Below are 121,896 nucleotides of genomic sequence, written 5' to 3' on the forward strand. Positions count from 1 at the left end.
CTTGCCTGGAGGTGAGGGCTGAGGAGATCAGGCAAAAAAGAAGGTGACAACATCATCTGGAAACTACATATATGCTTTGAAATCTGCTACAGGGATCAGCAACATAAGGGTGAGTGGCGGGAAAAGTCGCCATCTTGGATGCACTAGCATTATTGGGATTGTAATATACATCTACTCACTATACAATTTTATCATTAATCCTTGCCTAGATAGTGAGTTTGTATTATAACCTTAGCATCCTTGCAATGCAGGGGAGAGACACTGGGGGAGGATTATAAAGCAGAAAGCAATTAAAAGCTGCAGACTAACTGACTGTATGCCTGAATAGGCAGAGAGCATGAGAAGTCACTAGCATCAGATTCAGGGTTCTCAACCTAAGTAGTTCTAATAAAGCCACAGCAGATAACATCTCACCTCTCACTAGCCTAATTCTGCACCTCAACAAGGCGAGATTGGGACACTTCTAGCGAGACTTTCTGTGGTTAACACTGTCACGTAGACATTAGAACGGCAGACCCTGAGACACTAAGAAATATTAACAACACTCTGGAGAGATATTTAAAGCGTGCAATGTTTGGCTAAACATATTAAAATTCAACCTGGAGTGATCTTAAAGAGACATTGAGGATACAAGCTGACATAATGCCAACTAGCAGCAAACTAATGTTTTTATAAAGCTGTTGAAAGAGGAAAGGGAGGCAAGGTGAACAAAGGAGAATACAGGTGTAACATTTTCAATTCATCTGCTTCTCTGACGAATTTTGTAACATATCTGCTGAAGGGGGACACTTTTCAAGATGAAGATCAGGAATCAAACAGTAAAGGACTGCTTATCCAAGTCGCAACTTAAACTTAAACTCATAGATAAAGCAGCTTCTCCAACAAAGCTACCCCCTGAGGCAGAACTAACAGAGGAAGATAACCAAGTGGGAAAGGATATCCCAAACAACGAACTGTTAACTCAGATTAAAGCCTTCTTCCATGAAGAATTGAAAACAGCAATATATGACCTCAAGAAGGACATAAGAGAAATTGGAGGAAGGACAACAGAGCTAGAGAACAAGATTGATGATATCACGGAAGAAATCCCCCAAATTCAACACACCCTGCTAGATCATGCTATATATATTAAAAAACTTGAAGAACAGGTGGAAGACCTAGAGAACAGATCTAGAAGATCAAATTTGAGAATCAGGAATCTCCCAGAAGATTACAAAAATCTCCAAGCGGATGTCACGGAGATATTTCACCAACTTATTCCAGATACAGAAATCAACATGTTACTATTTGATAGAATCCACAGAGCCCTCACCAGACCCTCCCAATCCAAAGCCAGAGACATTATAATTAAGCTACATTACTTTCATGTCAAGGAAATGATCTTACAAGCGGCAAGACAAGCTAAAACGATCACATATGAAGGTCACAACATCCAAATCTATACTGACTTATCCCCCATAACATTGAGAAAGAGGCGTGAAATGAAGCCGATTGTGGAGGCGCTTAACAGAGAGAAATTAAGGTACCGGTGGAACTTTCCCTTTAAGCTGATCTTCACCCACCAGAATACCCTATATTCTTGCTCATCTCTGGAAGAAGGACAGATAATTTTGAACAAGTTGGAAATAATGATGGAAGAACCTATGAAGCAGGCCACACAGCAGAAAGTGAGAAGAATACCTCAGAGAGAGTGGTCTGTAGTCGCTAAAAAAAGTAATGCAAAAAAATCAAAACCAGCTACATCCTCCAACGAAGATCAGAACTCCAACAACAAAGAGAATCCTCCTGTTCCATGAGGAAGGTATCCTTCCAAGCCAAGGTGATAAGGATCAGAATAATAAGAACTTTACCTCCCACTGCTGGACTGAATGTAAGGTATATGTGAAAGAGACATGGGTTTATGAGTTGTAATGATAAACTGTATAGTCTCTAACCATTGTTTTTTCTTTATTTATTATTTGTCTATATCTACTATTGTTTTCCCGTTTGCTGCTATATATTTTCTCCCTCAATATAATATCAGATGATAGAAAGTAAGAAATGTATAAGAAGATTACTCCAGAGTTGAACAATGACCAAAAGGTCAAAAATTACCCAGGTGCAGTTTAAGGCACCCTGTTTGAATGTTATATTTAATTGTTATATGCTTTATTGTTTGGTTTTAAAAGTTAAGTTACTACAGTCACGAAAAATAGGTTTATTAATAGACTCCAAATATGAAGGTATCCTCACATCATGCAAAGATTCCACAACTTCAGTCCGATTAGACTATAGGTATACAGGCTTCCCAAATACCATTAAGCTTAGAAATAAAAATCAAAAATGCAGATTAGAGTAATTTCACATAATGCCAGAGGCCTTAATTCCAATATAAAGAGGAAGAAAGCCATTCTAGAGTATAAGGCCCAAAAAGCTAACATAGTAATGATACAGGAAACTCACTTTACCTCCACCACGACACCTAAGTACTGGGATAAACTCTTCCCCACTAAATATCATGCTATCAATAACAAGAAGAAATGTGGTGTTTCCATACTCTTACATGCCTCCCTTAATTTTAAAGAGGAGGAAATAATCTCTGATAGGGAAGGGAGATACCTCATAGTGCGGGGTTTGATACACAATACACCAATCCTGTTAGTGAACATTTATGCCCCTAATGATCACCAAGGGCCATTTTTTACCAAAGTAAGCAAGCTATTGTTATCCTGGAAGAGATATAAAATAATCATGGGGGGCGACTTTAATATGACTCTAGATGATAAATTAGACAGGACATCGACGGACTCTCAAAAGCACAGACGACAGACCCCAGATCAGCAAATTTTAAGGGATTTACTACTAGACCACAATTTATTAGACAGCTGGAGAGCAGTAAATAGAGGAGCCCAAGAGTACACCTATTACTCGTCGGTACATGGCACACGCTCTAGAATTGACTTAATATTAATAAGTCAAATCATATTACCCCTAGTTACACAGGCTACTATTAGTAGTTGCGTATGGTCAGATCATGACATGATGAGAATAGATTTAGAAGGAGTGCTAAACCCAGGTAGAGTGAGGTCCTGGACCTTGCATCCCAAAGTATTCCAAAATGAAGTTTTTAAACACCAAATTGAGCAACATATCAACGAATTCATGAAAATAAATGGGGGCTCTACATCCAACCCAAATGTAATATGGAGTGCTCTGAAGGCCTCCATTAGGGGCCTGATTATAGCTGAATCTTCCAAAGTTAAAAAACAATATAATTACACAATAGAACAATTGAGGAAGGAGATCTCCACAATTCGAGAACAGGTACTGAGAAATCCCATCTAAAGCATTAAAAAAGAAGAGTGAGGAACTCAATCTGCTACTTGACAAAGAGGCGATTACCTCATTCAAAGCAATTGATACGAGATACTATACATACGGAAATAAGCCTGACAAATTATTAGCAAATAAATTAAAAGATATGACCAGAGCCTCCACCATTCCACAAATACAGCTAGCAGATGGATCAGTGACCAATGACCCTCGACAGATAGCTAATGAATTTGCCAATTATTACAGTTTACTTTATAATTTGCCACAACCCAAGCTAGGCGTAGATAAACGAAAAGAATTAGATAATTTCCTGGAGAATAGCACATTAAAAAAAATATCCCAAGAAGATCTTGATTTGCTCAATGCGCCTGTCACATCACAGGAGGTACACCTAGCTATTAAAGGATTAAAGAGAAATAAAGCCCCAGGCCCGGACGGGTTCCCAGGCTCCTTCTATAAGGACCTTCAAAATTCTGTGATACCACATCTAGTAACTATTTTTAACAATATTATGCAAGGCATAGATATACCACAGGATTTGTTGACTGCGAGGGTGACAGTAATTCCAAAACCGGGGAAATGTAAACAATATTGTCAAAACTATAGGCCAATTTCGCTGATAAATCAGGACCTTAAGCTATTCACCAAAATTTTGTCAAACCGTTTGGCTATCCCCATCAAAAATTTAATAAATACTGACCAGGTTGGATTTATAGCTCAGAGAGAGGCTCCAGATAATGTAAGAAAGATTATAGACCTGATAAATCTGGCATCAAATAAAGGAATGCCTTCTCTGTTCCTCTCCCTGGATGCGGAGAAGGCATTCGACAGAATCAATTGGGAGTATATGCTAGCAGTCCTCAATAAGGTAGGGATAAGGGGTTCATTTTACACTGGGTTAAAAAAGTTGTATTCTACCCCAGATGCGTTTATAAGACTGTCGGGGTATCAATCGAAGCAAATAGCAATCAGAAATGGGACTAGACAGGGCTGCCCACTGTCTCCATTATTATTCGCATTATGTATTGAACCATTAGCCCAGAGAATTAGGGACAACCCCAACATATCAGGAATTAAGCTAGGTGGAAATGAATATAAAATATCGCTATTTGCGGATGATGTCATCCTCGCAGTCACTAAACCATTGCTTTCCCTTCCAGTAATATACTCCGAGATAGGTAAATTTGGCCTACTATCAGGGTACAAGGTGAACGAGAGTAAATGTGAGGCCCTAGATATCCACCTACCTAATCACACGAAAAAACTTCTGGAGATCAACTTTGCCTTCTCCTGGGCAAAAACGTCCATCAAATATTTAGGTATTTACCTTACAAGAAATATGCACAATCTATACAGAGAAAATTATAAAGTTATATTTAATCAGGTTAAGACATTATTGACCAAGTGGGCTAAACATAAACTGTCATTATATGGAAGGATTATGTCCATCAAAATGACGATACTACCTAAAATCCTCTATTTATTTCGCTCTCTCCCAATAAACGTGCCGATATCAGAGTTACTAACGACGCAGACAGAAATCCTCAAATTTATATGGCAGGGGAAAAGGGCAAGAATTAATAAGAACACTCTGACCAGACATAAATCAGGGGGAGGAGTGGGGCTTCCAGACCTAAGAGCTTATTATTATGCAGCTAGAATGGCCCAAACCATCCAATGGCATAAAACGACAAAGACCCCACAATGGGTTCAACTAGAAACTGATATCATGGAGGTAGGCAGACTAGACAGACTACTATGGGCAGACAAACAAGATAGACCCCAATCTTTAAGACAATATGTAGCAATACATCACACTATAACTTTATGGGACAAATTGACCAGAACTCATACAATCATTAATAATCGATCTCAAGCTACACCCTTAATACCCATCAAGTCAATAATAAGTTCACAATTGCAGGGAAAATGGGAAAATAAAGGTCTATACCGTATTGCAGACACACTTGTAAATGGTAAGATAATAACTTTTCAGCAGTATGAAGGGCTAGGGGAACCTGATAGAAATCTATGGTTTCAATACATGCAACTCAAATCAAGGGTACAAGAGATACTAGGAAACACAAAGAGGGAGCATAACACCGCATATGAGTCATTGTGCCTATCTAAAGACTACAAGAGGGGCATAGTTACTATATTATACCCAATTTTTAATGTCAAAGAAAAAGATAAAAAAAACTGTAGCATGATAAAATGGGAAAGGGATTTAGACAGATCTTGGTCAGTAGAAACATGGACAGAAAATATTCAGAGAGGTCTTAAATTCTCCCCTAATGCTAATTTAAAAGAAAATTACCTCAAAGTAATACATAGGTGGTACATCTACCCCACTAGAGGGGTTAAAGATGAAGAGCATGCGCATCATCAATGCTACAGAGGATGTAACGAAGTGGGGACATATCTGCATATGTGGTGGCACTGTGGGGGAGTCAAGCGGATATGGGATTACATCTCAAATTACTTAAGCATGCTATTAGAAGCAGATATAGCCCTTTCCCCAGAGCAAGCCCTTTTACATTTCCCACTAGAAGGACATTTAAAGAGGCATTCTAAATTAGTTAATATGATTTGTACTATCACACGCATGTGTATAGCTAAGTATTGGAAGACGGCTACCCCTTCATTTGAGTATATTGAAAAGAGAATAGAATACCACTACAATATGTCAAGTGCCACAGCAGAACTCTTAAACACTAAAGACCGGTTCATTGAAATGTGGGAACCTTATATTATGCATATTGAAAGGTCTAGAAGGATAAGAAGGACCGACATATAAAAGTCCAGAGTTAGAGGAAGTATTGTGTGAGAATTGTTTCTACCTGTATGGAATAAGATACTTTGTTGGATACGAAAATAATACTATTCGGAGTAAAATCCCGATAGGTCTATAATGAATGTGACTCCTTTTCTTTTGTTTTTGTTTTACACTGAACTTATATTGCTTCTTGTTTGAAGTTTATTTGTATTATGATGTTTTGACATGAAAAACTCAATAAAAAATATTTAAACAAAAAAAGTTAGGGGATTAGGACAAATTCTGTGCCCAGTGAGTTCAAGGTGCCATCCGTATGTTAAAAGTCAAATAACAATAAATAGCAACAAAAAACCTGTAGGAAAACAAAGAAAAACAAAATAGTGCAACACTGTATACAATAGATAATAATGGTAATTAAAATCAAGCTCACCAGTATGCCAACGCGTTTCGGCCTGGATTAGGCCTTTCTCAAGACTATACTGTGTAGTGATCCCTGGGAGCTTTAAATAGAGAGTGTGAAAAAACAATTGGTGCCATTTTGGCGCCAAAATCGGAAAGACTTCCCTTTCCTGTTTGCCCCATTGCATCTCTGGGATGCTTCCTGTGGTTTCTATCCTATTCCCATCCTACCTGTATTAGTTGGGAATTAGAGATCCATTATAACCTCTATTCTATGTATCGGTCTAGAAATGGCCTTATTGTTCCTAAGAGTTATTTCACAATCATTCCGGTACTCTTCTGCAGTGGCTCTTTACTTCCATTATGTACAGTATTAAATTTTTTACTGTCTGCGGACTAACTTTCCTTTTTGTGTTGATGTTATTATTAGGGAATGAATGCTTACTTTAAATCAACCTTGTCCTTATATAGTCAGAAGCGCTCAAATCGGAAGACACCGGATGTTTACACAGCCGACTTCCGCCCTGACTCCTTGGATGCGGATCGATTTGCTCCGTTACGTTATGGAGTGTGACCGGAAGTGAAGTCATGTCTTCCGCTTTGGCTTCTGGTTGTTGTAGTAGATTACCACATTTGTCGGTTTTGTTATGAATGCCGGTTTTAGCTAGAACCTGATATGTCAGTATTTTGGCTTTAACTTCATATGTATGTGCATTTTAAAATAAATCGGAGTGAAATTGCCAAATATCTGTATTTTGTAAACTGATGGGGTATACATTCAGAATCTTCATGATATTATGAAACTTCTTAATCTGTCACTACTTTGTGGAACGGCTATAGTTTTTCTAACTTTTCTTAATATTTGTAACGATCTCTATTTTGATCTGTCAGTCTGTATTAGAAAAAGACAGATAAAACAAATAAAACCCTGAGTTTGTGTATTTCTCACTACCTACTATTGTGGTCAAACAGAGGTGAGGTGGATCTGTTATATATATATCTCCTAAAATGGAGTTTTAAAGTTCACCGGAATTATTATCTTTCCGTTAAGTAAACCCATAAATATTGGATACACTGAAAGTTTGGACCTTACTGTTCTTTCAGATGAAGTTATAAACTCAAAGTACTCTAATGGTGCATTGGATAGATACGTAGGTGTCTTCCTAAGGGTGGCTATTTTTCGAATATAAACTAGGGTCAGATAATAATCAAGAAGATCTATTCATATGGGTAACTTATGTTAGATATTCTGACATACATAGTGTAACTGTACTTGGATCCTTAGTTTAATGTTGTGCTTTAGGATTTTCCATTTTGTTCTTCATTGGGCTATAATTTATGATTCAGATTGTGAATGAGGGATTTTCTAATGAGGGATTCTTGTTCCATTCAAAAGGTCTATCCTAAGTCAATGTCTAAGTGCTGTCAAATTAAATAGTACTGAATCATTTCTTAAAAAATTATTGTTTCCTAAATAATTATTTTTGATGTATGGATCTGTTGTCAGACATAATGTGCTATTGTTTATATCATTCTTTGTGTCCATTATATTTATACTGGTATATTTCTATACTACAGTAAATCTCTAACTGATATTTGGTTCTTGTCTTTATTGTAGAGTTTTGTAAGCACCCTAATTAGATAGTGCAGGACAGGTATTCTATTCTTTCTTAGCTCATCCTTAGTCTATTTCAAAAGGTGGATGTTTAGCAGTTATAGCTTCTACTTAAATTGCTGACTAAGATGTATTCATTTTAAGGTCCACCTGGTGTGTATTTTACCAGGATGCTTTCTTATTCTAGACCTGGGAGATCAAAGTTATGGTAACCACCTCAGTAGGCTTATATTATGGTCATGGTTCCAATTGTATCTTATGTGGGGACTGTTTGTGAAAATTATTTTATAGAAAGCAAGTGTGTTAGGTCTTCCTTATGATTTAGACCTTTTGGATAAAGACAGTCCATCAAAAAGATCCATCTTGACTCATTAAATAATAGTTTCTGTTCGTGGTTCCCGCCTCGCCAGTCTGCTTTTACCTTTTGGATTCCCAAAAAGCTAAAGTCTTTTAGATTTCCCTTATGGGTTGTCGCAAAGTGTTTATAAAGTGGGGTATCTGTTCTACCTTTCTCGATACATAGGATGTGTTCCCTAATCTTGTCCTTAAGGGCTCTTGATGTTTGCCCTACGTATTGCAACCCGCAGGTGCAGGAGACTAGATAGATGATATTTTTATCGTTACATCTGATCAACTCTTTGATCCTATATTTCTCGTTCTTTTGGAAGGATGAAAAGGTGTCTGTCTTTCGACCATTCTTGCAAGCTTTACAGCTTGGACATGGATAGAATCCTTTGATGCTTTTCTTTTTACAGTTGGTGACGTAGTTGGTGTTCCCTTTTCTTGGAATACTAGGAGCTAGCATAGTTTTCAGATTCCTAGTTTTCTTGTAAATGAATTTAGGTTGTGAGATCAGCTTTTCCCCAATCACGTCGTCCTCTTTGAGTATAGCCCAATGTTTCTTGATAATCCTTTCCAGGATGTGTCTGTTCTCACAATATTCCGAAATCATGGGGACATCTATTATTGTGTCATTCCAGATCTTTTTTGGTTTATTTTTGTAGCACAGGAGGTTCTCTCTATTGATCTTGCCAACTTCTTCGATTTTTTCATCCAGGGATTCTTTATCATACCCCCTTTCTAAGAAGCGCTGTTTCAATAAGTCCACCTGTGTGGTCCATTTTTCGGTTGTTGAATAGTTCTTCCTCACCCTCAAAAATTGGCCCTTTGGTATGTTTGACTTCCAGGTGGGATGGTGGCAGCTTGTGTTGTGTATATAGTTATTGCAGTCAACCTCCTTAAAGAAGGTTGACGTCTCAAGCTTGCCATTCTTCACCTCAATCCTTAGATCCAGGAAGTCCAATTTCTTTTGGCTGTATTGGTATGTGAACTTCAGATTTTTCTCATTGTTGTTCATTATATCAATGGTATACAACAGATCTTCCAATGAGCCACTCCAAATTATAAAGATGTCATCTATATATCTTGAATACTGGACCAGGTCCGCGCCAGCTGGACATGAGTCCCAGAAGAGGTTTTCCCATGCGCCCATATAAAGATTGGCGTAGCTTGGCGCGAACCTGGTCCCCATTGCTGTGCCGCACAGTTGTTTATAAAACTGGTTGTTGTTGCAGAAATAATTATGATTCAAGATATAGTTAATACAGTCCAGTATGAAAATCCTCTGTTCGTCAGGTATTTCCTGATCTTTTTTTAGAAATGAGTTAACTGCCTCTATCCCTAGATTGTGTGGGATGCTGGTATATAGTGATGCAACGTCACATGTGGCCATTATGTAGTTGTCTTTCCAGGAAATTGTATTTAGTAGTGACAGAACTTGTGTGGAATCCCTGAGATACGATGGTAATGATACTACATATTTCTGTAATATCTTGTCCACGTACTCAGATAAATTACTTGTCAAGGATCCTATCCCGGATATGATGGGCCTTCCCGGTGGGTCTGTCATGGACTTGTGGACTTTAGGTAGTTGGTAGAAAACAGGTGTTTTTGGGTAAGATACTCTGATGTAGTTATATTCCCTTTCGCTGAGAATTCCCTCTGTTTTTGCTTTTCCAAGGAGGACCTCTAGTTCTTTCTTGAACCTTGCAACTGGATTGTTACAGAGTTTTTGATAGGTACTGGCATCACTCAAAATCCTCAGACTTTCGTCCTCATATTTGGTCTTGTCCATAATGACAATACCGCCACCTTTATCAGCTGGTTTGATGATTAGTTCGTGATTTCTTTCTAGGTTTTTAATTGTCTCCAGTTGTGGTCTTGTTAGATTATGCCTAATCTGGTTGCATTTTGATAGTTTCAGGTTCCTTATGTCTTGACAGACATTCATTTCGAATGTCTCAATGTGATTCCCTTTGCTGGTGATGGGGTAAAATGAAGACTTGGCCTTTAAGTCGGTATGTGCAAACCGGTCATTGACATTACTTATTTGAGATGTTTGATATGTCTCAATTGGAGATTTTAGGAAATGCCTTTTTAGGGTTAACTTCCTAACCAATTCCTTGGCACTTATAAAGGTTTGGAATTTGTCCATCTTTTTGGATGGGGCAAAACTCAGTCCGTATGAGAGTACCTCTATTTCTTTCTCTGTCAGTGTAGTAGAACTCAGATTGAACAGTCCTTTTTTCATCGGACCTTAATTGGTTTATCCCTTCGTTTCTATAATTTGCCCTCCAACGGGGTGGTGATCTTCTATCATCCCGTTAGTAATGCTGACGTTTGTGATGGTAGGTCTGTGGACGGAAATGTCCATAATTCTGCCTACTGCTTCCGAACCCAGGTTCGTGTTCCCAGTAAGTTTGATCTTGATTTCTTCTATTATTGTACCATGGTCTCCTTTTGGAGTAACCATAATCGTATTCTCTGTGGTATTGTTCATCTGCCTGATACGTGTTGTATCCGTGATCTCTATTGTATATAGAGTCTCTCGTATCGGGATAGTGGCTATTATCTGTTCTCACAGGGGAGCAGAAATGTGTTCTACGTCTTCCGTAACCCTCATTCCCTGTTTTCAGATGGTGCCCCTGTTTTTTCTTTTTTCTGTAGTTGACCTCTGTCCAGTTATCTCGTGTATCTACATTTTTCTCTTCACGATTTCGTTCTAATGTTTCTTGTGGACACACCTCCCTTGTCTCATATGGTGGGTCGTTCCCTTGTGTGTTATTCCCATCTGCCAAATTCTTGGTGTCCAGTTCCCTGTTCAGCTTCTTCATCTTCTTTTGAATAACATCTTCTCTTGTTTTTGTGACCCGTTTGATTAGTGTATCCCTTCTTTCAGCTATCTCCTTAGACTCAGGTCCTGTACTATCCAAATTGGTTAACAGTACTTCGTCATCTTTAATCTCGTCATCTAATTTGGTGATTAGGGAAGACTTGAACTCAATGATCAATTTCATTAGTTGTCTTGATGTTTCCAAGAGAATATTCATCCATTTCTCAGCAAAGTCTGGATCAGCTAGCTGAAATGAACACTCCTTTCTAATACTCAGGCCTTTAGGGATGATGTCAAGTTCCAAACATTTATTTAAAAATGAAATTTCGGCCTTATATTTGACTTCAGAGATAAGGAGTTTCTCTAAATTTTTGAATATGGATGGAATATCTATTCTGTCTGGGTCATCAATATTGCCATCTATCGGTGTAGTGATACTTAGGGTGATATCCCTTCTTAGTGTTGACAACAGATCCATAGCTTTAATTAAGGGTGTGTGCGGGCAGTGCGCTAAAACATAAAATGCCGCTGACAACTGTCCTAATGGGTAGCAGCTCAAGACCTACTAAGAAGAATCAGTATATAATTAAGAGGGTTGGACCGAGCGCTACAATAGGGCCTTAAGCTTACTAACAATAAGCCTCCTAGTGGGCTGAAAATAGTACTAATACGAAAAGGTGAGAGTAAGTGCTAAATAAGCTTAAAAGGCTAAAGGACTGGTTGCTAAATCTTACAATTTAATACATTTGATAAAGGATGAACATAAACAAATATCACAATAAAAGCACAATACAGGGAGTGCAGAATTATTAGGCAAGTTGTATTTTTGAGGATTAATTTTATTATTGAACAACAACCATGTTCTCAATGAACCCAAAAAACTCATTAATATCAAAGCTGAATAGTTTTGGAAGTAGTTTTTAGTTTGTTTTTAGTTATAGCTATTTTAGGGGGATATCTGTGTGTGCAGGTGACTATTACTGTGCATAATTATTAGGCAACATAACAAAAAACAAATATATACCCATTTCAATTATTTATTTTTACCAGTGAAACCAATATAACATCTCAACATTCACAAATATACATTTCTGACATTCAAAAACAAAACAAAAACAAATCAGTGACCAATATAGCCACCTTTCTTTGCAAGGACACTCAAAAGCCTGCCATCCATGGATTATGTCAGTGTTTTGATCTGTTCACCATCAACATTGCATGCAGCAGCAACCACAGCCTCCCAGACACTGTTCAGAGAGGTGTACTGTTTTCCCTCCTTGTAAATCTCACATTTGATGATGGACCACAGGTTCTCAATGGGGTTCAGATCAGGTGAACAAGGAGGCCATGTCATTAGATTTTCTTCTTTTATACCCCATATAGAATACATTCCTACATCAAGGACATATATAACCACTTAATTGTAAATTATTTGATTATAAAATACATTGCATAAAAAATTACAATAAAATCTTACATAAGAACTGTCATCTAATTAGTTCTATACAAACAATCAGATAATTCATATTTTAAAGATAAATACCTAAAAAAACTAAAAACTATCTATTAAAATTCATAATAACACATAATAAAATTGATTCACTAAGGAGGATCATAATACCAAAAGATACTAAAACACTAGAATGTACAAAACTTGCTACTTATCTGGCTACAGTTAATGAAAATATAATAAAAATATAAATTTATAATTATAAATATATCAAATTACATATATGCAGCGAGATCGAAGTCAACATTTAAACCCCTAGGATTCAAACTACCAATTTTATAGATCCCATAGGTCTCCTGCTGTCTTAAAGCAAGGAGCCTATTGTGAATATTTGGGGGGATCCAATCAATCACTTTAACTTTAAGGGAAAATGAATTACAGTTATGGATTTCTGAGAAATTAATAGGGATACTATGTTTAATATGTCTTTCTTTCTTGGCCATTTGTATATTGTATAAATGCTCATTGGTTCTGGTTCTTATCTTTCTTTTTGTACGCCCTACGTAAAAAAGACCACACCCACAATTAATCAAATAAACCACAAATGTAGAATCACAAGTGTTTCTACAGTTGATGTTAAACTTCTGTGTACCATCCCAATTGATAAAAGTGGGTAAATTATCAACATGGCTACACATATTACATACAGTTTTCCTGCAGCTAAAAGTTCCCTTTTTCGTGGTTAACCAATCACGTGTGTTTTCTACAGATGATATAGGGTCCTTAAGCTTACTTGGAGCCAATAAATTCTTCAGGTTTTTTCCTTTTTTAAACGTAACCTGAGGTTTATCTGCCAAAAAATTACCCAAGATAGGGTCAGTTTTTAGAATGACCCAGTGTTTCTTCAGAACATATTGTATAGTAGTAGCACCTTCATTATATCTAGTAATAAACCTTGGAGTATCGGAAGCTAAGCTTCCCCCTACTCTAGGTGTTTTAGATTTATTCAGTAGGTCACACCTATTAGTATTCAAGGCCCTATCTTTAGCTGTCTCCAATAGTTCCTTTTTATACCCCTTATCAATGATTTTTTTATCTAGAATTGCTGCCTCAGAGGTGAAATTCGACATATGAGTGCAATTTTTTCTCATACAAAGGTACTGACCATATGGTACATTTGAGATCCAGCTCTTTTTATGACCACTTGAAGCTTCTATGTAACTATTTTTCTCAGTTGGTTTTCTATAGTTAGTAACCGCTATCTGATTGTTACCATCCACATACAGGAGAAGATCCAAGAATTCCATCTTTATATTGGAGACATTTATAGTAAATAAAAGATTATGGCTGTTATTATTCATAAAACTAATAAAATGACCAATATTGGCTTCATCACCCTTCCATAAAATTATAACATCATCGATATAGCGATGAAACTTAATAATGTTTTCATAAAAAGGATTATTATACCATGTGTAGTTGTTTTCAAAATCATTAACATATAAATTTGCATAAGAGGGCGCAAAAGTTGTCCCCATTGCCGTCCCCTTAGTCTGTCTATAGAACTTTTTCTCAAATAGAAAATAATTATGCTCGAGAATAAAGATAATGGAGTTAATAATAAAGTCTATATGGTCTTTTGGTATATTCCATCTCAACAATTCTGTGGATATAGCCCTGCTACCCTGATCGTGGGGAATACAGGTATATAAAGCGGTCACATCACATGTGACAAACCAATAATCATCTTTCCAGGGGACACCCTCAAAGTTTGTAATGACTTGTGTGCTATCCCTCAGGTAGGCCCTAGTCTTCTGTACAATGGGTTGTAGATAATAATCCACATATTGGGATAGATTGTTACATAAAGAATCAATGCCAGAAACTATGGGCCTACCTGGGGGATTGATAGAGTCCTTGTGGACTTTCGGTAAATGATAAAATCCTGCAATTTTAGGGGAAGCTACAAAAAGAAATGCAAATTCATCATTCGTTATAATCATCCTTTCCTTAGCCTCACACAGTAAATTTTTAAGATCTCTAATATAGCCAATAATAGGATCCCTCTCCAGGATGGAATAAGTGGTGCTATCACCCAATAAGCGATAAGCTTCTTTTAGATATATCTCTCGATCCTGGATTACTATCCCACCACCCTTGTCCGCACTACTGATGACAATATTTCTATTGTCCATTAAACCCTTCAGTGATTTGCGTTCAAGGGTGGTGAGATTGTCAGAATGTTTATTCAAGTATTTTTTGGGGTTAGTAAACGCCCTTTCTAAATCATCCATAACTAGTTTACAGAATACCGGAATTTGGTCCCCTTGAGCCCCTATGGGATAAAAATGTTACTTATTTTTAAAGAGAGAGTGAATAATGGGTTGCTCTTCTTCATGGATAGATAAATCCATGAGATTTAGTACTGATAAAGGTTCCTCACCTAATGGTTGTGATAAATTAATATGATCTCTCTCTAAACCACGTAAAATTTTACATATGCTGATGTGTAGGATCCCCCCTTAGCCCCCAACCAGCTCTCTATCCCTCCCCCTCTACCATGGATCACGTCGCTTTTTGGACTGTAGATTATGGGGACCGAGATCTTTAAAATAACACCCTGGAAGTGCTCCCCCGGGATCACCCCGAAAACCGCCACCCCTGGGTACTGAGAATCTGGAGGACCATGGCTGCTATGGCCGGCGCCAGCCTGTCCGGAGGGGCGGGAATGGCGGGAAAACTGTGGCATTGTCTCCTGTTTTATCAAGATGAGTTGTAAGTATAAGCGATGTGTGTTTGTCCCAATAAAGCCTGTCTTATTTCACCTGAATGCTAGTCTATCTAGTCATTTAGGTGTGCCCCTGCTAGAATCATTTTCTTGGGCTACATAGCTGGAGTCACCAGGGAGGAAGAAGGATCCGTTTGGTGGAGCTACCCAGTCGGGGTAGCCGGGGTATCCGTCACAGCTACCTTGTCAGAATCTGTCTGCGCATGCTCTGTATTATGTAATCGCACATATGTTAAAAAGGAATGTGTGAAAGGCCATTATATAACAGCATACGCACTGAGAGGTAGCAGATTCTGAAAAGGAAGTTGTCCTGTCGGATTTTGCTGCGGCGAATAAATTTGTGCATGTTCTGTTGAAATTGAATGTGACGATACTAATAAAACAAAGAAAAATTACATATAAAATTATATATGTAATTAGGTAACTTTGAAAATCCTGGTGAGTGCATCCCCATTCTTTACTACTATCAATACCATGGAAGCACCCTGGGTGGATGAAATGTTAACCGTGAGTGCTGGCCTGTCTACTGTCATCCTATACTATAAAAGGCCAAGTGTGTTTGTCCGAAGCTGTCATGCGCAGTAGAGACAGCACGAGGACAAACACACCTGGCCTAAGTCCCTAACTGTTCTGCCGACTGCGCCGAGCAGAAGTGGGCGTGACCGAGCGTGAAGGGGGCGGAGCCTAACACGAAGGCCCGTGAAGGGGCGGAGCCTAGCGTGAAGGCCCGTGAAGGGCCGTGGAGAGAGCTCAAAAAGCTCAAGAGAGGGTGGAGAGATGTGGGGAGAGGGGGTGAGATGTGGAGTGAGGGGGAAGATGTGGAGAGAAGGGAGAGATGTGCGGAGATGTGGAGAGATGTGGGGAGAGGGGGGAGATGTGGAGAGAGGGGGGAGATGTGGGGAGATGTGGAGAAAGGGGGGAGATGTGGAGAGAGGGGGAGATGTGGAGAGAGGGGAGAGATGTGGAGAGAGGGGAGAGATGTGGGGAGAGGGGGGAGATGTGGAGTGAGGGGGGAGATGTGGAGTGAGGGGGGAGATGTTTAGAGAGGGGGGAGATGTGGAGAGAGGGGGGAGATGTGGAGAGAGGGGGGAGATGTGGAGAGAGGGGGGAGAGAGAGAGAGGAGAGAGAGAGGGGGGAGAGAGAGAGAGGGGGGGGGGAGAGGGAGAGAGAGACAGAGGGAGAGAGATAGAGAGAGAGGGGAGAGAGAAAGAGGGGAGATGTGGACAGAAAAAGAGAGAGGGGGGAGATAGAGAGAGAGGGGAGTGAGAGAGACAGAGGGGAGAGAGAGAGAGAGAGAGAGGGGAGTGAGAGAGACAGAGGGGAGAGAGAGAGAGAGAGAGAGAGAGAGGGGAGTGAGAGAGACAGGGGGGGAGAGAGAGAGAGACAGAGGGGGAGAGAGAGGAGGAGAGAGAGAGGAGAGAGAGAGAGAGGGGAGAGAGAGAGAGGGGGAGAGAGAGAGAGGGGAGAGAGAGAGAGAGGGGGGGGAGAGGGGGGAGAGATAGAGGGGCAAGAGAGAGAGAGAGAGAGGAGAGACAGAGGGGGGAGAGAGAGAGAGGAGAGAGAGGGGGAGAAAGAGGAGAGAGAGAGAGAGGGGAGAGAGAGAGAGGGGAGAGAGAGAGAGAGAGAGGGGGGGGGGAGGGGGGAGAGAGAGAGAGATAGAGGGGAGAGAGAGAGAGAGGAGAGAGACAGGGAGAGAGAGAGGGGAGAGAGAGAGTAGAGAGGGGGGAGAGAGAGAGAGGGGGGACAGAGAGAGTGGGGACAGAGAAAGAGGGGAGAGAGAGAGACAGAGAGAGGGGAGAGAGATAGAGAGAGGCGAGAGAGGGGGGGAGAGAGGAGAGAGACAGAGAGAGGGGAGAGAGAAAGAGAGAGGCGAGAGAGAGAGAGGGGGGGAGAGAGAGAGATAGAGGGGAGAGAGAGAGGGGTGAGAGAGAGAGGGGTGAGATAGAGAGAGGGGAGAGAGAGAGAGAGAGGGGAGAGAGGGGAGCGAGAGAGAGAGAGGGGAGCGAGAGATAGGGGGAGAGAGAGAGAAAGCAAAAGAGAGTGGGAGGGAGAGAACGCCAGGGGTGGGACCACTGTACTGCAAAAAATGGCCCGTGTGAACGGGCTTTAGGACTAGTATATATATATATATATATATATATATATATATATATATACACACACATACACAGGACTCGCTTTCACCAACGTGTTTTTCATCACTGTGACAAGTGATTGAAGTGTATATATATATATATATATATATATATATATTTATTTATATATACCGTATATATATTTATATATATATATATACACACAGTCCAGAAGAGATCACTCTCACCTCAATATTCAGCCTCCAGGGTGCCAACGATTAAATACATGGAACATAAGGAGGCACTCTCTGGTCTTCTTAATAAGTGAAGTTTAATGTATCAAGGGTAACGTTTCGGGGACACATGAGATTCAATTTCAACAGCGCATGCGCGCATTTATTCTCCGCAGCAAAATCGTCAGGACAACTTCCTTGTCAGAATCTGCTACCTCTCAGTGCGCATGCTGCTGATTTACATAATCACATTCTACACATTCCTTTTTAACATGTGAAGTGTGATTACTTAAAGGCACAGTAAACTTTTAAAATAATGTTATATTGTGCAGCATTATATAACATTATCTTAACGGCAGGTGGCAAAAACAAAAGCATTGCAAGATATTTTATATCAAACTTGGATTTAGCAGCTCTCCGCTCCAGGATCTTCTGAGAGGTTTTGGATTTTAAAAGTGATTTGCGGGCGTGCTGTCTAATCACAGAGCACCCGATCGCGCCATTGAAATAAATGTAGCTCGCTCCTGCTCTGGTTTGGTAGCGGGAGTGAGCTACATTTATTTCAATTGCGCGATCAGGCACGATGTGATTAGACAGCGCGCCCGCAAAGCGCTTTTAAAATCCAAGACCTGCTCAGAAGATCCTGGAGTGGAGAGCTGCTAAATCCAAGTTTGATATAAAATATTTTGCAATGCTTTTGTTTTTGTCACCTGCCGCTAAATGTTATATAATGCTGCACTATGTGCAGCATTATAGAAAATTATTTTATAAGTTTACTCTCCCTTTAATACAAAGAATGCACAGTCAGATGTAACAGATTCTGACAAGGTTGCAAATTTTTTTAACCATTAACCCCTTTGCCTATTAACACCTGCAATTCCAATATTAGTCTCCCTGCAACTATATTAAAGGGCCATGATACCCAAATGTTGAAACACTTGAAAGTGATGCAGCATAGCTGTAAAAAGCTAACTAGAAAATATCACCTGAACATCTCTATGTAAAAAAGAAAGATATTTTACCTCAAAAGTTCCTCAGTAGCCACAACCCATTGTAAAGGACTTCTAAGCAGCAAATTAGTATGTCTGTCCCGGGACAGCTAAGGGGTTGAGCCTTGTGCACTCTCATTTTATTTCCCTATTCAGCTTAAGGAAGTGTACTATGAAATCTCATGAGAGTTAAGTGAAATCTCATGAGATCACAGTAAAAGAGTTCATGACCTTAGCACTGCTGGTTGGCTGCTGTTCTTTTTTTTTTTTTTTTTACCTGCAGCTGAGTACTTTTTACACAGAACTTACTCTGCTGAGCTGAGGAAATTGTGAGGTAAAATATCTAACTTTTTTTACATAGAGATGCTCAGGTGATATTTTCCTGTCAGATTTTTACAGTTATACTGCATCAGTTTCAAGTGATTTAGCATATGAGTATTATGTCCCTTTAACCTCTCTTTCTCCATTACCCATCACTGGGTAATTAAAGGGAAACTAACCCCAATTTTTTTTTCATGATTCAGATAGAGCAAATGTAGCTTGCGCTACCCAGTGTGCTGAACGAAAAAGGTGCAGCTCCTAAGCTTAGATTCCTGCTTTTTCAAATAAAGATAGCAAGAGAACACAGAAAAATTGATGAGTAAATTAGAGTTAAATTGCATGCTCTATCTGAACCATGAAAGAAAAAATGTAGGTTTAATAGTGTAAGACTAAACTGAAGGCAAGAAGGGGTTAACCACAGATTTTCTGCAGCCTGGTTACTTGCAACATTGTATAAACATTATGTTAAAATCTCTTTAGAAAGCGTGCACCATATGGCAGCATATTTTCAGTACTTAGGTTATCCAGAACTAAAGATGGCTACCTAACATGTTTGCCCATAAACTACACTACGACGTCGTAGAACAAGTCTGTAGTGGGCGGAGTATAGATCATCCAGCGAATGACAGTAGGAGGAACCGGAGCGAGAGGAAAAAAAAACACAACAGCATCCGGGAATCTGCTAGGCACAGGATCGAGGCGCAAAATGGCTGCCCTGAACTGAGCCGAAACCGCAGAGCTGGGGGGTGAGTGACCGTTATAGATAGAGCGATGCTCCCTATTTGTATAAGAGGTGGAAATAAAATGTTTGTATATTTGCTGGGAAGTGCAATTGAAAGGCAAAACTGTTGGTGGACTGTCCCACTTTGCTGGGTGCGGGGGATTGGAAATTGCAATGTTAAATTATTTGACGGGGATCTAAAATGTCTTATAAACATCCATTGAACTTATGGCCATAGTTTCTAAAATGATTGCGGTTTGGCAAGTGAATGCAAGTGTCATGTAAAAGTTAATTTTCCACGCCCCCTTCCACATCCCCTTGGTTCGATTTGTCTATAAAGCAGGGGACGTTATATACGTCAGATTACCGACTGCATACAAGTACCGTACGTGCTATTTACTAGTTTGCTACATGAAAAGCCTGCAACTGCTTGCTTGTGTGTCGCAGACGTGTTTGGTTGCTAATGAGTTAATCTTTGTAACAGTTTGACAATAGTCGGCGAACAAAGAGCATGAACGTTCTCCAATAGCGCTTTACACTGTGGTTGCACGTAATTAGACGTCATTACGTCATGTTACGTGCTGAAGAATTTTCTTGTGTACATTTTTTTTTTCTTCGAAACTTTGTCAATAAAGATTGTGAATAACATACATTTGGGTGTACGTTTTGTTCATCTTGTTGATTCTGTATCTAAAGTGGCATGCATGTTTTACGCTTATCTCACCCTGTTATATTTTAGTGCTACTGAATGTCAGCAACAATCCTTAGTAATTATTCTCTATTAGTTGCATATCAGTGACTATAAACTGCTAAATTTAGACTAAAAAAAAAGTTGCAAAAGTGTCTAGTTTACAGAATTTTGTTACATAGCTTGCACAATATCATTTACAGATGATCTCTGTTTAAATAATAAAAAAAAGGTAAACAAATTCAAGAGGTTTGTCTAGGAGTTTATTCATATACTGTTCTGCATTTATAAACAATATTTGGTACTTTTCCATTATACAAGATGTTATGCCCCTACGGGGAGAACATATCAAGTGTGTAGGAGATCATGATCAGCACAAACATAATGGCAATTGAAGGCATGTACTATATCTATGATGAGTCATTCGTATATTTTTACTATATTAACTATAAATTGTGACATAAATCATAGTAGGTCATTTTACAGTGGTTGCCCTAAAGCGGACTGTAGTTCATGCTTTCTGATTCATGCAATCTGTTCTCACAGCTGTCCAGTATAATGGGAGAATACCTGGTATTTTATTAAAAAGGTCAGTAAAATAAAGTAATATTTTTAAGTGTAGTACTTTGTTTAGAAGTACAATGCAGAACATGTTTTACTTTTATTTCCTGTAAATTAAAGTTACTTAAGCTCTCAAATTTACATTGATGTGCTTTCTGGTCAACTCATTTGCATTAAAGGCACATTAAAAAAAACAAAATTAATTTCTCAATTTTTTATGATTGTTTATGTATTCACACATGTCTAGAGTCTGATCACAGAAGTAAAATATATGAGGCCAAAGAAAAAGCAAATATACTATTGTGCAAACACAAGCTCTCAGCCTCTTGATTAAAAAAGCGCTTTATTTGAGCCTATATGCTTAATTGAGTACGCTTAAAATGATGCAAATAAAAACAAAAAAAACTGCATTTTGTTGATACAAAGAGAAGTTCTGTAGCAATCATATGTATCAACTGGGGCATTGAAAGATCCAAATTACTACATTCATATGTAACAGTATCAAAGGAAACAAAGTTTTTTTTATGACAATCAAGTCTTCAGGTCGAAGAGATGCACTTCAACAAATTAACTTCATATCCTGAAAGGGACATGAAACCCACATTTGTTTCTTTCATGATTCATATAGAGCATGTGAATTTTAACAATTTTCCAATTTCTGTTATCTAATTTGTTTTGTTCTCTTGCTATTATTTGTTGAATAGGATACCTATGTAGACTCAGAAGCTACTGATTGGATGCTGCACATATATACCCCCTCTCATTGGCTCTCCCAGTGCATTAACTAGCTGCCAGTAATGCGTTGCTTCTTGAGCAACACTTACATGAAGCTGTTGTGACTGAGCATACTAGAGTACATAGGCAGGTTGCGGAAGAACGATGAGACAAACGGGCTGATTATTCTATTATTTTTTGTTTTGAAGTCTGTCAACAGATATGCGGAGTAAGGTGTCTCAGAAATATTGGAAAATGCAAAGTTTGTCCCTCTATAGGTTTTAACTCTGGCTGGAGCAGTAACCAGATCCCCCAAGCCTTAACTTATATTTAGTTTGTGAGGGAGATCTACCAAATATATTTGATAAAGAAAGTTTACTTACTGATTTATGAAGATACTGTTACCAGTTTGGAAAGATATTTGATCTCCTACTGGTTTTCAGACACATTTTTATGTGAGTGGCAAGGTGAAGTCTATTGGAACCCCCATCTTGTTTCTTCACTATTTTGTGAGCAAGTTCTTTTCTTTGGTCAAGCCTAGTTTTCAGGTTATGTTCCCTCTTAAGTTCTCAAGGCTATTTGGCTTTTCTATTGTTACTGGTCACTACCCTGAGGGTTAAAGGGGGTTAGATGTGTAACTCATTTCGGATAAACATCTTGGACTCTATATATACAATCTTAATGATAATTGTTACTAACGATTATTTTTAATTTGAGAGCTTCTTGTAATGTAGACATTGCATTATTTTTAAACAGTATGATATGAAGGATTTTGGTGATGTTTTCTATAAGCAGATGTTGAAAGTGATGCTTTGATAGCTATGTTTGAATAACTGCTAAGCTCATCACAGTCTATATCTAACTTGTCATTTAGACAATACTTGATGTTGATAGCTCTGTCTGTCTCTGTGATATGTCCACTAAGTTAGAACATAACTAACTGTTGCATTCTTATTTTTTGTTAGCAATATAATTGAGCTAGTGTCTGCCTAATGCTAGTCATTTTCCTCCTCTGCCTCTTATTTTTAGTTGCTGATGTTGTCCGCTGTCTGTGGCTGGGACAGTATGACTTGTTTATTTTTTCTCCCACTTTTTTTTTAATTTGTATATAGCTGAAGTTTCTTACCAAATCCTATTTACAAACTCTGTGCTGCCGTCTTTGTAGTAGAATGCCACGTGTTAGATGATATGAGATGAGCTTTGCCTCTTAGAGGTAGATTTTGATGCTTTGCCAGAGTTGTATACTGATAGGTCACACCCAACCCCTTTTTTAAAGTGAATGCTAGCCCAAATATCAATTTATTACATTGTCTCCAGTAAGTTTCTAAATATGAGTGCCTCAGTTATCTAGTTAGGCACATAGATTTGACGTTTATACTAAGTATCATATCTAGAATCACTTGTCAGAGTTCCTGAGTGGTCTTCCTTTTCAATTTATGTAATGTATCTCAGACTAGCATTTTCGTATTCTGCAGAAGTGGATATGTGTTACATGCATTTCATTATTTATGAATGAGTGCAGGTATAGAGAATATTTTATAACAAAATTGTCCCTGAATAATTTTTTCTTTAAATAAAAAATTCCTAGGCACTCTGCATGTTTTTATTCCAATATATATTTACAGTTGCGAACACAGTGTCGCTGTCTGCTGCACTGCATGCTTAAAGTAATGGTAAATCCTAGCAGTTTTGAAACACTAGGAATTAGCAGTGCTACAAATAAAGGGGACTTTCAGTCATGAAGTATAACATATTTTATGTTTTATGCTGAGTTTCTTTACTTGCCTGCAGCATATGCCGTGCTGAGCGCCTCAGGCCTCCCATGGCAGAACACTATTTTTTCAAAGAGGTGAGGTTTCCACCTCTTACCAGTATCTGTGCCGCCCAGTTGGCATTATGCTGAATGGCTAGCACACTATTGGCTAACAACACCTTATTGATAAAATAGCGTTCTGCCTTAGGCGACCTGAGGCGCGCAGAGCGGCATACACGGAAGGCAAAAAAGGGGGCTTTCAGTCATGACATATAAAATACTTCATGCTGAAAGTTCCTTTATTTGTAGCACTGGGTAAATGCTAGCATTTAAAAAAAGCTAGGATTTATCATCCCTTTAGTTCACCCGGTCCCTGACAGCACGCTATACGTTATGTACACAGCTGAATGATCAGAAGAAGAGGACCCAAATAAATTAGCCGCAATGCTAAATTTTTTAAGGTATATGGGATCATCTAGCCCTGGTGTTCATTCTAAGAGCCTGATGAGCTAATCCTCTCCGCTCTGGTGATGGATTTAACGCAAGGTCCCTCAAAACTTTTAAAAAGGCAACATTTTTTCTTGAGAGTTGTTTTTCTCTCTATGTGGTGTTCTGGATATGAAGGAGAAACACATACATTCCAAAATAATGCTCAAAAAAGCCAACAAAGATTTGGCAAGATTTCTCTCCATGCTTGCAAGTTTTTGATCATCAGACCCTAAGAGAGGTATTATGTCATGGTCTAAGAGTGGCCTTTTGACATGTACTTGAGAAAATAAATTTCTCATTGTTTCTTCCATTATCTAAAAGTATATGTTGGGTGGGGATTATCCGCTATTTTAGCAATTCCCTTACAAATATGATGAAAACAGAGTCTCTAGATTCCTTGGATCTTCATGATCCTTCATTGTTGCATCCACATTCACAGATAACTTCTCCTTAGGCAGCAGCATTCTGGGATCTGTAGTTATTTGCAGCTGCCTAAGAGTATGCAGTGAGTGCCACTAACAACTAAATAAAACTGATCTGTAGGTGGCAAGCAGTGGACAGGATGTCAGTAGAGATGGGTGACATGGCACCAGCACCAGTTTTTGGGGTACCTAGGCACGTGGGTTTTGATAAGAGTTGTTTTTATGCCACAAATTAGTTTGAAAAGGTTTAGATGCATTTTTAATAGAATCTATTGTGTTACAGTTTAAGATACCTTAATACACAGAAATACTGAGGAATGTGCAGTAATTATAATTAAACATATTAAAACCGACTATTTCTATTATGCGTACTCGTAGAAAAAAAAGTGTTTTTTTGGGATAACGAAAACTATAAGAATTGCCAAAGCGGTTAGTGCATTATTATATTGTAGTGCTCAACAAATTTGTCCAAAATCTAGGAGCCAGCCCATAAATTTAGAAGCCATATACATTATGTACTAATTATATAACATTACTGCGCTATATTGGTAATTCCAGTGCTTGCAAATCCTAGGAGCCAAGGAGTTATGCCTACCTGAAGGTCACATCCTTTGACTACCTTCCTTTTCCTCAAAATGTGTAAATAAAAATAAATAAATAAAAACAAAAAAAACGGACAAAAGGTCCTGGTAATGGAAACTGCAAACCTTGATTGGTTTATATCTGTCATTGAGCTCTCCTGAAACAAATGGCCACAGACTGCAGTGATAATGCTGGGTGAAACTGTGTATAAAGCAAATAATTTTATATTCCAGCACCCTTTATAATAAACAGTAATATATAAGATTACTATACTTCATATCATCAAAAATCATAACTCCTAATTATCTCAAATTTCACTGTAGATTCAATTTATTATGCCGCATGCATGTGAATTCTAAATCACTTTGCATATGTTGCTAAAATTAAAATAATTCATTTTTATAAAATACTAAGGCAGGTGTTACTCCCCCATACTGCCTACCAAAATTCTGTATGTTACACATAGGAACTATAGTTCCCAGCAATGATGTTCAACCACTGCATGCTGTTTATCAATGCTGCATAAACAGTATCTCGCTAATTGTAGATCTTGCTCAAGTGTAAGGAGGGAGATGTTTGAAGTAATGTGGAATATTGCTATCTTAGGTGCATGTTTTTGTGTAGTGACTGTATAAAATTTGGTTGAACTCTTTCACCATACTACATAGCTAATGAGATGGTAAAACAATGCAGAATATTAGTCTTTTTTTTTTAAAAAAAAAAAAAAGAAAAAAAAATGCCAGATATTGTCTGGTCAATGCAAAGCTGTAGTTTGAAAGCTAAGGTTCTCTGTACCCATTTCAACTTCATTATTAGCACCATTAGGATGATGATATGTGAATTACTGGTACATTTTTTATTTTACCAAATCGAGGGTTGAGTTATTATTTATTATCGGTTATTTGTTGAGCGCCAACAGATTCCGCAGCACTAAAGAAATGGGTCTAATATGCAAGGTGACAGCTATGGGAGACAAAGAGATAGAGGGCCCTGCCAAGAGTTTCACTGTTGTAAATCAGCTCTCATGAAGGTGATCTACAAAGCAGCTCATAGGCTTACATGCTAAGGGGGTTCAAGGGGATAACTAAAGGAGGAGAGGAACTAAGATAGAAAAATGTTAGTGTATATTATTATATATTATCTCTAAACAGTAGAGTCTTTAAGGAGTGCTTGAAAGTTTGAAAACTAGGGGAGAGATTCATGTATAGCGAGGCAGAGCATTCCACAATATAGGGGCCAGTCTGGAGAAGTCTTGTAGATGGGAATGTAAGGAGGTAACGAGGCCATGAGCAGAGCAAAGGGGACGGGAGGGCGAGTAGCTGGAGACTAGGTTGGAGATATAGGGTGGAGCAGTGTTATTGAGAGCTTTAAAAGTTAGTCAGGATTTTATGTTTTATTCTGGAGGTTAGAGGAAGCCAGTGAAGGAAGTGTCATAGAGGTGCAGCAGATGAGGAGCGACATATAAGGAAGATCAGCTTGGCAGAGGCATTTATTATGGATTGTAAGGGCGATAGACGGCAGCTAGGGAGGCCGGAGAGTATGGAGTTGTAATGGTCAAGGCGGGAAATGATTAGAGTTTATTAAAGTCTTAGTTGTGTCTTGTGTGAGGAATTGGCTAATTTTGAAGATGGTTTTTAATGTGGGGCCGGCAAGAGTTGTCCAAAGACTGGATGTTGGCAGTGAAAGAGAGATCTGAGTCAAGTGTGGCCCCAAGACATTGTGCATGTGGGGTTAGGGTAATGATTTTGTTATCAACAGTTAGAGAAAGTTGGAGGGGTAGGGATTTTGGAACAAGGGGGGGGGAATAAAGAGCTCAGTTTTTGAGAGGTTTAGATTAAGGTAGTGAGAGGATATCCAGGATTAAATATTAGAAAGAAAATTAGTGACACAAATTAGTAAGGAAGGGGATAGGTCTGGTGCAGAGATGCAGATTTGGGTATCGCCAGCGTACAAATAGTATTGAAACCCATGGAACTGTATTAAGGAACCTAAGCATGATGTATAAATTGATAAGAGAAGGTGACCAAGGACAGAGCCTTGTGTTACCCCAACAGAAAGTGGTAAAGGGTCAGAGGATGTGCCAGAGAAGGTAACCCTAAAGGCCAGGTTAGACAGGTAAGAGGAGAGCCACAAGAGAGCTGTGTCACAGATGCCAAAGGATTGGAGGGTTTAGAGCAAGAGAGTTTGGTCAACCGTTTCAAAGATTGCAGACAGATCAAGAAGAATTAACAAAGAAAAGTGGCCTTTAGATTTTGCTGTAATTAGGTCATTAGTAACCTTAAAGGGACATAATACTCATATGCTAAATCACTTGAAACTGATGCAGTATAACTGTAAAAAGCTGACAGGAAAATATCACCTGAGCTTCTCTATGTAATAAAGGAAGATATTTTACCTCACAATCTCCTCAGCTCAACAGAGTAAGTTCTGTGTAAAAAGTTATACTTCACCTGCTCCCAGCTGCAGGTAAAATAAATAAAAAATGAAGAAATGAACAGCAGCCAATCAGCATCAGCAGTGCTGAGGTCATGAACTCTTACTGGGATCTCATGAGATTTGACTTAACTCTCATGAGATTTCATAGTAAGCTTCCTTTACCTGATTGGTGAGATAATATGAGAGTGCACGATGCTCATCCTTTCAGATGTCCCAGGACAGACACACTAAAATGCTGCTTAGAAATCCTTTACAATGGGAGGTGGCTACTGATGAACTTTTGAGGTAAAATATCTTTCTTTTTTACATAGAGATGTTCAGGTGATATTTTCTAGTCAACTTTTTACAGCTGTGCTGCATCACTTTCAAGTGTTTAAACATTTGGGTATTATGGCCCTTTAATGATTGCAGTTTCTGTGGAGTGTTGTGGGCGAAATCCAGATTGCAATGGATCAAGGAGGGAGTTTAATGAGAGGAAATGTAATAAACGTGTGTATACGAAGATATTTTGAGGCGAGGGGGGGTAGGGAAATAGGGCAGTAGTTGGATGGGGATGATGGATCAAGAGAAGATTTTTGAGGATAGGTGTAATTAGTGAATGTTTAAGGGATGAGGGAAATATACCAGTGCTGAAGGAGAGATACAAAATATGAGTTAAATAGTAATACAGTAAAAAGCACTAACAAAATAAACATAAAAGAGCAATTTACTTAAATAGTGCAAAGGCTACCTGTGTTAACAGAAGGTAAGGTGTAATTTTGATGATTTCCTAAATTGCAGTGATAAATAGCCTGAACCATTCAGGCTTAGATAAAGAAAAGGAGAAAAAACTGTGGATGCAGATCTATGAATACATTTTTCTTTTTAATTTATTTTTCTTTGTATATTTTTTAATGCAGGTCCACATAATCTTTAAACCAACTTCCTTAAGCCTGAGAAACAGAACTTCAAGCAATAGCGGACTCACCCAAAAGCTCCTGTAGCATTCCTGCCTCTAGTATTTTAGCTTAATCTCTGGTGGAAGTGATACAGATACATGTGTTTTCATGAAGAGAGGGGAGAAGCCCGAGGGATACAGGCATAGGCCCAAAACCTTTCCTGCCAGTAACTACACTGGTAGCAGCAAACAAATGCTAATTGAAATCCGTGAGAGCCTCCGTCACCTACCCAAACCATCTGATGCTGCCAAAACTGATCAGGGCGCAGCCAAGGCTGAAGACCCTCGACAAGGCCGGAATCCTCCCAAGTTCCTCACTTATCACAAGGCCCTGGCAGAAATTCGTAACTCGCTACAACCTTTTGCCAATTCATCAGGCTTATCGCATAGGGCCAGTTTAGAGGTCAACAGACAAATGCTTCATGACTTGCAGGCTGCTGGGTTTGACGAGGTAAGGCATTTTCTTTGTGATCATCCTAGTATTTCAGGAATTTACTAAGGCACTGTTGCATATTCCATAAAATATAGCCTCTATTTTTCTAATTATAGGTAGCTTTTTGTACAAATAGTGGCTTTTTGTATTTTATTTTTTTAACTAAAGGAACACAATTTTATAACCATAATAATATATATAATATAGTGTGTGTGTGGGGGGGTTATGTAGGTCTGTATATTTTCCAAAACTGGTAACACCACAGTTTCTCTTCAAGCCTTCTGCTTGCTCCAGTTATAATATTCCTGTTATATAGGTTTTCAAATCATAGTTTGCCTTTTTAATTACCTTTGAATTCAAAGGCTACCAAAGTATATTTGAAAAAAAATGTTAGAAATACTTTTTATATAAATATTTTTCTTCTAAGATTTGAGGTATTGTTCTATGTTTGAAACATTGGCATAGTGCCCCAACTCTAATTAAAGGGACAGTAAAGTCAACATTAAAATGTCATGATTCATATAGTGCATGTGATTTCCAATTTCCTTCTATAATCAAATTTGCTTTCTTTTCGTGATATCCTTTAACAGTAAAGCTAGATAGGCTACTATGGGCTTAGGAGCATGCAGTCTATGGCAGAATTGTGTGCTACTATATATATATATATATATAACATTGCTATAAACATTGTTGCAAACACTTTTACCAGATGGCTAGACACACATGTATGCCCCTACGCTCACCTTGGATTACTCTTTAACAAAAAGGATACAAAGAGAACTAAGCATGATTGATAACATAAGTCAATCAGAAAGTTGTTTAAAATTGCATGTTCTATCCAATCCATTGAAGTTTAATTCTTACTTTAATCAATATCACACTTTTTACTTCCCCCGGTACATTATTTAGTCAATTAATATATTGTCTGCATCAAATGTTAAATCTTGTTTCTCTATTATTCCCCAAAGTTTATCAATATCCTAAAAAAGCCCTTTTATACCACTATTCTTTTAAATTTAAAGGGACAGTTTACTCAAAAATGTTCTCCCCTTTTAATTTGTTCCCAATTATCCACTTTACCTGCTGGAGTGTATTAAATTGTTTACAAGTAGCTTGTTTACCCTTCTATTGGCAATTGAAATAGTTGATTTAGCTTGTGGTATCCCCACCTATTCTGAAAGTTTTTGGCCTTAGGTCTAAGCTATAGATAGCAGAAGAAATTACACTCCCAGTGGGGTATAGAGATAAGGTAATACCATTTTAATTTTCCATTGTTGTCTTCAAGTATTGGTCTTTGGTTTATGGACAGATATAAGAAAAAGAAGTAGGTATATGTACACAATGTGATAAAGTAATAAGATCTGATACCTACAAGCTCAACCCATTTTATTAGGTTGTGGCTTCAAAACACAAAATCGGCTATTTCCTATACACAAACCTTAAAAAGCAAATTCTCATACATTTTATGCTCTACAGTTGGTAAAGTAATTCAAAACACATTAAGTGAAAAACAATTTTATAGTATAATGTCCCTTTAATGTCTGATTTCTTACTGACAGTTCTAGTGGCCATTACTTAGAGATTGTAATATAAAATGTAGTATAAAAAAAATTGCATTATATTTTTGTCTTCATTTCCTGTGACTTTAAGGGAAAGTCTACTCCAAATTTTTTATTGTATCTATGCCTCTGAAGAGTGCCATCCTTTTTTCAGTTCTTTTGACAGACATGCATTTTAGCCAATCAGTTCTGACTCCTAGGTAACTTCAAGGGAGTACACACTGAGCACAATGTTATCTAAATGGCACAAATGAACTAGCGCTGTCTAAGTGCAAAATAAACGGTCAAAATTTACTAAGATAAGAATCGGCCTTAAAGGGCTATGAAATTAGCATTTGAGCCTAGCTAGGTTTACCCCATCTTCCTATTGGACGTAGCTACTATGTCACACGGTACTTTGCTTAGCATACCCTGTTGACATAGTACCTACGTCCAACCTTCTGCCTCATGCTGCGGTCCCGCATTGACTGCTAAAACCGCAGCCAGAGGCTGAAGGCATCTGCCTTCATATGGTAAGAGAGTGCTCCCTTTACCATGTGAAGGTAGATTGCCGATGAAAACTGTCACTTTTGGTTTTCATGTCTTTTTAACCACTGTAGAGGTATTTTTGTTTAGAAAAAAGCATTACATGGCAGCAACATCCATCAAGCAAGCAAGAAAGTGTTAATGGCAAAGTTCTCCATTGTTCATAGGTGTTGTGCCCAATTATAGTGTGTACAATATTTTTATAGAAACCTGGAGAATGTGTTTTATGTAGCTTCATATCACTGGTTATTGGTGTGTGGTCAAATTATAACCAACTGTCTTGAACAGATGAGGTTAACCGGTTGTTAATTGGAGACTCTCAGTAGTATGCTGGAACAAAAATATTTTTAGCAGAATATAATAGCAAACAACCTAGATCTGACATTCAGTATTACAGAGAGTCAGTAATGTTTCTCATTTATTAACTGCTTAGCACAGTATACCCCAAAGTGATGTTATTATAATGCAAATGCATAAGGTATATTGGTTATTACAGAATATTGTAATTGTAAATAAGGGGCAGTGTTTGACTACATCATCGAAGGAAAAAATGATCTAGGCAATACAATAGCATATGCCAGTTACTTGATGTGAAAATTCATATGAGGGAACTTATCGAAAGCATAATGTTTGTTTCCATCTTAATGGGAGGAGAGTCCACTGCTTCATTAATTACTTGTGGGAATTAAGAACCAGGCCACCAGGAGGAGGCAAAGGCACCCCTGCCAAAGGCTTAAATACCTCCCTCCACTCCCTTCACCCCCCAGTCATTATTTGCCTTACGTCACAGAAGGTTGGCAGAGAAGTGTCGGAAGATTCGTAGTAGTTTCTTATGGAGGGTAGTACTCTTTGCAATGGTACTGGAGTTTTAAGTAGTCCTGTCGGCCTCTTAGTGAGAGCATGGGTAAAAGTTAGAGTCCGGAGATGCAGGGAGAGTCTTTCTGCGAAACCATCCCGACTCAGATTAAAGGGACATGAAACCCACATTTTTTCTTTCATGATTCAGATCGAGAATGCAATTTCCAATTTACTTCTATTATTTAATTTGCTTCTTTCTCTTGTTATCCTTTGCTGAAATGTTTATCTAGGCAAGTTCATGTGCAGCAGAGAACCTAGGTTCTAACTGTTGATTGGTGGCTGCATATATAAACTGATTGTCATTGGCTCACCCATGTGTTCAGTTAGAAACCAGTAGTGCATTGCTGCTCCTTCAACAAATGATACCAAAAGAATAAAACAGATTAGATAATAGAAGTAAATTAGAAAGTTGTTTAAAATTGTATTTTCTATCTGAATCATAAAAGAAAATTTTTGGGTTTCATGTCCCTTTAACAGCTCCATAAGCAATCAGTGTTGACGAGTTTCGCTGCCTGCTTTCTGCTCTCAAGTCCATGTCAGGAGCGACGCTACTAACCTTTCACACTTGAAAGGCTGTGTTCCTGTTCCACGGCGTAGATTCTGGTAAGATCGTTTCAATATGTACATATGATAATGTAAGAAGACAGGGTCACAGTGTGTCTCCTTTTATCTGTATAGAATCAAGGGTTAATACCCCAGGAATGGAGGTTATTGAACAGGGGGGGGGATTTGTAAACAATGTTGTCTACTGTTTATTGTGTTTATGCTGCAATATGTGTGAGATGAGGCTCTCTTTAGTGCAGAGGCGGTTTCTGCATGGCACTCCATGTGACCGGTTGTGTCTTCTTGTCCCGTGGGTGCAGGAGACGAAGAGTTTCTCTGTTGTCCGGGTCATAGGAGGTGGTGAGTGCCCCGGCCATTGGGATATAAAGGTGCCATTTAGTTTATATCTAGTCCGTAATAAAGGCGCAAGCTAAGGAGGACTCTATGTTAGAAGGTACTCTCTCTTTAATTAAACCTAACATCTGTGTTTATTGTGAGGAGGTTCCGGTTGATCTGCCTGCTCAACACTATTCCACATGCTTTGATAAGATTGCAATATCTTAAAAGAATAAGGTATTTAGTACAACTGAGCTGTCCACCTCTAAATGGGTTCTCCATCCCGCGAGGTACACTCCCTACATTCGTCTCCGATTGCACATGCAGCTCCCTAGGCGATCCTAATCCTCCTGCGGGAGGGGCGTTTTGGCCGCCTTATTTTGCTGAGCAGTTACAGACAGCGGTGTCTGCGGCCTTCAATGCTTTACCACGCCCTGCTAATGCGAAAGGTGAATCATAGCTATCTGTCCCAGGGGTCATCGACTCCGCTAGATGTCTCTGACAGATTATCCACTGATGAAGGTGACTCCGACTCTTCGGAGGACGTTCCTTTGGGGTCTAAATCGGCGACATCTAGGCCTCCGTCTTCGGAGGGGCGGATTTTAAGTTTAAGATGGAGCATTTGCGCTTCCTGTTAAAAGAGGTGCTAGCTACGTTAGAGGTTCCTGAGCCGAAATTGTTGGAGGAACCTTCGATCCCTAAACGTGAGCTGGGGGCGGGGGGCATTCCTAAGGTAGATGGGGCTATTTCCACTCTCGCTAAGCGAACGACTATCCTGCTTGAAGATGGCTCTTTGTTCAAGGAGCCCATGGACAAAAAATTGGAGTCCATGTTAAGGAAGATGTTCCAATTCACGGGGTTCATTTTTCAACCAGCAGTGGCAATCGCTGCGGTGGCTGGAGCTGCTACCTATTGGTGTGACGCTATGGTCGAGGTGGAGACTCCCCTCGAGGAGATACAGGAACGAATTAAGACCTTAAGGGTAGCTCATTCATTCATCTGTGATGCAAATATGCAGATTATTTGCCTGAATGCCAAGACTTCATGTTTTTCTGTTTTGACCTGTAGGGCTCCGTGGTTAAAGTCGTGGTCTGCGGACATGACTTCCAAGTCTAGATTGCTTTCCCTCCCGTTCCAGGGAAAGGTTCTTTTTGGTCCAGGGTTGGACTCTATTATATCCACGGTCACGGGGGGCAAGGGTGCTTTCTTATCGCAGGATAAGAAGAATAAGCCTAAGGGCTCTACTTTTCCTTCCTTTCGTTCAGACAGACAAGTCTCAACGCAAGCAGCCTGCCGCGAAAACTGAGCAGTCCAAGGGATCTTGGAAGCCAGCTCACTCTTGGAACAAGATCAAGCAGAGTAAGAAGCCCGCCGAGACAAAATCGGCATGAAGGGACGGCCCCCGATCCATCTCTAGATTGCATAGGGGGCAGACTATCTCTTTCTGGATAAGAGACGTTCAGGACCCTTGGGTTCTGGAGGTCATAGCCCAGGGCTACAGGATAGGATTAAAGACTCATCCACCCAGAGGCAGATTTCTCCTGTCAAATCTATCTTCAAGACCAGAGAAGAGAGACGCCTTTCTAAGTTGTGTGAGACGCCTTTCTAAGTTGTGTGAGGGATCTCTCCTCTCTCGGAGTTATCACCCCAGTCCCAAAAAGAGGTCTGGGGTATTATTCAAACCTTTTCATGGTCCCAAATAAGTAGGGCACGTTTAGCCCAATTCTGGACCTAAAGTGCCTAAACAAGTTTCTGTCAGTCCCATTGTTCAAAATGGAGACGATCATATCGATTCTGCCCCTAGTTCAGGAGGGACGGGTTATGGCGACAATAGATTTGAAGGATTCTTACCTTCATGTGCCAATCCACAAGGACTACTTCAAGTTCCTAAGATTTGCATTTTTGGACCAACACTACCAGTTTGTGGCCCTACCGTTCGGTCTGGCGACTGCCCCAAGAGTCTTTACGAAGGTTCTGAGAGCGCTGCTCGCGGTTGCGAGAGCCAGAGCTATTGTAGTGGCCCCTTATTTGGACGATATCCTGGTCCAGGCTCCATCCTGCAGTCTTGTGGAGTATCGCTCAAGGGGTCTTCTTCTTCTCCTTGGATCTCATGGATGGAGGATAAATGAAGGAAAGAGTTCTCTGGTCCCTAGCAACAGGTTTGAATTTCTGGGTACTATAATAGATTCTATTTCCATAAAGATATTCTTGACAGATCAGAGACGTTTGAAGATAGCGTCCAACTGTCTTGCCCTTCAGACCTCCTCAAGGATATCTGTGGCCAGGTGTATTGAGGTGATTAGGCTCATGGTATCCAGCATAGATATCATTCCATTCGCCAGGTTCAATCTCGGACCTCTTCAGCTATGCATGTTGAGACAGTGGAACTGCTATCACTCAGATCTATTCCAACAGATATCTCTGGACATTCAAATGAGGGAATTCCTATCTTGGTGGATCCGTCCGGGACAACTGTCCCAGGGGACATCCTTCCTGAGACCATCCTGGGAGATTGTGACCACGGACGCAAGTCTATCAGGATGGGGAGCTATTTGGGGTGCCAGAAAGGTACAGGGCACGTGGACTCGAGGAGTCGAGTCTATCGATAAATATTCTGGAACAGCGGGTGGTGTTCAATGTTGCCCCCCTGGGATCGTCCCGATTCATCAGGTTCCAGTTGGACAACATTACCTCGGTGGCTTACATAAATCATCAGGGGGGAACGAGAAGCTCCCTAACCATGAGGAAAGTATCTTGGATTCTGGAATGGGCAGAGAACCACGATTGTTCGCTTTCAGCGATACACATTCCGGGTGTGGACAAATGAGGAAGCGGATTTTCTCAGCAGACAATCGTTTCATCTGGGGGGATGGTCTCTCCATCCCGAGGTGGTCACGGAGATCTGCATAAGATGGGGGACGCCGGAGATAGACCTCATGGCGTCCAGACTCAACTTCAAGCTTCCCAGATACGGGTTGTGGTCCAGGGATCCCCAGGCAGAGCTGATAGATGCCTTAGCGATGCCCTGGGAGTTCAACCTACTTTACATTTTTCCACCGTTACCACTTTTACCTCGTGTAGTGGCCCGCTTCAAGCAGGAGCAAGCTTTGGCTATTCTAATTGCTCCGTCGTGGCCGTGGAGGACGTGGTTTGCGGATCTGGTGGGGATGTCATCTCCATGGAGGTTACCCTGTCGCAGATACCTGCTGGTTCATGCTCCATTTCTCGATTTCTCTGAGGCTGACTGCGTGGAGATTGAACGCCTAGTCTTAGCCAAGAGAGGATTTTCGGAGAAAGTGATTTGATACTCTTATTCAGGCCAGGAAGCCGGTCATTCAGCGCATCTCTCATAGGGTGTGGAGAACCTACTTGTCCTGGTGTGAGGAATGTGGATACCCCTGGCACAAGATTAGGGTATCCAGTCCTGGCCTTTCTCCAGGATGGACAGGATAAGTGTCTTGCTGCCAGTTCCCTAAAGGGTCAGATTTCTGCCTTATCCGTTCTGTTGCACAAGAAGCTAGCGGAGCTTCCTTTGCTCAGGCTCTGTCTAGGATCAGACCTGTCTTTCGAAATTCTGCTCCTCCTTCGAGCTTAAATTTGGTTCTTAAGATTTTGCAGAGGGCTCCGTTTGAGCCTATGCATGCGCTTGACATTAAGCTTCTTTCCTGGAAAGTCCTATTCCTACTTTCTATTGCATCGGCTCGCAGAGTCTGAGTTAGCGGCCTTGCAATTTGAACCTCCTTACCTGGTTTTTCACGCTGATAAGGCTGTTCTTCGCGCTGGATTCGGTTTTCTTTCCAAGGTCGTGTCGAATCATAACATCAAGCAGGAAATAGTGGTTCCTTCTTTGTGTTCTAACCCTTCTTCATCAAAGGAAAGGTTGCTTCATAATTTGGACGTGGTTTGGGCCTTAAAGTTTTATCTTCAGTCCACAAAGGAATTTAGACAGACTTCGTCTTTACTTGTTGTATATTCAGGTAAGCGCAGGGGGCAGAGGGCCTCTTCCACTTCACTGTCTTTTTGGTTGAGGAGCATTATCCGTCTGGCCTATGAGACAGCGGGACATAAGCCTCCTCAGAGGATTACGGCTCACTCAACTAGGGCTGTGGCCTCTTCTTGGGCCTTTAAGAATGGGGCTTCTATGGAGCAGATTTGTAATGCGGGAAAGTTTTACAAATTTGATGTTTTTGCTTCGACCGAAGCAGCTTTTGGGAGAAAGGTTCTGCAGGCTGTGGTGACCTCAGTTTAGGGTCCGCCTCCCTTACCCTCCTGTTTTTTTCATTCAGTGTCCTCTAGAGCTTGGGTATTCCTACAAGTAATGAATGAATAAATTATGCTTACCTGATGATAATTTCATTTCCATCTGTGGGAGGAGAGTCCACTGCTCCCGCCCATTTCTCCGGGGGGGGGACCTAAATTTTAATTTTATTCTTCTTGCGCCATTTATACCCTGATATTTCTCCTACTGTTCCTTGTTCCCTCAGCTGAATGACTGGGGGATGAGGGGAGTGGGGCAGGTATTTAAGCCTTTGGCTGGGGTGTCTTTGCCTTCTCCTGGTGGCCAGGGTTTTAATTCCCACAATGAAGCAGTGGACTCTCCTCCCACAGATAGGAATTAAATTATCAGATAAGCATAATTTTATGTTTTTCTAATCGACATTAAAACACTGAATACTTTTCATGCACCTTCCCCCTATTCTAGATGCTGCCATTCTGGAACTTAGGTTGCACTGCAGGTATCTGAAGGAGAATTGCTGCACATGTGTTAACACAGCAGTATGCAGTGAAAGACCAATTTCAACATGACAGCACCGATGGCTAAACGGAGGCAGGGAATAATCTCAATACTATTATTATAAAATGTATTTAGTTTTTAATCTCCCTAAGTCTAACTTTATTTTCATTTCTTTTTATGTAAATCATAAATAAACATTATAAATTAAATCTGATATACATGTTTTTTGTCTGTTACTCAAGTACATTTACTATTAACAGAAGTAAAGTTCTCAATTCCCAAGTACCATTTGGTAATAAAATTAAAACCTATGCATTATAATCGCTAAAAAAACACTGTACAGGTACAGATCACCAAATCTGGAATTCCAAAACTTATTCTGAAATCCAAAGTTTTTAATTTAAAATAAATAAATAAAATTGTCAAAGATTACCATATTTCCGCACCTGTAAGTCACGATCTTCTCTGCCTGTCTTTGGTTTAGTTTTTGTGCTCTAAAATGCAAATGCTGTCTATATTTATTTAAAACGACAACTATTAACTTTCTGATTACAGTACTGTACTATCTTTTTGAGAGTACTATGTAAGTATTAAAAATGATATAAAACTACCTTTATGTTGCATGTATAAGCTGTATTATGACATGAAAATATTACCTCGGTAAAATAAGATGTTGTTTACACTTAGTTCAATCCCCTCTCAAAACTGTCCTTTTTTACAGGTACAAATATTCCAAAATCCAAATATTCAGAAATCCAAACCTTTTCCGGTCCCAAGCAGTTTGGTTAAGGGGTTTTCTACCTGTAGTAAGCTTGACATCTACTTGTGAACAGAACTGTAATGCACTAGAAATATACTATAATTCTCCATGACAGGGCTTAACAAATCTCAGGAATTGTGAAGCCAGAGTCCTAAACGTTTACTCTGGCTACAATTTTTTTTTTAAAATTATTATTTAAGGTATATCTGCAAGACTTTAAATGTCTACCAGCCCCTTGATAGTGAAAAATTAGACATTGTTTAAATATATTTAGCACTGAGTGGCCTAGTAACATTTTTTTTTTCTCCTGACTGGTATGTAAATCATTTACTGACTCCTCAGTATTCTGGATAACTCCTATGTTTCATATACATTTGTTGATACCAGGTCTAGGAGTTAAAATTGAAAGCTATATTAACATTATAGTTGTCAGCAATGTGTTATTAAAGTGACGGTAAAGCTTCCAATTCGTATAATCCAATTCGTAATGGAAACTATATTTTAGATGGACTTTAATTCATTCATTTTAATTAAGATACGCTATAACTTTTTAATATATAGATGAAGCGAAAATACCCCGCTCTCTGGCCGCACTCACACAATTTTATTTCATTTTTATTTTTTTGGCTAGAGCTCCAATTTGGAGACCAGTTCAAACCGTTATCTCACACAAAAAAACAAAACAAAAAAAACTTGAAGTGGGTGACCGGAACGTGGGTCATTAGAATTTCATCGCTATATTAAAAAGTAAGTTATAGCATATCTTCATTAGAATAGATTGATTAAAGTCCATCGTTTTCCTTTCCTAATCTGATTTATATGAATTGGAAAGTTTACCATCACTTTAATATAACTATCAGTTAAGCTGCAACTGAATAATCTCTAACTTTTTTTTTCTTTTTCTTCTTCCACACAGGAGATGGTTGTCAGAGCTCTTCAACAAACTAATAGCCGTAGTATAGAAGCAGCGATCGAATACATCAGCCGGATGAGCTATCCAGAGTCTTTTCGAGAACCAATGATAGTGTCAAGTTCCAGACCTCTCACCTCTGGTATGAAACCTCAAGGTAACCATTGTCTGTTGTTGTTGTTGTTGTTGTTGTTTCTGTTGTTGTTTCTTTTCTTTTAAAAATACAAATTGAAGGATACTTATGCTTTAAAGGGAAAGTAAAGTTGGGAAAAATATTACGTAATTCTGCACTATGTACAGAATTATGTAACATGACGATAGTCTTATGATTTATTTTTACTTGTCATACGCATAATATGTCCCTCCAAAGTATACTTATCTCTACAGTGAAGCCGCCCTCTTCATTCAGCGAGGCTGCTTTTTCAAACAGGCGCATCACAGGCTCACTGTCTAATCACAGTGAGCTTGATCACGCTATTGAATTACATGTAGCACGCTCCTGCACTAACTAAAACAGCCGACACCTGAAATATGTAAAATTTTTCCTAACATTTACTGTTTTTAAAAAAAATAGTTATTAGATAACATTCTTTGGTGCAGGATTACGGTCTGTCTGTAGGTTTTAATTATGCTTTAATTTTCCCTTATTATAGATTTGATATTCAGTGATAATTACAAACTTACTTCTGAGCTTTATTTTCATTATACCATTTATCTTCTAACTACCTTCAAACATGATACTTCTTGTGCAAGTCAGATGGTTAATGATCTTAATAAAGCTTTTATAGTTGCCTTGTTTTTTTTCTTTTTCCTTTTGATAATGCAGGAAGCATCCAGCATTCCGTAAATCGCAGACAGAGTTGGAAGGGATCAAAGGAGACATTAGTCCCTCAGAGGCACATCTCTCCACTTTCTGAAAGTGTAGTGTATGGCTCTGAAAACCCTAGCCAGCAAAGTGAGATTGGAAGGCCTTTGTCTGGTTCAGGTCTTGCAGCCTTTACCCAAGGCCTCCCTGGAAACCCACAGCGAGTAAACCTCCCGCCTCCTCCTCAAATGAGAAGCGTCACTCCACCACCACCGCCGCCTCCTCCTCCTAGAGGGCAAACTCCACCTCCAAGGGGTACAACTCCTCCATTGCAATCTTGGGACCCCAACTCCCAGAACAAGCGATATTCAGGTAACATGGAGTTCATTATGTCTCGGATATCTCCAGTTCCTCCTGGTGGTTGGCAAGAGGGATACCCACCTGCTTCAATGAACTCCACACAAATGATGAATACATCCTCTCAAGGGCAAAGGGCAATGAATCAAGTTCTTGTTGGAAGGCAGCCAATTATCATACAAGGTTCCAACAACAGCAAGTTTGGTTATGCTGGTAGGGCTGGTGCACAAAATGGTAATGGGCAGACAGAATTCCTTGTCCATCAAGGAGGTGTTAGTGTAGGGAGCCGTCAGCCACCACCTCCTTACCCTATGTCTAATGGTCCGAACAGTGCTTCCATGCAGATGCAGGGTAGCGGAGGGCCCATGTCACCCTCAGCATACAACAATGGCAACTTGCCTCAGTCCATGTTGGTTCCAAACCGAAATAGCCACAACATGGAGCTATACAACATAGCCATGCCAAGCCAGCACACCTCGTGGCCCCAACAGTCACCCGGACAGTCACCTTCTGGAAGTGGGCATGAGATGCCACCATGGCAGCCAAACATCCCTGTTAGGTCCAACTCTTTCAATAACCCCCTGGCAAGTCGTCCAGTGCATCCCGCTAACACTCAGCCCTCTGCTACCACTGTTACAGCAATTACTCCTGCTCCTATTCAGCAACCTGTGAAGAGCATGAGGGTGTTAAAGCCAGAACTTCAAACTGCTTTAGCACCGACCCATCCATCTTGGATGGCACAGAGTGTACAGACAGCCCCCTTTCCTGAGCCTGTGGCACATAGTAGCAATATAATTTCTCCACAACCAGAAGCACCAAATTATCAAGGGCCTCCTCCACCATACCCAAAGCACTTATTTCCGCCCACTGTCCCTGTGTATGATGCAGGACAGAAGTCCAACAAGGAAGATGCCCCTGCTCCTAATGGTAACATTCAAGAAGGAGAGAGGTGTTCTGAGGCAACTTCAGAACCCACAGAGAAGGAAAAGAAACAAATAACGACATCACCTGTGCCAGTTAGGAAAAACAAGAAAGATGAGGAACGCAGAGAGTCTCGAATTCAGAGCTATTCACCCCAGGCCTTCAAGTTTTTCATGGAACAGCATGTAGAGAACATATTAAAATCTCATCACCAGCGCCTGCACCGTAAGAAGCAGTTGGAAAATGAGATGATGAGGGTAAGATTTTAAATCTTTCTGTTTTGTCACTGCTGTTTATAGCTTTTAAAAGATAGACCTAAAATCGTTTTTCAGTGTGTCTGTATGTTGCTTAATCAAGTAACTAAATCTTGTTTCACCTGTGTTCTGCTGAGAGATCCAGCAATTTAGCATCATTTGTGGTCCATGGTAACACATGTGGCATATAGTTAGGTTTTCATTGTAAATTTTTATTTTAGAAAAGTATTAAAGCCACTATAATATGTATCTGAAGCATGGGGCTCATACAACAACCCCCATGCCCTTAACATGCACGGCAGTGATTTAACCTTTTGGTTTTACATAACACATGTACAAAACTGATATATAGCTTCTAAAACAGACGTAATTTAACCCTTTTCTTTGGTTACCTAGAATGCACTCATGCAATAAAAGGTTTAAGTCTTTGCTACCTAATACACAAGCATCATTTATATAAACACACACCTTCATGCCAATTATTAAACCCCTTGATTTCCCAGAAGACACAAGTGCATTTAAGTGTATGAATGTGTTACACAGCAGTTATTTAACTGCTTCATTGTCCTTTGGGGCAGCATATAGGTTGTTGAAAGAGAGGAGGGAGTGAATACTGAGCCTGGCTGTGTGGATATGGGACAACCAGATTTAAGTTACAGGTGGTTGTTCCACATTCCTCAATAGTGGAGTGGGAATGTCCCGTCTTAACGCCTTAGTGACCAGACCATTTTTCAATTTTCTTACCCTTAAGGACCAGGGCTATTCTTACATTTCTGCGGTGTTTGTGTTTAGCTGTAACTTTCCTCTTACTCATTTACTGTACCCACACATATTATATACCGTTTTTCTCGCCATTAAATGGACTTTCTAAAGATAACATTATTTTCATCATATCATATAATTTACTATAAATTTTTTTTTTATAAAATGATGAAAAAAATTGAAAAAACACACTTTTTCTAACTTTGACCCCCCAAATCTGTTACACATCTACAACCACCAAAAATTACAATGCTAAATAGTTTCTAAATTTTGTCCTGAGTTTAGAAATACCCAATGTTTACATGTTCTTTTTTTTTTTTTTGCAAGTTATAGGGCATTAAGTACAAGTAGCACTTTGCTATTTCCAAACCATTCCCCCCCCCAAAAAAAAAAATTAGAGATAGTTAAATTGTAACACTGATATCTGTCAGGAATCCCTGAATAACCCTTCACATGTATATATTTTTTTTAGTAGACAACCGAATGTATTGATCTAGGCCCATTTTGCTATATTTCATGCCACCATTTTACCGCCAAATGCGATCAAATAAAATAAATGAACTATTTCACTAACTTTAGGTTTCTCACTGAAATTATTTACAAACAGCTTGTGCAATTATGGCACAAATGGTTGTAAATACTTCTCTGGGATCCCCTTTGTTCAGAAATAGCAGACATATATGGCTTTGACATTGCTTTTTGGTAATTAGGCCGCTGCTTAATACCGCTGTGCACCACACTTTTATTATGCCGAGCAGTTAAGGGGTTAATTAGGTAGCTTGTAGGGTTAATTTTAGCTTTAGTGTAGAGATCAGCCTCCCACCTGACACAACGCACCCCCTGATTTCTCTCTTCCCTCCCCGACCTTACAATTGTCCCCGCCTTCCTAAGTACTGGCAGAAAGTCTGCCAGTATAAAAATAAAGTTTTTTTCTTTCTTTAGTGTAGGATCCCCCTTTCCCTCCCCCCAAACAGCTCTCTAAGCCACAACCTATTGGCCGCCATCTTAGGTACTGGCCTGTCTGCCGTACCCAGTTTACTACAAAATTTGCCCTATTATTCTAAAAAAAAAAAAAAAAAAAAGGAGAAACACCATTTTCTGTAGTGTAGCTACCCCCCTCAATACCCTACCCCCTCTCCCTCCCAGATCCCTATCCCATTTTTTTCCCTCTTGTGTTTAACTTAATGTAGCTTGCGCACGCTCCCGCCCCCTCGCGCGCTCCATTAAACACAGAGGGGGACAGGATCCGGATATCCCCCAACGATGGGCCGCCCACCCCCTCCCTGCTATGGCTCCCACCCACCAACGATCGGCACCATCGCTGGCCGATGCAGAGAGGGACACAGAGTCTCTCTCTCTGCATCGGATGCCTATAAAATGTTATTGCAGGATGTTTTAATATCGAGGTATCACTGCAATAACCTGAAAGTTGCTGGAAGTAATCATGATCGCTTCCAGCGCTTGAAAACACTGAGGACGTGCAGGGTACGTCCTTGGTCATTAAGTGACAGTTTTTGTAGGACGTACCCTGCACGTCCTTGGTCGTTAAAGGGACCTGAAACGCAAAAATGTTCTTTCATGATTCAGATAGAACATACAATTTTAAACAACTTTTCAATTTACTTCTATTATCAAATTATCTTTATTTTGTTATCCTTTGTTGAAAAGCAGAAAGGTAAGCTCGGGAGTGTGTATGTGTCTGCAGCACTATATGGCAGCAGTTTTACAACAATGTTATAAATTCGCAAAAGCGCTAGATGGCAGCTCTATTTCCTTTCATGTAGTGCATACTACATATCTAGATATCTCTTTAACAAAGAATAAGAGAAGGAAGCAGATTTGATATCAGAATTTAATGGGAAACGTTTTTAAATTGCATTCTCTATCTGAATCATAAAAGAACATTTTTGGGTTTCATGTCCCTTTAAGGACTTTTCATTGGGAATCGGGGTATAAAATATATGATCTATGGAAACAAGAAGAACGGGAAGCGCACAAAGGGCTGTAAGTGTAGCGGTTTTTACTAATAATGTTCACAGATTTTTAAAAAAATAATAATCTTTAAAAGATAGTGACCCAACCCCCGGTGTTGGAACTACTCACGGAAAGCAACCTCAAACATGTGAGGTATGTGAAAAATTTGTCACAGAGCAGAACCCTCTGAGAACAGCACTGAGCAGCAATCCTAGCTTCGACTCTGTGGCCAGTCCTGTGGAATTGATTCTGCTTAATCCTCTAAATTCCATATTAAGTTTGGTCTTTGCTCCATTTCAGTAAAGAACTTGCTAATCCACACCTGATGCCAGTTTCACATGTGAGCGTGACCGAATGGTTGCTGCTCAGTATGTACATATACACACACTTATACTTTTTCCTATTAACATTGAGTGGGCTAATAACTTTTTCCCTCAGGGCTAGTAACTCCTCTCCCCTTACTAGTAAAGTATTGTGATACATTTTTATATATCTCTCTTCAACTGCTGATGTACAATTTTAAAGTAGTCTTTATGCACAATGTGTTTTTTAGATGATATGTGAATGTCTAATATGATTAATTTTCTTCATAAATGGAAAGAGTCCACAGCTGAATTCATTACTTTTGGGAAATAAGAACCTGGCCACCAGGAGGAGGCAAAGACACCCCAGCCAAAGGCTTAAATACTCCTCCCACTTCCCTCCAGTCATTCTTTGCCTTTCGTCCCAGGAGGTTGGCAGAGAAGTGTCAGAATTTATTTTGTCTCTTATGGAGGGTAGTACTCTTTGACATGGGACAGGAGTTTTAAGTAATCCTATCAGTATCTCAGTGAGGGCTTGGATAAAAGTTAGAGTCCGGAGATGCAGTTAGAGTGTTTCTGCGAAACCATCCCGACTCATGTTAACAGCTCCTCAAGCAATCAGCGTTGTCGAACTTTGCTCCACTGCCTGCTTTCTTCTCTCAAGTCCATGGCGGAGGCGATGCTACTATCCGTCACACTTGAAGGACCATGTTCCTATTCCACAGCATAGATGCCGGTAAGATCATTTTTATTTTACCTGCTTATGCATAGTGTTACTTAGGCTCGTGGCTTGTGGAACATAACGACCTTTGGAAGTGACGTGGCCTTTACGGTCGGGGCACACTTTTTCTGGACTGTACGGTTCACCTTGTGACCGGGCGTGGTCACGTTTTTGACTCTCCATTTCTGCATTCCTAGCCCTGTGGCGACGGAGAAATTCGGATCTGCTGGTATTGGGCTCTTAGGAGGTGGTGAGTGCCCTAGCCATTGTGGGTGTCAGGTGCCGTTTAAGAATTTGGTCCAAATCTCGTATCAATATCCTAGCTATGGAGGAGTCTGATTCCGTGGAGACGGACTTCTGTTTTATTTTCTACTCCATGCGCAGAATGCGTATTGCCCCGGATGATACTAGCCTATCAGTTATTTTCCGAATGCCGTATTAGAGTGCTCAATTCCTCGGGATCGGGGAATCAAGAAACTGCTGAGTCATCCGCCTCTGGGGCCTCTGTCCTCCGAGTGGCGAGTTCCCTTACACCATCGCTTGCTACGCATGCAGGTAACCCAATATTTGCTTCCCCTTCTCTGGAAGTTAGCTTCTTCCCGCCAGGGGTTTAGGCACGATGTCGCATGTCCATAATTTTGCCACTAGCTCGTATGCAACTTCCAGAAGTTGGTTTTGGATACTGTTCGAGTTCCGTTATCCAGGGCTCTTCAGGCTTAAGTTGGCCTGTTCAGCTCTCTGGGGGAACGACTGTCCCTGAGGCTTCAGAGGGGTCAGGCTTTGAGGCCGGAATCGCTCCTGCGGGGGTATGCTGCGCTTTTTGGTATAGAATGACTAGCCTTCGTGTTCTTTTGAGGCACGCTTTGGCCTTGTCGGAAGATCCCATCCTTATTGGATCTGGGACTTCTCAGTCTGCTTCATCGAATAGCTTGCAGAAATAGAAATATGGGGATGAAATAATCTTCTTATACTCTTGTTATCGAAAGTACTTTTTCCAGTTGAGCTTGGTAGAACAGGGGTACTGTTGGGCGTTCCTGCGGGTACGTCTATTTTGGCGATAAACCTGCGGGTTGCCTTATCCTTTATTTTATTTGAATAATGCTTCTATTTTATATTTCCTTCGGGAAGTTTGTCTGGAATCGATACTCACGATGTTTGATCGCACTGTTACTTCTAAGGAAGTTTGTTAAGGACATGTGTATCCTATGTGTGTCTGCTGTTTTCCTCTCTCAGGGGGATTCTATACGGCCTTGACAGGAATAGCCCTTGGTTTCAGGCTGGCCTGATTGGGTTCAGTCCTTCTGTCCTAAGGCCTAGTTCAGACATGTAGCGCCTGGCTGGTCCGGTTGGGCGCCGAGTGCCTCACATGTTATTGTGGTGTTCTTGTTCTCTTTACAAGTTTCATTTTATTCTGAGTGGACCTGAGGGTTCGTGAGGCTTGGGGTATTGGTTCAGTCCTGATTGACCTCTCCAGCTGGCCGATGCCGGCGAGGTAGGTCAGTTGGTAAAATGCTCTGACTACTAGGCCTGTTCAAAGATCCTAGGGTCACAGGTCCTGTCCTGGCAGAGCTGACTCAGCCCTTCATCCTTCTGACTATACATTGTGTACCATTCAGATTGGGTAATAATCACAACTATTACTATTCAGCTGCCGATTTGGTTCATCCAAGGCGGGCGCTGGAAAAGCGCTTTGTGGCTCACTGGAAGAAGGGCGCTATATAAATACTAGTTTGACTCATGATTCCGTCTTTATGCGGGATGTGGAGTGTTCCTCCCCCGTGTGGGTTGGAGGTTGGGAGGATTTCAGATCTCCTTGCTGCTGGTTCGGGCGGTCTTGTCCTTGTGGCTCTTGGATTTGTCCTTTGTTTGGATTTTTCCTTTTGAGGTTCTCCTCTTTGGATGAGACTTCAGGACTTGTATGTTGCCCCTTAGTGGTCTTGGCCGCCTTATGGGAGGTCCTTGTGGCTTTTTCCTACTTCGGAAATTAAAGTCGTTCCCTATCAGAGATGGTAGGCTGTGCTGTCTCTTTCTCCAAGCTTCGCTTAGGGTTTTTTATACCGGGGTTTAGGATGCTCTGCATTCTTTTTCCTTGGGTATGGTCCTTGGATACTCCGGAGGGGATTATGGAGACTAGCCTTTGTTTTGCTCACTCTTCGGGTGACATTTGTCCTTGATGTTTCTGGGCGTTGTTTTATCGCCTTGGTGGGCTCTAGGCCACTTGTGCGACTCTGTCGTACTTAAGTTCCCTTTGCAGTGTCTTCTTCCCTTTTGGGTTGGGATTCAGAATGGGACTTGTTCCCATTTTCCTGGTTGGTCCAGTTATATTCCGTGGGAGGTTCCCTGGGTTCGATCTGGGACTCAGGCCTATAGTTTTTCCTCAGGCCTATAGTTTTGTTGTGGATTTTCCGGATGTCCGGCAGACTTACGATCCTTTTGGCTGGTTCGGTGCGATCCAGTTTTTCCAGGGAACTCAGGCTATGACCTTCGGTCTAGAAGCCTTGGCTAGGATTTCTGAGCCCTTTGTCTGAGGTGTGCTCTACTTCCTGTCACGCTGCGTCGCTCTAGCCGTTGCTAGGGGTGCAGCGTCCCCTTCCCTGCTCGTTGCCAGGGGCAGTGTCGGCTCAGGATGCGTGCAGTGCTGACGTCATCACTGCACGCTCCTGATGCCGGTCGGAGCTCAGTGGCGTGAATCCTATTTAAATGTTTCTTTAACAATCTGTCACTGCCCAAGTATAGGTGTTACTTTGTGTGCTCTTGGGTGTGACAGATCATTCTTTCTAACTGCCTATTATTGATCTCTGTTGCTGAACCTGCCTGTCTGACTACTCTACCTGCCTTAACCCTTAATCTGCTGAATTGATTACTGTTGCTGAACCTGCCTGTCTGACTACTCTACCTGCCTTAATCTGCTAGACCGCTTTGCTGTTGCCAAACCCTGCCTGCCTGACCATTCTAGTGGTGTGCCCTTGGACTGCTTTACTGTTGTCAAACCCTGCCTGTCTGACCATTCTAGTGGTTTGCCCTTGGACTGCATTGCTGTTGCCAGACCCTGCCTGCCTAACCATTCTAGTGGTTCATCCTTGAACTGCTGTGCTGTTGCCGCTGGGGACTGTCCTGCCTGTGGTGAGTGCCGCCTTCCTCATCTCACTAACTTTCACTGCTCTGGGATATTCCCTATCATTCCGTCTTGACGCCGGGATAACAAGACTACTGGCCGAGTTTGGTCTGATAGAGGAGTATCCCACGAGCGTTACACTTCCTTTTTGGGGAGTTGCTCGATGTTCATCTTTGACGTCTAGATGATTTCATTTGGAATTGTTTCCTCAGCCTATGGCTTCATGTTTTATGAGCTTGTGTGCTGTTCCTTCCGTACTCTCCCCTTCGGGGTGGTCGTTTGTCCTCCTTATGGGGGTGAGTTTTCCTCTCTCTGGAGGTTGATTGTCCTGTCCTGTGTGCAGGTTGTTGGAACGGGAGTTTTTTATCCTGTAGAGGAGAGCCTCTGTTCTCTGGGGTTCTGTTTCCTTTGGGGTGAGGATGTCTCCATGTTCGAGACTGTCATGGAGTGTCGTGCTGGGGCTTCTGAGGCTCTATTGCATTTTCTCTGTTCCTCCCCTATGGATTTTCTTGGACTTCCTATTGTTCGAGTTCTTGGGTTGGCACCTGAGTTCAGTTGGGTGGCTGAGTCCATCTTTTTCCGTCCCCTTTTGGGGTCTGGTGTTTGGGGGTTTTATGTTACCCTGTCCTTCAGACCTGACAGCCAGCTGTAGAGGCCTGTGGGTTACTTTGCTGTATAGAAAGCGGAAGGTTGCAGTTTGGTATCAGTTGCAACCATTTGCACTTTATCAGTGTGTTGGTGGATTTTTACCAAGACCCTATGTTCGCCTTTGGGCTCTTGTGGTACGTTGAGCCTTTTTGAGGTTTCTGTGCTTCTCCATGTTCAGGATATGGAGTAGGGCTGGCGGATTTTTGGTTACTCCTGAGCTGGGTCCACTGCTTAGTGGAATGTTCTTCAGTCGGTGGTAGGGTTTGGGACCTATCCTCTGCTGCTCTTACTTGCCTGCAAGTAGTTTACTACTGAAGTCATCCTGGTATGACTGTGGTGTTTGGTGTTGACCCAGGTGCTTGCCTTCTGGGTTTGCTGCACGTATATCGGTTTCTGAAGACTTCAATATTTTAAATTCCTTGAGGACTCTGTCTTCAGTTTTCTTTAGGGTGCGGTTTCACTATCTCGTGGAGAAGTTCTTCTCTGTGTCGGATTCCTGGTTTTTATCCTTGTGGTTTCTGTACATCTGGGGTCTGGGTGTTGCCTCCCCTTGATCTCGCATCTGGCTTTGGTCTATGTGAGTTTGGCTTGGTTCTTGGTGTTTTCCTTTTTTGGAAATTGTTATACCCTTTTTTTGGGTTTCCTTGTTTATTCCCCCATCTCTTCCCTTTTGGGGAGTTTGTGTTTGCTGATCCCCTTCTCTGGTAAGGGGTGTGTTGTTGAGGACCGCTTTCTGAGCTACGGGGTCTCCTGGAGGCGTGCTGGCTCAGCTGTGTTCTTTCTGCAGTCTCTAGCAAGGCTTGTGGACTATCTGTGGGTCAGTGTCCTTGGGGGCCTTTTTATTTTCCAAATTTTCTTAGATTCGGACGTAACTGTTTTTTTGTTGGGTAAGGGTTTTTTCAGGCCTGGTGCCCTCAGAATGGGCCGCCTTTTGTACCCTCCCGTTTGTGCATTCAGTGTCCCCTATAGCTTGGGTATTGTTTTCCCAAAAGTAATGAATGCAGCTGTGGACTCTTTCCATTTATAAAGAAAAACTTAAATTATGCTTACCTGATCATTTTCTTTTCTTCAGATGGAAAGAGTCCACAGCTCCCTGCCCGTTTTTTTCTGGGGGGCGTCTGTTATTTCTTCCGGCACCTTTTCACCCTGGTATTTCTTTTACTGTTCTTTGTTCCTCGGCAGAATGACTGGGGGATGAGGGGAGTGGGATGAGTATTTAAGCCTTTGGCTGGGGTGTCTTTGCCACCTCCTTGTGGCCGGGTTCTTATTTCCCAAAAGTAATGAATGCAGCTGTGGACTCTTTCCATCTGAAGAAAAGAAAATTATCAGGTAAGCATAACTTATGTTATTGTGATACTAAGTGCCTATGGCCGCCGCCAGCAAAAATATATATTTTTTTTTCATTCAGGTGACGTTTCCGCCTCTTAGCCGTATAGCACAGCTATTGTGCAAGATGTGGAAACGTCAACTCATTGGGCGGCAGTAGGCACTTAGTATCACAATAAAGCTACTTAGGGAATACTTTTTAAAACTCTTGAGTGAAACTAACTTTTATTTCTAGCAATGGTAAATCCTAGCATTTTTGAAACGCTAGGATGTACCATCACTTTAAGGATGACAAAATGTATCTAAACATTCAATGATAAACACTGCTGAATTTTCTTATGTATGAGCAATATATTTTCCAAATAATTTATCTTTCTTAGTCTGTCTTAGACTTTCTCTCTCCTTTTTTCACTCACTAACAGATGGTTAAAACTGTTAAAGCTGGAGCTTGGTTGAGCTGTTCAAGTCTCCTTTTCTGAGTTGGCAAGTAATTCTCAGCACTATGTTGCTGCATTAAGAAAAGCATGATTTTCCTATGGTGCTGCATGCCTGCCCTATGTTATAAACACAAGCATGTGGTATATTGCGTATCACAAAATCCTGGACCCCTAACTTCCTGCACTAACCAGATTCATATTCTGAGCTTGCAGTTTATTTTTTTATTTTTACGTTGCGCACCCTTACTGCAAGTACATACATTTTTTATTTTTTATTATTATTATTATTTTTTTTGTGCAACACCCTTTTTATTATTCTATTTGTAATTATTAATGTAGTTCTTTTGTTCTCTCTGCAGCATTTTATGAATGTCATCTCCAATAAAATAGATTTACTGAAGGCTAAATGGTGTTACCATGTATGTCTCTTATAGAGTAAAAATTAAACTTTTATAATTTAAATAAAGCAGATGTCAATGTACTTCTGTGATCAAATTCACTTTGTTTTGTTCTCCTTTGCTGAAGGCCATACCTAGGTTGAGACAGGAGCATGCACATTTCCTGAGCACTTTATGAGCAGTGGTTACAAAACAGCTGCATATACTTCTCCAGACACGTGCACGTTATCTACCCAGGTTATTCTCTTCAACAAAGTATACTGTGAAAACAAAGCACGCTTGTTGATAGAAGTAAATGTGGAATGCTTTTTTAAAATTGCATTCAATATCTGAATCATGAAAGCTAAATTGTGATTGTAATGCCCTTCTAAATGTTGCATTTGTTTTAGATTTACAAATAGTTTATTATTTTAAAGGACCACTAAATACAGTAGACTTGCATAATAAACAAATGCACGATAAAAATACAATGCAATAACACTTAGTCTAAACTTCAAGTGAGTAGATTTTTTTTTTTTCTGACAAATTTTTATTGGTCTCTTTTTTTCCACTCCTCCTCCTGTATCATGTGACCACCAGCCAATCACAAATGCATATACCTATATTTTTGTGAATTCTTGCACATTCTCAGTAGGAGCTGGTGACTAAAAAATGTAAATATAAAAAGACTCTGTAGAATATTGCATTTTCCTGTATTGAATCTCATTTTCCATTTACTTGCCCAAACTTCTAATTTTTGCAGATCCCCTTGTAACGCAAGTTCATCTTGCTCTGACCTAATGACCTTAAGTATCATCTGCAAAAATAGAGATGTTGCTATTTAATCCTTGTTCCAAGTCATTAATAAAAATATTAAAAAGAACAGGGCCCAGTACTGATCCCTGGGGGACTACACTGATTACCTTTGTCCAATCGGATCCATTTACTACACCTCGAGCTAACATGTTCAGATATTTCCAGTCCCTTAATTTTGTACATTAATCTCTCATGTGGCACTGTATCAAACGCCTTTGCAAAATCTAAGTATATCACATCAACTGATTCCCCTTTATCTATATTTGTACTTACTTCCTCTTAGAATCTAATTAGATTAGTTTGACATGATCTATTTCTCATAAAACCATGCTGATTTGAACTCATAATTTTGTTTACACAAATATACGCATCAATATAATCCCTTATCTTCCCCACTATTGATGTCAAACTAACTGGTGTATAGCTTCCTGGATCATCCTTGCTTCCCTTTTTGAAGAGTGGCACCACATCAGCTTTACACCAATCCTGGGGTACTATGCCTAAGGATAACGAGTCTTGAAAAATTAGGAGTAGAGATTTGTCTATAACAGTGCTAAGTTCCTGTAAAACCCTAGGGTGTATTCCATTTGGGCCTGGAGTTTTTTTTACCTTAATATTATCCTTTTTTTTTCCGGATAGCCTCTAAACATAACCCAGTTAATGGTATGGGCTGACATGTTCTTGTTTGTTCCAAAGTATCCTCCATTGGTTTTTCTCTTGTGTATACTAAAGAAAAGCATTGTTTTTTTTTTTTTTATATAACCTGTTCTCCCTGTCACTGTTAATCATGCTACCCTCCATGCATTTTAATGTACCTATATTTTCCTTCCTAGATTTTTTGATATTTATGTACTTAAATAACCTTTTAGGGTTTGACTTAGAATCCTTTGCAATTAATCTTTCATTTTCAGTTTTAGCTAATTTGTTTGCTTTTTTTGCATGCTTTGTTACATTCCTTATAAATATGGTATGTTGAGTCAGTACTATTTTCTTTGAATAATTTAAATGCCTACATTTTTTCCTAATCTCTCTGAATCGTGAAAGTAAAATTTTAGGTTTCATGTCCCTTTTAAGTATCCATATTGCCCTGCTTTAAGGCACTACAAAATAACCTTTAATATTAGATCTTAATTGATCTTTGGTTTGTTACCTAATCTTTATTATGTTTTTTTTACTTTGGGGCCCAGCAATTATTACTTTGAAAAGAAAAGTACCCCACACTGAAATAGAGAAGACAGGAATAGTTGTTTCCTACAATTTAAAATAAGCGATTTTCAGCGTAATGAAGCACCCATCTTGTAAATCAAGAACTGTATACCCTTTCTCATTTTTTTTTTTTTAATATAACTTGTGTTGCTTGAAATAGACTAGGTCCTTATCGCTTACTATATGCTGATTTTTAAAGGGACAGTCTACACTGAAATTGTTATTGTTTAAAACGATAGATGACGCCTTTACTATTCATTCCCCAGCTTTGCACAACCAACATTGATAAATTAATATACTTTATAACATTTAAACCTCTAAATGTCTGCCTGTTTCTAAACCACTAAAGACAGCCTCTTAATCACATGCTTTTTTATTAGCTTTTCACAACTGGGGAACGCTAGTTCATGTGGGCCATATAGATAACATTGTGTTCACGCCTGAGGAGTTATTTAAGAGATAGCACAACAAAGTACTAAATGCAAGTCAATAGATTATAAATAAAGTCATGTGACCAGGGGGCTGTCAGAAGGTGCTTAGATACAAGGTAATCACAGAGGTAAAAAGTATATTAATATAACTGTGTTGGTTATGCAAAACGGGAATGGGTAATAAAGGGATTATGTATGTTTAAAACAATAAAAATGATATTGTAGACTGTCCCTTTTAAAGGAGATTTATCAACATCTAAATAAAGATTACAACTAAACTACTAAATCTTTCAGATTTGTGTATTAAAGTCTTTTGAATTTTAAATAGAAATGTCAAATGAAAGAATTGCTGTCTCATACCATTGTTGAATTTTGTTAGGTGGGCTTGTCGCAAGATGCTCAGGACCAGATGAGAAAGATGCTTTGTCAGAAGGAATCCAACTATATCCGTCTTAAAAGAGCCAAAATGGACAAGTCCATGTTTGTAAAGATAAAGACCCTTGGCATCGGAGCCTTTGGGGAGGTTTGCCTGGCTAGAAAGACTGACACCAATGCTCTTTATGCAATGAAGACGCTGAGGAAAAAAGATGTTCTTCTTCGAAACCAAGTGGCCCACGTGAAAGCAGAGAGAGACATTCTGGCAGAAGCTGACAATGAGTGGGTAGTTCGCCTCTACTATTCCTTCCAAGACAAGGACAACCTGTACTTTGTAATGGATTACATTCCTGGCGGTGACATGATGAGTTTGCTGATACGTATGGGCGTTTTCCCTGAGGACCTAGCACGCTTTTATATTGCAGAGCTTACTTGTGCTGTGGAGAGCGTACACAGGATGGACTTTATTCACCGAGATATCAAACCTGACAACATCCTGATTGACAGGGATGGCCATATCAAGCTTACTGATTTCGGGCTCTGCACAGGTTTTAGATGGACTCATGATTCAAAGTATTACCAGAGTGGTAAGGCTCTTTAGTACAGGTTATGTTCAACCAGTTAGTCCAGGCTTTAAAGGGTCATTGAAGGAGTAAGTGTAAAATGTTAGTCTCTCTAAAGTAATGGCTGTTGCTCTATTGTAACTTTAAACACACACTGCACTCAATCATTTCTGCACATGAAAAAGGTGTATTTATTTATTTGTATTTTTTTTTTTTGTGAAATTGTAAAAAAACTGAGGTAGATGTACAAATAGCCAGTGTAGTGGGTGTGTGTATTTTTTAGATAGATAAACACTCACACATCCACAGGACAAGGAAAGTTTAACTTTTTAAATTGCCATGTGGATAATGAGTCTAGCAATTTTTGATGCTCTGTAATGGGTTTGTCATAAATTCCAAACACAACCCTTAAAGGGAAATGCTAGTGCAAAAATTGCATGCTCTAATCTGTTTGTGCATACACTGTCAACGCTCCAACTCTATATTTAACCCCTTAATGACCACAGCACTTTTCCATTTTCTGTCCGTTTGGGACCAAGGCTATTTTTACATTTTTGAGGTGTTTGTGTTTAGCTGTAATTTTCCTCTTACTCATTTACTGTACCCACACATATTATATACCGTTTTTCTCGCCATTAAATGGACTTTCTAAAGATACCATTATTTTCATCATATCTTATAATTTACTATAAAAAAAATTATAAAATATGAGGAAAAAATGGAAAAAAACACTTTTTCTAACTTTGACCCCCAAAATCTGTTACACATCTACAACCACCAAAAAACACCCATGCTAAATAGTTTCTAAATTTTGTCCTGATTTTAGAAATACCCAATGTTTACATGTTCTTTGCTTTTTTTTGTAAACTATAGGGCCATAAATACAAGTAGCACTTTGCTATTTCCAAACCATTTCTTTTCAAAATTAGCGACAGTTACATTAGAACACTAATATCTTTCAGGAATCTCTGAATAGCCATTGACATGTATATATATTTTTTTAGTAGACAACCCAAAGTATTGATCCAGGCCCATTTTGGTATATTTAATGCCACCATTTCACCGCCAAATGCAATCAAATACAAAAAATCGTTCACTTTTCACAAATTTTTTTCACAAACTTTTGGTTTCTAACAGCTTGTGCAATTATGGCATAAATGGTTGTAATTCTTCTCTGGGATCCCCTTTGTTCAGAAATAGCAGACATATATGACTTTGGCGTTGCTTTTTGGTAATTAGAAGGCCGCTAAATGCCACTGCGCACCACACGTGTATTATGCCCAGCAGTGAAGGGGTTAATTAGGGAGCATGTAGGGAGCTTTTTGGGGTAGTTTTAGCTTTAGTGTAGTGTAGTAGACAACCCCAAGTATTGATCTAGGCCAATTTTGGTATATTTCATGCCACCATTTCACCGCCAAATGCGATCAAATTAAAAAAAACGTTAATTTTTTCTCAATTTTAGGTTTCTCACTGAAATTATTTACAAACACCTTGTGCAATTATGGCACAAATGGTTGTAAATGCTTCTCTGGGATCCCCTTTGTTCAGAAATAGCAGACATATATGGCTTTGGCATTGCTTTTTGGTAATTAGAAAGCCTCTAAATGCCGCTGCGCATCACACGTGTATTATGGCTAGCAGTGAAGGGGTTAATTATGTAGCTTGTAGGGAGCTTGCAGGGTTAATTTTAGCTTTAGTGTAGAGCTCAGCCTCCCACCTGAAACATCAGACCCCTGATCCCTCCCAAACAGCTCTCTTCCCTCCCCCACCCCACAATTGTCCCCGCCATCTTAAGTACTGGCAGAAACTCTGCCAGTACTAAAATAAAAGGTATTTGGTCCTTTTTTAAAAAAAAAAAAAAAAAAAAAAAGCATATTTACATATGCTGATGTGTAGGATCCCCCCTTAGACCCCAACCTCACTGATCCCCCACCAAACAGCTCTCTAACCCTTCCCCTCTGCCTTAATGGGCGCCATCTTGGGTACTGGCAGCTGTCTGCCAGTACCCAGTTTTGTAACAAAATGTGCCTTTTGTTTTAAAAAATGCCCTTTTCTGTAGTGTAGCTTCCCCCCCCCCCCCCACCAAGACCAACCCCTTCCAGGTCCCTTAGATTACATTTTTAATTGGCCATTTATTTATTTTTTTTAAGCTTTTAACTCTTTTTTTTTTTTTTTTTTCTGTAGTGTAGCGGTTCCCACCCGCTCCCGCCCAGTGCACGCGTCCGCCCGCCACCCCCCGTGCACGCGCGCGCTCCCGTAGATCCCGCCCCCCTCCACTTCACACAGAGCACCGATGGCCGCCCACCCGCCTCCCACGTAAGCTCCCACCCACCAACGATACCGGCCATCGATGTCCGGTGCAGAGAGGGCCACAGAGTGGCTCTCTCTGCATTGGATGGCCAAGGGGGGTTATTGCAGGATGCCTCCATATCGAGGCATCACTGCAATAACCGGAAAGCAGCTGGAAGCGAGCAGGGTCGCTTCCAGCTGCTTTCCAGACCAAGGACGTACGCCACACGTCCTCGGTCATTAACTGTATTTTTTTTGAGGACGTGTGGCGTACGTCCTTGGTCGTTAAGGGGTTAAAGTGATGGTAAATCCTAGCATTTGTGAAACACTAGGATTTACCAGTGGAACAAATAAAGGGGACTTTCAGTCATGAAATATAAAATACTTCATGCTGAAAGTTCCTTTATTTGTTTGAAGCGTTCGCCGCACTGAGCTCCTCAGGCAGCCCACTGCAGAACGCTATTTTACTGTAAGGTGACGTTTCCACCTCTCAGCCGATAGCTGTGCGGGCCAGCTGGCACCATGCCGGATAGCTAGCACGCTATTGGCTAAGAGGTGGAAAAGTCACCTCACAACGAAATAGTATTTTGCTGTGGGCTGCCTGAGGTGCTCAGCGCGGAGAACGCTTCCGCCGAATAAAGGAACTTTTAGCATGAAGTATTTTATACATGACTGAAAGTCTCCTTTATTTGTTCCACTGGTAAATCCTAGCGTTTCACAAATGCTAGGATTTACCATCACTTTAATCTCCAGCAAGGGAGATCTAGAGCAGGAAGTAGTGAGACGATCTGCAATTGCACTCACTCAAAACCCGAACCTCTGTCTGTGTTCAGCTCAGTAGTTGTAGCTTTTTCGGCTCCGATCAGGACTTTAAGGGGATAGTGAAGCTTTCAACCCTTGAATGTGTTCCCAGCGATCCTTTTTCCTACTGGAGTATCTTAAATTGTTTACAAATCACTCCTTTACCTTTTATTTGTTCATTCAAAATGTTTAACCTGCCACCTATACTGAAACTTTCCATACTACAGTAGTTGTCTACAAAAAAGCTGGCAACAGAGGCAGCAGTTGTGATTATCCTCCCAGTGGGGAGTTGGGAGAGAGAGGTACTAAAATGTTAATTTCCCATTGTTCTTTCTGAGTATCGGGTTATCTGGGGCTTGCTTCGGAGACATCATAGCTGATGAGCCCTGCTCCTATCCAGGAATCCAATGCAGGCAAAGAGCTGTAAATCATTCCTGCTACAAAACCTACTGCTATCTGAGAAGCAACTGTGCTGAGATTCAATACATAGTAGATGCAGTTAACCCCATGGCTACCTATAAGGACTGAAGTGGAAATACTTTGCAGCCTTTTTTGGCAGCCATGAATTAACTGCATCTACTGTGTATCGAATCTCAGCACGGCATGGCTGTTTCTCAGATAGCAGTAGGAGCTGCCTCTATATTCAGTGTTATGCCCTCAGTTTAAAGCTGCAGGAGGAGTATGTAGGAAATGAATTGCGGTTGTGCAGTAAGTGAACACGTCAGATGGCGAGAGGTGTAGTAAGTCCTGAACCTGTTTCCTCCTTGGGATGCCAGGAGGCATTTTCTAGGAGCCCTGACTTCTGGATTTATTGAGCCGTGTATTACTTTATGGAAACTAAATCTCTACACTTATTTTTTTAATGTTTAAAGGACCATTACATTCAATAGGAATGTATAATCAACAAATGCATTATAAAAAAGGCAATGCAATAACACTCTGATTTTTTTTTTCTGACAAGTTTCAATTTGTCAGCCCCAAGTTTCATGTGACATTCATCAGCCAATCACAGGCTTGTATATGTATACATTGTGAACTCTTGCACATGCTCAGTAGGAGCTGAACATAATGTGCACAATACTGGAAGTAAATTGGAAAGTCTCTTAAAGCTGTATGTTCTATCTGAATCAAGTTTAATTTGACTTGTGTCCCTTTTAAACAACTAATATATATATATTTTTTTAAATGCATCTGCATATTATTCTCGGGCTTATATTTGCTTTTAATATATCATCACATCTAGCATTTTTTTATGTCTCTTTAATTTTCTGTTTTTTTCATGATTAATTGTGTTTTGTCCTTTAGGTGACCATCTTCGACAAGACAGCATGGACTTCAGTAATGAGTGGGGAGATCCAGCAAACTGTCGTTGCGGGGATAGACTAAAACCCTTGGAGCTGCGTGCAGCACGCAAACACCAGCGCTGCCTTGCACATTCTCTGGTTGGAACCCCTAATTATATTGCTCCAGAGGTGCTATTGCGGACAGGTAAAACGCAAATCTTTTTGTCATCTTTTGTTTCCTTCAGTTATTAGAGCTTTTCCATACACTATATGCAGTATCACAATATCCAGATAAGGTGACTCCATTTTAATACTGCCGTTTAGACCAGGAATGCGCACAAATTAGAAGTTAAAGTAATTGTAAACATTCATATTATAAATTGCATGCTATCAAATTATCCAGGAATTGTAAAATTATATTTCTTTCCAATGGCATGGAGAGTCCACAAATCCATTCAATTACTGGTGGGAATTCAACTCCTGGCAAAGAACACCCCAGCAGAGCTGTTAAGTATCACTCCCACTTCCCATAAACGCCCAGTCATTCTTTGCCTTGTACATCAGGATGGATGTGCGAAGATGGTGTCTGAAGATATTAATCCTTTAATGGGTACTTTGCCCTGCAAGCAAGGATTGTGGTTATGCTGTGTCCATGTAAATCTCTTTAGTAAGAGTAATGGTGGCTTTTAGCAGTTGGAAGACGGCGAGGTAGTCCTTGCTTACCTTCCAACATTTATGCTACCCCTCTATAGAAAACCAGGGTTGGTTACTCAATTTTTCTCTTCTCCAAGTCCAGGTCAGAGGTTGTCTGAATCTGTCAGACCTAGGATTCGATGTATGCCCCAAAACTGCAGTTTCCTGGTTCCTGTTAGAAACTGCTGACAGACAAGTTATAACCATGTCGGGACCTACTGCCGTGGAGCTGTTCTACTATGACAGCGGGCAGCATTTTCTTTTTAGTTCAGGTTGAATACAGAACTTTCTCTCAAGGGGCCCTTAGATGGCGGGCGCCTAACTGCCCTGCGGCGGTAGTCCAGTTAATCCATTTTCTTCCCTCCGCAAGACAGTTTGGTGCGCTTTTCACTCTCTGATGGCGTCTTCTGCTGCATAGTGTTTTTTTACAGTGTATTCGCTGCGTTTCCCTTAGGCCTGATTTTGAGCGTGATTTCGCCAAACTCATTTTCGTGACTCTATAGGAGTTATTCTTTGTCCTAATTAATAAGGTACTTGTGTGCTCCTTATGGATATCCGTATTAAAGCGACTCTTTTTAAAAATCAAACAAAAAAAAAAAACAGTGCCGCAGATAGCCTAGACTGTTTAGACAATCAGTATCTGCTGTTGCGATTGTCGGCAGCATGAACCTGATATGTTTAGCGCCATTTTGCCTGTCTTTTTTATTATTATTTAAGGTACTTCTATAAGTAAAGGAGCAGTGTGTATTAGTGTAATTATCTCAGTTTCTTTTAATCACTGTGACCAATGTGCAGCAAAGCCTTACAATACTATTGTATAGAATTTACCGGCGTTTAAATATGCATGCCATATTTTTCACTATGTCTCTTTCTATCAGCACAATCTGATTGTTTATAGCAGTGTACATACAGGGGGCATTCATAGGACTTTCTGATAATAGTGTTATCAGCTATCCTATCGTTATCGTTTTAATATGCGCCTTTTTGTGTCTTGACTCCTTAGGGGGTGTTCCTACATAGGATCTCTGATGCGATGTTGTAAACTAAATTATAAACCTATTAAAAACAAGGGCACTTTAATTCATCAAAATTGACATTTCACTGTTTTCTTCAAAAACGTACCTTTTAATCCTGAATACCCCTCCAGCAATTCCCCCAGCCATCGGAAGCCTCTGCAGACGTCAGAAATGATAAATCCGGCTTCCTCCAGTCACAGCTTTCCCCCCCGGGTGGGGGAATCTTGGCCTGATGCAACGCTGTGATTGGAAGAAGCCGGATTCGTCATTTTGGACCGCAAAGACGGCTTGCGACGGGCGGAGGAAGTGCTGCAGCGGCTGCCAGGATTAAAAGGTAAGTTTCAGAAGAAAACAGTGAAATGTCAATTTTGATGAATTCAAGAGCCCTTGTTTTTTATATTTTTATTAAAAACCGGTCACTAATTCATCAAAATGGACCTTCACTTTAAGAATTTCTGTTCTTCACTTATTCCTTAATATTTGGCGCCATCTTGTGGTAAATGAGGTTGTTACATCTATTATTCCTCAAAATCTGAAGTGATTTCTGTAATGTCTGACATCTTTTGCTGGCCCTATGCTATAGGTGTAGGTATGTATGTGTGTGTGTGTGTGTGTGTGTATATATGTATATATATGTATGTATGTGTATATATATATATATATATATATATATATATATATATATATATATATATATATATATATATATATATATATATATATATATATATGTGTGTATATATACACACACACACAGGAGAGCACTCTCACTTTACAGCTAAACCCCCAGGGTGCTAGTGCAGGATAAATAGAAGTAACAAAAACTTGCACTCGCTGGTCTTTTTAAACACACTTTCTCTTGTTAAGTGTGTTCAGTCCACGGGTCATCCATTACTTATGGGATATATTCTCCTTCCCAACAGGAAGTTGCAAGAGGATCACCCAAGCAGAGCTGCTATATAGCTCCTCCCCTCACATGTCATATCCAGTCATTCTCTTGCAAGTCTCAACAAAGGAGGTTGTGAGAGGAGATAGGAGTTTCTTACTTAATTATTCTTCAATCAAAAGTTTATTATTTTAAAATGGCACCGGAGTGTGCTGTTTTTTCTCTCAGGCAGTATTTAGAAGAAGAAAATCTGCCTGCGTTTTCTATGATCTTAGCAGACGTAACTAAGATCCACTGGCTGTTCTCGCACATTCTGAGGAGTGGGGTAACTTCAGAAAAGGGAATAGCATGCGGGGTCCCCCGCAAATGAGGTATGTGCAGTATAATATTTTCTAGGAATGGAATTGACTAAGAAAACACTGCTGTTACCCATATGATGTAAGTACAGCCTTTAATGCAGTAGTAGCGACTGGTATCAGGCTGATAAATGTATGCGCAGTTGAGTTATTTTCTAGGGACTAGAATTTGACTGAGAAAATACTGTTAATACTGAAATAAATGTATGAGCCTTAACTGCAGTAGAAGCGACTGGTAGCAGGCTTAGTGATAACTTTACATAGCACTGGAAAAGTTGTTTTTAAAACGTTTACTGGCATGTTATTCGTTTTGTGAGGTACTTTGGTGATAAATCTTTTTGGGCATGATTTTTTTCCATATGGCTAACGTTTATTTCTGCATAGAACCCGTTGTAACAGGTCTCCCACTGTTGTAATATGAGTGGGAGGGGCCTTTTTTTAGCGCCTTGTTGCGCAGTTAAAATTCTAGCACAGTCTTCCTGCTTCTTCCTCCTTGATCCAGGACGTCTCCAGAGAGCTCAGGGGTTTTCAAAATTCATTTTTGAGGGAGGTAATCAGTCACAGCAGACCTGTGACAGTGTGTTTGACTGTGATTAAAAGCGTTAAATCTGAAATTGATTATCCGTTTTTTGGGTATTGAGGGGTTAATCATCCGTTTGCTAGTGGGTGCAATCCTATGCTAAATTCATACATTTACTGTTAAATTTGTTGGCTATAACTGAATTAGTTCATTGTTATTTCAACTGTGACAGTTTTTTTGTGTTTTTAAAAGCGCTGAAGTGTTTTTTTCTATTGCTTGTAAATTTATTGAAAGTTTTTTTCCAAGCTTGCTAGCCTTCATTGCTAGTCTGTTTAAACATGTCTGATACAGATGAATCTACTTGTTCATTATGTTTAAAAGCCAATGTGGAGCCCAATAGAAATATGTGTACCAATTGTATTGATGTTACTTTAAATAAAAGTCAGTCTTTACCGGTAAAGAAATTATCACCAGACAACGAGGGGGAAGTTATGCCGCCTAATTCTCCTCACCTGTCAGTACCTTCGCCTCCCGCTCAGGAGGTGCGTGAGATTGTGGCGCCAAGTACATCAAGGCCCTTACAAATCACTTTGCATGATATGGCTAATGTTATGAAAGAGGTATTATCTAATTTGCCTGAGTTAAGAGGCAAGCGCGATAGCTCTGGGTTAAGGACAGAGCGCACCGATGATACGAGAGCCATGTCCGATACTGCGTCACAATTTGCAGAACATGAGGACGGAGAGCTTCATTCTGTGGGTGACGGATCTGATCCGGGGAGATCGGATTCAGAAATTTAAAATTTTAAATTTAAGCTTGAGAACCTCCGTGTATTGCTAGGGGAGGTGTTAGCGGCTCTGAATGATTGCGACACGGTTGCAATCCCAGAGAAATTATGTAGGCTGGATAAATACTATGCGGTGCCGGTGTATACTGACGTTTTTCCTATACCTAAAAGGCTTACAGAGATTATTAGCAAGGAGTGGGATAGACCCGGTGTGCCCTTTTCCCCTCCTCCGATATTTAGAAAACTGTTTCCAATAGACGCCACCACAAGAGACTTATGGCAGACGGTCCCTAAGGTGGAGGGAGCAGTTTCTACTTTAGCCAAGCGTACCACTATCCCGGTGGAGGATAGCTGTGCTTTCTCAGATCCAATGGATAAAAAATTAGGTTACCTTAAGAAAATGTTTGTTCAACAAGGTTTTATATTACAGCCCCTTGCATGCATTGCGCCCGTCACTGCTGCAGCGGCATTCTGGTTTGAGTCTCTGGAAGAGGCTATTCGCACAGCACCATTGGATGAGATTATGAAAAAGCTTAAAGCCCTTAAGCTAGCTAATGCATTTGTTTCGGATGCCGTTGTGCATTTAACCAAACTCACGGCTAAGAACTCCGGATTCGACATCCAGGCGCGCAGAGCGCTATGGCTTAAATCCTGGTCAGCAGATGTAACTTCTAAATCTAAATTGCTTAATATTCCTTTCAAAGGGCAAACTTTATTCGGGCCCGGCTTGAAAGAAATTATTGCTGACATTACTGGAGGTAAGGGTCACACCCTTCCTCAGGACAGGGCCAAATCAAAGGCCAAACAGTCTAATTTTCATGCCTTTCGTAATTTCAAGGCAGGAAAAGCATCAACTTCCTCCGCTCCAAAACAGGAAGGGACTGCTAATCGTTACAGACAGGGTTGGAAAGGCAACCAGTCCTGGAACAAGGGCAAGCAGGCCAGAAAACCTACTTCTGCCCCTAAGACAGTATGAAGAAAGGGCCCCCTATCCGGAAACGGATCTAGTGGGGGGCAGACTTTCTCTCTTCGCCCAGGCTTGGGCAAGAGATGTCCAGGATCCCTGGGCGTTGGATATCATATCTCAGGGATACCTTCTGGACTTCAAAACTTCTCCTCCACAAGGGAGATTTCATCTGTCAAGGTTATCAACAAACCTAATAAAGAAAGAGGCATTTCTACTATGTGTACAAGACCTCTTAGTAATGGGAGTGATCCACCCGGTTCCGCAGACGGAACAAGGGCAAGGTTTTTACTCAAATCTGTTTGTGGTTCCCAAAAAAGAGGGAACCTTCAGGCCAATCTTGGACCTGAAGATCTTAAACAAATTCCTAAGGGTTCCATTGTTCAAAATGGAAACTATTCGAACCATCCTACCCATGATCCAAGAGGGTCAGTATATGACCACAGTGGACTTAAAGGATGCCTACCTTCACATACCGATTCACAAAGATCATTATCGGTACCTAAGGTTTGCCTTTCTAGACAGGCATTACCAGTTTGTAGCTCTTCCCTTCGGGTTGGCTACGGCCCAGAGAATTTTTACAAAGGTTCTGGGCTCGCTTCTGGCGGTACTAAGACCGCGAGGCATAGCGGTGGCTCCGTACCTAGACGACATTCTGATACAAGCGTCAAGTTTTCAAAATGCAAAGTCTCATACAGAGATAGTTCTAGCATTTCTGAGGTCGCATGGGTGGAAAGTGAACATGGAAAAGAGTTCTCTGTTACCACTCACAAGGGTTCCCTTTCTAGGGACTCTTATAGATTCTGTAGAGATGAAGATTTACCTGGCGGAGTCCAGGTTATCAAAAATCCTAAATGCTTGCCGTGTCCTTCATTCCATTCCAAGCCCATCAGTAGCTCAGTGCATGGAAGTAATCGGCTTAATGGTCGCGGCAATGGACATAGTGCCATTTGCGCACCTGCATCTCAGACCGCTGCAACTATGCATGCTAAGTCAGTGGAATGGGGATTACTCAGATCTGTCCAAAGGAATGACTTTTCGCAGACCAGATTGGACGATTGTAACAACAGATGCCAGCCTACTAGGCTGGGGTGCAGTCTGGAACTCCCTGAAGGCTCAGGGATCGTGGACTCAGGAGGAGAAACTCCTCCCAATAAACATTCTGGAATTAAGAGCAATATTCAATGCTCTTCTAGCTTGGCCTCAGTTAGCAACACTGAGGTTCATCAGATTTCAGTCGGACAACATCACGACTGTGGCTTACATCAATCATCAAGGGGGAACCAGGAGTTCCCTAGCGATGTTGGAAGTCTCGAAGATAATTCGCTGGGCAGAGTCTCACTCTTGTCACCTGTCAGCGATCTACATCCCAGGCGTGGAGAACTGGGAGGCGGACTTTCTAAGTCGCCAGACCTTTCATCCGGGGGAGTGGGAACTTCACCCGGAGGTGTTTGCTCAACTGATTCTTTGTTGGGGCGAACCGGAGCTGGATCTCATGGCATCTCGCCAGAACGCCAAGCTTCCTTGTTACGGATCCAGGTCCAGGGACCCGGGAGCGGTGCTGGTAGATGCACTAGCAGCCCCTTGGGTTTTCAACATGGCTTATGTGTTTCCACCATTTCCGTTGCTACCTCGACTGATTGCCAGGATCAAACAGGAGAGAGCATCGGTGATTCTGATAGCGCCTGCGTGGCCACGCAGGACCTGGTATGCAGACCTAGTGAACATGTCGTCCTGTCCACCATGGTCTCTGCCTCTGAGGCAGGACCTTCTAATTCAGGGTCCTTTCAACCATCCAAGCCTAATTTCTCTGAGGCTGACTGCATGGAGATTGAACGCTTGATTCTATCAAAGCGTGGTTTTTCGGAGTCGATTATTGATACATTAATACAGGCTCGGAAACCTCTTACCAGAAAAATTTACCATAAGATATGGCGTAAATATTTATATTGGTGTGAATCCAAGAGTTACTCATGGAGTAAGGTTAGGATTCCTAGGATATTGGCTTTTCTACAAGAAGGTTTAGAAAAGGGTTTATCCGCTAGTTCGTTAAAGGGACAGATTTCTGCTCTGTCTATTCTTTTACACAAACGTCTGGCAGAGAATCCAGACGTCCAGGCTTTTTGTCAGGCTTTGGCTAGGATTAAGCCTGTGTTTAAAACTGTTGCTCCTCCGTGGAGCTTAAACTTGGTTCTTAAAGTTCTTCAGGGTGTTCCGTTTGAACCCCTTCATTCCATTGATATTAAGCTTTTATCTTGGAAAGTTCTGTTTTTGATGGCTATTTCCTCGGCTCGAAGAGTCTCTGAGTTATCTGCCTTACATTGCGATTCTCCTTATCTGATTTTTCATTCAGACAAGGTAGTTCTGCGTACTAAACCTGGGTTTTTACCTAAGGTTGTTTCTAACAGGAATATCAATCAAGAGATTGTTGTTCCATCATTATGTCCTAATCCTTCTTCAAAGAAGGAACGTCTTTTGCATAATTTGGACGTAGTCCGTGCCCTGAAGTTCTACTTACAGGCAACTAAAGATTTTCGGCAAACTTCTTCTCTGTTTGTCGTTTATTCCGGTCAGAGGAGAGGTCAAAAGGCTTCGGCCACCTCTCTCTCTTTTTGGCTTCGTAGCATAATACGTTTAGCCTATGAGACTGCTGGACAGCAGCCTCCTGAAAGAATTACAGCTCATTCCACTAGAGCTGTGGCTTCCACCTGGGCCTTTAAGAATGAGGCCTCTGTTGAACAGATTTGCAAGGCTGCAACTTGGTCTTCACTTCATACCTTTTCAAAATTTTACAAATTTGACACTTTTGCTTCTTCGGAGGCTGTTTGTGGGAGAAAGGTTCTACAGGCAGTGGTTCCTTCTGTTTAATGTTCCTGCCTTGTCCCTCCCATCATCCGTGTACTTTAGCTTTGGTATTGGTATCCCATAAGTAATGGATGACCCGTGGACTGAACACACTTAACAAGAGAAAACATAATTTATGCTTACCTGATAAATGTATTTCTCTTGTAGTGTGTTCAGTCCACGGCCCGCCCTGTCTTTTTTTGAGGCAGTTCTAAATTTTAATTAAAGCTCCAGTCACCACTGCACCCTATAGTATCTCCTTTCTCGTCTTGTTTCGGTCGAATGACTGGATATGACATGTGAGGGGAGGAGCTATATAGCAGCTCTGCTTGGGTGATCCTCTTGCAACTTCCTGTTGGGAAGGAGAATATATCCCATAAGTAATGGATGACCCGTGGACTGAACACACTACAAGAGAAATAAATTTATCAGGTAAGCATAAATTATGTTTTTTACTGTGAAAACATAGTGACGTTTCGGGGACAAAGTATCTTAGGAAGTAAAAAGTGTGTTTAAAAAGACCAGCGAGTGCAAGTTTTTGATATATATAGATATATATATAGATATATATATATATATATATATATATATATATATATATATATATATATATATATATATATATATATATATATATACACTGTGTGTGTGTGTGTATGTATATATGTATGTATATATATATATGTATATATATATATATATTGTGTGTGTGTGTGTGTATGTATATATGTATATATATATATATGTATATATATATATATATATATATATGTATATATATATATATATATATTGTGTGTGTGTGTGTGTGTGTGTATGTATGTGTATATATGTGTGTGTGTATGTGTGTATGTATGTATATGTATATATATATATATATTTATATATATATATATATATATATATATACACACAGTATATATGTATATATTGTGTGTGTATGTATGTGTATATATATATACATGCATACACGCACAATATATACATATATACTGTGTATATGTGTATATATATATATATGTATATGTATGTATATATATATATATATATATATTAATGTCCAATAATATGCACTCCCTGGATTTAAGTACAGCACACTTTATTAAGTAGTATTCAGTCTGAAGAAGGGGTGAATTCCCCGAAACGTCACTACTTAATAAAGTGTGCTGTGCTTAAATCCAGGGAGTGCATATTATTGGACATTAATGAGTATTTTTCTTATGCACCCTGGTCTGGAGTAATTGTTGGCAAGTGAGAGTGCGCTATCTGGATATATATATAGATATATATATATATATATATATATATATATATATATATATATATATTACATACAAGAGAAATGTCGAAAGATATTCAGCGCTACAAATACTAAAAATATATAAATATATATGATGTTATATCAAGTGTATGTATGAAATGTCTCTCTGGTGGAGTAGACAAGTGACCTTGATCTCACAAAGGTAGTCCAAGTGGTAAATACGGACAGGTTAGGTGGATCTTATAAGTTCAAGATGTAGTTTTGCATGTGAGCAATAATGGTCGATAATAAGTCTTTACAATAACTGCAACAATGGTACTAGGAGGCAAGTGGTATGCCCTTACCAGAGGGTACCTCAATCATATGAGGTAATGTCTGCGTGTCTGTTATATTTCTCTCCGGTATGTCTTGGTGGTCTTTCCTGTGTTGGAAGATGTCCTGATCTTTTATTTCATGCCGGCTTGTGTATGGTACTTTCAACCTTGGAGCTTCCTGGTCTCTGGTATTGCTGACTTGGTGTCTCTCCGCAGTATGGTAGTGCAATCTGGATCTTGGCTCTCACCGTGTAGGATGGAATATGGCAAAGAAAGAAAAAGAGTACATAGTGTGATACTGTATAAATAAACATTTATTAAATACAAGGCAGGTATAAGAAATGCACGCACATTTATTAACCTCAATCTGTATGAGGTAAGTAATGGTGTGTAGGTATATTTTTATACACCTTAGGCAGGTGTTGCTTGAGGCAGGTGTCTGATGATAGTAATAAACTTGTTGCGTGTATCCTAATGGTAAAACCGCTTCACGTAGTGTCCTGCTGTGTCCCAAGTAGGTACTTGTAAAGTTCCCTAGTTGTTAATTTCACTTTTACTGTGTGAGGACCATACACAATGTGAGCAATGGTAAAGAATAATAATAAAGGAATCCTAGAATGTCTTGGACCTGCAGCTGAGGCAAATTAAAGCAGCTGTAGTTTCTGTTATATCTGACAAAGTATATAAGGAAACTAAGTTTCCCTGTACCTGATATGCGGTACAAACAAGTGTTGTATGTAACAAGTGGCCAGAGACTAACGGTGGTTTCAGAGCCTGCTGTGGTCTGATAGATAAAAGCAACTGTACTGCACTGTACGTGTCAGCGTGGAGTACTAAATGTTCCAACCAATTAGATGAAAATGGTGTATGCCGCTTTAAAAGCCTGGTGTCTCGCTTGATGCGTGAGACAAATGCTATAAGAGGCTGTGTAAGTGCGAGTCAGTGTTTAAAAATGAGCAGCGTGGAATAAACTATCCCAGTGGTGGAAAATATGTAGCAAAGATAGAGCACTCAAAGGTGCCGTTGTAGACGGTCAGGTGGATACGCCTAATAGGTATCGTGGAGACCGCAGTAGATGACTGTTTCAAATCACAGCCGCTTGAGTAAAAAAGAGCAAAGCCACACTCTGTAAATATAAATCCTTACGCGTTTCGAAGCGTGGAGTTGCTTCTTCGTCAGAGGAAATAGTGGCTTGCTAATAAAAAAGGCTGGAATTTAAAGGGCTTAGAGTGGGCGTCTTTTTTACGTTTGCGTGATACGTTATTACGTATGCGGCTGTGGTTTGATGGCAGTGCGTGTGTTGCCTAGGAAACGTATGTTTATGTGTATGTTCTTATTAGCCGTATGCTGGTTTTCAACCCCCTCTATGCTGTATCGATTTAAATTGAAGGGAAGGCATTATGTCCTTTGAACTTAAATGGGCATGTAATTATGAAAGATGATAATCGATTCAAAAACTTGCTGAGTGGGATACCAAGCTTGTTCCGCTGATACATATTTGAACGAATAAATTTGTAACTGTGTTGGTAGATCTAGTGGCTCAACGATCGAAGCTCCAAGAACCCCGAAGAGAGGAAAACAGGAGAGGGATTTTTAAAAATATTCAACCTCTCCACCAGTACCTTCTCCAACACACAATTAGAAATCTTATCTAAAGGCCTCAGCTTTGCACCGACAAGAGGCCCAAACTCATTCAACTTATTCATTGATTTTAATAAATTCATTTGCAAACTAACCCTTTGCAGACACTTTGAAAAAATCAAAATGAAAGATAACACAAATGTGAGAGAACAACTAGAAGATACTGACTATGAAACACTAAACATTCTGGAAGAATTATATTCAAACAATGAAAACTATCCCGAAGATACTATCTTCAAGGTAAACAACAACTCAAATTTAAAACCCTCATCAATTTTTTATCCGACACAATCCAAGGGAAATTTCATTCCCACATTCAATGATCTAGTAACTAAAGAACTAGACAATCTCTGCACAAGTTTCAAAATAAGACATAACCTGTGTAGAAAAGAAAAAGAAGCTCTAAAAAATTTGATGGACATGGATGACATTATCCTAAGGGAAGCTGACAAAGGAGGCGGTCTGGTCATTCAGAATAAGACGGACTACATCAAGGAAGCTTATAGGCTTCTGAACGATACTCGTACATATGTTCAACTAAGAGGAGACCCTACTGAGTCTTTTCAAAAAGAATATGATTCCCTCATAGATACAGCTCAGTTCAACAAACTTTTTAACACCAATGAACTAAAATTTCTAACTCATCAACATCCCAGAAAGGCAATTTTTTACCACCTGCCTAAAATACATAAGGACGAGAAAAACCCTCTGGGACGTCCAATTGTGTCAGGAATTGACTCCCTAACTGCTAAACTATCACAATACGTGGACTACTTTCTGAAGCCTTTGGTGCCAAAATTAACTTCATACATAAGAGACTCTACTGACCTAATTACAAAATTGGGCCAAAAACAAAAAATGGAAAAATACGTATAAATGGATGACACTAGATGTGTCATCTTTATACACCTGTATTCCACACAATTTGGGAATACAAACCATGTCACAGGTATTTAAAAGAGACACAACTGACAGAGACACACCAACACTTCATTCTGGACAGCATCAGATTTGTCTTGGAAAAAATTATTTCCTATTTGATGGCAAATTCTTTTTGCAAACCAGTGGAACAGCCATGGGGACCATTATGGCCCCTAGCTATGCGAACCTCTATATGGGGGAATGGGAAAAAATGTACATATATACCAACTTTTCAGCATAATATAATATGGTGGGGAAGGTATATCGATGACATCGTGGTCATATGGGAGGGAGATGAAAAAACTAGCAACGAATTTATCGAGTACCTGAACACAAACATCTACAATTTAAAATTCACATCGAAGATTTCGGATACAAGTATTGAATACCTAGATTTAGTGTTATTCAATGAAAATGAAGAGATCCTAACCAAATTATACACCAAAGAAACCGACTGTAACGGCTATCTAAGGGCAGACAGTGGTCACCACCGACCATGGATCAACAATATTCTGTTCGGACAGTTTCAGAGAGTGCAAAGAAATTGTTCCAAAATACAAGATTACAATACAGAATCAGATATTCTAAAAACCAAATTTATTGAAAAGAAATATCCCAAAAAACTAATTGAAAATTCCCAAAAGAAAGTGAGACAGCTAGAAAGAAAAAATTTGTTACAAGGTCAAACAAAAAACGGTACCAACAAATCACAAAAGATCTCCCTGATTACAACATATAATGAGGCCGCTCCAGAAATTAAAAAGATTCTGAGGAAGTTTTGGCCAATATTACAGCAGGATAAATTATTGAAGAACGCAATCGGCCCAGCACCAAAAATAATCTTTAGAAAAAAATCTAATTTTTAAACAAATGCTGGCACCTAGTCAAATCAAAAAGAAGTCTGGAGAAAATTGGCTAACAGAAAAAAGTAAAGGGTTCTTCAAATGCAATCGTTTGAACTGCAAGGGATGTGAGCACGCCTATGACCCCAAAAAAACAACTAAACTGGTACAGTCTCATACTTTCCCACACAAAAAATGTAACATCAATAGACTAACCAACTGCAAAACCAACTTTGTGGTATACCTACTAGAATACCCGTGCAAACTTCAATACATTGGACGCACTAAGAGGACGTACAAAACACGTCTACTGGAGCACCTGAAAAACATCGAAGAAGGCTACAAAGATCACAGCTTATCCAGACATTTTAAGCATTTCCATCAAAAAAATCCCGCTCTCCTAAAGGGCACCATCCTTGAACATGTTCTAGCCCCAGTCAGAGGAGGGGATAGATTTCAAAAACTGAGACAAAGAGAATCATACTGGATACACTACATGGGCACCATGACCCCCAGGGGTTTAAATGAAGAAATAGACTTAGCAGCCTTTCTTTGATTAGTAACATTTTTTAACTAAAAATCAGCTATTTACAGTCCCATACATTTAAAGCAGCACTCATCAGCACTCCCAGACTAGAGTTTCATCTTGATTCTTTATCTCCTTTACACCCAAAAGGTCATTCAGACCGTATTCATATGTAATCACTTATACTTTGTATTTTTCTCAAATTACTTTTTTACTATCAGTAGGTGTAATAGTGCCACTCCTCCTAACTTTATTTCAAAGGCTCTTGACAGTAAATTACTTTTGTTGTTCAGTATATATCTTACAGCGGGTCCCTAAAATACACTTTTTAATAAAATAAGACATGATAGTGAGCCACTAGATCTACCAACACAGTTACAATTTATTAGTTCAAATATGTATCAGCGGAACGAGCTTGGTATCCCACTCAGCAAGCTTTTTGAATCGATTATCATCTTTCATAATTACATGCCCATTTTAGTTCAAAGGACATAATGCCTTCCCTTCAATTTAAATCGATACAGCATAGAGGGGGTTGAAAACCAGCATACGGCTAACAAGAACATACACATAAACATACGTTTCCTAGGCAACACGCACTGCCGTCAAACCACAGCCACATACGTAATAACGTATCACGCAAGCGTAAAAAAAGACCCCCACTCTAAGTCCTTTAAATTCCAGCCTTTTTTATTAGCAAGCCACTATTTCCTCTGACGAAGAAGCAACTCCACGCTTCGAAACGCGTAAGGATTTATATTTACAGAGTGTGGCTTTGCTCTTTTTTACTCAAGCGGCTGTGTATCTCCACGATACCTATTAGGCGTATCCACCTGACCGTCTACAACGGCACCTTTGAGTGCTCTATCTTTGCTACATATTTTCCACCACTGGGATAGTTTATTCCACGCTGCTCATTTTTAAACACTGACTCGCACTTACACAGCCTCTTATAGCATTTGTCTCACGCATCAAGCGAGACACCAGGCTTTTAAAGCGGCATACACCATTTTCATCTAATTGGTTGGAACATTTAGTACTCCACGCTGACACGTACAGTGCAGTACAGTTGCTTTTATCTATCAGACCACAGCAGGCTCTGAAACCACCGTTAGTCTCTGGCCACTTGTTACATACAACACTTGTTTGTACCGCATATCAGGTACAGGGAAACTTAGTTTCCTTATATACTTTGTCAGATATAACAGAAACTACAGCTGCTTTAATTTGCCTCAGCTGCAGGTCCAAGACATTCTAGGATTCCTTTATTATTCTTCTTTACCATTGCTCACATTGTGTATGGTCCTCACACAGTAAAAGTGTAATTAACAACTAGGGAACTTAACAAGTACCTACTTGGGACACAGCAGGACACTACGTGAAGCGGTTTTACCATCAGGTTACACGCAACAAGTTTATTACTATCATCAGACACCTGCCTCAAGCAACACCTGCCTAAGGTGTATAAAAATATACCTACACACCATTACTTACCTCATACAGATTGAGGTTAATAAATGTGCGTGCATTTCTTATACCTGCCTTGTATTTAATAAATGTTTATTTATACAGTATCACACTATGTACTCTTTTTCTTTCTTTGCCATATTCCATCCTACACGGTGAGAGCCAAGATCCAGATTGCACTACCATACTGCGGAGAGACACCAAGTCAGCAATACCAGAGACCAGGAAGCTCCAAGGTTGAAAGTACCATACACAAGCCGGCATGAAATAAAAGATCAGGACATCTTCCAACACAGGAAAGTCCACCAAGACATACCGGAGAGAAATATAACAGACACGCAGACATTACCTCATATGATTGAGGTACCCTCTGGTAAGGGCATACCACTTGTCTCCTAGTACCATTGTTGCAGTTATTGTAAAGACTTATTATCGACCATTATTGCTCACATGCAAAACTACATCTTGAACTTATAAGATCCACCTAACCTGTCCGTATTTACCACTTGGACTACCTTTGTGAGATCAAGGTCACTTGTCTACTCCACCAGAGAGACATTTCATACATACACTTGATATAACATCATATATATTTATATATTTTTAGTATTTGTAGCGCTGAATATCTTTCGACATTTCTCTTGTATGTAATTTTTCCATCAGTGTCAGGGGTACACTGAATCGTATACATTCATGCAGCTCAATACCTACACCAATCAAGTCTATTAAGAGTTTACAGGGAATATATACATCCCAGATCTACATATCTCTTAAACAGGTGTAGAAATTTACAAACATTTTCCTAATATATCACTACATTTACCTATCTGTTTGTGGAACAACTGAGCGCTGGTAACTTTCTTTAATATATATATATATATATATATATATATATATATATATATATATATGTGTGTGTGTGTGTGTGTATATATATATATATATGTATGCAAATATATATATGTGTGTGTGTGTGTATATGTATGTATATGTATATATATATATATATATATATATATATATATATATATATATATATATATATATATATATATATATATATATATATATATATATATATATATATATATAGAGCAACTTTTATTTTGATGATCTGCAGAGGGGACATATTTCGATCAAATTTGTATCTGCCTCTACATGGTGATTTACAGTCAATTATTTATTTATCCTCTATGGGTATTTTCCCTGTAGAGAATAGGAGATACTGCTGTGTCCAAATAATATTTTTAAGAACTTTTTATACAGTTAGTTGTTGAAGGTCAGCGGGGTAGTCCCTGTTTCGCCACCAATAATTTATACCAGCCCCTATGTAGAAATCCAGGATGTGTTTCTCTGCTTTTCATTTTTCTTCAGGTCCCTGTCAGTGGTCCCTGGACCTGTTTGACCTGGGATGCTGTGCCTGTTCCACAGTCGAAGCTCCATGGTAGTGCTTATTTCTTTCTCTGGGGAGGACTCTAGCACATAGGGGTTATCCACCTTTCTCTTTTTAGGATAATGGACCTTAAAATAACTTTATTCTTTTTGGGTTTCATGTGAGCAATGTATTCGGGGCTCTGATGTGTATCAATTTTTTATTATTTTCAAACACTATCTATTTCTCTTGTTAAGTGTATCCAGTCCACGGATCATCCATTACTTGTGGGATATTCTCCTTCCCAACAGGAAGTTGCAAGAGGATCACCCACAGCAGAGCTGCTATATAGCTCCTCCCCTCACTGCCATATCCAGTCATTCTCTTGCAACTCTCAACTAAGATGGAGGTCGTAAGAGGACTGTGGTGTTTTATACTTAGTTTATTTCTTCAATCAAAAGTTTGTTATTTTTAAATGGTACCGGAGTGTACTGTTTATCTCAGGCAGTATTTAGAAGAAGAATCTGCCTGCGTTTTCTATGATCTTAGCAGAAGTAACTAAGATCCTTTGCTGTTCTCACATATTCTGAGGAGTGAGGTAACTTCAGAGGGGGAATAGCGTGCAGGTTTTCCTGCAATAAGGTATGTGCAGTTAAAATATTTTTCTAGGGATGGAATTTGCTAGAAAATGCTGCTGATACCGAAGTAATGTAAGTAAAGCCTTAAATGCAGTGATAGCGACTGGTATCAGGCTTATTAATAGAGATACATACTCTTATAAAAGTATATTTTAAAACGTTTGCTGGCATGTTTAATCGTTTTTTACATATGTTTGGTGATAAAACTTATTGGGGCCTAGTTTTTTCCACATGGCTGGCTTGAATTTTGCCTAGAAAAAGTTCCCTGAGGCTTCCCACTGTTGTAATATGAGTGGGAGGGGCCTATTTTAGCGTTTTTTTTGCACAGCAAAAATTAGACATCCAGCTTCTTCCTGCATGATCCAGGACTTCTCTGAAGGGCTCAAAAGGCTTCAAAAGTCGTATTGAGGGAGGTAAAAAGCCACAGTAGAGCTGTGGCAGTTGTTGTGACTGTTTAAAAAACGTTTTTGGCATTTGTTATTCCGTTTTTGGTATTAAGGAGTTAATCAACCATTTGCAAGTGGGTGCAATGCTCTGCTAACTTATTACATACACTGTAAAAATTTCGTTAGTGTAACTGCATTTTTTCACTGTTATTTCAAAATTTTGGAAAATTTGTGTTTCTTAAAGGCGCAGTAACGTTTTTTATATTGCTTGTAAACTTGTTTTAAAGTGTTTTCCAAGCTTGCTAGTCTCATTGCTAGTCTGTTTAAACATGTCTGACACAGAGGAACCTACTTGTTCATTATGTTTGAAAGCCATGGTGGAGCCCCATAGGAAAATGTGTACTAAATGTATTGATTTCACCTTAAACAGTAAAGATCAGTCTTTATCTATAAAATAATTATCACCAGAGGGTTCTGTCGAGGGGGAAGTTATGCCGACTAACTCTCCCCACGTGTCAGACCCTTCGCCTCCCGCTCAGGGGACGCACGCTAATATGGCGCCAATTACATCAGGGACGCCCATAGCGATTACCTTCCAGGACATGGCTGCAATCATGAATAATACCCTGTCAGAGGTATTATCTAGATTGCCTGAATTAAGAGGCAAGCGCGATAGCTCTGGGGTTAGGAGAGATACAGAGCGCGCAAATGCTGTTAGAGCCATGTCTGATACTGCGTCACAGTATGTAGAACATGAGGACGGAGAGCTTCAGTCTGTGGGTGACATCTCTGACTCGGGGAAACCTGATTCAGAGATTTCTAATTTTAAATTTAAGCTTGAGAACCTCTGTGTATTGCTTGGGGAGGTATTAGCTGCTCTGAATAACTGTAACACAGATGCAATTCCAGAGAAATTGGGTAGGCTGGATAGATCTATGCAGTGCCGGTGTGTACTGACGTTTTTCCTATACCTAAAAGGCTTACAGAAATTATTAGCAAGGAGTGGGATAGACCCGGTGTGCCCTTTTCCCCACCTCCTATATTTAGAAAAATGTTTCCAATAGACGCCACTACACGGGACTTATGGCAGACGGTCCCTAAGGTGGAGGGAGCAGTTTCTACTTTAGCAAAGCGTACCACTATCCCGGTTGAGGACAGTTGTGCTTTTTCAGATCCAATGGATAAAAAATTGGAGGGTTACCTTAAGAAAATGTTTATTCAACAAGGTTTTATTTTACAGCCCCTTGCATGCATTGCGCCTGTCACTACTGCGGCGGCATTCTGGTTTGAGGCCCTGGAAGAGGCCATCCAGACAGCTCCATTGAATGAAATTATTGACAAGCTTAGAACGCTTAAGCTAGCTAACTCATTTGTTTCTGATGCCATTGTTCATTTGACTAAACTAACGGCTAAGAATTCCAGATTCGCCATCCAGGCGCGTAGGGCGCTATGGCTTAAATCCTGGTCAGCTGACGTGACTTCAAAGTCTAAATTACTCAACATTGCTTTCAAGGGGCAGACCTTATTCGGGCCTGGCTTGAAGGAAATTATTGCTGACATTACTGGAGGCAAGGGTCATACCCTTCCTCAGGACAGGGCCAAATCAAAGGCCAAACAGTCTAATTTTCGTGCCTTTCGAAATTTCAAGGCAGGAGCAGCATCAACTTCCTCCGCTTCAAAACAAGAGGGAACTGTTGCTCATTCCAGACAGGCCTGGAAACCTAACCAGTCCTGGAACAAGGGCAAGCAGGCCAGAAAGCCTGCTGCTGCCCCCAAGACAGCATGAAGGAACGGCCCCCTATCCGGAAACGGATCTAGTGGGGGGCAGACTTTCTCTCTTCGCCCAGGCGTGGGCAAGAGATGTTCAGGATCCCTGGGCGTTGGAGATCATATCTCAGGGATATCTTCTGGACTTCAAAGCTTCTCCTCCACAAGGGAGATTTCATCTTTCAAGGTTATCAGCAAACCAGATAAAGAAAGAGGCATTCCTAAGCTGTGTGCAAGACCTCCTAGTAATGGGAGTGATCCATCCAGTTCCGCGGACGGAACAAGGACAGGGATTTTATTCAAATCTGTTTGTGGTTCCCAAGAAAGAGGGAACCTTCAGACCAATCTTGGATCTAAAGATCTTAAACAAATTCCTCAGAGTTCCATCATTCAAAATGGAAACTATTCGGACCATCCTACCCATGATCCAAGACAGTGGACTTAAAGGATGCCTACCTTCACATACCGATTCACAAAGATCATCATCGGTTCCTAAGGTTTGCCTTTCTAGACAGGCATTACCAATTTGTAACTCTTCCCTTCGGGTTGGCCACTGCCCCGAGAATTTTTACAAAGGTTCTGGGCTCACTTCTGGCGGTTCTAAGACCGCGAGGCATAGCGGTGGCTCTGTATCTTGACGACATCCTGATACAGGCGTCAAGCTTTCAAATTGCCAAGTCTCATACAGAGATAGTTCTGGCATTTCTGAGGTCGCATGGGTGGAAAGTGAACGTGGAAAAGAGTTCTCTATCACCACTCACAAGAGTCTCCTTCCTAGGGACTCTTATAGATTCTGTAGAGATGAAAATTTACCTGACGGAGTCCAGGTTATCAAAACTTCTAAATGCTTGCCGTGTCCTTCATTCCATTCCACGCCTGTCAGTGGCTCAGTGCATGGAAGTAATCGGCTTAATGGTAGCGGCAATGGACATAGTGCCATTTGCGCACCTGCATCTCAGACCGCTGCAATTATGCATGCTAAGTCAGTGGAATGGGGATTACTCAGATTTGTCCCCTCTACTAAATCTGGATCAAGAGACCAGAGATTCTCTTCTCTGGTGGCTTTCTTGGGTCCATCTGTCCAAGGGTATGACCTTTCGCAGGCCAGATTGGACGATCGTAACAACAGATGCCAGCCTTCTAGGTTGGGGCGCAGTCTGGAACTCCCTGAAGGCTCAGGGATCGTGGACTCAGGAGGAGAAACTCCTCCCAATAAATATTCTGGAGTTAAGAGCAATATTCAATGCTCTTCTAGCTTGGCCTCAGTTAGCAACACTGAGGTTCATCAGATTTCAGTCGGACAACATCACGACTGTGGCTTACATCAACCATCAAGGGGGAACCAGGAGTTCCCTAGCGATGTTAGAAGTCTCAAAGATAATTCACTGGGCAGAGTTTCACTCTTGCCACCTGTCAGCGATCCACATCCCAGGCGTAGAGAACTGGGAGGCGGATTTTCTAAGTCGTCAGACTTTTCATCCGGGGGAGTGGGAACTCCATCCGGAGGTGTTTGCTCAACTGGTCCATCGTTGGGGCAAGCCAGAACTGGATCTCATGGCGTCTCGCCAGAACGCCAAGCTTCCTTGTTACGGATCCAGGTCCAGGGACCCGGGAGCAACGCTGATAGATGCTCTAGCAGCTCCTTGGTTCTTCAACCTGGCCTATGTGTTTCCACCGTTTCCTCTGCTCCCTCGACTGATTGCCAAAATCAAACAGGAGAGAGCATCGGTGATTCTGATAGCGCCTGCGTGGCCACGCAGGACCTGGTATGCAGACCTAGTGGACATGTCATCTCTTCCACCATGGACTCTGCCTCTGAGGCAGGACCTTCTAATACAAGGTCCTTTCAATCATCCAAATCTAATTTCTCTGAGACTGACTGCATGGAGATTGAACGCTTGATTCTATCAAGGCGTGGCTTCTCAGAGTCAGTCATTGATACCTTAATACAGGCTCGGAAGCCTGTCACCAGGAAAATCTACCATAAGATATGGCGTAAATATCTTTATTGGTGTGAATCCAAGAGTTACTCATGGAGTAAGGTTAGGATTCCTAGCATATTGTCCTTTCTCCAAGAGGGTTTGGACAAAGGCTTATCAGCTAGTTCTTTAAAAGGACAGATCTCTGCTCTGTCTATTCTTTTGCACAAGCGTCTGACAGAAGTTCCAGATGTCCAGGCATTTTGTCAGGCTTTGGTTAGGATTAAGCCTGTGTTTAAAACTGTTGCTCCCCCGTGGAGCTTAAACTTGGTTCTTAAAATTCTTCAGGGAGTTCAGTTTGAACCCCTTCATTCCATTGATATTAAACTTTTATCTTGGAAAGTTCTGTTTTTGATGGCTATTTCCTCGGCTCGAAGAGTCTCTGAGTTATCTGCCTTACATTGTGATTCTCCTTATCTGATTTTTCATTCAGACAAGGTAGTTCTGCATACCAAACCTGGGTTTTTACCTAAGGTGGTTTCTAGCAGGAATATCAATCAAGAGATTGTTGTTCCATCATTGTGTCCTAATCCTTCTTCAAAGAAGGAACGTCTTTTGCATAATCTGGACGTAGTCCGTGCCTTGAAGTTTTACTTACAGGCTACTAAAGATTTTCGTCAAACATCTGCCCTGTTTGTAGTTTACTCTGGACAGAGGAGAGGTCAAAAAGCTTTGGCAACCTCTCTCTCCTTTTGGCTTCGGAGCATAATACGCTTAGCCTATGAGACTGCTGGACAGCAGCCCCCTGAAAGGATTACAGCTCATTCTACTAGAGCTGTGGCTTCCACCTGGGCCTTTAAAAATGAGGCCTCTGTTGAACAGATTTGCAAGGCTGCGACTTGGTCTTCGCTTCACACCTTTTCAAAATTTTACAAATTTGACACTTTTGCTTCTTCGGAGGCTGTTTTTGGGAGAAAGGTTCTACAGGCAGTGGTTCCTTCCGTTTAAGTTCCTGCCTTGTCCCTCCCATCATCCGTGTACTTAAGCTTTGGTATTGGTATCCCACAAGTAATGGATGATCCGTGGACTGGATACACTTAACAAGAGAAAACATAATTTATGCTTACCTGATAAATTTATTTCTCTTGTAGTGTATCCAGTCCACGGCCTGCCCTGTCCTTTTAAGGCAGGTCTAAATTTTAATTAAACTACAGTCACCACTGCACCCTATGGTTTCTCCTTTCTTGTCTTGTTTCGGTCGAATGACTGGATATGGCAGTGAGGGGAGGAGCTATATAGCAGCTCTGCTGTGGGTGATCCTCTTGCAACTTCCTGTTGGGAAGGAGAATATCCCACAAGTAATGGATGATCCGTGGACTGGATACACTACAAGAGAAATAAATTTATCAGGTAAGCATAAATTATGTTTTTCCAGTCCCCTGTATCATGTAACCGACATCATCCAATCACAGACTATTATACATATACCCTGTGTGCTTATACCATAGGCTCAGTGGGAGCTGGTGACTTGCAGGGTGTGAATAAAACATTTTATATTTGAAGTAGATTATTAAGTGTCTTGGAACTGGTTGTTTTTTCTGAATCATGAAGGTTTATTTTGACTTTAGTGTCCCTTTAAAATCAAGCACTTTCACTAATTAGTAATTCTGTTTGCAATTTTGGTTATGCAGATGTAATTTTGTCTTTAGCAGCAGTGTCTAGTTTGTGTGACTTTTCCTGTGCAATTCCTTATCTTATTTCTATTCGGATCAGGTATTTTCTTTGAAATTTTCAGTCAGGACATTGTAATTCACTTTCTCTCTTTTTCCTATTTCAATGTATTTTTATTTTTTATTCTTTTTGTTCTTTTTTTAGTGAGGCTTAAAGGGACACTGAACCCAAATTTTTTCTTTTGTAATTCAGAAAGAGCATGCAATTTTAAGCCACTTTCTAATTTACTCCTATTATCAATTTTTCTTCGTTCTCTTGCTATCATTATTTGAAAAAGAAGACATCTAAGCTTTTTTTTGTTTCAGTACTCTGGACAGCACTTTTTTATTGGTGGATTAATTTATCCACCAATCGGCAAGGACAACCCAGGTTGTTCACAAAAATGGGCCGGCATCTAAACTTACATTCTTGCATTTCAAATAAAGATACCAAGAAAATGAAGAACATTTTATAATAGGAGTAAATTAGAAAGTTGCTTAAAATTTCATGCTCAATCTGAATCACAAAATAATTTTTTTGGGTACAGTGTCCCTTTAACAATAAAATAAAAATTACATATATTTGGAACATAAGCTCTATAAAAATTACATCAAAACATGTCATTGGATATAGACACATTTCAATTACACACAAAAAAAAGTACAGCAATATCATTTTTATCAAGTTGCAATTTTAGATATTAAGGAAGATCTAAACTAACTCCTTTTCTTAAAATGAAAGAAGATTATAATAAATCCCTCAAAGTATCAAATGACCATATTTGGACCTAACAAAGAGATATTACAGGAGGGAGCTAAATGTAAAAGAAGAACCAGTTAAATATTAAAACGGGTCGTTCATGGACCATTAATGAGACTGTTTTTAAAGAAGTATTTGTTCACACGCAACTACTGCAGTCATAAGACGAATAGTTTGTAAAAGTTTCTCTTGGATTCCCTTTGCTCCGAAATGGCAGACATAGATGGCTTTGCCCTTTGATACTTGGTAATTAGAAGGCAGCTAATAGCAGCTGCTCACAACATCACTGAAATTCCTGGCAGTGAAGGGGTTATTCAGCTAGCTGTTAATGGTAAAATGTATTGTAGTACAGTGATTACTCTCCCACCTAACACCTTCCTGATTCCTCCCAAACACCTCTCTTCCCTCCAACTAGTCACCATCAACTTCCACCAAGTACTGGCAGCCGTCTGCTAGTATGCAGTTAGTGGTCTTTGTGGGTTTTTTATTTTATATATTTTTTTTATTATTGTTTATTTTCTGTAGTGTAGGGATCCTCCCCACCTCCCTGATCCCTTAGAACTAGCTCTCCCCCCACTACATCTCCTTATTTGTTATTGACATTATGCCAGTGGGGGGGGGGGGGAGGGATTGTGTTTTGTTTATTTAGTTAATAATTTTTATTTTTCTGTAGTTGTAGTAATTCCTCTTCAAGAGAGATTACATGTAAGGCTTCCCTCAAAGTCCCCTTTTCCATAGTGTAGGCACCCATCCCTTCCTCTCACTTTCCAAATATATTTCTCCAACATAGGTGTGTCCGGTCCACGGCGTCATCCTTACTTGTGGGATATTCTCTTCCCCAACAGGAAATGGCAAAGAGCCCAGCAAAGCTGGTCACATGATCCCTCCTAGGCCGCGCCTTCCCCAGTCATTCTCTTTGCCGTTGTACAGGCAACATCTCCACGGAGATGGCTTAGAGTTTTTTAGTGTTTAACTGTAGTTTTTATTATTCAATCAAGAGTTTGTTATTTTAAAATAGTGCTGGTATGTACTATTTACTCTGAAACAGAAAAGAGATGAAGATTTCTGTTTGTAAGAGGAAAATGATTTTAGCAACCGTTACTAAAATCGATGGCTGTTCCACACAGGACTGTTGAGAGGAATTAACTTCAGTTGGGGGAACAGTGAGCAGACTTTTGCTGCTTGAGGTATGACACATTCTAACAAGACGATGTAATGCTGGAAGCTGTCATTTTCCCTATGGGATCCGGTAAGCCATTTTTATTACAGAGTAAATAAGGGCTTCACAAGGGCTTGTTAAGACTGTAGACATTTTCTGGGCTAAATCGATTCATATATAACATATTTAGCCTTGAGGAATCATTTAATATGGGTATTTTTGTAAAATAATATCGGCAGGCACTGTTTTAGACACCTTATTCTCTAGGGGCTTTCCCTAATCATAGGCAGAGCCTCATTTTCGCGCCGGTATTGCGCACTTGTTTTTGAGAAGCATGACATGCAGTCGCATGTGTGAGGAGCTCTGATACATAAAAAAGACTTTCTGAAGGCGTCATTTGGTATCGTATTCCCCTTTGGGCTTGGTTGGGTCTCAGCAAAGCAGATACCAGGGACTGTAAAGGGGTTAAAGATAAAAACGGCTCCGGTTCCGTTATTTTAAGGGTTAAAGCTTCCAAATTTGGTGTGCAATACTTTTAAGGCTTTAAGACACTGTGGTGAAATGTTGGTGAATTTTGAACAATTCCTTCTTACTTTTTCGCAATTGCAGTAATAAAGTGTGTTCAGTTTAAAATTTAAAGTGACAGTAACGGTTTTATTTTAAAACGTTTTATACTTTGTTATCAAGTTTATGCCTGTTTAACATGTCTGAACTACCAGATAGACTGTGTTCTGAATGTGGGGAAGCCAAGGTTCCTTCTCATTTAAATAGATGTGATTTATGTGACACTGAAAATGATGCCCAAGATGATTCCTCAAGTGAGGGGAGTAAGCATGGTACTGCATCATTCCCTCCTTCGTCTACACCAGTCTTGCCCACTCAGGAGGCCCCTAGTACATCTAGCGCGCCAATACTCCTTACTATGCAACAATTAACGGCTGTAATGGATAATTCTATCAAAAACATTTTAGCCAAAATGCCCACTTATCAGCGTAAGCGCGACTGCTCTGTTTTAGATACTGAAGAGCATGAGGACGCTGAGGATAATGGTTCTGATATGCCCCTACACCAGTCTGAGGGGGCCAGGGAGGTTTTGTCTGAGGGAGAAATTTCAGATTCAGGGAAAATTTCTCAACAAGCTGAACCCGATGTGATTACATTTAAATTTAAGTTGGAACATCTCCGCGCTCTGCTTAAGGAGGTGTTATCCACTCTGGATGATTGTGAGAATTTGATCATCCCAGAGAAACTATGTAAAATGGACAAGTTCCTAGAGGTCCCGGGGCCCCCAGAAGCTTTTCCTATACCCAAGCGGGTGGCGGACATTGTAAATAAAGAATGGGAAAGGCCCGGTATACCTTTCGTCCCTCCCCCCATATTTAAAAAATTGTTTCCCATGGTCGACCCCAGAAAGGACTTATGGCAGACAGTCCCCAAGGTCGAGGGGGCGGTTTCTACTTTAAACAAACGCACCACTATACCCATAGAAGATAGTTGTGCTTTCAAAGATCCTATGGATAAAAAATTAGAAGGTTTGCTTAAAAAGATGTTTGTTCAGCAAGGTTACCTTCTACAACCAATTTCATGCATTGTCCCTGTCACTACAGCCGCGTGTTTCTGGTTCGATGAGCTAGAAAAGGCGATCGATAGTGATTCTCCTCCTTATGAGGAGATTATGGACAGAATCCGTGCTCTCAAATTGGCTAATTCTTTCACCCTAGACGCCACTTTGCAATTGGCTAGGTTAGCGGCGAAAAATTCTGGGTTTGCTATTGTGGCGCGCAGAGCGCTTTGGTTGTAATCTTGGTCAGCGGATGCGTCTTCCAAGAACAAATTGCTTAACATTCCTTTCAAGGGGAAAACGCTGTTTGGCCCTGACTTGAAAGAGATTATCTCTGATATCACTGGGGGTAAGGGCCACGCCCTTCCTCAGGATAGGTCTTTCAAGGCCAAAAATAAACCTAATTTTCGTCCCTTTCGTAGAAACGGACCAGCCCCAAGTGCTACGTCCTCTAAGCAAGAGGGTAATTCTTCTCAAGCCAAGCCAGCCTGGAGACCAATGCAAGGCTGGAACAAGGGAAAGCAGGCCAAGAAGCCTGCCACTGCTACCAAGACAGCATGAAATGTTGGCCCCCGATCCGGGACCGGATCTGGTGGGGGGCAGACTTTCTCTCTTCGCTCAGGCTTGGGCAAGAGATGTTCTGGATCCTTGGGCACTAGAAATAGTCTCCCAAGGTTATCTTCTGGAATTCAAGGGGGAGGTTCCACAGGTCTCAATTGTCTTCAGACCACATGAAAAGACAGGCATTCTTACATTGTGTAGAAGACCTGTTAAAAATGGGAGTGATTCATCCTGTTCCTTTAGGAGAACAAGGGATGGGGTTCTACTCCAATCTGTTCGTAGTTCCCAAAAAAGAGGGAACATTCAGACCAATCTTAGATCTCAAGATCCTAAACAAGTTTCTCAAGGTTCCATCGTTCAAAATGGAAACCATTCGAACAATTCTTCCTTCCATCCAGGAAGGTCAATTCATGACCACGGTGGATTTAAAGGATGCGTATCTACATATTCCTATCCACAAGGAACATCATCGGTTCCTAAGGTTCGCATTCCTGGACAAGCATTACCAGTTTGTGGCACTTCCGTTCGGATTAGCCACTGCTCCAAGGATTTTCACAAAGGTACTAGGGTCCCTTCTAGCGGTGCTAAGACCAAGGGGCATTGCAGTAGTACCTTACTTGGACGACATTCTGATTCAAGCGTCGTCCCTTCCTCAAGCAAAGGCTCACACGGACATTGTCCTGGCCTTTCTCAGATCTCACGGGTGGAAAGTGAACGTAGAAAAAAGTTCTCTATCTCCGTCAACAAGGGTTCCCTTCTTGGGAACAATAATAGACTCCTTAGAAATGAGGATTTTTCTGACAGAGGCCAGAAAATCAAAACTTCTAAACTCTTGTCAAATACTTCATTCTGTTCCTCTTCCTTCCATAGCGCAGTGCATGGAAGTAATAGGTTTGATGGTAGCGGCAATGGACATAGTTCCTTTTGCGCGAATTCATCTAAGACCATTACAACTGTGCATGCTCAGTCAGTGGAATGGGGACTATACAGACTTGTCTCCGACGATACAAGTAGATCAGAGGACCAGAGATTCACTCCGTTGGTGGCTGTCCCTGGACAACCTGTCACAGGGGATGAGCTTCCGCAGACCAGAGTGGGTCATTGTCACGACCGACGCCAGTCTGGTGGGCTGGGGCGCGGTCTGGGGACCCCTGAAAGCTCAGGGTCTTTGGTCTCGGGAAGAATCTCTTCTCCCGATAAATATTCTGGAACTGAGAGCGATATTCAATGCTCTCAAGGCTTGGCCTCAGCTAGCAAAGGCCAAGTTCATACGGTTTCAATCAGACAACATGACGACTGTTGCGTACATCAACCATCAGGGGGGAACAAGGAGTTCCCTGGCGATGGAAGAAGTGACCAAAATCATTCAATGGGCGGAGACTCACTCCTGCCACTTGTCTGCAATCCACATCCCAGGAGTGGAAAATTGGGAAGCGGATTTTCTGAGTCGTCAGACATTTCATCCGGGGGAGTGGGAACTCCATCCGGAAATCTTTGCCCAAATTACTCAATTGTGGGGCATTCCAGACATGGATCTGATGGCCTCTCGTCAGAACTTCAAGGTTCCTTGCTACGGGTCCAGATCCAGGGATCCCAAGGCGACTCTAGTAGATGCACTAGTAGCACCTTGGACCTTCAAACTAGCTTATGTATTCCCGCCGTTTCCTCTCATCCCCAGGCTGGTAGCCAGGATCAATCAGGAGAGGGCATCGGTGATCTTGATAGCTCCTGCGTGGCCACGCAGGACTTGGTATGCAGACCTGGTGAATATGTCATCGGCTCCACCATGGAAGCTACCTTTGAGACGAGACCTTCTTGTTCAAGGTCCGTTCGAACATCCGAATCTGGTCTCACTCCAACTGACTGCTTGGAGATTGAACGCTTGATCTTATCAAAGCGAGGGTTCTCAGATTCTGTCATTGATACTCTTGTTCAGGCCAGAAAGCCTGTAACTAGAAAAATTTACCACAAAATATGGAAAAAATATATCTGTTGGTGTGAATCTAAAGGATTCCCTTGGGACAAGGTAAAAATTCCTAAGATTCTATCCTTTCTTCAAGAAGGTTTGGAGAAAGGATTATCTGCAAGTTCCTTGAAGGGACAGATTTCTGCCTTGTCTGTGTTACTTCACACAAAGCTGGCAGCTGTGCCAGATGTTCAAGCCTTTGTTCAGGCTCTGGTTAGAATCAAGCCTGTTTACAAACCTTTGACTCCTCCTTGGAGTCTCAATTTAGTTCTTTCAGTTCTTCAGGGGGTTCCGTTTGAACCCTTACATTCCGTTGATATTAAGTTATTATCTTGGAAAGTTTTGTTTTTGGTTGCAATTTCTTCTGCTAGAAGAGTTTCAGAATTATCTGCTCTGCAGTGTTCTCCTCCTTATCTGGTGTTCCATGCAGATAAGGTGGTTTTACGTACTAAACCTGGTTTTCTTCCGAAAGTTGTTTCTAACAAAAACATTAACCAGGAGATAGTCGTGCCTTCTTTGTGTCCGAATCCAGTTTCAAAGAAGGAACGTTTGTTGCACAATTTGGATGTTGTTCGTGCTCTAAAATTCTATTTAGATGCTACAAAGGATTTTAGACAAACATCTTCCTTGTTTGTTGTTTATTCTGGTAAAAGGAGAGGTCAAAAAGCAACTTCTACCTCTCTCTCTTTTTGGATTAAAAGCATCATCAGATTGGCTTATGAGACTGCCGGACGGCAGCCTCCTGAAAGAATCACAGCTCATTCCACTAGGGCTGTGGCTTCCACATGGGCCTTCAAGAACGAGGCTTCTGTTGATCAGATATGTAAGGCAGCGACTTGGTCTTCACTGCACACTTTTACTAAATTTTACAAGTTTGATACTTTTGCTTCTTCTGAGGCTATTTTTGGGAGAAAGGTTTTGCAAGCCGTGGTGCCTTCCATCTAGGTGACCTGATTTGCTCCCTCCCTTCATCCGTGTCCTAAAGCTTTGGTATTGGTTCCCACAAGTAAGGATGACGCCGTGGACCGGACACACCTATGTTGGAGAAAACAGAATTTATGTTTACCTGATAAATTACTTTCTCCAACGGTGTGTCCGGTCCACGGCCCGCCCTGGTTTTTTAATCAGGTCTGATATTTTATTTTCTTTAACTACAGTCACCACGGTATCATATGGTTTCTCCTATGCAAATATTCCTCCTTTACGTCGGTCGAATGACTGGGGAAGGCGGAGCCTAGGAGGGATCATGTGACCAGCTTTGCTGGGCTCTTTGCCATTTCCTGTTGGGGAAGAGAATATCCCACAAGTAAGGATGACGCCGTGGACCGGACACACCGTTGGAGAAAGTAATTTATCAGGTAAACATAAATTCTGTTTTCCGTATTGTAGGGAGCCCCACCGCCTACCGCTTCCCTTCAAGATTTTCCTCAGCACTACGGCACCCGATACAGAAAGTGATACTGTCTGTACTGGTGATCTGGTTTCATATAGTACGTGAGCACGATCAGCACTCTCTTACAATATGAAGGCAAATGCCTTCTGTCCCCAGCTGCAGTCTCCGCTGTCTAGGTACTAGGTAGGTACTACATCAACATAGTGTGCTGTGCAAAGTACTGGGTGATGTAGTACCTACATCCAATTGGCACAAGGGGTTAAATAAAGCTGCATGTACAGCCAAATGCTGTTTGAAAGAGGGGGAAGATGGTTTTCCATGAGGAAATAGACGTCCAGAGATCCTACAAAAAACCTGTTGTGAAAAGTGTTTTCTGATTGATTGGAATACAGCTGTCTCATTCTGTCATTGCAATTTACTGGTGCAGTTTATGTGGTCCCAAGCTACTTGAAAACAACAATGATTTATAATGGATTTGAGCGTCCTTGAATTTTAAACCCCCACAAATAACTTATCTTATAAATTGTAGTGGACTTCAGCTGATACAGTGCTATGTTTTCTATTAACAGCAGGGCAATTGAATTATCTGTATGTTACTGTACTTCTAAAACCAGTTCGAATTACGTTGGTTTCTTGATGTGGCAGTTATACATCATAATGGATAACTTTGTAGGTTACACACTTAAAGGGATATTCCAGCCAAAATTGGAAACCCCATGGGTGCATTTTGGTATTGAACAGAAGCAATTTTGTAATATACTTGCATTATTAAAAATGATTCTAATAAAAGCTATAGCTGATTCAAAAGTGTATTTAAATATGCACCTTGCACCAGCATTTTAAACACAGCACTTGCTCAGAGAGCCTAAGGTTCTCATACCATCTGGTAATGACTCAATTTGTTAATTGCTAACATGATACAAGCCCCACTGATGATCTGAGCAGCTGCATTATTTAAAATGTGGGTACAGTGACAATATCTAACTATGCTTCACATGCACGTGCAGAGAAAAATGTCAACACTAAAACAGTGATAATTTTTACTAGAAACATTTTTGCCAATATATGTACATTACAAATATGTTTCTATTTAAAGATGTAATAAATCTATGTGCATTTACATTTTGACTGGAATGTCCCTTTAAAGGAGACTTTACACCACATTTGAATATCAGATTCTTAACTTGTTAATCCATTTCCTTACCAAAAGCCAATTTAGAAATTGTTCTCCTTTTTCAAAATGTCTATCTTGCTTAGCCTGTTTTTGAAAAAGCGGCGTTGTACTTAGAGGCATCATTTTTGTTTTGAATGTCCAGTTTGTATAGCATATTAATGTAAAATGTCAAGCTGTACAGAAATTGTATTCATCTTGAATCACTTTTGATTTTAGGTTATACGCAACTTTGTGATTGGTGGAGTGTGGGTGTAATTCTTTATGAAATGCTTGTTGGGCAGCCTCCTTTCCTTGCACAGTCACCAGTGGAAACCCAAATGAAGGTAAGACTGGGGAAGTGAAATTCTTGTATGTACATCACATTTTAGTAAACAAAAACCCAATCAAATGTATGCATCACTGATTGACTTAATTGTTTTGAATATATACACCTGTAAATTAACTGAGCAGCTGGTAAGTAAAATTACACTAATTACAAAACTTCTAGCTCCTACGATATGAATGAATGTGATTGGGGATTGTATTATAGAACTGGAAAGGCTGGTATATCAGACTTTAATAAATGTAAATCTTGTTTCTGATTAAACATCAAAAGGGACAGTCAATAACTAACATTGTTATTGTTTAAAAAGTTAGATAACCGCTTTACCACCCATTGCCCAGCTTTGCACAAATAACATTATATCAATATACTTTATAACATTTAAACCTCTAACTTTCTGCCTGTTTCTAGGCCACTAAAGACAGCCTATTAATCACATGCTTTTTTATTAGCTTTTCACAACAGGAGACTGTTAGTTAATGTAGGCTATATAGATAACATTGTGCTCACGTCCGTGGTTTCTGCACAACACAGCTAAAATGCAAGTCAATAGATAATAAATAAAAATGAATTTGATCAGGAGGCTGTCAAGAGGCTTAGATACAAGATAATCAGAGGGAAAAACTAGTATATGCACGCCTATCCCATTTCCTTACATTAAACTCCCTCCTTGACCCACTGCAATCTGGATTTCGTCCCCATCACTCCACAGAGACAGCAATTGTTAAGGTTACCAACGACCTACTTACAGCAAAATCAAAAGGCCACTTCTCTCTGCTTATCCTCCTTGATCTGTCTGCAGCCTTTGATATTGTTGACCACCCACTTTTGCTCCAAACCCTCCAATCCTTCGGCATCTGTGACACAGCCCTTTCGTGTCACAGATGCCGAAGGATTGGAGGGTTTGGAGCAAAAGAGCGTGGTCAACAATATCAAAGGCTGCGGACAGATCAAGGAGGATAAGCAGAGAGAAGTGGCCTTTTGATTTTGCTGTAAGTAGGTAGTTGGCTCTCTTCCTACCTGTAAAACCGTATCTTTAGTGTAGCCTTCTCTGGGGCCTACTCTGCCCCGTCACCACTTTCTGTCGGAGTACCGCAAGGCACTGTCCTCGGTCCCCTTCTCTTCTCAATCTACACGTCATCACTAGGTTCCCTAATAAAGTCCCACGGTTTCCAATATCATTTGTATGCCGACGACACCCAAATCTACTTCTCTGCACCGGACCTATCTCCTTCCTTGCTAACCCGTGTCACTAACTGTCTTTCTCACATCTCTAACTGGATGTCTTCTCACTATCTCAAGCTAAATCTCTTCAAAACTGAGATCCTTATTTTCCCCCCTTCTTCCAAAATCTCCACCCCAATCTCTCTATAACTGGCGACAACTCCATCATTACCCCTACCCTGCATGCTCGATGTCTCAGGGTCACACTTGACTCAGATCTTTCTTTCACTCCTCACATTCAGTCCTTGGCTAAAGCCTGCCGCTTCCACCTTTAAAAATATCGCTAAAATTAGACATTTCCTTACACAAGACACAACTAAGATTTTAATTCACTCTCTCATCCTTTCCCGCCTCGATTACTGCAACTCTGTCCTCTCTGGTCTCCCCACCTGCTGCCTAGCTCCTTTACAATCCATAATGAATGCCTCTGCCAGACTCATCTTCCTTACACGTCACTCTTCATCTGCTGCACCTCTCTGCCAATCCCTTCACTGGCCTCTTCTTGCCTCTAGGATTAAACACAAAATTCTCACTGACATACAAAGCCCTCAACTGCACTGCTCCCCCCTATATCTCAGACCTTGTCTCCAGATACTCTCCCTCCCGTCCCCTTCGCTCTGCTCATGACCAAGCTTCAAGCGCTCCCTAAAAACTCTACTGTTCAGGGATGCATACAACCTACATTAACCTTTCTTTATACCAGTTCCTCTCCTCCATTGCTATCCCCTGAACCCCTTTAGCATGTATGCCTAAGAGTCCAGCTGCTCGTAGATTGTACTCCGCCTTTGTTTATAGCGCTGCGGAATCTATTCGAGCTCTACAAATAATGGATAATAATATTAGTGTTGGTTATGCTAGCGCTGCAGAATCTGTTGGCGCTCTACAAATAACTGATAATAATATGCAAAACTGGGGAATGGGTAATAAAGGGATTATCTATCTTTTTAAACAATACAAATCTTTGAGTTGACAGTCCCTTTAATTTCTTTACATGTATATCTGGATGGTAAACCTGTAGAAGAAGCAAGTCACCACTATCTATCAAATACGTCCGCTACATTTTATATATTAGGATTTGAACACATTAAAAAATTGGGGAATGGTAAGATTGGGTAGTGGGAGAATAAAAGCAGAGATAACTGTCATGAATAACCTTGATAAAAAGCACAGTAATCTCACAACATATCTGCTGATTTGTATATTGATTCCAGTAGCTATTGCCCATTACTCTTAGCAAAATTATTTAAGCACCTTCTAGACTGATTGCCACCATAGTGTAGTGTGTCTTTCTGTGTTTACAGTTTACTGAACCTCCACCAATGTCCAAGGACTTTTGTGAACAGATGCAAGTTTTTTTTCTATATTTGGATCCACTATCTTGCTTTTAGTCCTGAAAAGATTTACAGTCCCTGTCGATAAAGAGCATCGCTATAACATGTTGCCATCAGGATAATGTTGTACCATAGAGATCATGTTCTCTGTGCTTTCAGGATTTGATCGCGGTCTGCAGGGGGTTCCTAGGGTTGTAGGGACGCCCACCTGACGCGATCCAATAATTGAAATCTCGCGATCGTGTGGTTTCAATTTGTCTACATCGGAACAGTTGTTCTGATGTAGACACTTTAACCCTGTCGCGAAAGGGTTAACACCTTTTCTGTTGTGGTTTTTGTTTGTTTGTTTGGGGGGGGGGGGTTCTACACCTTTTTTATTTGGATGCTTTTTTGTGTGTGGAAGGCCTGCACCATCTAATAGCTATAATTAAGAATATTTCTCCAACATAGGTGTGTCCGGTCCACGGCGTCATCCTTACTTGTGGGATATTCTCTTCCCCAACAGGAAATGGCAAAGAGCCCAGCAAAGCTGGTCACATGATCCCTCCTAGGCTCCGCCTACCCCAGTCATTCTCTTTGCCGTTGTACAGGCAACATCTCCACGGAGATGGCTTAGAGTTTTTTAGTGTTTAACTGTAGTTTTTCATTATTCAATCAAGAGTTTGTTATTTTCAAATAGTGCTGGTACGTACTATTTACTCAGAAACAGAAAAGAGATGAAGAATTCTGTTTGTATGAGGAAAATGATTTTAGCAACCGTAACTAAAATCCATGGCTGTTCCACACAGGACTGTTGAGAGCAATTAACTTCAGTTGGGGGAACAGTTTGCAGTCTCTTGCTGCTTGAGGTATGACACATTCTAACAAGACGATGTAATGCTGGAAGCTGTCATTTTCCCTATGGGATCCGGTAAGCCATGTTTATTACGATTGTAAATAAGGGCTTCACAAGGGCTTATTTAAACTGTAGACTTTTTTTGGGCTAAATCGATTGATATTAACACTTATTTAGCCTTGAGGAATCATTTATTCTGGGTATTTTGATTTAATAATATCGGCAGGCACTGTTTTAGACACCTTATTCTTTAGGGGCTTTCCCAAAGCATAGGCAGAGTTTCATTTTCGCGCCGGTGTTGCGCACTTGTTTTTGAGAGGCATGGCATGCAGTCGCATGTGAGAGGAGCTCTGATACTTATAAAAGACTTCTGAAGGCGTCATTTGGTATCGTATTCCCCTTTGGGTTTGGTTGGGTCTCAGCAAAGCAGATACCAGGGACTGTAAAGGGGTTTAAAGCTTAAAACGGCTCCGGTTCCGTTATTTTAAGGGTTAAAGCTTCCAAAATTGGTGTGCAATATTTTCAAGGCTTTATGACGCTGTGGTGAAAATTTGGTGAATTTTGAACAATTCCTTCATGTTTTTTCGCAATTGCAGTAATAAAGTGTGTTCAGTTTAAAATTTAAAGTGACAGTAACGGTTTTATTTTAAAACGTTTTTTGTACTTTCTGATCAAGTTTATGCCTGTTTAACATGTCTGAACTACCAGATAGACTGTGTTCTGAATGTGGGGAAGCCAGAATTCCTATTCATTTAAATAAATGTGATTTATGTGATAATGACAATGATGCCCAAGATGATTCCTCAAGTGAGGGGAGTAAGCATGGTACTGCATCATTCCCTCCTTCGTCTACACGAGTCTTGCCCACTCAGGAGGCCCCTAGTACATCTAGCGCGCCAATACTCCTTACTATGCAACAATTAACGGCTGTAATGGATAATTCTGTCAAAAACATTTTAGCCAAAATGAACCCTTGTCAGCGTAAGCGTGGCTGCTCTGTTTTAGTTACTGAAGAGCATGACGACGCTGATATTAATATCTCTGAAGGGCCCCTAACCCAATCTGAGGGGGCCAGGGAGGTTTTGTCTGAGGGAGAAATTACTGATTTAGGGAACATTTCTCAGCAGGCTGAATCTGATGTGATTACATTTAAATTTAAATTGGAACATCTCCGCATTTTGCTTAAGGAGGTATTATCCACTCTGGATGATTGTGAAAATTTAGTCATCCCAGAGAAACTATGTAAAATGGACAAGTTCCTAGAGGTGCCGGGGCTCCCAGAAGCTTTTCCTATACCCAAGCGGGTGGCGGACATTGTTAATAAAGAATGGGAAAGGCCCGGTATTCCTTTCGTCCCTCCCCCCATATTTAAAAAATTGTTTCCTATGGTCGACCCCAGAAAGGACTTATGGCAGTCAGTCCCCAAGGTCGAGGGAGCGGTTTCTACTTTAAACAAACGCACCACTATTCCCATAGAGGATAGTTGTGCTTTCAAAGATCCTATGGATAAAAAATTAGAAGGTTTGCTTAAAAAGATGTTTGTTCAGCAGGGTTACCTTCTACAACCCATTTCATGCATTGTCCCTGTCACTACAGCCGCATATTTCTGGTTTGATGAACTGCTTAAGGTGCTCGATAGTGACTCTCCTCCTTATGAGGAGATTATGGACAGAATCAATGCTCTCAAATTGGCTAATTCTTTCACTCTAGACGCCTCTTTGCAATTAGCTAAGTTAGCGGCTAAGAACTCTGGGTTTGCTATTGTGGCGCGCAGAGCGCTTTGGTTGAAATCTTGGTCGGCTGATGCGTCTTCCAAGAACAAGCTACTAAACATTCCTTTCAAGGGGAAAACGCTGTTTGGTCCTGACTTGAAAGAGATTATCTCTGATATCACTGGGGGTAAGGGCCACGCCCTTCCTCAGGATCGGCCCTTCAAGGCGAAAAATAGACCTAATTTTCGTCCCTTTCGTAAAAACGGACCAGCCCAAGGTGCTACGTCCTCTAAGCAAGAGGGTAATACTTCTCAGGCCAAGCCAGCTTGGAGACCAATGCAAGGCTGGAACAAGGGAAAGCAGGCTAAGAAACCTGCCACTGCTACCAAGACAGCATGAAATATTGGCCCCCGATCCGGGACCGGATCTGGTGGGGGGCAGACTCTCTCTCTTCGCTCAGGCTTGGGCAAGAGATGTTCTGGATCCTTGGGCGCTAGAAATAGTCTCCCAGGGTTATCTTCTGGAATTCAAGGGACTTCCCCCAAGGGGGAGGTTCCACAAGTCGCAGTTGTCTTCAGACCACATAAAAAGACAGGCGTTCTTACATTGTGTAGAAGACCTGTTAAAAATGGGAGTGATTCATCCTGTTCCATTAAGAGAACAAGGGATGGGGTTCTACTCCAATCTGTTCATAGTTCCCAAAAAAGAGGGAACGTTCAGACCAATCCTAGATCTCAAGATCTTAAACAAATTTCTCAAGGTCCCATCGTTCAAGATGGAAACCATTCGAACTATCCTTCCTTCCATCCAGGAAGGTCAATTTATGACCACGGTGGATTTAAAGGATGCGTATCTACATATTCCTATCCACAAGGAACATCATCGGTTCCTAAGGTTTGCATTCCTGGACAAACATTACCAGTTCGTGGCGCTTCCTTTCGGATTAGCCACTGCTCCAAGGATTTTCACAAAGGTACTAGGGTCCCTTCTAGCGGTGCTAAGACCAAGGGGCATTGCAGTAGTACCTTACCTGGACGACATTCTGATTCAAGCGTCGTCCCTTCCTCAAGCAAAGGCTCACACGGACATTGTCCTGGCCTTTCTCAGATCTCACGGCTGGAAAGTGAACGTGGAAAAGAGTTCTCTATCCCCGTCAACAAGGGTTCCCTTCTTGGGAACAATTATAGACTCCTTAGAAATGATGATCTTTCTAACAGAGGCCAGAAAAATAAAGCTTCTGGACTCTTGTCGGATACTTCATTCCGTTCCTCTTCCTTCCATAGCTCAGTGCATGGAAGTGATCGGGTTGATGGTGGCGGCGATGGACATAGTTCCTTTTGCGCGCATTCATCTAAGACCATTACAACTGTGCATGCTCAGTCAGTGGAATGGGGACTATACAGACTTGTCTCCGAAGATACAAGTAAATCAGAGGACCAGAGACTCACTCCGTTGGTGGCTGTCCCTGGACAATCTGTCTCAAGGGATGATGTTCCACAGACCAGAGTGGGTCATTGTCACGACCGACGCCAGTCTGATAGGCTGGGGCGCGGTCTGGGGATCCCTGAAAGCTCAGGGTCTTTGGTCTCGGGAAGAATCTCTTCTACCGATAAATATTCTGGAACTGAGAGCGATATTCAATGCGCTCCAGGCCTGGCCCCAGCTTGCGAGGACCAGGTTCATACGGTTTCAATCAGACAACATGACGACTGTTGCGTACATCAACCATCAGGGGGGAACAAGGAGTTCCCTAGCGATGGAAGAAGTAACCAAAATTATTCTTTGGGCGGAGTCTCACTCCTGCCACCTGTCTGCTATCCACATCCCAGGAGTGGAAAATTGGGAAGCGGATTTTCTGAGTCGTCAGACATTGCATCCGGGGGAGTGGGAACTCCATCCGGAAATCTTTGCCCAAGTCACTCACCTGTGGGGCATTCCAGACATGGATCTGATGGCCTCTCGTCAGAACTTCAAAGTTCCTTGCTACGGGGCCAGATCCAGGGATCCCAAGGCGGCTCTAGTGGATGCACTAGTAGCACCTTGGACCTTCAAACTAGCTTATGTGTTCCCGCCATTTCCTCTCATCCCCAGGCTGATAGCCAGGATCAAGCAGGAGAGGGCGTCGGTGATCTTGATAGCTCCTGCGTGGCCACGCAGGACTTGGTATGCAGACCTGGTGAATATGTCATCGGCTCCACCTTGGAAGCTACCTTTGAGACGAGACCTTCTTGTTCAGGGTCCGTTCGAACATCCGAATCTGGTTTCACTCCAGCTGACTGCTTGGAGATTGAACGCTTGATTTTATCGAAGCGAGGATTCTCAGATTCTGTGATCGATACTCTTGTTCAGGCCAGAAAGCCTGTGACTAGAAAGATTTACCACAAAATTTGGAAAAAATTTATCTGTTGGTGTGAATCTAAAGGATTCCCTTGGGACAAGGTTAAGATTCCTAGGATTCTATCCTTCCTTCAAGAAGGATTGGAAAAAGGATTATCTGCAAGTTCCCTGAAGGGACAGATTTCTGCCTTGTCGGTATTACTTCACAAAAAGCTGGCAGCTGTGCCAGATGTTCAAGCCTTTGTTCAGGCTCTGGTTAGAATCAAGCCTGTTTACAAACCTTTGACTCCTCCTTGGAGTCTCAATTTAGTTCTTTCAGTTCTTCAGGGGGTTCCGTTTGAACCCTTACATTCCGTTGATATTAAGTTATTATCTTGGAAAGTTTTGTTTTTAGTTGCGATTTCTTCTGCTAGAAGAGTCTCAGAATTATCTGCTCTGCAGTGTTCTCCTCCTTATCTGGTGTTCCATGCAGATAAGGTGGTTTTACGTACTAAACCTGGTTTTCTTCCAAAAGTTGTTTCTAACAAAAACATTAACCAGGAGATTATCGTACCTTCTCTGTGTCCAAAACCAGTTTCAAAGAAGGAACGTTTGTTGCACAATTTGGATGTTGTTCGTGCTCTAAAATTCTATTTAGATGCTACAAAGGATTTCAGACAAACATCTTCCTTGTTTGTTGTTTATTCAGGTAAAAGGAGAGGTCAAAAAGCAACTTCTACCTCTCTCTCTTTTTGGATTAAAAGCATCATCAGATTGGCTTACGAGACTGCCGGACGGCAGCCTCCCGAAAGAATCACAGCTCATTCCACTAGGGCTGTGGCTTCCACATGGGCCTTCAAGAACGAGGCTTCTGTTGATCAGATATGTAGGGCAGCGACTTGGTCTTCACTGCACACTTTTACCAAATTTTACAAGTTTGATACTTTTGCTTCTTCTGAGGCTATTTTTGGGAGAAAGGTTTTGCAAGCCGTGGTGCCTTCCATTTAGGTGACCTGATTTGCTCCCTCCCTTCATCCGTGTCCTAAAGCTTTGGTATTGGTTCCCACAAGTAAGGATGACGCCGTGGACCGGACACACCTATGTTGGAGAAAACAGAATTTATGTTTACCTGATAAATTTCTTTCTCCAACGGTGTGTCCGGTCCACGGCCCGCCCTGGTTTTTTTAATCAGGTCTGATATTTTATTTTCTTTAACTACAGTCACCACGGTACCATATGGTTTCTCCTATGCAAATATTCCTCCTTAACGTCGGTCGAATGACTGGGGTAGGCGGAGCCTAGGAGGGATCATGTGACCAGCTTTGCTGGGCTCTTTGCCATTTCCTGTTGGGGAAGAGAATATCCCACAAGTAAGGATGACGCCGTGGACCGGACACACCGTTGGAGAAAGAAATTTATCAGGTAAACATAAATTCTGTTGTTTCAATATTTTAGGATATTTCTTTCTAATGACACGGTGAGTCCACGGATCATCTTAACTACTGTTGGGAATATCACTCCTGACCAGCAGGAGGAGGCAAAGAGCACCACCACAAAAGCTGTTAAATACCACTCCCCCCTACCCACAATCCCCAGTCATTCTCATTGCTTGTATCAGTTGCAAGGAGGGGTAAAGTTTAGGTGTCTGATTCTTCAATCAAGAGTTTATTTTTAAGCAGAACAAGTTTGCTCTGGTTTTCTTTGGGGTATAGCCATAGTCCATGTCAGTCTCTTCAGTAGAGCAAGTGGTGGCTTTTAAGCATTTGGGAACTTGTGGGGTATAATCTCCACTGGGCCTCCCAAGTAATTTCATGCTGCCCTTGGCTGAAAGTTTGAGTAAGTTTACTCAGCCTTTTCTTTTTTCCACCGGTCCATATGAGGTAGGAAGCCCCTCTCATACCAAGTGAGCTGTCCTGCTGCCGGACAGATTTTTGAGGTAAGTGCCTATTTCTTTCCCTGTTTTTTAACCAGGCACTTTGACAGTTAATTCTGTCTAAATATACAATCAGCCCTCTAGATTAACGGTTTATTGTATGGCAGTTTTGCAGGCACTGGGGATATTTGGAGGCTCAATTTATTATGTTCTCACTTTGGTGTACATGTTGTTTTTTGTTTGTGAATTAATGGCTACTTGGAGGTTTGTTAGGCCACGCCCACAATAGGTGGGCTTATCTGAGATAGCAAGGACTTTTTTGGCACCCTTTTAGCTCCTGTTGTTCCTGGATGTTGCAGCTCTGTTGCATAGCTCCTTAGAGGTGGTTCAGCGTTCTCTCCGGTGCGGCTGTATGGGGGTCCGGATCATTTTCTGACTTTGTTTCCGGCAGCAAGGAGATCAGGTAGGCACCTCAGCAGAGCTTGCTGAGGTGTGGAGGTTGCCTGTTGTTTTTTTGTGGGGCTGTTGCTCTGTTTATATTTAAGTTTCTGTCTGAATTTCAGGGACTATAACGTTTGTGTCTCTTTTTGCATTCATTTTGTGAAAGATTGTTGCTGCAAGATTTATTGTGCAGTTTATTTAAGGATTTTCTAGTAAAAAAAAAAGTCTTTAAAATTTAAAGGGACAGTAACTTTTTTTGTTTAATTAAAATTCTGATTTGAACTTAGAATTTTTTATTGATTAAGGTTTTTTCCTTTGGAATAAGATGGACCAAGAGGGCCCTGCAAGCTGTTGCTTGTTCTCTGTTTAAATACTAATGTTGAGCCTCCTATCCTTTTTGATCCTCTTGTATTGAGAGAACATTACATTACAAGGATAGACTTTTTGATTCTGAGCCTTCATTGTGCAGGGCGGATGTTTTTCAGGAGTCTCCTGTTCAGGCTAATCCGCAGCTTTCTCCTCATACGTCCCAATCTTCTGCAGTGCCCTGTGTTTCGTCTCAGGTTGTTTTTTCCTTGCAGGATATGGCTACCCATATATCCTTAGCAGTATCTGAGGCTTTGTCTGCTTTTCCTATGTTGCAGGGGAAGTGCAAGAGGAAGTATAAGGTTTCTGATTCTGTTGCAATTGTGTCTAGTGTTTCTTCTCATAAGTCTGAGGAGGAAGATACTACAGTAGCATCTGAGGGTGAGATCTTGGTTTCTTCTAAATCCTTCTTCTGAACCTGAGGTTGTTTCCTTTAGGTTTAAGCTAGAGCACCTCCGTTTGTTACTCAAGGAGGTTTTGGCTACCTTGGATCACACTGAGGCGTCAGTCATGGTTATTCCTAAGAAATCTAATAAACTTAATACGTTTTTTGATGTCCCTTCCTCAGTGGAAGTTTTTCCTATACCAGATCGTGTTTTAGATATTATTTCACGAGAATGGGAGAAGCCTGGGATTCCTTTGAGGACAGCTGTTCCTTTAAAGATCCTATTGATAAGAAGTTGGAAGCTTTGCTTAAAAAGATTTATGTTCACCAGGGGTATCAATGGCAACCGGCTGCATGTATTGCTACGGTTACTAGTGCGGCGGCATATTGGTTTGATGCATTGTCTGATTCTATTCAGCAAGATATTCTTCTTGAAGAAATTCAAGATAGAATCAAGGCTTTGAAGTTGGCTAATTCCTTTATTGCAGATGCTTCTCTGCAGGTCATCAAGTTGGGAGCTAAAATTTCTGGTTTTGCCATTTTAGCTCGCAGAGCTTTATGGTTAAAATTCTGGTCTGCGGATGTGTCCTCTAAGTCTAAGCTTTTGTCTATTCCTTACAAGGGTAAGACCTTGTTTGGGCCAGGTTTAGCTGAGATAATTTCTGATATTATGGGAGGGAAGGGGCATTCTCTTCCTCAGGATAAAAGAAATAAACAGAAGGGTCAGCAGAGTAATTTTCGTTCCTTTCGTAACTTCTCTGGTAAATCTTCCTCTTCTTCCTCCAAGCAGGAACAGTCCAAACCATCTTGAAAGTCAAATCAGTCTTGGAATAAGGGGAAGCAGTCCAGGAAGCCTGTTGCTGACTCAAAATCAGCATGAAGGGTCTGCCCCGATCTGGGAATGAATCTTGTGGGGGGCCGACTCTCTTTCTTCACTCAAGCTTGGGTTTGAGATGTTTAGGATCCCTGGGTGGCAGTTCAAGAATTTTCCTCCCAGAGGCAGGTTTCTTCTCTCCAGGTTATCTGTAAACCAGATAAAAGGAGAGGCGTTCTTACGTTGTGTTCAGAATTTTTTCGACATGGGAGTGATAGTTCCTGTTTTTATTCCAATCACTTCGTCGTTCCCAAAAAGGAGGGAACTTTCAGACCTATTTTAGATCTCAAGAGTGTAAACAAGTTTCTCAGGGTTCCGTCTTTCATTCCATTCTTCCTTTGGTTCAGGAAGGTCAGTTCATGACCACAGTGGATCTAAAGGATGTGTATCTGCATATTCCCATTCACAGGGATCATCACAGGTTCCTAAGATTTGCATTTCTAGACAAACATTTTCTGTTTGTAGCTCTTCCTTTTGGTCTGGCAACAGCTCCCAGAATTTTTTCAAAGGTCCTGGGAGCATTGTTGGCCGTGCTTAGATTAAAGGGTGTTGCAGTGGCTCCTTATCTGGACGACAATATAGTTCAGGCTCCATCTTTTCAACTAGCAAACTCCCACACAGAGTTGTTGTTGTCTTTTCTGCGCTCCCACGGTTGGAAGGTGAATTTAGGAAAAAGTTCCTTAATTCCGGCTACAAGAGTGGTATTTTTGGGGACCATTAAAGATTATCTAGAGTTGAAGATTTTTATGACAGAAGCAAGAAAGTCAAAGATTTTCAATACGTGTCTTGCTCTTCAGTCCCTTCCTCGGCCGTCAGTGGCTCAGTGCATGGAGGTTATTGGTATGATGGTTTCAGTCATGGACATCATTCCGTTTGCTTAGTTCCATCTCAGACCTCTGCAGTTATGCTTGCTCAGGCAGTGGAACAGGGATTATGCAGATCTATCTCCAAGGATTGTTCTAGATCAGATGTCCAGAGATTCTCTTCCATGGTGGTTGTCGCAGGATCTTCTCTCTCAGGGAACTTTCTTTTCGCAGACCTTCCTTGGTGATTGTAACTACGGATGCCAGTTTGCTGGGCTGGGGTTCATTAAGGGCTCAGGGTCTATGGACTCGGTTCTTCCAATAAATGTTTTGGAACTGAGAGCAATTTTCAATGCTCTTCTAGCCTGGCCTCAGCTGGCTTCAACCCAGTTTATCAGGTTTCAGTCGGACAACATAATGTCAGTGGCTTACATCAATCATCAGGGAGGAACTCGGAGTTCCTTGGCCATGACAGAGGTAGCCAAGATTATTCAGTGGGTGGAGATTTACAACTGTTGTCTGTCTGCTATCCACATTCCAGGAGTGGACAATTAGGAAGCGGATTTTTTGAGCAGGCAGACTTTTCATCAGGGGGAGTGGGAACTTCATCCAGAGGTATTTTCCAGCTTGATTCTCAGTTGGGGGCAGCCGGAGTTGGATCTCATGGCATCTCATCAGAATGCCAAGCTCCCAAGGTACGACTCGAGGTCAAAGTATTCTCAGGCTGTTCTGATAGATGCTCTAGCAATTCCTTGGACTTTCAGTCTGGCATATGGGTTCCCTCTGTTTGCTCTTCTTCCTCGGGTCATTGCTCGGGTTAAACAAGAGAGGGCATCAGTGATTCTCATTGCTCCGGCATGGCCTCACAGAATCTGGTTTGCAGATCTGGTGGAGATGTCTTCTCTTCCACCTTGGCATTTTCCATTAAGGAAGGACCTTCTTCTGCAGGGTCCCTTCCTTCATCCAAATTTCGTTTCTCTAAAGCTGACTGCTTGGAGATTGAACGCTTGATTCTTTCTAAGCGTGGTTTTTCTGAGTCAGTTATTGAGACTATGATTCAGACTCGTAAGCCTGTGATTATGAAGATTTTTTTAATAAGATTTGGCGTAGATATTTGTATTGGTGTGAATCCAAAGGTTACTTGTGGAGTAGAGTTAGGATTCCTAGGATTTGGTCTTTTCTCCAGGAGGGTTTGGAGAAAGGTTCTGCTAGTACCCTGAAGGGATTTGCACAAGTGCCCGGCGGATGTGCCAGATGTTCATTCATTTTGTCAGGCCTTGGTTAGAATTCAGCCTGTGTTTAAGTCTACTACTCCACCTTCGAGTCTTAATTTGGTTCTTAGAGTCCTTCAACAGGCTCCGTTTGAGCCTATGCATTCTTTGGATATTAAGATGTTATCTTGGAAGGTTTTGTTTCTGGTGGCTACTTCTTCGGCTTGAAGAGTTTCGGAGCTTTCAGACTTGCAGTATGAATCAACTTTTTTTGTTTTTCACTCTGATAAGGTAGTTCTGCGTACTGCCTTGGGTTTTCTTCCTAAGGTTGTTTCTGATAAGAATATTAATCAAGAGATTGTTGTTCCTTCTTTGTGTCCTAATCCTTCTTCTCATAAGGAGCGTTTGTTGCACAACATGGATGTGGTTCGTGCATTGAAATATTATTTGCAGACGACTAAGGATTTTCGCCAGTCTTCTTCTTTATTTGTTGTCTTTTCTGGGAAGAGTAAGAGTAAGAAAGCGACGGCTACTTCTCTTTCTTGTTGGTTGAGGAGTGTTATTCGCTTACCATATGAGATTGCTGATCAGCAGCCTCCTGAGAGAATCACGGCTCATTCCACAAGGGCTGTTTCATTTTCTTGGGCTTTCAAAAATGGAGCTTCTGTAGATCAGCTTTGCAAGGCTGCGACTTGGTCATCTTTGCATACTTTTTCTAAATTTTCCAAATTTGATACTTTTGCTTCAGCAGAAGTTTCTTTTGGGAGAAAGGTTCTTCAAGCAGTTTAGGTTAACTGTCTTGTCCCTCCCTTATCATCCGTGTCCTTTAGCTTGGGTATTGGTTCCCAACAGTAATTAAGATGATCCGCGGACTCACCATGTCATTAGAAAGAAAACATAATTTATTCTTACCTGATAAATGTATTTATTTCTTGACACAGTGAGTCCACGGCCCGCCCTGTTTTTCAGACAGTTTGCTTTTCTATAAACTTCAGTCACCTCTGCACCTTAGATTACTTCCTTTCTCCTTTCCCTTTGGTCGAATAACTGGGGATTGTGGATAGGGGGAGTGGTATTTAACAGCTTTTGCTGTGGTGCTCTTTGCCTCCTCCTGCTGGTCAGGAGTGATATTCCCAACAGTAATTAAGATGATCCGTGGACTCACCGTGTCAAGAAATAAATAAATTTATCAGGTAACATTAAATTGTTTTTTTGCATCCCAATGCTGACTACAGTTTTCCAGAACTTTCTCCAATACTTGGTTTTGAAAGTTCCTTTACCTTCATAATGTTGTTTGAACATGTTCATAAGACACACTCTGCAGTCTCCCAGAAATGTTTATATAATCTAAGATGGTACAATGCTGTCATTTATATGCTGTTGGACTGTATGACATTTGAATGCAACTAATTACACAAAAGCTTGTGTGTCATAGCATGGGGTAGTTACTAATACAATCAAGGCTTTTGTTATTTATAGTTAATGAAAATTCTGTTTTTAAACCTTTATATTCTCTAATACTTTGCATAAGTCGTCACAAAATAGCTACACAATCCATTTTCCTTGCACATTGGAATTAAGTTATTAGTCTTAAAGTCTTTTAGCTGTGGGGGTAAATACTTCTATTCACTATAATTGGAGGCCTGGAAAATTCCAGTGAGAATGTCCATGCTAAAGCTTACATGTTAGTAATTCTTTGGTGAATAATATTTTTAATTACATTTCACAGGTAATCAAATGGCAAAGTACTCTTCACATTCCCCCTCAAGCTAAACTCTCTCCAGAGGCTTCAGATCTTATTGTTAAACTTTGTCGTGGTCCAGAAGATCGTTTGGGTAAAAATGGTGTGGATGAGATTAAAGCCCACCCATTCTTTAAAAATATAGACTTTTCCAGTGACCTACGTCAACAACCTGCTCTGTATATTCCAAAAATCACTCACCCCACAGATACCTCCAATTTTGATCCTGTGGATCCTGACAAGTTGTGGAATGATGAAGATAAGGATGGGAATAAGAACGATACTTTGAATGGATGGTACAAAAATGGCAAGCATCCTGAACATGCATTTTATGAGTTCACTTTTAGGAGGTTCTTTGATGACAATGGACACCCATACAACTGCCCCAAACCAATTGAATATGATTATGATGATTCTCAGGACACTGAACTCCAACAGGAAGAAAGCCAACAGTCTGGAAAACAACCCCCAATCAGGGATCTGGTGTATGTTTAAATTATATCCATACAAACAGATTCACTAGAGTGTAAAAGTTGTCATTTAGTAAGAAAGTATGGAAACTCCAGTTAAAGAATGGTGCGTTCATTTTAATGCATCACTTCCAGTCATTGCAGTAATATGCAAACTTAACACGAATAAAGCAATTTTTAATAATATAAATCTGAAGTTACCTCTTAGATAGCAGAAAATCTGTCCACTGCCATGGCTTATTTTGTATTTATTTTTGCAGCAGAGACTCTTGGCTATACGAATCAGACCTTTTTTTGTCTGTGGCTAAGATTCTGATGATTTCTATGCTGCTTGTTGCAAAATGGAAGTTAGAGGCATTGCTGTGTGTGCACTGTAACAGTACTTTGTCAACCTATCTCTTCTTTTACCCTCTGGCGTGCAATCCTCTAGCTCAGTGATGGCCATCTTCCTAAGACATGGGGGCCGCAGATCAATAGCTTAGATAACTTAAGGGCTGTATATAAATGTATGGCTATTAAACACAGAAATATTAATTAATAATATTAATTAATGTCCAGTGGCACCAAAACTATGGCACATGTTCTTATTTCTGCTTTTTACTGGGAGCAGCATAAACTGGTGTAAAAGGCCGCCAGTTGAACATCTCTAGATCATTTTCCAGGCGCTATGATCTCTGATACAGTACATCATCTGCCTCTTCTTTAAAAGTAAAATAAGTGCTGAAGTGTGGGCCAGATTTTCAACTCTTTAAGAAGTAATTGTAAATTATGTAGTGATACTTTATAGTGGATATTGACTGCCGTTTTCAAAATTTTCTTCTGACAGTAGTTTGTACTGTTCAATATGACCCATTTTACTAAGACTGTCAGTGCAAGCAAGAGAGAATGAGAGAGTGCATAGTGCTTTTTCAGTGCTATCTGTTAAGCATTTTGCATCAGTTCTTTTCTTCAGTGTTGCATATTTTGTGTGGAACTTATAAGATAATACACTGGAAAATATCATGTCTCATATCAATTATGCAGATTTTTCCAGCTGGTGTTTTACAGATCAAAATGCCTTTTACACTTATAAACAGCACCTTGTTTTTACTTTTTTTTTTTATTTATTAATTTTTTTTAACTTTTTTAGATTTTGTTCTCACACTTTAATTAGTCACACAATTATATGTTGATAAGAATGTGGTTATATATATATGTATATGTGTGTGTGTGTATATATATATATATATATATATATATATATATATATATATATATATATATATATATATATATATATATATATATATATATATATATATATATATATATATACATACGCAGAAAATAAAGATCTTTTTAGTGTTCTACATTGTAGACACCCCAGTTCAAAACCTTTAAAGAAAGGATATATCAATAAGATAGATTGAGGGTTTTGCACTTAAATTGCACTGTAATTAATTACTTTAGAGAACGTAACTTTTAAGGATTAAATATATCACAATTGGAAACTGACTGGTTATGTCTTTAAAATTAGTTCCACTGAACTTACAATATGGTGAAAGCATTCATTTTTTTATTATTTTATTTTTTTTATCTAAATTTTATTTAATGTAATCAAAATATATATATATTTTATTACTCAACCCTCTTATTGCTGCTTAAAAGGCAATCTTCAAAGAATGTTCAAATATGTAGTATTCTTCTGATTATACAGTGTTTCTTAGGAGCTGAAAAGTTATGAAATATTTAATTGTATATTTATTTCCCAAGATCCAATAGAAAGTGCTTGGTTACATCCCATTGACGTATATACAAACGCTCAGTGATATAGTCACAATTCTATTTTGAATGCAAATTGTATATCAATAGCTAACTATTGGTAATGTGTGATATTCCCATGTAAATGCCACCTCACTTTACAAGACTTTTTGTAAACTTGTATCTTATATTAGCTCTACATACAAGGATCCAACCGTTTTGGATCCATTTGTTATCAACGTAATGCAGCTTCTGGGTCTGAGGACACTAGAGAGATGTTAAAGGGACACTGAACCCAAATTTTTTTCTTTCATAATTCAGATAGAGCATGCACATTTAAGCAACTTTCTAATTTACTCCTATTATCAATTTTTCTTCGTTCTCTTGCTTTCTTTATTTGAAAAAGAAGGCTTCTAAGCTATTTTTTTGTTTCAGGACCATGGAAAACACTTGTTTATTGGTGGGTGAATTTATCCCCCAATCAGCAAGAACAACACAGTGTGTTCACCAAAAATGGGCCGGGATCTAAACTTACATTCTTAGATTTCAAATAAAAATACCAAGAGAATGAAGAAAATTTTATAATAGGAGTAAATTAGAAAGTTGCTTAAAATGTCATGCTCTATCTGAATCATGAAAGAAAAAATTTGGGTTCATTGTCCCTTTAAACCCATTTTTGCTCTGACATGATTCAGATAGACCATGCAGTTTCAAATAATTTTCCATTTAATTTCCATTATCTAATTTGCTTCATTCTCTTGGTATTCTTTGTTGAAGGAGCAGTATTGCACTACTGGGAGCTAGCTGAAAACATTGGGTCAACCTATATCAAGAGGTATATATGTGGAGCAACCAATCCGCAGCTAGCTTCCAGTAGAGCACTGCTGCTCCGTAGCCTACCTAGGTGTGCTTTTCTGCAAAGGATACCAAGAGAACAAAGCAAAATAGAAAATAAAAGTAAATTGGAAAATTGTTTCATATTGCATGCTCTATCTAGATTGTGAAAGAAAAAAAATGTTTCATATCCTTTTATTTATGTGAGAGCATAAAACACTGTATCTGGTTTAATGGAGTAAATTGTTAGTGTATGTATCAAAAGCAGCAATTAGGCACAGAGTTTCAAAAGATATGAATACAGAATAAATGTTTAAAACTTTCATTTTATCAGCAGCTATTGAAATGCGGGCCATTCCAGGTATACACCCAGGTATCCTTTGCTGTGGTTAAGAAGCCTGGTATTAATACAATCCTGCATTGGCTTTTGTAGCATTCAACAGGGCCATGCAAATGCAGCATAGGGGACAGTGAAGAATAGTTTATGTAAACCCTGCAAATGAGTATATGCAGTATAGCAATTGTAGCTTTTTAAAAACTTCTTTTACCGCTATATTTAAAGGGACAGTCTACTCCATAATTTTTATTATTTAGAAAGATAGATAATCCCTTTATTACCCATTCCCCAGTTTTGCATAACCAACAAAGTTATATAAATACACTTTTTACCTCTGTGATTAACTTGTATCTACCCCTCTGCAGACTGTCCCCTTATTTTAGTTCTTTGACAGACTTGCATTTTAACCAATCAGTGCTGACTCCTAGATAACTTCACAGGAGTGAGCACAATGTTATCTATATGGCACACATGAACTAGTGTGGTCTAGCTATAAAAAAAACTGTCAAAAAGCACTGAGCTAAAAGGTGGCCTTCAAGGGCTTAGCAATTGGCATATGAGCCTACCTAGGTTTAGCTTTCAACAAAGAATACCAAGAGAACAAAGCAAATTTGATGATAAAAGTAAATTGGAAAGTTGTTTAAAATTGCATGCCCTATCTGAATGTTGAAAGTTTAATTTTGACTAGCAGTGAATAGTTACCTCCTTCCGTGTTGCTGTCTGTCCCTCTTCAAAAACATTTTTTCCCCCCACAGGCTCAGCTATTACCACCGTGCTCTTGACTATAATGTTATCGCACACCAGTGTCAGCCCAGAATCCAGCAACCATTTTAATGTCAAGAGCACAAGTGGTATAGCTGTGGCAGTTAGGAAAAAACAGACCTAAAGACAGGATGCTGGCTACACAGGCGGTAAAACCTTCTAACATCAAAACATTTATAGATAGATTATAGATAGCTTTTCAGAAACATCTTTTACAGGTACTGTGTGTGCAGTACATATATGCAGTGCCTACATAAGCTACTGTTTACTGTCTGGTGTACAGTTTATGCCTCAGTGTTTGAGGGAGTGGAAAAAAATGAATGAAATGTACTATGCTTTCAATTTACTTTCATTAACAAAATGTGCAGTCTTTTTATATTTACACTTTTTTTTTTTGTCACCAGCTCCTAATGAGCATGTGCAAGAATTCACAAAATATATGTATATGCATTTGTTTGTCACATGATACAGGAGGAGCAGAAAAGCAATTTGTCAGAAAAAAAAAATCTACTCTAAGCTCAAAGGGGTCGATTTATCAAAGGCTTTCGCCAGCCTTCCACCCCCTACGACTGCAGGTTCTCACAAGAAAACCTGCAGTCCTTATTTAACAAGCAGCGGTCATCAGACCGCTCCTTCCCTAACCTCTCGCCACCTCTTAGGTGGTGAATTTCAATTAACAGATGACAGCTCTTGCCCGTGCGTGATTGGCTGTGTGCGGGCAGGGGGCGGCGTTGCAAAAGAGCGCAGTTGCGTTCTTGTGCAATGCTGAATTCCGACAGCGGACTTCAGCCCGCCAGAGGCGAGCTGCAGCTGACACGGCCGCGAAAGTAGGCCCCTGTCCGCTGCAGCTTGATTGATCCCTAAGTGCTATTGAATTGTCTTGTTATCATGCATTTACTGATTATGCAAATCTACTGGTCCTTTAATCTGTTTCAATACAATTGTTGTTACAAAGTACTGTAGTATTTTACAGCAAGACAGGGGTACATTTACTTGACTCCCTGATTATTGTATGTTGCAGTTGTGACTTTAGCATTCCTATGAAATGTTTATTTTAATATTTTATAAATAAATCTGTATTTTGTTTGATGGTGTCCAAAATTTCTGTTGGAAAAGGATAATGGAAAACAAAACAAAAAAGAAGGCAGGGCTGAGTGATTTCACCATCTAAACCAGTTTATAAATAAATCTGATCTAAAATTATGTGCAAAGTTCTTAATGACCAAGTGCAAAACTTCATCTGCCTGGGCTATATTCACTAGATTGAGATTTATCTTGTGAGAGAAACATGTTTTATTTCTGTGGCATACTTATAAGACTATTCGAAAAATACAGTGATAAAAAGCTTCAGAAGTTTTTCATTGGCGGGAAAGTCCTCACTTTAGGGAATCTAGATCAGTTCATCTTTTACAAATCCTTTTGAATCGTTGACTATTAGAAACTCATTGAACCTTATTGTACATAGTATTTCATATTTGGGCATATGCTGCATCAACCTAAAGATAAACCTGCAGCGTTACATAATAGCACCAGGCATATAACGACTTCCCAGTCTTTGAAAATAGCCCAGTTCACAAGATCAAAGTATGTATAATAAAATCTACTTTGTTCTTAATGCACAATGCAATGATTTTTTTTTTTTTTTTAAATCAGTCATTCCATAGACCCATACATTTTGAAGCACATCTTTATTTACTATGTTGCTGATTTTATTATTAAAAAACATTTTTGCGGGGGCTTCTGTTTTTAAAACAATTGGAATTCGCTGTCTATACACCAGTTTGTCTGCTTTGTAAAGTAACATGTTTATTTTAGGAATTACTTTATTATACCTTGAAGTGCCGAACATTTGTACTTTAGTTATTTAGAAAAAGTACTTTAAGGGTCAAGAACAAAAAAAAATCAATTCTTACCCATAGAGTGTGCAAATTAATTTAAACTGCAAGCATCTATATGCAATTTTTTTTTTATAAATATATAAATAATTTTATATAAATATATATATATATTATATACAGAGTTCTATATTTTTACTCTGTACTTCTGCCTCCATTTCCCTGGTGAAATGTTTTCAATTATTTAATTTATTCTACAGTTATTCTATTATCTTAAAAGAATAATAAATTATGAATTCTATGTAATATCTGAGTAACTGGTTTAGTGCACACAATACTTTTGACGCCAAGTGTTTTAAAGCTTGTCTGCACTTTAGCAAGTTTTTAGACTTAATACTAATTCCTTTAAAATTGGTTGATCTCTAGGATTTGTAAATAATCATAAAGACATGTAAATTAAAAGTAGACTCAGTATTTTTTTGGGGGGGAGGGAAAAAAATCTCCCTAGCTTTGACCAAATAATTAATTTAAAAAAAAAAATAAAAAAAATGGTTGAGTAGAAATTTGAATATGTTCTTGTATTTTCCCTGATCTTTTTATAAAGTGTATTTATAAATCACGTTCTGTAAACACCTTTTTTTTTGTAAATATATTTTGTTTGTATTATTACTATTAACTCTTTAATCTAGGGCTGGCCCTCTTTTTCTCTTTCTAAGTTTGTCCATCTTTCTGCTTCTTGAATAAACTGTACAATATAACTCTGTGTTCTATTTTAGGAACATTTTTATTAGGCAATATTTTCATTTTCCATTGCAAAAGCTAAGCTGTGAGTAGAGCAAAGAATTGTTTTGTAGATTTATATTTTGATATTTGGTGTACGGTGGGAGGGTTCCCAAACACTGCTGCTATAGTTCCCCACTCTCATAAAAAGCATTTTCCACCACTATAAATGTGCCTTTGCAATATATGTTACAATAGCTGTCTCAGCTACCAGGAAGTCTTTTTATATCAGTTTAGCTAACAGGTAAAAAAAAAAAACGTTTTCAAAGTTTTCAATTGTTTTCATCAGCTGTTATTGTTTAACTTGATGTCTTAAGTCTAATCTAATACAGTGGTCTCTCATTTAATATGAGTTCCTCCTGGTAATAATTGGATGTAATAGAATTTGGATTTTGAGGAAGAAATGTACCTGTTTTAACACTTAACAAAACCAAAGTGAATGTCATTTTCAGCCAATGCATTGTTGTGAAATGCCTATCTTGTGTTATTTGTCACATATGGTTATTTTTCTTTTATTTTTGTTCATTGTAGTACAACATTGACAATTTTTATTGACAAATCTTCGTACTTCTGAATGTATTAGTTATGTATGACATTTTTACATTCCCTGACATGTCTTTTTGCCTCCAGTGTCTTATCTTTTTTTTGTAATGTATCTAATAATAAAATAAAACATTTCTGTCCTATAATTTTTTTTTATTTTTTTTCCATTTTTTCTCAGTTTAATATATTAAGTTGTCGTAATTTAATTGCAATCAAGGAAGATCATAAGCCTCTCTCTCAACACCAAAAAATTACTTGTATGTGTGATGCTAATTTGAACATGTGCAATACTTTTTGTTTGGTCTGTACCTGAAACGTATTGATCAATTCTCCCTAAAGATTCAACTTGCTGAAATTTCTTGGCTTTTCCAGTTTTGCATATCGCACCACTCTCATTTCCTTGCTTCAGGTTCTGAATCATTATTGCACTTCTTTGGAGCCCCAGTCCATTCACAGGACCTTAATTTGCTAGTCTTGGCACTTAATTTTCAGCCTACATTTGTCACTGAATGCTCTCACTCTTAAGAACCATTTCATTGTAGTCATCACCACCACATCTTGTCTTTAAACTTAGCCCATTATCCTGCATTCCTGTTTTCCTGTTTTTTATTTTTCCATAAGAGCAAGGCTGTGTTGTATATGGTTCCTGCGTTCCTCACCAAGGTGGCATCTTCCACTTTCTTAAACAGAATATGTTCTATCCTCCTTTCTGTATTCTGTCAAAACGATTGAGACTCTTTTGTACAACTTGAATGTGGTGTGAACCCTGAGATACTATTTGAATACCTTTTCTGTATGATTGATGCTCTGTTCTTTATTTGGTCCTCCGCAAGATCTCCAGGCTCTTAAAGCCTTTCTTTTCTTATGGTATCATAAAAATACTATAATACAGGTGTATTAGTCACCTGGCCTGTCCTCTCCGTTTCTTGGTCCACATGCACTCTATTTGCTCAGTGACAATCTACTTCTTGTCCTGCTATGACGCCTCCCACAAGCAATTGTTCAAAGCAGTTACTTCTCTATACCTTTTACTACATTTTGTAAGTTCAATATTTTTTGCCTCTACTTAGGCACTCTTGCAATTTGTTTTATTATTTTAACATTTCTGTCCAGTCATTTTATTTTTAAATAAATGAAAGAAAAGTCAAAATACACTTACTCAAAAAAGTAAGGGAATTCAGCACTCTTGAAAAATAACAATTTATGTAAGAACTTACCTGATAAATTCATTTCTTTCATAGTGGCAAGATTCCATGAGCTAGTGACGTATGGGATATACATTCCTACCTGGAGGGGGCAAAGTTTCCCAAACCTCGAAATGCCTATAAATACACCTCCCACCTCACTCATACTTTAGTTTAACGTATAGCCAAGAAGTGAGGTGTATAAAAAGGAGTAAAAAGCATACAAAAAGAGAAACTGGAAAAAAACATAATTTATGTAAGAACTTACCTGATAAATTCATTTCTTTCATATTAGCAAGAGTCCATGAGCTAGTGACGTATGGGATATACATTCCTACCAGGAGGGGCAACGTTTCCCAAACCTCAAAATGCCTATAAATACACCCCTCACCACACCCACAAATCAGTTTAACGAATAGCCAAGAAGTGGGGTGATAAGAAAAAAGTGCGAAAGCATAAAAAATAAGGAATTGGAATAATTGTGCTTTATACAAAAAAATCATAACCACCACAAAAAAGGGTGGGCCTCATGGACTCTTGCTAATATGAAAGAAATGAATTTATCAGGTAAGTTCTTACATAAATTATGTTTTCTTTCATGTAATTAGCAAGAGTCCATGAGCTAGTGACGTATGGGATAATGAATACCCAAGATGTGGAACTTCCACGCAAGAGTCACTAGAGAGGGAGGGATAAAATAAAGACAGCCAATTCCGCTGAAAAATAATCCACACCCCAAAATAAAGTTTAAATCTTATAATGAAAAAAACTGAAATTATAAGCAGAAGAATCAAACTGAAACAGCTGCCTGAAGTACTTTTCTACCAAAAACTGCTTCAGAAGAAGAAAACACATCAAAATGGTAGAATTTAGTAAAAGTATGCAAAGAAGACCAAGTTGCTGCTTTGCAAATCTGATCAACCGAAGCTTCATTCCTAAACGCCCAGGAAGTAGAAACTGACCTAGTAGAATGAGCTGTAATCCTTTGAGGCGGAGTTTTACCCGACTCGACATAAGCATGATGAATCAAAGACTTTAACCAAGACGCCAAAAAAATGGCAGAGGCCTTCTGACCTTTCCTGGAACCGGAAAAGATAACAAACAGACTAGAAGTCTTTCGGAAATCTTTAGTAGCTTCAACATAATATTTCAAAGCTCTAACTACATCCAAAGAATGTAACGATCTTTCCTTAGAACTCTTAGGATTAGGACACAATGAAGGAACCGATTGAAAAAATGATTTATTCATATGCATTATCCCAAATAATGAAACTGACTGTCTGAAATAAGGAATATTGATCATCCTGAATCAAGGCAAATAAATGTTTAAACACATATATTTAGAACTTTATATAAAAGTGCCCAACCATAGCTTAGAGTGTCACAAAAAATAAGATTTACTTACCCCAGGACACTCATCTACATGTAGTAGAAAGCCAAACCAGTACTGAAACGAGAATCAGTAGAGGTAATGGTATATAAGAGTATATCGTCGATCTGAAAAGGGAGGTAAGAGATGAATCTCTACGACCGATAACAGAGAACCTATGAAATAGATCCCGTAGAAGGAGACCATTGAATTCAAATAGGCAATACTCTCTTCACATCCCTCTGACATTCACTGCACACTGAGAGGAAAACCGGGCTCCAGCCTGCTGCGAAGCGCATATCAACGTAGAATCTAGTACAAACTTACTTCACCACCTCCACGGGAGGCAAAGTTTGTAAAACTGAGTTGTGGGTGTGGTGAGGGGTGTATTTATAGGCATTTTGAGGTTTGGGAAACTTTGCCCCTCCTGGTAGGAATGTATATCCCATACATCACTAGCTCATGGACTCTTGCTAATTACATGAAAGAAATTATGTGCTTTATCAAAAAAAATCATAACCACAAAAAATAGGGTGGGTCTCATGGACTCTTGCCACTATGAAAGAAATTAATTTATCAGGTAAGTTCTTACATAAATTATGTTTTCTTTCATGTAAGTGGCAAGAGTCCATGAGCTAATGACGTATGGGATATAATACCCAAGATGTGGAAGTCCACGAGTCACTAGAGGGAGGGAAAAAATAAAAAGTTATTTCCGCTGAAAAATTAAATCCCAAAAATATTTTTCTTAAAAATTTCAAAAAACTCAAATCAAAGGCATTAGAATCAAGCTGAAACAACTGCCTGAAAACCTTTCCACCAAATGCTGCTTCCGAAGAAGCAAACACATAAAAAAGGTAAAATTAAAAAAAGTATGCAAAGAAGACCAAGTTGCTGCTTTTCAAATTTGATCAACTGAAGCTTCATTCTTGAGAACCCAAGAAGTGACAACTGATCTAGTAATTCTGTAATTCTCTAAGCTTTGTAAATTAAAAATCCCAACCAAAAAAACTGAGAAATAACATAAGCTTTCTGATTTTCAGAAAAAATAACAGACTAGAAGTCTTTCTGAAATCTTAAATAGCCTCAACATAATAAGTCAGAAAAAATAACAGACTAGAAGTCTTTCTGAAATCTTAAAGGAACAGTCAACACCAGAATTTTTGTTGTTTAAAAAGATAGATAATCCCTTTATTACCCATTCCCCAGTTTTTTGCAAAACCAACAGTTATATTAATACGCTTTTTACTTCTGTGACTAACTTGTATCTAAGCATCTTCTGACCGCCCCTAATCACATGACTTTTAGTTATTTTTCATATAGTTGCATTTTATCCAATTAGTGCAGTGTCTGCCACTAGCCACGGGCGTGATCACAATGCTATCTATATGGCCTACATGAGCTTGCTCTCCCCTGCTGTGAAAAGTAAATGAAATAGAGGCGGCCTTCAAGGGCTTAGAAATTATCATATGTGCCTCCCTAGGTTTGCTTTCAACTAGAATACCAAGAGAACAAAGCAAAATTGTTGATAAAAGTAAATTGGAAAGTTGTTTAAAATGACATGCCCTATTTGAAAAATGAAAGTTTTTTTGGACTTGACTGTCCCTTTAAATAGCCTCAACATAATATTTCAAAGCTCTTAACACATCCAAAGATTGTAAAGACCCTTCAAGAGTATTCTTAAAATTAGGACACGAAAAAGGAACAACAATTTCCTTATTGATGTTAGAATTAACAACTTTAGGCAAAAATTAAAATGAAGTCCACAAGACAGCTTTATCTTGATGGAAAATGAGATAAAGAGACTCACAAGTGGAAGCAGACAATACAGAAACTCTTCAAGCAGAAGAGATAGCTAAAAGAAATAACACTTTTCAAGAAAGTAATATAATGTCTGGAAAATGCATAAACTCAAAAGGAGGAGCCTGTAGAATTGAAACTCCAAGTAGGAGAAATAGATTTAAAAACAGGTTTAATATGAATCAAAGCCTGAACAAAACAGTGAATATCAGGAAGTTTAGCAATCTTTCTATGAAAGAAGACAGAGCAGAAATTTGTCCTTTCAAAGAATTTGCAGACAAAACATTTATCCAAACCATCCTGAAAAAACTGTAAAATCCTAGGAATTCTAAAAGAATGCCAAGAATAATTGTGAGTAAAACATCATGAAATATAGATCTTCCAAACCCGAAAATAAATACTCCTAGAAACAGACTTACGAGCCGGTATCATAGTGCTAACAACTGAGTCAGAGAAACCTCTGACTAAACACTTAAGCGTTCAATTTCCATACCTTCAAAATGAAAGTTTTGAGATCCTGATGGAAAAAACTCCCTGAAACAAAAGGTCTGGCCTTAAAGGAAGTAACCAAGGCTGGCAACTGGACATCCTGACAAGGTCCGCATACCAAAACCTGAGAGACCAGGCTGGTGCTATCAGAAACACATAAGATCGTTCCATTATGATCTTGGAGATCACCCTTGGAAAAAGAACCAGAGGCGGAAAAAAGTAAGCAGGTTGGTGAAAACTAAGAAACTGCTAGAGCATCCACCTTTTCCGCCTGTGGATCCTTGGACCTGAAAAGGTATCTGGAAAGCTTCTTGTTTAGACGAGAGACCATCAGATCTATTTCTGAAAGACCCCACATCTGAACAAGATTCTAAAAACACATCTGGATGAAGGGCACTCCCCCAGATATAAATTCTGACGGCTGTGATAATCCCCTTCCCAATTGTCTATACCTGAGATATGAATCGCAGAAATTTAGACAAGAGTTGGATACCGTCCAAGAAAGTATCCGAGATACTTCCTCCATAACTGAAGGACTGCAAGTCCCTCCTTGATGCCACTGTTGTGATATTGTCTGTTTAAAAAACAAATGTAAAAGTTGTCTCTTCAATAGAGGCCACGCCTGAAGAGCCCTGAAAATAGCATGAAGTTCTAAAATATTGATTGGTAACCTCGCCTCCTGAGGTTTTCAAACCCCAAGTGCTGTCAGAGACTCACAGACAGCTCCCCCAGCTGAAAAACTTGCATCTGGTGAGAATAAAGTCCAGATAGGATGAACAAATGAGGCCCCCTGAACAATAAGGTGATAGTCCAATCACCAAATCAGAGAGAAAAAAGTGTTGGGATTTAAGTATACCAGTTGTGATAATTGAAAATAATCCCTGCACCTATGGTGCAACATGCAAAGCTATAGAGGCCCCAAACAAAACCTAAAATGGTGACTCTTGTCTAAGGAATCAAGAAACACTATTGTAAATAGATCCTCCAACCATGTCTTGAAGAAACCACACTAGTTGTATCAAGTGAGATTCTGCTGAATGAAAAGATTAAAGCTAGTACCAAATATCATCCAAATAAAGAAACACCGCAATACCCTACTCTCTGAATACAGATAGAAGGGCACCAATAATCTTTGAAAAGAATCTCTGAGCTGCCCCTAGCCCAAAAGGACAAGCAACAAATTGGTAATGCTTATGTAAAAAAGTGAATCTCGGAAAACAATAGTGGTCTGAATGAATTGAAAATAAGCGTCCTGTAAGTCTATTGTGGACATGAAGTAACCTTGCTAAACAGAAAGGCAGAATAGTCACCATCTTGAAAGTTGGGACTCTTACAAAACAATATAGAAAACATTAGATCCAGAATTAGTCTGAATTACTTCTTTCTTTAGGACAATGAATAGATTTGAATAGAAACCCAAACTCAATTCCTGCAGAGAAACTGGAACCATCACCCCTGAAAACTCTAAATCTGAAACACATTTTAGAAAAACCTGAGCCTTAACAGGGTTTGTTATAACATGGAAAAGAATCTTCCCATGGGAGGTTTCTATTCTGAAACCTATTCGATACCACTGAGAAAACAATATACTGAATCCACTGATTTGAACAGAAACTGTCCAAATGTGTTTAAATAAATTCAATCTGCCTCCCCCCCCACACACACACACACACCAGTAGAACTGGTTAAAAGGTTGCACCTTCATGCAGTCTTAGGGGCTGAAATTAGTTTAATTATAAGGCTTGGAATTTATTCAAATTCAGAAAAAAATCTAAAATCAGAGCCAGAGGCCTCGGAATGAAAAAACAATTGAGAGTTTAAAAATTATGCTTAGATTTCTTAACTTGGGGCAGAAACGACTCCCTTTCCCCCAGTAATAGAGGAGACAATAAAATCCAATAGAAAACCTTTAAAAATTACTATCCTAAAATAATAAGATAGTAATCTAAATTTAAAAACCATATCAGAGATTTAAGCCATAAAACTTTTCTAGTAAAAATGGCCAAAAACAAAGATTTATTATCGGATAAAATTACATAAAAAATAGCACCATAAATGAAATGATTAGCATGTTGAAGTAAAAGAACATTGCTTAGACAAATCAAGATCTGATAACTAAACTGTCCAACCAAAAAGTTGAAACAGCAGCAACATTAGCCATATAAATGGCAGGTTAAAAAATATGGCCAATATGTAAATATGCTTCTCTTTAGATAGGAAGTTTGTTTCCTATCTTAAGGATCCTTAAAATAAGAAATATCTTCCATAGGATAGAAGTACATTCGGCAAGAGAAGTAATAGCCCCATGTTAAGGGACTTTTACCTAAAAACACTAAATTAGCCATAGGTAAAGGATATAGCTTTTTAAACCTAGAAAAAAAAGGTAAAAAGAAGCACTAAGTTTAGATTCCTTACTAAACATATGATAGATGGCATCTGGAATAAGAAAACCTTCAAGAGTTACCTCAGAAGCTTAAAAAAACAGAATTCAAACATTTGCTATTCTTGTTATCAAGAGGACTAGATTCCTCAATACTCAAAGTAAACAATACTTCATTAATCAAGAATGAATACATTCAATTGAAAGTTTGATTTATCAAAATCAGTCTCTGAAATAGGATCCTCTGAGTCAGAGAAAACCACATCAGCAGAAATACTACAGTATGCTGTCAATCAATACAAACTTCAAAGGTTTATGAGAAGTTAGGAGAGATCGTTTACGTTAATTTGAAGGCGGAATAGCAGTCATTGCCTTCTCTATATGTTTTGCAATATAATCCTTTATATCAACAGTAATATCATGTACATTAGACTGTGAAGGTAAAACAGTAAATTTATATGTACTATAGAAACATCAGTATGAATAATAAAACATAAGTGCCACATATTTGAGCTGAAGAAATAAAATCAGCTAATTAAACAATATACACACGTAGCTTTGGTAGAAATTGTGTACAGGCAGCATAGTTTCTACAGTAACATCAGAAGCAGGATCAGTTTGAGACATCTTGAAAATTGTAACAAAAAATAAAAAATAACATTTAAACAAAATATCCAATTTCCACAAAATAGCAGTTTCAGGAATGGGAAAAAATGCTTATATGAAAAACAAAAGAAAATATCATAGCCCTCTGTAACAAATGAAAGTAGAGAGCAAAAGAGGGAGAGACTTAATATAACAAAATTTTTGGCACCAAAAATAACGCCAACAAAGATGACGCAAATGCTGAGAAAACATTTTTTGGCGCCAAGGTTAACAGGAAATGACACGATTGGAGTCATAACCAGCAGGCCTTTGCGCCAAAAAAAAATTGCATCAACAAAGATGCAAGAAATGAAGTGACTCGCGTCACAACAAACGCAACCCGCAACCTTCGCTCCAAAAAAAATTGTGCCACGAATGATGCAATAATTAGAAGTATTTTGCGCCATCGCAAGCCTAATTTGCCCGCGAAAATTTGAAAAAAAAAAAAACGAAGTTACAACTAGCTGGAACCTCAGGTAAGAGAAAATGGACTAAATTTCTCCCAAACATAATTTTCCATGCTGAAACTGTTAGACTGCAAAGGGAAATAAACATAGACCTGAATCATGGCAAATATATGCAATATATATTCAAAACTTTAAAAATATAAAGTGCCAAACATAGCTGAGAGTGTCTTAACAAAAGATATATACTTACCTGAAGACATCTATCCACATATAGCAGACAGCCAAACCAGTACTGAAACATATCAGCAGAGGTAATGGTAGAGGAGTATAATGTTGATCTGTAAAGAGAGGTGGCAGATGAATCCCCACAACCAAATTTTTTTTTTGACCCAACAAAGTGTCAGTTTATTAATTTTTTCACCTTATCTTTTCATAAACATACAAACAGCAATAAATGCATCAACATAACAAAAAAAAAAAAAGGAAAAAAACAACAACAACATGGCATCTTATGTGAGACGCAGCTCACCAAACTTGATACAAATCAAAAACCAGATTCATCTCTTGCTATATATGGTAATTACATGTCACAGATTCTTTTAATTCTGCCCCCAGTTATCTACTTCTC

The 121,896-nt window shown here is 39.9% G+C and overlaps 1 protein-coding gene across 2 annotated transcripts; it reads left to right on the plus strand.

Annotated features, from left to right (window-relative positions):
• Positions 1-19,782: 19,782 nt before the first annotated feature.
• LATS1 (large tumor suppressor kinase 1) lies at positions 19,783-106,353 on the plus strand. 2 transcript variants are annotated; one of them, XM_053710629.1, is made up of 8 exons: positions 19,783-19,877; positions 28,397-28,885; positions 39,100-39,250; positions 39,920-41,433; positions 53,925-54,507; positions 58,879-59,061; positions 90,476-90,582; positions 105,682-106,353. In XM_053710629.1, the coding sequence occupies exons 2-8, from the start codon at positions 28,544-28,546 to the stop codon at positions 106,186-106,188; spliced, it is 3,387 nt and encodes a 1,128-aa protein (XP_053566604.1). In that variant the 5' UTR covers positions 19,783-19,877; positions 28,397-28,543; the 3' UTR covers positions 106,189-106,353. The 2 variants fall into 2 exon arrangements, with proteins under 2 accessions (XP_053566604.1, XP_053566606.1); XM_053710631.1 differs by lacking the exons at positions 53,925-54,507; positions 58,879-59,061; positions 90,476-90,582; positions 105,682-106,353 and adding an exon at positions 50,701-50,892.
• Positions 106,354-121,896: the final 15,543 nt, after the last annotated feature.

The sequence above is a fragment of the Bombina bombina genome, chromosome 4 (assembly GCF_027579735.1).
Source record: "Bombina bombina isolate aBomBom1 chromosome 4, aBomBom1.pri, whole genome shotgun sequence".
Classification (NCBI taxonomy): Eukaryota; Metazoa; Chordata; class Amphibia; order Anura; family Bombinatoridae; genus Bombina; species Bombina bombina.

Bases quoted from the DNA above. Each gene is read 5' to 3' on its own strand.
- LATS1 (XM_053710629.1), top strand. From the start codon at position 28,544: ATGAAGAGAGGGGAGAAGCCCGAGGGATACAGGCATAGGCCCAAAACC. The intron at 28,886-39,099 runs GTAAGGCATTTT...TCTTCCACACAG, and splicing joins AGGCTGCTGGGTTTGACGAG to GAGATGGTTGTCAGAGCTCT. The intron at 59,062-90,475 runs GTAAAACGCAAA...TTTTGATTTTAG, and splicing joins AGAGGTGCTATTGCGGACAG to GTTATACGCAACTTTGTGAT.